At 45.3% G+C, this 143,571-nt stretch overlaps 5 protein-coding genes and 1 pseudogene across 7 annotated transcripts in view; 2 read left to right on the forward strand and 4 right to left on the reverse strand.

Moving 5' to 3' along the window:
- EPS8L3 (EPS8 like 3) overlaps positions 1–6,697 on the forward strand; it is a 10,614-nt gene extending 3,917 nt beyond the window's left edge. The window contains exons 9-18 of the mRNA XM_052638034.1: positions 1–12; positions 309–383; positions 733–881; positions 3,852–3,933; positions 4,167–4,201; positions 4,690–4,873; positions 5,072–5,200; positions 5,504–5,577; positions 5,865–5,997; positions 6,593–6,697. The exon at positions 1–12 is cut by the window's left edge and continues 50 nt beyond it. Coding sequence (XP_052493994.1) covers positions 1–12; positions 309–383; positions 733–881; positions 3,852–3,933; positions 4,167–4,201; positions 4,690–4,873; positions 5,072–5,200; positions 5,504–5,577; positions 5,865–5,997; positions 6,593–6,697 — 978 coding nt within the window. The remainder of the gene's footprint in view (positions 13–308; positions 384–732; positions 882–3,851; positions 3,934–4,166; positions 4,202–4,689; positions 4,874–5,071; positions 5,201–5,503; positions 5,578–5,864; positions 5,998–6,592) is intronic.
- Positions 6,698–11,064: 4,367 nt separating this feature from the next.
- Positions 11,065–15,235, forward strand: GSTM3 (glutathione S-transferase mu 3). Its single transcript, XM_052636497.1, has 8 exons — positions 11,065–11,191; positions 11,570–11,645; positions 12,209–12,273; positions 12,962–13,043; positions 13,130–13,230; positions 13,556–13,651; positions 13,740–13,850; positions 14,151–15,235. The coding sequence occupies exons 1-8, from the start codon at positions 11,144–11,146 to the stop codon at positions 14,247–14,249; spliced, it is 678 nt and encodes a 225-aa protein (XP_052492457.1). The 5' UTR covers positions 11,065–11,143; the 3' UTR covers positions 14,250–15,235.
- A 10,465-nt stretch (positions 15,236–25,700) lies between these two features.
- On the reverse strand, positions 25,701–50,140 carry LOC128044344 (glutathione S-transferase Mu 1-like). Its single transcript, XM_052636503.1, has 8 exons — positions 49,834–50,140; positions 49,459–49,534; positions 48,977–49,041; positions 48,574–48,655; positions 48,381–48,481; positions 47,513–47,608; positions 47,316–47,426; positions 25,701–26,669 (listed from the first exon to the last, which is right to left on the reverse strand). Exons 1-8 carry the CDS (start codon positions 49,867–49,869, stop codon positions 26,580–26,582), a joined length of 657 nt encoding a protein of 218 aa, XP_052492463.1. The 5' UTR covers positions 49,870–50,140; the 3' UTR covers positions 25,701–26,579.
- Positions 50,141–54,927: 4,787 nt separating this feature from the next.
- Positions 54,928–68,893, reverse strand: LOC128044342 (glutathione S-transferase Mu 1-like; annotated as a pseudogene).
- Positions 68,894–75,930: 7,037 nt separating this feature from the next.
- Positions 75,931–106,426, reverse strand: LOC128044341 (glutathione S-transferase Mu 1). Of its 3 annotated transcripts, XM_052636498.1 has the most exons (9): positions 87,804–87,910; positions 87,425–87,500; positions 86,944–87,008; positions 86,562–86,643; positions 86,363–86,463; positions 85,553–85,648; positions 85,355–85,465; positions 76,351–76,489; positions 75,931–76,189 (listed from the first exon to the last, which is right to left on the reverse strand). In XM_052636498.1, the coding sequence occupies exons 1-8, from the start codon at positions 87,837–87,839 to the stop codon at positions 76,400–76,402; spliced, it is 657 nt and encodes a 218-aa protein (XP_052492458.1). In that variant the 5' UTR covers positions 87,840–87,910; the 3' UTR covers positions 75,931–76,189; positions 76,351–76,399. The 3 variants fall into 3 exon arrangements, with proteins under 3 accessions (XP_052492458.1, XP_052492459.1, XP_052492460.1); XM_052636499.1 differs by lacking the exon at positions 87,804–87,910 and adding an exon at positions 106,360–106,426 and having other exon boundaries at positions 75,931–76,489; XM_052636500.1 differs by having other exon boundaries at positions 75,931–76,489; positions 87,804–87,934.
- Positions 106,427–108,877: 2,451 nt separating this feature from the next.
- On the reverse strand, positions 108,878–117,612 carry LOC128044345 (glutathione S-transferase Mu 1-like). Its single transcript, XM_052636504.1, has 8 exons — positions 117,562–117,612; positions 117,212–117,287; positions 116,703–116,767; positions 116,047–116,128; positions 115,847–115,947; positions 115,097–115,192; positions 114,898–115,008; positions 108,878–108,967 (listed from the first exon to the last, which is right to left on the reverse strand). The coding sequence occupies exons 1-8, from the start codon at positions 117,595–117,597 to the stop codon at positions 108,878–108,880; spliced, it is 657 nt and encodes a 218-aa protein (XP_052492464.1). The 5' UTR covers positions 117,598–117,612.
- Between the last annotated feature and the right edge of the window lie 25,959 nt (positions 117,613–143,571).

Raw genomic sequence — 143,571 nt, forward strand, 5'->3', positions numbered from 1 at the left:
TTCAACCTCCTAGTACGTGACTCCCCACAAGTTTCCCAGCTCTTTTCACCCCTCCCTCCCCTCCTCCACCGCAGCAATCCCCTCTACTCCCTCCCCTCTTCCCTGCAGCAATCCTGTTCTCCCTTCTCTCCAAGGACATCCCATGCTGCTCCAGCTTCTCCCCCTGGAATCGCCCCTCCCCACTCTTGGGTTACTTTGGGAGAATGCCAGGCTCCCCACCAAGACCCAGAACAGTTATGGTGCCCTGGGGTCCTGGTGAAGGTGGGGTGGGAGGAAGGCTGGTGACAGGCTTCACCCTGTGTCCTCAGGGAAGGCTGGCCACCAGGCTGCAGGATACAAGTGCCCCTGAGTTTGTACACATCATCTTCAAAATTCTGGACTCCGTGAGTCAGGGCAGGGTTGGTGCGGGTAGGGGGGAGCAAGGTGGTACAGAGGGACATGCTGAAGTTAAGAGGAGACAGGCTAGGGCGGGAGGGAGGGGGCAGAGGGAGGTACGGGTCTGCTCCTTGCTCACCCCCAGCACACCCTCTTCTGCCTCAAGACACTACCCCACTGTGCACAGCAAGCACCTCTCAGCAGACTAGGTGCGCTGGGGTTGGAGCCACGGACAGCAGTGAGGCAGGAAGGAGCAGGCCTGGGGCAAAGTAGGAAGCCAGGAACCCCGAGCCCTTTCCCACTGCTGCCTGGCCCTGAAGAAGCCCAGGCTTCCTGACGCTTTTCATCCTTCCCCAGATCCAGACCCAGTGCCCTGAGTCTGGCCTAGCAGCCCAAGTGATCTCACCCCTCCTCACCACCAAGGCCATCGAGCTGCTGCAGTCCTGTCTAAGCCCATCAGAGAATAACCTCTGGAAAGGGCTGGGCACAGCCTGGACCACCAGCCAGTAAGTGACAATAAGGCCTGAATGAATTGGAGGCAAGCAACGTGGGGGCGTAGGGCAGGGGGGGACAAGCTCTACGTTGTATTTTAAAACGAATTCTATACCCGTTAAAACTATACCCATTCCTCTACTCCCCAGCTCCTGGTAACCTCTACTCTATGAAATATCTAAAAACAAATCAGGGAAATCTACCTTGAGTTCCCAACATTTAATTAGGCTAAGCACAATAGAAAAAAAATAATAAAAACCAACACACTTACCATCGCCCACCATTGCAGGAAAGCATTATCTCGGAAAATAGAACAATTCTTCCCAAGAAAGGAGCACTGGCAACCTCCTACTAAAATTTTTCTCATTTTTGTCAAGGACGAAGTGAAAACTTTGTCTCAATGCAGCCCAGATTTTAACAATTACTGACATAAGAGATGCTGCAAATGTAACATCAATAAGATTTGCAACCAGCTGGTGGAGGAGCTAAGAGAAGATACATTTCATGAGGGTGGAACAGTGACACAGGCAGCTGGGCAGCAAGGCCAAGCTGAGGAGAGCAGGTGGGGTGGGGGTGGGATGTGAAATCAGTTTGGATACCCTGAGCTGAGGTGTCTGCAGCGACTGGGTGGCCTGGCCCTGTAAGGAGAGGTCTAACCTGGGTACGAGGGTTTGAGAACAGTCAGTACAGAAGTAATAGTTGGGACCCCCTGGAGGCAAGCATTGCAGTAAAGTAAGCAGAGCTCACTTTAATAAGCATGGCCTGTTCTCCCCACGAGAGACAGGCCTCGGAAAACTCTGAGGTGGCAAAAAGAAACAGGGATAAGGAGGCAAAGGAGGCAAAGAGAAATTCCAGAGAGTTAAAAAGGAGAAACAAAAAGCAGAAGCATGAAAACCAAGAGAGAAGAGGGTTTTAGAAAGAGAAATCAACTGGGGGAAAAGCCAGTGGTTCTGGGAGTCTTTTTGCCTAATGAGCGGCTGTGTTTTGTGTTTCAGTTCAGCCCCATTAAAGGATGTCTGTGTCCATTTCATCTAAAGACATAAAATATAACTTAACATAATCTATTTATTTTATTGTGGTAGAATATACATGGGGTAAATTTTATTTTAACTATTTTTAAGTGTATAAGTCAATGCCATTAAGTACATTAACAATATTGAGCAACCATCACTCCTATTCATTTCCAGAACTTTTTCAGCATCCCAAATGGGAACTCTATACCCATTAAACAACCAAACAAAACTCTTTACCCATTCCTTTCTTTCCCCAGCCCCTGGTAACCTCTATTCTATTTTCTGTTTCTGCTTATCATTTTAAGTATAAGATTGAAGCCAGGTGTGCCCTGAAATGTTTTCTCATTTCTTAAAACAACCAAAAATGAATGAATGAATGAATGAAATGAAAGACAGAAACACAGAGAACAGAATTAACTAAAAAGATGTAAAAACCTTCAAAAGAGCTAAATTTCAGGCAAATTTTATTCAAACTATTTGGCTTGAAGCAAACTGACCCCAAACTATAAATGACACTAAATTCTGTGGCGATAGAAGGATACAGATCATACAAGGCCATTTGGATTTGGCAATCAGAAATCATCAGGGCTTTAGAAGAACTAGTTTCAACAGAGTAAAAGTCATGTGGTAAGGAATAAAGAAAGATCCAGAGGTAAGAAAATGTAGGCAGGGCATATGGACACATCTTCAAAAAATTTGATAAAGATAAGGTAATAGGATGGCATCTTAAAAAGCATAGTAACAGAGTCAAGGGAAGACTTGAGCGTGTTTTTAAGGCAAAGAGAAGGAGCCAGTGGGGACTTCCCTTGCGGTCCAGTGGTTAAGACTTCACCTTCTGATGCACGGAGCAGAGGGCTCTATCCCTGGTCCAGAAGCTAAGATCCCACTTGCCTTCCAGTCAAAAAAATCAAAATATGAAACAGAAGCAATATTATAACAAATTTAATAAAGGTTTTTTAAAGGGTCCACATCAAACAAGGAAAGAAAGAAAAGGAGCCAATAAAAAAAGAGTCAGAAGAGGGAATAATTTGTCCCCATCGAATACATATTTACTAGGGGTTCCCTTCTGGCTCAGCTGGTAAAGAATCCACCTGCAATTTGGGAGACCTGGGTTCAATCCCTGGGTTGGGAAGATGCCCTGGAGAAGGGAAAGGCTACCTGCTCCAGTATTCTGGCCTGGAGAATTCCATGGACTGTATAGTCAGTCCATAGGGTCTCAAAGAGTCAGACACGACTGAGCGACTTTCACTTTCACTGCCTCCTCGGTCCCTTGTGCACTATGCTCTGGAGACAGCTATCAAGGAGATCAACATAAAAAGAAACACGGATAAGTGAGAATCATGCGCAATTCAGGATGTGTGTGCACAGTGCAAAGAAGCAGCATTCACGTCTGTCTCTGGGAGGCAGGGAGAGACTTCCTCCAGCAGGGGCCTCCGCGTCCCCCAGGCAGGCAAGTAGAGCCAGCCTGGGGCCACAGGCAGGGCTGCTCCTCTGGAGTCCTGGGCAATGGTGAGGGGGCAGGCTGAGAGGCAAGTACCAGCCCCCACCCTAGAGCCAGCCAGAGTGCTCTGTGGTGATCACAAGGGGGAGGTCCACACACGAACCAGCTAGAAAGAAAGATAAGGCTGCTGGGGAACCGAAACAGGTTAGACCCCAGGAGTGTCTTCCAGCCTTAACACTGCAGTTCTGCCACTTTCATTTAAACTCCCCATCAGTGAGTTAAAGTACTCATATCTTAGGGTGTTGATATGTCTGCACGTTCACGGGCAGAGGTGAGGCTGGCCCACAGATACCTGCACCGTGAGACCTGTACGTGCTTAGCTGTTCGCTATGTCCTGGCGCCTTTCATCTGTGCACATGGGCCACTTTCTCCATTACCTAGAAGATCCCCCAGGCCAGCTGCTGTCATCTCCGCCTTCTCCACATCCCACAGTCTGGCACAGAGTGGATTCAGGCCTGTTCTTTCCCTAGGGCCAACTGGACAGGAAGCGAGCCCCTGCCCTACCAACCCACATTCTATGATGGTTGGCAGCTTCCAGAAACTTCCTACCAGGTAAGGGGAGCTTAGCACAGAGCCCGAATCAAAGCCCTAGACTCTCGCTAGTTTCCATCGTCTCAGTCCAGCCATGGTCACGTGACACCTAAGTGGTAGGTGGGTTCTGTGTGGAAAGCAGGCAGGCAAGGGGATATGAGGCAGCTGTGCGCAGGCAGGCCTGTGGCCTCACACCCCTGCTCTCCACCACTATGCAGCTGATGTCCTGCTCTCACTTTGTTCTGCCCCCACAGGCGCTCTCAAGATACCATGACCCTGCTTCCATCCGGTATGGCCTAGGCTTTGTCAGGACCGTGTGGTTCTGGGGAGGGAAGGACCGGGCTGATCCTGCGGATCTGCAGATTTTACACCCCAGTGACCTCTAGGCTCTCTTTTAGTCAGACACGTACACATCTCTCCCCTACTTTGGGTGAAAAAGCAGTTTCTTACCTTCCTAGGATACAATCCCTCTTCTTTCAATATTCCCCACACATAGCTCTGATTTCTCAGAGACTGAGTATGAAGTGCTCAAAGGAGTGCTCAGATACAGAAGACTCCACTGCCAGAAGAGTCTTGAGAAATCACCAACATCTAGAGCCCTTCTGCCTGCAGAAACCCACACCCCAAGCCCCTCTAACAGTGACCTGCCTTCAAGCTCTGTAGAAACCCCAGAAGTCATTGCTAGACTCCAAGGGGGAGACATCTGGGGCTGAGACAGGGGCCGGATCTCTGAGGCCCCACTCTCAAGCCATCCTGACTCTGTCTCTGGGGGGTAAGGGGGGAAAGCCCTAGGTTAAGCAGCACCTCGCACTTTGCTCAAGAGGAGACACACAACCATGGCCCCAGCCCTGTGCCCTCCAGACCCGGACCTGTCAAGCCAGCCCTGAAAATGCAAGTCCTCTATGAGTTTGAAGCTAGGAACCCGCAGGAACTGACGGTGGTCCAGGGGGAGGCACTGGAGGTGAGGCATGGACTTGAGCTGAGAAAAGGAGGCGGTGGTTGGTGGCTGATGGGAGCTACTGAGAGCATGGGGGTGGAGGGATTGGCCTGGAGAAGGTGAAGGAAGGTTGGGAAGGGCCCAGAGAGAGAAAGTCCGGTGGGGGAGGGGAAGGCTGGCTGGAGAGAGGCTCGGGTCACTGACGCAGTGACTCCCTGGCAGGTTCTGGACCAGAGCAAGCGGTGGTGGCTGGTGAAGAATGCAACGGGACGGAGTGGCTACATCCCCAGCAACATCCTGGAGCCCCTAGAGTCAGGAGCCCCCAGGAGCCAGAGCGAGTCACCCACTCGGGTACTACCATGCCTAGACTTCAGAAGCTATAAAGCCTGAATCAGAGGTGGGGGCAGGGAGGATTCTTTGACAAGTGGAGGAGATGGCCCTGGTTCAACTGAACCAGTATTATCACATGCTTACTGTCTGCCAAGTTTATTGTGGGGCCAGAGCAGAGAACAAGCCTTGTGCTTGTTGGACAAGCAAACCATGGAGTGAGACATGTGGTTTGATGAAAGCCCAGAGAAGGGACACTGATGAGAGAGGGGCTGTGGGTGGCTCTGAGATGAGATGGCTTCTGACTCCCACTTCCCCTGGTTCTAGGCTCCGATGCTTCGACTTAGCTCAAGGCCTGAGGAGGTCACAGCCTGGCTACAGGCAGAGAACTTCTCCACTGTGTGAGTGCCAAGTCCCACAGCTTTAACTCTGTAAAGCACGCCGATAACCACTGCCCCCACCCCTCTACAAGTGTCTCTTCCAGGGCACTTGTCCCTTCAACCCCAGGAGTTTATGGAGTTGCTTTAAGCCAGTATGTTTATCTTACTCCCTGACCTCCAGACATTCTTTCTGTGAATTCTCCTGTCACCCCAGCCCTCCAAGCCCAAACAGCCCCTTCTCCACCCAGATATCCAGGGCTGGGTCCTTCCACCCCACCACTGACAGTTTCTGCTATTTTTGTTTCCAGGACCGTGAAGACCCTTGGGTCCATGACAGGGAGCCAGCTGCTTCACATGAGACCTGGAGAGCTACGGATGCTGTGTCCACAGGAGGCCCCCCGGGTCCTCTCACGGCTGGAGGCTGTCAGAAGGACGCTGGGGGTGAGGATATGCAGCGGCCCCAAGCCCTGCTGGAAATGTGGGGTGCTCCCTGAGTGAGCATGAGAGTGCCCGGTCGGCAGGCCAGCAGGCCCAACCCTGGGGCGGCGCTCACTGCGGCAGGTCTGGTACAGGACCGTCCCCCAGGGGCTTGACTTCATGTGCACAGGCATACCTTGAAGCTCCTAACTGCTGGCATGAGCTCTGGGGTCCCTCATCTGGCACTGGCCTCACTTCAACCTTTTCTTTCCTCAGATAAGCCCTTAGGCAGCAATTCAGACACCTCCAAGACCAAGACTTTCTCACAAGCAAGATGGCGGATCTGATACTCTTTAGAGCCCTGAGAATTCCGCTTCCAAGCCCCCAGGTTGCAGCAAACCCCACATCCCAGCTCACACAGCAAAGAGGATGAACAAGACCAGGTTGAGACAAACCATGCCCCTTCTCGCTGTGCGGAGAGGTCTCCCCAGTTGCCACCTATTTATTGCATCTCTCTCCTGAGCTTAGAGCATTTAGGCCTAGATTTGTCAAGACTCTGTTTAGACCCTCTCCTCCCCAATAAAGGTATCCTCAAGCTTGTCATGTGCCTCTCTTGCAGCTTCCTCTGGCCCTGGTGGAGGCCAAAGGCAGGGAATCAGGAAGAGCTGGGACACTGGGCATGAAACAGCAGCAGCCCTACATCCATCACTGGGCCAGACTATAAGTGGGAATTCACTGGAGCAGAGTCAGAATTCAATGATTATGGCCCAACTCTCCTTAAATTCTAAATAAACTTGAAAATAAGGCTATACTCTACATCTTTATCCTTCTGTGTACATTTCTCCTGATATTTTCCAAGACACCCAGTACAGGTGAGGGCAGAACATCAGAGCAAGGAGTACTGAGGCTGACAATTGCAGGTTTTGATCAGCCACACTGGCTGATGATGCAAAGACACACTAAAAGGCATGTTAGGTGCTCCAGGCTCTACTTGGCAACTTCCTCTTTTAGTACTTTTGTCACTTCTTGTTGCACTGAGCTAATTTTGAGCCCTCCTCCCCAGCTTGTCTCTTTAGTGGTGGAACATAGGGAACATTGGACTGGCTATGTGAATTCAGAGCAAGTCATTTCACTCTCTGGCTCTGTTTTTCCTCTCAAATGTTAAGTGAAAAGTCTGAACTATCTGTGGCTTCTAATATTTAGGATACATAGCCTTCTTTAATCTCAGAACAGTCACAAGACTCCCCTCCTTATATAACAGAGGTTCTACTTTCATTCAGTTAGTCTGCAGATAAGGTTTGATGTACATATGGATTAAGGGCCCTTTAAGAGTCCTCGGCATAAAAGCAATCTTGAGAAATAAGAATGCAACTGGAGGAATCAACTTGCCTGACTTCAGGCTCTACTACAAAGCCACAGTCATCAAGACAGTATGGTACTGGCACAAAGACAGACATATAGATCAATGGAACAAAATAGAAAGCCCAGAGATAAATCCACACACATATGGACACCTTATCTTTGACAAAGGAGGCAAGTATATACAATGGAGTAAAGACAATCTCTTTAACAAGTGGTGCTGGGAAAACTGGTTAACCACTTGTAAAAGAATTAAACTAGATCACTTTCTAACACCGCACACAAAAATAAACTCAAAATGGATTAAAGATCTAAATGTAAGACCAGAAACTATAAAACTCCTAGAGGAGAACATAGGCAAAACACTCTCCGACATAAATCACAGCAGGATCCTCTATGATCCACCTCCCAGAATTCTGGAAATAAAAGCAAAAATAAACAAATGGGATCTAATTAAAATTAAAAGCTTCTGCACAACAAAGGAAACTATAAGCAAGGTGAAAAGACAGCCTTCAGAATGGGAGAAAATAATAGCAAATGAAGCAACTGACAAACAACTAATCTCAAAAATATACAAGCAACTTATGCAGCTCAATTCCAGAAAAATAAACGACCCAATCAAAAAATGGGCCAAAGAACTAAATAGACATTTCTCCAAAGAAGACATACAGATGGCTAACAAACACATGAAAAGATGCTCAACATCACTCATTATTAGAGAAATGCAAATCAAAACCACAATGAGGTACCACTTCACACCAGTCAGAATGGCTGCGATCCAAAAATCTGCAAGCAATAAATGCTGGAGAGGGTGTGGAGAAAAGGGAACCGTCCTACACTGTTGGTGGGAATGCAAACTAGTACAGCCACTATGGAGAACAGTCTGGAGATTCCTTAAAAAATTGCAAATAGAACTACCTTATGACCCAGCAATCCCACTGCTGGGCATACACACCGAGGAAACCAGAATTGAAAGAGACACATCTACCCCAATGTTCATCGCAGCTCTGTTTATAATAGCCAGGACATGGAAACAAGCTAGATGTCCATCAGCAGATGAATGGATAACTAAGCTGTGGTACATATACACAATGGAGTATTACTCAGCCATTAAAAAGAATTCATTTGAATCAGTTCTGATGAGATGGATGAAACTGGAGCCGATTATACAGAGTGAAGTAAGCCGGAAAGAAAAACACCAATACAGTATACTAACACATATATATGGAATTTAGAAAGATGGCAATGACGACCCTGTATGCAAGACAGCAAAAAAGACACAGATGTGTATAACGGACTTTTGGACTCAGAGGGAGAGGGAGAGGGTGGGATGATTTGGGAGAATGGCATTCTAACATGTATACTATCATGTAAGAATCGAATCGCCAGTCTATGTCTGACGCAGGATACAGCATGCTTGGGGCTGGTGCATGGGGATGACCCAGAGAGATGTTATGGGGAGGGAGGTGGGAGGGGGGTTCATGTTTGGGAATGCATGTAAGAATTAAAGATTTTAAAATTAAAAAAAAACACACACACACAAAAATAAAATAAAGTGACTGTCACCAAAAAAAAAAAAAAAAGAGTCCTCGGCATAGAAGGCAGTGGCACCCCACTGCCATGGACGGAGCCTGGTGGGCTGCAGTCCATGGGGTCGCTGAGAGTCGGGCACGAATGAGCGACTTCACTTTCACTTTTCACTTTCATGCATTGGAGAAGGAAATGGTAACCCACTCCAGTACTCTTGCCTGGAGAATCCCAGGGACAGAGCAGCCTAGTGGGCTGCCATCTACGGGGTCACACAGAGTCGGACACAACTGAAGCGACTTAGCAGTAGCAGCAAGAGTCCTTAAGATGTTCCCTTAGTACAACAGCCAGAACATGGAAGCAACCTAGATGTCCATCAACAGGTGAATGGATAAAGAAGTTGCCGTATAGACAGAAAGGACTATAACTCAGTCATAAAAAGGAACAAAACTGAGTCAGTTGTAGTGAGGTGGATGAACCTAGAGTCTGTCATACAAAGGCAGAAAAACAAATATTAATGTATATATATGGAATCTAGAAAAATGGGACTGATGAACCTATTTACAGGGCACAGACAGAGACACAGATGTAGAGAACGGATTTGTGACACAGTGGGGAGCAGAGGGCAGGACGAACTGAGAGAGTAACTGACATATTTACACTATCATGTGTAAAACAGACAGCTAGTGGGAAGCTGCTGCACGACACAGGGAGCTCAGCCTGGTGCTCAGTGATGACCTAGGGGGTGAGGTGGGGGTGGGATGGGAGGGAGGCTCAAGACAGAGGGGATCTATACACATATAGTTGATTCACCCTGTTTTACAGCAGAAACTAACACAACATTGTAAAGCAATTTCGCTGCAATAAAAAGAAGAAGGAAAGATCTTCCCATAGTCACTCAGTTGAACCTGTCCAGGACCCTAATACTGCCAAAATATCCTATTTTTTGCCTGCCTATCTCATTCCCTCAAGTTCCTAGCTTCAGAAAATCATCTCTCCTAGCTGATAACACTGCATAAGACAGCAAATGCTCTCCGTCACAAAATAGAACAAAGGTGAGACCCTTAAGGTTTGACTGTCAAGAGCAAAAGCTAACTAGAAAAGTTGATTTGAGGGAATGCAGAGAGGCGATATTGACACATTGTCTTCTGGGCCTTCACGGAGCTGAAGGAGTCCTAGAAACAGGGAAAACTTCCAGAACCAGGTAAACATGTATTTTAGCCCAGGGCTCCCCAGATTTCCCAGCAAAGACTGAGATGAGGTGAGACTGTCTGGATATCCAAGTGCAGAGGACCTAGCACAAGTTGGGCTATTACACAGACCTAGTTGTGAATCCTAGGCCACCCATGGACACTTGAAATTAGAAAGGCAACTCACCCTACCTCTCCACACCTCACTAATCTTCTATAAAATTGGTGTAACAGCTACTTCACGAAGTTGTTGTGAAGCTTAAATTGGAATAAATTAGCTAGCATACATGAAATACCTAGACTATTGACTAGCATATCATAGGTTTTCAATAAGCATTAGTCTTATATCCCAAGTTAGTTTGTGACTGGCCTGTTATCTTAGGAGGAGAAATCCAAACATTATAAATTCATTGGTCCCCATGCATTTGTCCTTTTTTCCTTTCTTCTTTTAGTGAACTGTCCTTTTAAAAAGTTTCATCTTTGCTATACCCAAACTAGGGGGAAATGTGTTTTCCCACGCATGGCCTAAGGGGTTTAGGGGCTCTGTTCTAAGTGTCTGTGCTGCAGAGGCCAGGCCAGGCACCTACCCAGTAGCTCAGAACTCCTCGCCATCCACACTCTGTGCACACGCCAAAGAGAGCGATTCCTGATGGTCAGGCTCTGTCGACTCCTGGTGCTTGCCCACTTCCCCCAAACCTCCCATCCCCACTAGATAAATATTTATGGCAACTAGGGTAACGGTCCTCACGGCCTGGACTGCTAGGGCTCAGCCCCATCCCACTCTAACTGAACTATTAAACAGAGTGCGGCTTCACAGAAGTACAGAGACTCAATCACAGGGCCCGGCCGTTCTCCTCACGGGTCTAGCCTCGGGAGTATCCTCCCCCAGCCCCAGGAACTGCAGAAGTCGCGCGGGCACCGCCAAGCGGACATTCGGAGGGTGGGGAGGGGGTGGGGAGGGGGCGGGGCGGGGTGGGGACGACGGGGGGCGGAGTCAGGGCGCGCACGTTGGCACCTCCTACCTACGACGGGTATAAAGCCCCTCCCGGTGGCCGTCTACCACCAGTGCGCGAAGGCACACGGGCGATATCGAAATGGCTTCGTCCAAGTCTATGGTTCTAGGTTACTGGGATATTCGCGGGGTGAGTGCGGTCTCAGCGGCTAAGCCACTCGGTCTGGGAGACTGACGCGGAGGTAGCGGGGGTCCTCTTGGTTAGCGTTCTCCAAGGCCAAATCTCCAACGCCGCGCTGCGCAGCGGTGCGCGGCCTGGCCCCTGCGAGCTCCGGGGCCGCGGAGACGCTGGCCTTGGGGGAGAGGGGCTTAGGGCAGCAAGCCAGCCCGGGGTAGGTCTCGGGAGCTGCTTAACCACCCCATCCCGGCGGGATGCGGCGTCTCGGCAGCCTTAGCAGGGACGTTGGCGAGTGAGGGGTGGAGGATGTTGGGGGTGGGGTGGGGGAAAACTGCGCAGGTGCTGACCGAGAGCTTTCCCCACCCCCACCCCTCTTTCCCGACCCATCAGCTGGCGCACGCCATCCGCATGCTCCTGGAGTTCACGGATACATCCTATGAAGAGAAAAGATACACGTGCGGGGAAGGTAATGCCTCACTAGGTGCCGGTGCGACGCCGCGTTGAGCCGAGCACGTCTTCCTACTGTTGCTGTCTTCTTGTGCCTAGAGGGTGGCATCACGCCAAGGTCGGGTGGGACTTCTGCCACCAGTCACCTGGGAGCTCTCTGCTGTGTTTAGTGTGGGGAGAGAGCTGGGAATTTTCCTTCTGCCGTAGCTCAACTCTGCTTTAACACTGATGGGAATGGCTAAGCTTTTGGGGTCTGAGTATGTGAGGTATTGGGCTTCCCAAGTGGCGCTAGTGATAAAGAACCTGCCTGACAATGCAGGAGACATGAGATGTGGGTTTGATCCCTGGGTCAGGAGGATCCCCTGGAGGAGGGCATGGCAACCCACTCCAATTCTTGCCTGGAGAATCCCACGAACAGAGGAGCCTGGCAGGCTATAGTCCACAGGGTCGCAGAGTCATCCACACTGAGGCGACTTAGCACACTTGTGAGGAATTGGAACTAGAGTGTGTCTCTAAATCTTTCCACGCTCCTCAGGTGGGATATTAAGCTGGTTGGATCGCACTTCATTCTTTCTCTTACAGCTCCTGACTATGATAAGAGCCAGTGGCTGGATGTGAAATTCAAACTAGACCTGGACTTTCCTAACGTAGGTGGTTTTAGGAGAAGAGGGGGCAGAAGGGAAGGGCTTCAGCTATATCCTTACTCCTTTCCTCTCTCCGCTAGTGGTTTGTAGAATAAGGGCTCTTCATCTCGATAGAATAGATAGGATTCAGGGGGTCCTTAGACTTGGATGGAGAAAAAATTACATTTGCATTTCTACTAACCACTAGCTAAAAGTGAACAGTTCCTTCTGTTGTGAATGTAGGCAATGTGGCCTTGATTATTAGCCAAGCCTGTGACTGGGTATTTTTGTATTACATGTGCTGCAGATATTATAGATAAATATTATTTACACTTAGCATACTTTGAAAGTATGATAGCCATTACATCTTCTTGTTATTTAATGCGTTAATTGGCACATATTAATCTTAGAATTTTGTTCTTTTAATGTCATAAATTGTGTAACATGTGTAATTTGTTTTATGCATTTAAAAGCCTAATTCAGAGAAAAAGTGCGTAGCGTGCACATACCCGTACACAAACACACACGCAGTAAAGCACCCCTGTCTAGAATCAAGTGTAGACTCAGTTGCTACCTTTCACTTTCTTTCTTCTTTCTTCTAACACAGCATTTTCTCTCTACTGTTCTTTTCCCTGCAAGCCTTCTTTTCCAAGAGAGAGAGGCAGGGAGGCAAGAGAGAGGTGGTTCATTTGACCTGTCCTTTTCTTTCCAGCTGCCCTATCTCATGGATGGTAAGAACAGGCTCACCCAGAGCAATGCCATCTTGCGCTACATCGCCCGCAAGCACAATATGTGTGAGTGGGGTAGGGCTGGTGTTGTGAGGGGAGCTCACCTGGGAATGGATAAGGCCAAGGGTGATTTCCTGTCATTTGGTCTACAGGCGGTGACACTGAAGAGGAAAGGATTCGAGTGGACATCATGGAGAACCAAATAATGGATTTTCGCATGCAACTGGTACAACTCTGCTACAACCCTGACCACGTGAGTTTCCTGAACAGGAAGGCGTCAAGAAAAAGGAGCCTTTAGGAACTCAAGGGTTAAATCTGCCCCATTCTGCTGCTGCTACCTTCCCACCAAGTCTGTCAGAATAAGAAACAGAACTCTTATTTCTGGAGGATTTGTTTGTCATGTAACTCTGGTGTTGGCCCTTCTTCTTTCCACATCCCTCCTTTCCATCTGCCACCTCTTCCTGAAGGCTTGGAGAAAGGCACCTGGAGAAAGGGCTGCTGAGTCCATCATTGGCCCATGCCCTGATTCATGGAGATGATGGCAGCTGCTCTCACTTTCACTTTTACTTCTCCCCCAGGAAAAGCTGAAGCCTCGGTACTTGGAACAGCTACCCGGACAACTGAAACAGTTCTCCTTGTTCCTGGGGAAATACTCATGGTTTGCAGGGGAAAAGGTAGAAGAAAGGAAAGGGAGGGGATCCTTTTCTGTCTCTGCAGGTATTAATGAACTCCCCAGACCTGATGATCTTATTGTCTCTGTAGCTCACCTTTGTGGATTTCCTCACCTATGATGTCTTAGATCAGAACCGTATGTTTGAGCCCAAGTGCCTGGATGAATTTCCGAATCTGAAGGCTTTCATGTGCCGTTTTGAGGTAATGCCCCTTGCACCTTTCTCATAAAAAACACAGGCTGGCCTGGGCCCTCAAAGGACCCTATTGTTGTATAGTCTTGCCTAACACCAGCTTTTGCTTAAAGGGATCAGTGGTTGGACACCTCTAAACCTTAAAGTCTTGGGAAGGTCCTGGCTTCCTTCTATACCTTGAAGTCACTGCCTATAAGAAGTGGTGGGGATGAGGGACATGGGGCAGGCAGCATGCAAATGCTACTGTTTTGAAATGGGTCTTTTGGCCTGGGTTAGAGTCTTTATAAGATTTGGTGTGCTTTCCCTTCAGGCTTTGGAGAAAATAGCTACCTACATGCAGTCTGACCGCTTCCTTAAGATGCCTGTCAACAACAAGATGGCCCAGTGGGGCAACAAGAGAATCTGCTGAGCAGGAGGCAGGCTTGTACTGCTTGTTTTGTTCCATTCCATCCGTAGGATACTTGTACCCGCTCTTTCCTGCTCTTTTCAATAAATAGCATTCAGGCTACTGGTGTCCAGCTTGATTTCTGTTGGGAATAAAGGCCAAAGGGGAGTAAGGACATGTGAATTCAATCACTGCATGCCAGGAGCCAGTGTGAGGAATCCCGCCCGTGACAAGGTCATGAGGAAGGAAGCTGACATACGCAAGGCATGCTCAGACTTCAGGGGCCCCTCTGGAAATTCCTAAGCATTGTACCCCAACAAAAATCTGCCGGTTTTTGTGCTCTGCTTTTCCACTCTTCTGACATTCTCTGGAAAAGTCAATTCAGGGCTTTAGTCTTCTGCATTTCAAAGAGTGTTTCAATCCAAAATCCCCTCTGATGGCTTTCTAGCCTGCCTGCAGGACTCGTACAGCTGCGCGTGTGATTGTTTGAGGCCTCCTGACCGCAGGAGGCATGGGAAGCTTAAAACATCCTAGGAATGCAGGCGCTTCCAAAGAGTCAAAATCTTTAGAATAGGACTGATGAAAGGTTTCATTTGTTGAGCCAATGCTTGCTGCTAAATTTTCATATCCTTTATTTTTAGATATAGTTGGTATATAGAAAAACAAGTAGTAGACCTGGTATTAGCAACATTAGATGTTTGAGTTAAGTACCTTCTTTGTTATAACCCACTGCGCCTTTGTTCTATAGAGATGTAACTTTAGCGCTTTAAGGAGATATAGATTAAAGAAAAACACTTCAGGGGAAACAAAATTAACATTCATTAAGGAAGAGAGCCAAAAAGTGTTAACAAGCCTCTTGGCCAGAAGATAATGTAAATCACCTGAGACCTTTTGTATACAAAATGATGTATAGAAAGAGTCTAGGCTGCGAACGCTACATAATTTTGTGTTACCCATTGATCTCCATGTTTTATCAAAAATATAAAAGGCCTTCTGAACAATAAAGGATTGGACCAGTTTCTCGGACAAGTCTCTCGGCCTGGTTTCTTGGAAATCTGGCTCCCCCCCCCGTGTCTCTCTCTTTCTCTCTTCTCTTTCCCTCCCTCCGCTCTTTACTTTAATTTCAGGCTGAATCTCCACCTGGGATGCGGAGGCCCGCCAAGTCTACTTACTTGCCCTGGCTGTTAAGACCCGCGCGAAAGGGAGCCTAAGGTGAGGCACCCTTAGATATTCAAGCAAGCGCTGGTGGCCCAACGTAGATGGTGCAAATTCCTTGTCTGGAATTTTATTGGTCTTCCGGTAAACCAAGCTATTCAGCCCTCTTTCTCCACTTAATCTTCCTACTACGCTATAGTTTCTTAATCTAATCTTATATTAATAAATAAGTATTTCCACGCCAACGCCGTCCACCCTTCGAATTCCCTGGATCCACCGGGGCTGGACCCCGGCAACTGCAAATTGGCGTTCGCCTACCCTACACCTGAGTTCAAGGGCTAGAAGCTCTTGCCCAGACCTTGAGAGTAAGGTGAGATTTCACAGCCTAGATAACACGTTGTTAAATGAGACTGTACCCCCTGTGAAGACTTGGTGAAGTCTTCAAGTAAAGTTGTGTGGTAGATTTGGGAAGATTTCAAGTAAAATTGTGGGGGGTAGTTGTAGAAGATTTCAAGTAAAATTGTGTGGTACTATGGACTCAAACTGGAGATCAGAAACAGACCCTTGGACTGCAGGGAGATCCAACCAGTCCATCCTAAAGGAAATCAGTCCTAGGTGTTAACTGGAAGAACTGATGTTGAAGCTGAAACTCCAATATTTTGGCCACCTGATGCAAAGAGTTGACTCATTTGAAAAGACCCGGTGTTAGGAAAGATTGAAGGCAGGAGGAGAAGGGGACGACAGAGGATGAGATGGTTAGATGGCATCACCAACTCAATGGACATGAGTTTGGGTAAACTCTGGAAGTTGGTGTTGGACAGGGAGGCCTGGCATGCTGTGGTTCACGGGGTTGCCAAGAGTCAGACACGACTGAGTGACTGAACTGAACTGCAATCATCAAGGCCTTCCTTAAACGTAATTCCTTGTGCCATACAATAGGTCATTATTATTTATTTTATATATAGTAGTGTCTGTCAGTTAATCCCAAACTCCTAATCTATTCCCTCCCATTACCCCCACCTTTTCACTTTGGTAACCATAAATTTATTTTTTATGTTCATTTGTATCGATTTTTTAGATGCACACACAGCAGCAGCAGCAGCACATATAAGTGATATCATTTCTCTGACTTAGTAGGAAAATCTCTAGGTCCATCCATGTTGCTGCAAACAGTGTTGTTTCATTCTTTTGTTATGTCTGAGTAATACTCCACCATGTATGTGTATATATATATATATATATGTACTACATCTTTTTCATCCATTCATCTGTCAGCAGAATTGTTTGTGTCCATGTCTTGGCTGTTGTAAATAGTGCTGCTAAGAGCACTGAGGTGCATGTATCTTTTCAAAGTAGAAATTTCATCTTTTCTGGGTGTGTGCCCAGGAGTAATATTGTTGGATCATATTGCAGCTCTATTTTTAGTTTTTTAAGGAACTTCCATACTGTTCTCTGGGCTTCCCTGGTGGCTCAGACAGTAAAGAATCTGTGATGCAGGAGATGGGATTTGACCCCTGTGTTGGGAAGATCCCCTGGAGAAGGGAATGGCTACCCACTCCACTATTCTTGACTGGAGAATTGCTTGGACAGAGGAGCCTGGTGGGCTACAGTCCATGTGGTTACAGAGACTTGGAGACAACTGAACTACTAACACTTTCACTTTCATGCTGTTCTCCATATTGGCTGCACCAATTTATATTCCCACCAATAGTGCAGGATGGTTCCTGTTGCTCTACACCCACTTCAGCATTTATTATATGTAGACTTTTAATGATGACATTCTGACTGGTGTGAGGTGATGTCATTATGGAGGTAACTCAGTTTTATAAAAGTGAACAAAAGCTATGGACAGATGACTTATGGAAATAGAAATATTGATGGCCCCAAAGTTAAAAAGATGTTTATAATTCAAGAAATTGAAATTTATACCAGTAAGAGGACCATTTTTCAGATGAACAAATTTAAAGTTTATAAAGTATTGGAAAAGCTTGGGAAATTGACAAGGATTTCTTGCTGGTGGACACTTTTTCTAAGGATTCCTTTCTCCAGGGACTGAAGGGCCACTTTTTCATTTCTTTGCCTCTTTGGTGAACAGACTTTAAAATGGCCCTCATAATCCCACCTCCTGGTACTCAGGCTCTTGTGAAATCCTCTCCCTTTGAGTGTGGGCAGGACCTATGACTTCTAATAAACTACAGCAAAAGTCATACAATGGGGAGATGTGGCTCCCCCAGGTCCCAACTGCCCCTGACTCTAGTTCTAAGATGGGCAAGAAGAGAATGCTCTCACAGTGGCTGCCTTCAAGCAAAGAAGGAAAGTGGACACCCTGTCACCCCAGGGGCACAGAGATCGCACAAATGTGAAACTAGGCGACTAGTGATGGGTTTGTGCAAGTAGCATCAGTCAGAACTTTTTAAAACAAAAAACTTGTGGTAGCTGAATGTGGTGGAGAAGTTCCGCCAAAAGTAGAGAACTTCATTTGTATTCATTATTAAGCAGCTAGATAAAGACATTTCCAGTTCAGAAGGAAATAGCTTATGTGAGTCAAGAAAAATTTGTAGAGTTATTTCATGGATGGAATAGGTGATGTGTACAGAAATGGATCTGCCTTTAAAAGTAGTTTAACAGCTTATTAAAACACCTGGACTTGGTACAGAAATTGCATTTTCCTTATCCCTCAGCTGCAGGACTAGGTGGTACAGTAAGCCATGTGGATCAAAGGGATTTAAGGAGTCCAGGTGGATGGTAGAGGAGGGAAGGAAGTAACATTTAGCCAGTGATTTTCCTAATATGTAAGTTTGCTCACATCACTGCTGCTTGAATATGGCTAATGGCTTCTTAGGCCTTCAGAAAAAGACAGTCTCCTCCAGTTTGCAAAACCCTTCATAGCCTGACCTCTGCTTCCTCTCCAGCTACATCTCTTGGTAGCTGTCCATCCCTTTCCCTGGAGCATTGGGTTCTAGCTTTTCTGAATACCCTAGACTCCAGAGTCAGGCTGCCTGTGTTGAGATTCTGGCCTTGCTACAGTAAACTCTGGCCTCCTGTGCCTTCTCTGACAAACAAATCAGCGCCCCCCACCTCCACCCCCCGCCCACCACCACCTCCACCCCTGGCCACTGGACCTTGTCAGGAATAAGCCAGTATTTCCAAAGCATTTAGAATGGATGAATGTTACATAAACTTACAAATTATCTAAAAGCACCATGTTCTTTTATCTTCACGCTTTTGCACTTGCTGTTCTCTCTGCCTGGAATGCTTTTGTTCTGGCCAGCTAAGCCTGCCTAATGCCTATTCACCGTATAAGGTAAGCTGAGAAGCCCCTACCTGAGGGAGCCACAACTGATAATCCCTCTGGGAAGTATTAGTGATTGTCACCAATGATTTATGATTGTTTCCCTTTTAGAGAGGTGTTACTTCCCTCCTGAACTTACATGTAACATTCTGACTTGCTTTGGCCAATTAAACGCAGTGGAAATTACACATTTTCCAGGCAAAAAAAATTTAAAAGCCACTGTGCGAGTGAACATACCTACTTCAGACTGCTGTGGAAGCCTCTATCAGTCTGGGTCTCTGACAGACCAGGAAAACCAGGGGCTGTTGACCGCAGTGGACAGGAAGGGTGAGCAAGAAATAAACGTGCATTAAGCCACTGAGATGTGGTTTCTCCTGAGTGACGTTCCTCCACCTTCCACCCAGCTAATTTCAGTGCACTGACTTTAAATCCCTGTATATAGGATTCAACGTTTTCCTCTGTCAGCACTTACTGAACTCTAGTTGCTGGCTTAAATGTCTGTCTCTGCCACTGAACCATATGTTGCCTGAGAGCAGGGACAGTGACTTAAGCAAATTTTATTTGGAGCTTGTGTAGAGCCTGACTCAGAGTAGACACAACAACGCATTGATTCCCTTCTAATGAAAATGGAAAGAAGAGTTTGCTTCAGAAAAGTGCTTAATGGTCTCAAGGAACCTTAAGAATTTCACTCTGTTCTGGTTGGGAGATAAAACGCAACACAGAATGCCCTGTTCTTGAAGTAGATGGCAGAAGTGCTTGGAGGGAGCACAGAAGATCAGGTTCAGGGAGGTTCCAGAGATCAGCCAAGAACTCTGAGGCTGGAGAGTGGGTGATGAGAGTTCATGGCCTGGTCTGCTGCTTGCTTAGGCCAGATTGCAATGAAACATCACTGAGGACCAGCAGGTATGAGCTCTTTGTGTTTTGGGAGGATTTTCAATAACAATAATTATAGGTGTGTCACACGTGAGACTTAAATCCAGAAGGAAAGATTAAATAGACATATGTATGTTTGAATTTCAAACGAATAGGTGCTGCTGTGCAGAAGACATAGAGGCAGAGGGCCAACCTGAGGATTGTCACTAGAAGGAGTGTTTACAGTGGTGGGGAGAGGTGCGGCTAGAACCAACAGGCTAATTTGCATGCCGGGTGAGACGTTTGAGGGAAAATGAGGCTGGATCTATATTTTATCTTCTGTGGTGAAATGTTTCCAATAGTACTAACAGATTTTTGTAAACCATGACTGAAACCCTATCTGCTTCTTTCCAGAATTATGTTTAAAATGGGAAGAAAAGTAGAATGTAGGAAATGCAGAGTGGCTATTGGATCTTTTAGACAGCACTGTGCTTTGCTGGGGGATTGTGTTGGGAAGAGTTGGGAAAAGCCAGGTCTGATTAACAGGAATAGAATAATGGGCATATTCTGGAAGACTTGTTATGGAATCCACCAGGACTGGACCTTCTTCTTTGCTTCCAAGTCTTGAGTTGCTATATAGAGCAGGCTGGTCTCTGTGTGTCTGTCATCAGTCAGGTGGTAGACTAAGAAAGTGGGATAACAGCGAACCTGAAAGTGAGGTCACCAGAGGGATGGACACAAGAGCTGATCCAGGGAGTAACTTTAGTTTGCAGATATAGATGTTTAGTGTAAAAGCTTTATTATGCAGTATCTCTTTGGAATCTCTCGCCATAGAAGGGCATGTGGTGGTTTAGTCACTAAGTCGTGTCCGACTCTTGTGGCCCCATGGGCTGTAGCCCACCAGGCTCCTCTGTCCATGGGATTTTCCAGGCAAGAATACTGGAGTGGATTGCCATTTCCTTCTCCAGAGGATCTTCCCGACCCAGGGATCGAACCCAGGTCTCCTGCATTGCAGGCAGATTCTTTACCAACTGAGCTATGAGGGAAGCCCATAGAAGGGCATATGTGTGGTAAAAAAAAAAAAAAAAAAAAAAAACAAGTGCTCAATCATGTTCAACTCTTTGCAACCCTATGGACTGTGGCCTGCCAGTCTCCTCTGTGTATGAGATTTTTCCAGAGAAGAATACTGGAATGGGTTGCCATTTCCTCCTCCAGGGGATCTTCCTCACCCACAGACTGAACCCACATCTCCTGCATTGGCAGATGGGTTCTTTACCACTGAGCCGCCTGGGAAGCCCCTATATGTGTGGTAGATGAAGGCAAAACAGCTTATTTGCCAATGTGAGTGTAGGCTGTTTTCTATTAAATTACAGAGCTCATCTAATTTTGCCTTTTTTCTACCTCCCATTCCCTTAATATTTCGTATGGACTGAATTGGGAGTCATTGACCTTATGCTTTAGTCTGGCATTTTCGGAATATTAATATGAATGTTATCCCAAAATGCCAGACTTGGAGCTGGATACAGTAGTTGATGACACTGGGTTGTCCCTGTTTTGGTGAAAGAGGGTAGATGTATTTTTGTTTGTACAGGGATGGTTGTATTACAGTAGGCGTGAGTATCCTGTTGTGGTGATGGTAGTGATGATTGGAAACGCACATGTGCAAAAGGATGTTTCTGTTAGGTGTCTGTCCTCTGCATCTTTTAAACATCCTTCTCACAGGTGGGGAATTTCTCAGACTACAGGTCCCACCTCCCCCAGGTAGAAGACTGCTAGTTGGCTCTCGATATCCATGTCCCCATCTTCTGCTGTCACAGAATCTCCACTCCTGCTGGGCATGTTACTTTCCAGGCAGAAGATGTCATTTCCAAAATGATGAAGTTCTAGCTAATGAGATATAAATAGAAGTGTTATGTTACTTCCAGAAAGTTTTTCTGTGAGAGGGAAAGAGCAAGACCCACTCCTCTTTCTCCCTCCTGCTGTTTGCAAAGCAGATGTGACAGGGCTTTAGCAGCTGTTTTGTGTCTATGAGGCGACATAGAGAATGGAAAACACCCATTCAGGATGATTAAGCATAAAGTTAAAAAGCTGAGTCATTAAGACTACTATGAAGCCAGCATTCCTAGTGCTTAACTATTTACCTCCAGAGCTTTTTTCACATGAGAAATAAACTTCTGTCCTATTTAAGCCACTGTTTTTATCCATATGCATATAATCTTTGGCTGTGCAGAGTCTTTGTTGCTGTGCGTGGGCTTTCTCTCGTGGTGGTGAGCGGGGGCTACTCTATAGTTGCAGTGCTCAGGCTTCTCCTTGCGGTGGCTTTTCTTGTTGCAGCCTCTGGACCTGGGAGCGCAGGCTCAGTAATTGTGGTATATGGACTCAGTTGCCCTGCAGCAGGTGACATCTTCCCAGACCAGGGAACACACCCATGTCCCCTGTACTGGTAGGTGGACTCCTAATCACTGGACTGCCAGGGAAGTCTATAAGCCACTGTTATTATTTAGTTATACACAGCAGAACTTAATTCTAATGAATTCACCTGCTTTTGCAGCCTCCCTTGTGGCTGAGGTAAAGGCCTGTGACCCAGGTTCTGTTAACTGCACACAGTAGTACAGGACCTCAGTTCTAAAGAAGCAGACCCTGAGCATTTATCTGGCACAGGTAGTGGTGGAGGGATCAGGATGCTGGAGGCAGCAGTGATGAGACCTTCACATCCGGTACCGCATGACACAGGTAGGAGCTCCAGCATCTGTGCCCCGCAGTGGCTGTGGGGTCATCTCCAGGACAGCGCCCCATGTGGTAAGGCACACTTCCTAGTTACCCAGCTTCCAATGCCAACTCCCTGGCCTCCCCAGAGATTTAGTGAGCTACCAATACCTTTAAAAAATTATTTTCCTGTTTCAACAAGAAACACTAAAAAATACTCCACTCCCCTTTGGTCTATCTGAAGATAAAGATCTTATCTTTAATACTTTGCTTTCTATTCTCCCTGCTTGAAACCACTGCCTTAAAGGTTTCTCCTTGTCTTGGGTTTAACCTTTATCCTCTCTCTCCTGGGTGTGGGACAGACTGAAATTGGCCACCAAATTTATTTTTCTGCTGAAATATCTGTCTACCCGTGTGACTCTGATCACAAATGGAATGTGATCAGTTGTGATGTTTGCAACTTCTGCCTCACTTGTATACTGGGAAGTTGCCTCCTTAGGTTTGCTCTGTTTTCTTCCCCACACCCATGGTACATCTGCTATCAAGGAAATGAGGAAGCAACCTTGCTAATGGCAGAGCCACAGGATGAAATGAGCTTCAGTTCCCGAATAACTTCATGGAGCAGAGCCGCCTCAACAGCCTGGCCTATTCGTCATGGGACATGAAAGAATACACTTCCATTTTCTGTAGGCTGCTAGCTTGGGATCTCTATCAGCTTCATCTTTCTCTGCTGATACAACAATGATGGAGGAATACTAGGCATGGAACTTGTATTATTAGCAGGTAATTTCAGGTCAATGCAGGAGATACCAATGCACTTGATGGTCAGGATCCAGGGGTAAGCCAGGAGCTTCTTGTAGTGCAGCCCAGTCTCTTGACTTGACACAGACCACCTCCTAACTGTGCGCCTTGATTCTGCTTCAAGAGTCCTTGGGCATCTGTGATACTGCGTGTCCCGGCCTCTTAACTGGCTGAGGCCAGTGCTTCAGGGGTCCCTCTGGTTTGTGTAAACCCTTTCAGAGTGAAATCCCATTCCCTCTAGGCCTATGGGGCCCCTGCAGTTACTCTCCATTGGCCTTCAAAGCTAGACTCTCTAGGGGTCCATCTTCCCAGTGCTGGACTCCCAGGCTGGGAGCCTGTTGTGGGGCTCAACTCTTACTCATGCTTTACAAGCAGTCTCCTACCCCCAGCCACAGCATCATGCCACAGTTCTGGGGACCTCACAACTAGAGTGGAGCTCACTATGTCTACCCCATCACCCTTTAGAATCTTTATTAACTTTTTAATAATGTCATACATTTCTATAAGGTTAGATTGTTTTTTTTTTTAAATAAAACCTGTTTATATTCCATATTTCAATAAAATTATATTGCTAGTAAACAAATGGCAACCCACTCCAGTACTCTTGCCTGGAAAACCCCATGGGCAGAGGAGCCTGGTAGGCTGCAGTCCATGGGGTCACAAAGAGTCGGACATGACTGAGCAACTTCACTTTCACTTTTCACTTTCCTGCATTGGAGAAGGAAATGGCAACCCACTCCAGTGTTCTTGCCTGGAGAATCCCAGGGACGGAGGAGCCTGGTGGGCTGCCATCTATGGGGTCTCACAGAGTTGGACACGACTGAAGCAACTTAGCAGTAGCAGCAGCAGTGAACAAAAACAGTTCCCCTCTAGGAGAACTGGGCTTTCCAGGTGGTGCTAGTGGTAAAGAACCTGCCTGCCAATGCAGGAGATGCAGGTTTGATCCCTGGGTTGGGAAGATCACTTGGAGGAGGAAATGGCAACCCACCCCAGTATTCTTGCCTAGAGAATCCCATGGACAGAGGAGCCTGGTGGGCTACAGTTCAGTTCAGTTCAGTCACGTCCAACTCTGCGACCCCATGAATCGCAGCACGCCAGGCCTCCCTGTCCATCACCATCTCCCGGAGCTCACTCAGACTCATGTCCATTGAGTCCATGATGCCATCCAGCCATCTCATCCTCTGTCGTCCCCTTCTCCTCCTGCCCCCAATCCCTCCCAGCATCAGAGTCTTTTCCAATGAGTCAACTCTTTGCATGAGGTGGCCAAAGTACTGGAGCTTCAGCTCCAGCATCATTCCTTCCAAAGAAATCCCAGGGCTCATCTCCTTCAGAATGGACTGGTCGGATCTCCTTGCAGTCCAAGGGACTCTCAAGAGTTTTCTCCAACACCACAGTTCAAAAGCATCAGTTCTTCGGCGCTCAGCCTTCTTCACAGTCCAACTCTCACATCCATACATGACCACAGGAAAAACCATAGCCTTGACTAGACGGACCTTAGTCGGCAAAGTAATGTCTCTGCTTTTGAATATGCTATCTAGGTTGGTCATAACTTTTCTTCCAAGGAGTAAGCATCTTTTAATTTCATGGCTGCAGTCACCATCTGCAGTGATTTTGGAGCCCTCAAAAATAAAGTCTGACACTGTTTCCACTGTTTCCCCATCTATTTCCCATGAAGTGATGGGACTGGATGCCATGATCTTCATGGGGTCACAAAGAATCAGACACGACTAAAGTTACTTAGCCCACGCATGGAAGAACCTATGCAATATAATGATTCTCAGGTTAGTGGGTCACCCCTATGGGAGGTATGGGATTTCATGATAGCAGAAGTCCTCCCTGCCTACCTGTCTTTTTATGGTTCCTTCTTTATGTCTTTTAGTTATAGAAGATCTTTTCTGGTAGGTCCCAGTCTTTTTTGATTGATGCATCTTCTGCAGATAGTTGTGACTTTTGGTGTGCTCATGAGAGAAGGTGAGCTCAGAGTCTTAATACTACACCATCTTGGCTGCTCTCTTTTACTGGGCTTTTTTTTTTTCTGTCATACCAGTTTTCTCTTTAATCATATAATTCTCAAAGACTTTACAATTATTCTTACTGTTCTCTGTTTATTTAAACTGCAATAAGTGACCAACTGGAGAACTGCTCAACAGGAAACTTCTCTAAAGTTACTCCTTGTTTTGAGCTAAGACTTGAGGTTGTGCCCCCGGTATTGAGGCAGTACTTCTGCAGTTTGCAGGTGCAGGCATCCTGATATAAAATGGCACTCCACCTTTTGACCACACAGAGTGGCTATACTAGACCTGCCCATTTCAGGTCAAGTTATACAAGGGCCAGTTACAGCCTACTAAATGCTTAAGTTAATGAGACCTAATGGCTTTCCCCCAGACCTGTAGATTTTAAATCTTCTGCAATTTATTCTTTACCTCAAGTGGCTGAGATAACTATATCCAGACCTCTAAATCCATATAATGCCTGTATACTTTGCAGGGCTTAAACTAGAGATAATTCTTTCAAATTTCCAACTTTCATTAAATATTTAATGTGCCAGGCAGCAAAATGGATATAAGAGACATAAAGTCAAATAAGACATGGATTCTTTCCTCAGTGACTTTATGGTCAAGCTGGAGAGGAAAACAAGTAAAACATGACTGTAATACAGTAGGGGCAGACTTTACTGAGATATGTTTTAAGAATGCACATGAAGGGTATCTAGAGCAGGGTAAGCTTTCAGGAAAGGGTGACAGAAGCGAATCCACCAGGATCCTGCACCATCAGCAGACTACTCAGACCCCTTCCCCAGCACCTGAGAGTCCCCTGAACCATGACACAGAGTACTGCAAGCTGACAGGAGGCAGCCCATGAATGCTGAATTAAAGAGGAAACCAGGCACAGAAGGGCCCTCCTTCTGTTAGAGACTTGATGCTAAGGAACGGAGGTGCATGAAGTGGAGATAGAAATGAACAAGCAAGCCCCACCCCCTCTGCACACACATGCATGCCCATCCATGTGGCCCTGCAGTAGACAGCAGAAGAGAAAATGGACACCCCTGTACACCCAACACAGTCATTCATGACTCCAGGAAGCCAGGAGGGAATAAGACAAGACACAGCAGCTGTGAATAAGGCTTTCCTGGGGATCAGACAGGCGGGGCAGGAACCACACTGGGAAGCATGGTCTGCGCACCAGGCCAGGTCTGGTCTTCAGGGCAGTGCTGGGAGCTCAGAGCAGAGCGCTATGGGCCAGGGGTCTGGATGGGTTCCTCCAGCAGAAGCAACCATGGAAGGGAAGGACAGCCTGGGTGGCTTCAGTGCAGGAGGGATAATGTGGGGTGGGCGGGGTGGGGGGGGGGGGGAAATTTGCTCAAAAATTATGGGAAACTGAATCTTTAAAGTAGGGATGGAAAAGGGTGTGGGAGAGAGATAAGGGGGCCAAGAGAGCATCTAGAGTGAGCAGAAAGAGAAAGAAAAAGACAGAAGTTTCTGTGTGCGGGAAGGTGCATCTGGTCTCCAGGGCACTGGCTCCTCACGTCCATCTCCTAGTTGGAGGCACTACTTGTTGCCCCACACGGCAAGCTTTAGAAACATAGGGTTTGGGTGGAAGCGGCTAGACTTCATGTAGGCAGAGATCCTCTTCAGGCCCTGAGGGTGGGAAAAAGAAGGTCAGGCCTCAGGTCTGCTGCCCCAGTAGTGTTCATGGAGTTCTCCCTAGGTTTGGAACCTAGATATAGCCCTTCCATGTGGGGTCAAATATTGGGGGAAAATAAAGTCCTCCTGGTGTCCCCAGCTCTGCAAAGTTAAGTTTTCCAATTTCCTGTAATTCAAGTGGTATCTTGATAAGACATCACAAATGGAGACTCCACCCACTGCTGGGTGTTAGAGATGATGATACAGGTTTAGAATCGCTATGCCACTATCCTGCAAGATGAGATCTACTGTCACCATTTATCAGAAGGGAAACTAGCCACACAGAAGTTAAGGACCTCTGTCATGATCACACAATTCATAAATAATATGGCTAGAATGCAGCCTGCTCCCTCTTGCCCCCTTTCTCTCCCCCTATTCTGCTGCACCCCCTTCCTCACAGTTGAAAACAAAAAGAACCAGGAGGCTCACTCATCATCCAGTTAAACAAAGAGTTAAGTCACTACTCAAGGAAGTCGCCCACCAACAGTGTGCCAGGAAGGCAATTCAGGATGGGGAGAAAAAAAAAAGATGAAATATTCTGTGTTTTGGACACATGGTTCCTAGACTGTTAAGATGCATCTAAGGAAGAACTCTAATCACCCAAGATTTGTACATACATACACACCCAAGATCTTTTCATATATAGAAAAGCACTAAAATCACTAACTAGAGATCCCTGGTTTTTGGTGATTAGCAGTAATCTTTTACCAAGATATATAGTTGATTACTCCTATTTCCCAGACCTCCTCCCCTGCCTCTTGAAAGCGGTTCCCCCAGAGCTATCTGAGAGGCTTTGTTCTAGGATATAGTCCTCAGTAAGGTCCCCAAATAAAAGGAAAACTCACTGCTTTGCATTATGTGGGTTTTACTTTCCAGTGGACAGTTTTGCTGACTGCCGGGATCCAGCCCCCACAGGATCCAGGGGAATCCGAAGGAGAAACAGTGTTGGCAAAGTGATTTAGAGAGAGATAAGGAAAGAATGTTGCAGATAAGAAAATAGAGGAGAGAAAGAAAGAAAGAAAAACACGGGGGAACCAGGCTTTTGTGGAACTGATCCTGGTCCGTCATTTTATTTTTCAGGGAAGCTTTTATAGCTTGACTTGTACATAGAGGGAAATGAAAGATGCAAAGTCATACAGAGTCAGCCCAAACATTACATCTGTTTTGTCTTTATCAAAACCAGGATTTTTTCTGCATACCTTTCCCATAAACAATGTTGTATACATTATCTTCTGGCCTTGGAGGCCTGTGAACATTTTATGACCCTCTTTTGATAAAGGCTGCTCAACCAGATAACTTATTTTCCCTTGAAGTGTTTTTTCTTTATATTTCTAATCTATGTCTGCCTCAGAAAATGCTAAACAGAGTTACATTTCTCATGGAGCAAAGGTGCAGTGAGTTACAAGAAAGAACCAATTAGCTCAAAGGTCTAATGTGGTTAATTTCAAGGCTACACTGGTTTTTCTTACATTCCAACTATATTAACTAATGCACTCCCAGGTGCACAGTGGATAAGAGATATGAGAACTTAGCAACAAGCATTGGCCTAATAATGAAATCCTACACCAGTACTACTCTAATAACTTTTAACTCTTTGAAAGGCTCTATGTTTTAGGCTTCCTGTGCCTCTCACAGTTGAGAGGCTGTGAACAATCATATGCGTAGCTGCAAGAGTCTGGATAAACCTGCCAAGCAAGTTAGAATGCTAACACAGGGGGTTTGATTTGAAATTTTCCTCCCATGTCCAGGAGACTTACTAGTTAGAGCCCTAAGTTGATTTTCTGCAGAGAAAGGTGGTCGGGGATAGCCCCCTGTTAATGTCAGAAGAGTTGGTGAAAGTTATGAAATAGTAAAACAGACAGATTCTGGTTTTGGGGTAGATGCTCAAGAAGGAGGGCCCCTCGAGGCCTGATCTTGCCTTTGGCACATCAGGCCTCTTCCTCATGACCTTTGCCATGGGCAGGATCTCCCGTGCTGGCTCCGAGCAGCTGACCACAGAGGGGCCCAGAGGAGACTCCATCCCCTCAACAAAACTTTACAAGGATCTGGAGCCTTGCTAGCTACCAGCAGGGCCCCTTGTGCGGGTCCACGTCTCTACATGTGCGTACAAATTTGGGTGAATCTCTCATGATCTGATTTATCATCTTGGTTGATGATCCTGAATTTTATTCAGTGGTAGATGAAAAGGTACCTCACTTTTCAGTTCGGGGATACTGAGAAAGTACCCAGTGGAGAGACCCTGGGAAGTTTCAGGCTGGGTGAACAGGTCAGGGTCTGATTGGTGTCTTTCCTTGAACTGACAGCTTTAACAACATTGTCTGGAATATAGTGTACTGTCCCCCGTAAATTATGATAGATTCTCCCACCTCCGAGAAGGTGACTGAGTGCCAAGCTTTCTTCCTGGCCTTGGAAGTGGTCAAACAAGAGATGGCAAGAGTGAACGTCGACATTCTAGGAATCAGCGAACTAAAATGGACTGGAATGGGTGAATTTAACTCAGATGACCATTATATCTATTACTGCAGGCAGGAATCCCTCAGAAGAAATGGAGTAGCCATCATGCTCAACAATGAGTCGAAATGCAGTACTTGGATGCAGTCTCAAAAACGACAGAATGATCTCTGTTCGTTTCCAAGGCAAACCATTCAATATCACCGTAATCCAAGTCTATGCCCCAACCAGTAACGCTGAAGAAGCTGAAGTTGAACAGTTCTATGAAGACCTACAAGACCTTTTAGAACTAACACCCCAAAAAGATGTCCTTCTCACTATAAGGGACTGGAATGCAAAAGTAGGAAGTCAAGAAACACCTGGAGTAACAGGCAAATTTGGCCTTGGAATGAGGAATGAAGCAGGGCAAAGATAATAGAGTTTTGCCAGGAAAATGCACTGGTCATAGCAAACACCCTCTTCCAACAACACAAGAGAAGACTCTACACATGGACATCACCAGATGGTCAACACCGAAATCAGATTGATTATATTCTTTGCAGCCAAAGATGGAGAAGCTCTATACAGTCAGCAAAAACAAGACCAGGAGCTGACTGTGGCTCAGATCATGAACTCCTTATTACCAAATTCAGACTCAAATTGAAAAAAGTAGGGAAAACCGCTAGACCATTCAGGTATGACTTAAATCAAATCACTTAGGATTATACAGTGGAAATAGATTTAAGGGCCTAGATCTGATAGATAGAGTGCCTGATGAACTATGGAATGAGGTTCGTGACATTGTACAGGAGACAGGGATCAAGACCATTCCCATGGAAAAGAAATGCAAAAAAGCAAAATGGCTGTCTGGGGAGGCCTTACAAATAGCTGTGAAAAGAAGAGAGGCGAAAAGCAAAGGAGAAAAGGAAAGACATAAGCATCTGAATGCAGAGTTCCAAAGAATAGCAGGGGGAGATAAGAAAGCCTTCTTGAGTGATCAATGCAAAGAAATAGAGGAAAAGAACAGAATGGGAAAGACTAGAGATCTCTTCAAGAAAATTAGAGATACCAAGGGAACATTTCATGCAAAGATGGGCTCAGTAAAGGACACAAATGGTAGAGACCTAACAGAAGCAGAAGATATTAGGAAGAGGTGGCAAGAATACAGAAGAACTGTAGAAAAAAAGATCTTCACGACCCAGATAATCACGATGGTGTGATCACTAATCTAGAGCCAGACATCCTGGAATGTGAAGTCAAGTGGGCCTTAGAAAGCATCACTATGAACAAAGCTAGTGAAGGTGATGGAATTCCAGTTGAGCTCTTTCAAATCCTGAAAGATGATGCTGTGAAAGTGCTGCACTCAATATGCCAGCAAGTTTGGAAAACTCAGCAGTGGCCACAAGACTGGAAAAGGTCAGTTTTCATTCCAATCGCAAAGAAAGGCAATGCCAAAGAATGATCAAACTACCCCACTATTGCACTCATCTCACATACTAGTAAAGTAATGCTCAAAATTCTCCAAGCCAGGCTTCAGCAATACGTGAACCGTGAACTTCCTGATGTTCAAGCTGGTTCTAGAAAAGGCAGAGGAACCAGAGATCAAATTGCCAACATCCACTGGATCATGGAAAAAGCAAGAGAGTTCCAGAAAAACATCTATTTCTGCTTTATTGACTATGCCAAAGCCTTTGACTGTGTGGATCACTATAAACTGTGGAAAATTCTGAGAGAGATGGGAATACCAGACCACCTGACCTGCCTCTTGAGAAATCTGTATGCAGGTCAGGAAGCAACAGTTAGAACTGGACCTGGAACAACAGACTGGTTCCAAATAGGAAAAGGAGTGCATCAAGGCTATATATTGTCACCCTGGTTATTTAACTTCTATGCCGAGTACATCATGAGAAACGCTGGACTGGAAGAAACACAAGCTGGAATCAAGATTGCCGGGAGAAATATCAATCACCTCAGATATGCAGATGACACCACCCTTATGGCAGAAAGTGAAGAGGAACTAAAAAGCTTCTTGATGAAAGTGAAAGAGGAGAGTGAAAAAGTTGGCTTAAAGCTCAACATTCAGAAAACGGAGATCATGGCACCTGGTCCCATCACTTCATGGGAAATTGATGGGAAAACAGTGGAAACAGTGTCAGACTTCATTTTTTTGGGCTCCAAAATCACTGAAGATGGTGGTTGCAGCCATGAAATTAAAAGACGCTTATTTCTTGGAAGAAAAGTTATGACCAATCTAGATAGTATATTCAAAAGCAGAGACATTACTTTGCCGACTAAGGTCCGTCTAGTCAAGGCTATGGTTTTTCCTGTGGTCATGTATGGATGTGAGAGTTGGACTGTGAAGAAGGCTGAGTGCCGAAGAATTGATGCTTTTGAACTGTGGTGTTGGAGAAGACTCTTGAGAGTCCCTTGGACTGCAAGGAGATCCAACCAGTCCATTCTGAAGGAGATCAACCCTGGGATTTCTTTGGAAGGAATGATGCTAAAGCTGAAACTCCAGTACTTTGGCCACCTCATGCGAAGAGTTGACTCATTGGAAAAGACTCTGATGCTGGGAGGGATTGGGGGCAGGAGGAGAAGGGGACGACAGAGGATGAGATGGCTGGATGGCATCACTGACTCGATGGACGTGAATCTGAGTGAACTCCGGGAGTTGGTGATAGACAGGGAGGCCTGGTGTGCTGCGATTCATGGGGTCGCAAAGAGTCGGACACGACTGAGCGACTGAACTGAACTGAACTGAACCATATGAGAGCTGTTAGCTCCATAGATAAGGAACAGAGCTTCTCCTGGCCAGGTATGGCTTTCTCAGGCAATTGAGAAGCTTGCAGCAGAGGTGCAGACCAGTTCTCATACCACACAGCAGTCTTGTAGGGAAACCCACTCTAAAGAAACTTACCTGACTAGGGAACACACACAAAAAGTTTGGCGATCCTGGGTTCCCACTGCTCACCATGGTTTTAGACTGTCAAAGAGAAAACCTGAGACACGTAAAAAATCTGAAATGACTACAGGGTAACAACCAGGAGAGTTTAGCTCATAAACAGCAGAAGGGCCCCCCACATACCGTTACCAATAGCAATTTATCCTAACAGACTCTGAAATGGAAAAGATTTCTAGACAAAAGAAAGAGGATTGGTTAGCAATGACAGATTGCTAACCAATGACTAATATCACAGTCAGTTTTAGGTACATTACATATTGAGCTTATACTTGCAAATACTTAATTGGGATAAAGGGCTTCCCTGGTAGCTGAGACAGTAAAGAGTCTGCCTGCAATGCAGGAGACCTGGGTTCAATATCTGGTTTGGAAAGATCCCCTGGAGAAGGACATGGCAACCCACTCCAGTATTCTTGCCTGGAGAATTCCATGGACAGAGCAGCCTGGTGGGCTACAGTCCATGGGGTCACAAAGAGTCAGACATGACTGAGCTATTGACACTTTCACTTTACTTAATTTGGGACATTATACCAAAGGAAATCTCAACCTAAAAATCACCAAAATAGGGTTCTTTTGCCCTTTCAAGATTGAGGGTTTTTTGTTTTTTCCATGAACACCAGCTAGAGAAAGCAGACTATAAGATCTGCTGAATGGAAGACCTCTTTCGATTGGTATTTAGAAGCTTTTAAGAGAGGAAATGAGAAAGTAACTTCTTACGGAAAACTGACAAAAGAGTGCTTGAAATTATATCAGAATTTTTAAAAGGCTCCTGAATTTGCTTGGCCCTGCTCTTCACTGCTCCTCCCTGCTCCTCTAAGCATCTCCTTCAATGCTCTCCTACATGGTGTTCAACTCTCTCTGAACTTCCTTTTTGTAACACCAAAACTGATTCCCGTGAAAGCAACAATAATTCAGAAGGCTTGGTAAAGTTGTAATTATTTTGGCCAAAAAAGTTTTAAACACCCTTCCCCGCCCTCCTTTTTTTTTTTTTTTTTCAAAATTCTGACAATAAGAAAACCAAAGCCCTTCTAGGAGGAACTTGAATCATTTCCCTGTGCCTTTGAGATACAAATGTTCTACAATAATCTTAGGCACCTTCTACTTTGTTTCCAGAGCTTGGTCAACCATCAGATAAGTACACATATAACGCATATTTGGCAACCAGTCAAGTAGAATGGGATTCTGAGCAGTCTCTTTGTCCAGCTAGGCCCGGTTTAGGGAAATGTGTTGTATGGAGTTCCAGTCTGTAAAGGGCCTTTACTGTCTCAACCTACTTTGTAACTGCCTATACAACAAGACCTTTATTTTCTTAGCTTATATTAGGGAGTAAACTTTCTGGGTCTTGTGAAGGCTGCATAATTGCTCCCTCTTGTGAGAATGCCTCTTGCATCTTAGTGGCATAAGTTACTATTGGGATATCCTAAAGACGCTTATACCTTGGAAGAAAAGTTATGACCAACCTAGACAGCATATTAAAAAGCAGAGACATTACTTTGCCAACAAAGGTCCATCTAGTGAAGGCTATGGTTTTCCCAATAGTCATGTATGGATGTGAGAGTTGGACTATAAAGAAAGCTGAGTGCCAAAGAATTGATGCTTTTGAACTATGGTGTTCAAAAGGAGGAGAGAACTCTTGAGAGTCCCTTGGAATGCAAGGAGATCCAACCAGTCCATCTGAGAGGAAATCAGTTCTGAATATTCATTGGAAGGACTGATATTGAAGCTGAAAGTCCAATACTTTGGTCACCTGATGCGAAGAACTGACTCATTTGAAAAGACCCTGATGCTGGGAAAGATTGAAGGTGGGAGAAGAAGGGGACGACAGAGGATGAGATGGTTGGATGGTATCACCAACTCAATGACATGAGTTTGAGTAAACTCTGGGAGTTGGTGATGGAAAGGGAGGCCTGGCGTGCTGCAGTTCATGGGGTCAAAAAGAGTCAGACAAGACTGAGCAACTGAACTGAACTGATCCTAAAAATTGAGACTTTAAATTGAAAAAAATTCTAAGTCATTAAACTTTTAGAGAGCTTATATTGTAAACAGCTGTTTTACTGGTAATACCTATGGAAGTGAGTGGAAGTCGCTCAGTCGTAGCCAATTCTTTGTGACCCCATAGACTATACAGTCCATGGAATTCTCCAGAATACAGAGTGGGTAGCCTCTCCATTCTCCAGGGGATCTTCCCAACCCAGGGATCGAACCCAGGTCTCCCACATCACAGGTGGATTCTTTACCAGCTGAGCTATAAGGGAAGTCTAATATCTATGGACAGACCAAGTTAAAAGGTGGATACAAAGAAATGTAACAGCTAACCTTAAGGACTCCCTTAGTTTAAAATAAACAAACAGGGTTGGTGGTCTCAGTGTCCTCCCAATGGGTCTTACAGATGCTAATAAAAACAATATGATAACTAATGGTAATTAGATTAATTAACAAGAAAATAAATAAAAGCTGAGGGTAATTCATTTCTTCCTAACAATATGGAAATTTTAAAGGGACTGGTCTCAGCAGCATGAAAATCTTTAGATGATCATTGAGAAGTGGGATAAATAAAACAGACTTTGATGGGATTTAAACCAAGGTTTTGATACAACACTACCTAATGTTCTATGGGCCAAAGGAACCCTGTATTGGTCACCTCAACATTAAAGGACCTCAGACAAGGCCACTCTATTTATCCCAGTTAAGAAAAATTTTTGTCTGTAAGAGAAAAAAATTACACTGACCAAATTACCAGACAAACAATTGCTTGGGCAAGAGGCCAATTAAAGTCCCTTGGTTCAACACTTCACTGGGTATCCCAAAGCCTTTTATACAGAAATGAGTAAAATGGCTGGGGGATAAAAAGGAAAGTTTCTGGGACTCCTTGTAAGACCAAGACTTGTTAATAGGGTCCTAAGGAGGTCTATGGTTAAGAGTCTAAGTAAGAGTTGAAAGGACTGGGATGAAAATTTATAAAAACTTAATGTGGTTGAATGGCTTCCCTGGTGGCTCAGAGGTTAAAGTGTCTGCCTGCAACGCGGGAGACCTGGGTTCAGTCCCTGGGTCGGGAAGATCTCCCGGAGAAGGGAATGGCAACCCACTCCAGTATTCTTGCCTGGAGAATCCCATGGACGGAGGAGCCTGGTGGGCTACAGTCCATGGGGTTGCAAAGAGTCGGACACGACTGAGCGACTTCACTTTCACTTTCAATGTGTTTGAATGGACTTTATATAAGATGGTTATATCTATTTCATCCAATTATATTGTAGGAATGTACAATATATTTCACTGAGGAATGCTTCCCATGCTTGGAAAGGGCATATAAATCTACCCCTCAGACAATGTTAGTTAAACATCATAAGGAAACCTACAGGATTACATGAACCCACAGAGTATGAGGGCTTCACTGCCAGCTCAGATGCTAAAGAATCCACCTGTAATGTAGGAGACTTGGATTTGATCCCTGGATTGGGAAAATCCCCTGGAGAAGGGAGAAGGGAATGGCTACTCATTCCAGTATTCTTGGACCTCTCTCATGGCTCAGACAGTAAAGAATCCGCCTGCAATGCAGGAGATCCATGTTCAATCCTTGGGCCAGGAAGATCCCCAGAGAAGGGTATGGCAACCTACTGCAGTATTCTTGCCTAGAGAATTCCATGGAAAGAGGAGCCTGGCGAGCTATAGTCCATGGGGTCGAAAAGAGTTGAACACGACCGAGCAACTAACATTTCACTTCACTTTCACTTCACTTCTTCACAGAGTATGCGGTAAAAACGGAGGGCTAATATTTAATTAAATGATAGAGTGGGGTTTGTGCTTGTTTATTTTTCCTCCAGGGCTACAGCGTGTCTTGACATGTTTCTCCTTTAGGTTCATCCTGCCTGAGACGCTCTACATTTTCTGGACTTGTAAGACTGTTTTCTTCCCCATGTTGGGGAATTTTCAGCTATTATCTCATCAGATATTTTCCCCAGTCCTTTCTCTCTCTTCTCCTCTGGGAAGCATATAATGCAAACGTTGGTATGTTTGATATTGTCTCAGAGATCACATAGACTGTCCTCAACATCTTTTCTCTCTGTTTTCTTTATTATGTTCCACAAACTCACTTATCCATTCTTTCTGCCTCATTTATTCTACTATTGATTCCTTCTAGTGTATTTTTTCATTTCAGTTATCATATTGTTCATCTTTGTCTGTTCTTTAGATCGTCTACTCTTTAGCAAACATTTCTTTTATAATACCTTCTTGGTTTGTGTCGCTGTTCTTTTCCAAGCTCTTGGATCATATTTGCTGTCATTACTCTGAATTCTTTTCTGAGTAGACTGCCTACCTCCACTTCACTTAGTTGTTCTTCTGGGGTTTTATCTTGTTCCTTTGTCTGGGGCATACTCCCCTGCCATCTTATTTTGTCTAACTTTCTGTGACTGCAATTTCCATTCCACGAGCTGCAGGCCTGTAGTTATTCCTGTTTCTGCTTTCTGCTCCCTGGTGGATGAGGCCTGTCAAAGAGGCTTGTGTAAGCTTTCTGGTGGGGGGGACTGGTTCCTGCCCAGTGGTGGGTGGAGCTGGGTCTTATCCCTCCGGTGGGCAGGGCCTTGTCAAGGGGTGTTTGTTGCTTTAATTAATACAGACATGTCAACTTTACTGCACCTAGGTTTGGTGGTGGTGATTTAGTCACTAAGTCATGTCTGACTCTTGCAACCCCATGGACTGTAGCCCACCAGGCTCCTCTGTCCATGGGATTTTCCAGGCAAGAATACTGGAGTGGATTGCCATTTCCCTCTCCAGGAGATCTTCCCAACCCAGGAATCAAATCCAGGTCTCCTGCATTGCAGGCAGATTCTTTACCAACTGAGCTATGAGGGAAGCCTGCACCTAGATTTACTAAAAGCCAAATAAGGTCATATAATCTCTTTTAAAATTTTCATCAGCAAGAAAAATAGCTTGTGAGGATGGCTGACTTGGTCTGATTTCTCATGAAACTTTCATGGGTAATCTAAATAACAAGTGAAGCAAAAAGATGATAAGTGGGGTAAGACCTTTAAAGTGAACTCTTAAAGAATACTTATGATTTATGTTTCTCCAGATCTTTGATAACTTGAAACTTTGAAGCTTTACCACATTAAGTTAAATGATGGAAATTTATTAAATAGCTAGGTCATTCTCATGCAAAATAAAATACTGAAACATTACAGAGGCTTCCTCGTGGAGGGCACAAACAAAACCTTGTGCACACCAGGAGTCAGGAGAAAGGAGCAGCGTCCCCACAAGAGACTGAGTCAGACTTGCCTGTGAGGGTCCAGGAGTCCAGTGGAGGCCTGGGTGGACAGTTTGGCCTCAGGCCAAACACCAGGGAGGGAACACAGCCCCGCCCATCAACAGAAAATGGGATTAAAGATTTACTGAGCATGGCCCCGCCCACCAGAACAAGGCCCAGTTTGCCCAACAGTCAGTCTCTCCCATCAGGAAGACTTCCTAAGCCTCTTATCCCTGTTCATCAGAGGGTGGACAGAATGAAAACCACAATCACAGAAAAATAACCAAATGGATCACACTGACCACAGCCTTGTCTAATTCTGAGATAACAGAATTCAAGGACTCTGGATAGAAGCCCTGACTTTGTCTTGTGGCTTCAGGGCCTGAAGGTTTAAGCCCAAGGGCATCCCACACTGTGCAGTGGAGCAGAGACCTACCCATACTCTCTGAGCTGGTATGAAAAGGCAAAACAGTATGACACTGAAAGATGAACTCCCCGGGTCGGTAGGTGCCCTATATGCTCCTGGAGAAGAGTGGAGAAATAACTCCAGAAAGAATGAAGAGATGGAGCTAAAACGAAAACAACACCCTGTTGTGCGTGTGACTGGTAATGGAAGTAAAGGCTGATGCTATAAAGAACAATATTGCATACAAACCTAGGATGTTAGGTCCATGAATCAAGGTAAATTGGAAGTGGTTAAACAGGAGATGGCAAAAGTGAACATCAACATTTTAGGAATCAATGAACTAAAATGGACTGGAATGGGTGAATTTAATTCAGATGACCATTATATCTACTACCATGAGCAAGAATCCCTTAGAAGAAATGGAGTAGCCCTCATAGTCAACAAAAAAGTCTGAAATGCAGTACTTGGGTACAGTCTAAAAAATGACAGAATGATCTCTGTTCATTTCCAAGGCAAAGATTTCAGTAACACAGTAATCCAAGTCTATGCCCCAACTGCTAATGCCAAAGAAGCTGAATGGTTCTATGATGACCTACAAGACCTTCTAGAACTAATACCAAAAAAAGATGTCCTTTTAATCATAGGGGACAGAACGCAAAAGTAGGAAGTCAAGAGATACCTGGAGTAACAAGCAAGTTTGGTTTTGGAGAACAAAATGAAGCAGGGCAAATGCTAACAGTGTTTTGCCAAGAGACCACACTGGTCATAGCAAACACCCTCTTTCAACAACACAAGAGACAACTCTACACATGGACATCACCACGTGGTCTATACCGAAATCAGATTGATTTTATCCTTTGCAGCCAAAGATGAAGAAGCTCTATACAGTCAGCAAAAACAAGACTGGAAGCTGACTGTGGCTCAGATCATGAACTCGTTATTGCAAAATTAAGACTTAAATTGAAGAAAGCAGAGGAACCACTAGACCATTCAGGTATCCACACAAAGGCTTTGGTGTAGTCAATAAAGCAGAAGTAGATGTTTTTCTGGAACTCTCTTGCTTTTTCTATGATCCAGTGGATGTTGGCAATTTGATCTCTGGTTCCTCTGCCTTTTCTAAATCTAGCTTCAACATCTGGAAGTTCTCAGTTCATGTACTGATGAAGCCTCGTTTGGAGAATTTTGAGCATTACTTTGCTAGCATGTGTGTGTGTGTGTGTGTTAGTTGCTCAGTCATGTCTGACTCTTTGCAATCCCATGGACTGTGGCCCATGAGGGTCCTCTGTCCATGGAATCTTCCAGGCAAGAATACTGGAGTGGGTTGCCATTCCTTTCTCCAAGGGTGAGATGAGTGAAATTGTGTGGTAGTTTGAACATTCTTTGGCATTGCCTTTCTCTGGAATTAGAATGAAAACTGACCTTTCCCAGTCCTGTGGCCACTGCTGAGTTCCAAATTTGCTGGCATACTGAGTGCAAGACTTTTACAGCATCATCTTTTAGGACTTGAAATAGCTCAGCTGGAATTCCATCACCTTCACTAGCTTTGTTTGTAGTGATGCTTCCTAGAGCACACTTGACTTCGGACTCCAGGATGTCTGGCTCTAGGTGAGTGATCTTCATGCTCTCTAACATCAGGAACAAGACAAGGATGCCCACTCTCCCTACTTTTATTCAATATAGTTTTGAAAGTACTAGCCACAAGCAATCAGACAAGAAATAAAAGGAATCCAAATTGGAAAGGAAGAAGTAAAACTGTCACTGTTACTATACATAGAAAATCCTACAGATGCTATCAGAAAACTGGTAGAGCTCATCAATGAAGTCAATGAAGTTGCAGGATACAAAATGAATAAACAGAAATTTCTTGCATTCCTATACACTAACAAGAAACTATCAGAAAGAGAATAAGGAAACAACCCTTTTTGCCATCACATCGAAAAGAATATAAAAAATATCTAGGATAAACCTATCTAAAGAGGCAAAACACGTGGACTCGGAAAGCTATCAGATACTGATGAAAGAAATCAAAGATGATACAAACAGATGGAAAAATATACCATGTTCTTGGATTGAAAAAATCAATATTGTCAAAATGACCATATTACTCAAGGCAATCTACAGATTCAATGCAACCTCTATCAAATTACCAATGGCATTTTTCATAGAACTAGAGCAAAAAAAACTTTAAATTTGTATGGAAACACAAAAGACCCCAAATAGCCAAAAGAATCTTGAGAAAGAAAAATGGAGCTAGAGAAATCAGGTTCCCTGACTTCAGACCACACTACAAAGCTATAGTCATCAAAACAGTATGGTACTGACACAAAAGTAGAACTATAGATCACTAGAACAGGATAGAAAACCCAGAAATAAACAGGATAGAAAACCCAGAAATAAACCCACACACTTACGATCAATTAACATATCAATTAACGATCAATTAACAAAGGAAACAAGACTGCATGATGTTGGAAAGACAGTCTCTTCAACAAATGGTGCTGGAAAAACTGGACAGCTACATGTAAAAAAATGAAATTAGATCATTCTTTAATACCATACACAAAAATACTCAAAATAGAACCAAAGACCTAAATGTGAGACTGGACACTATAAAACTCCTAGAGGAAAACATAGGCAGAACACTCTGACATAAATTGCAGCAACATTTTTTTTTATCTGACTCTCAGAATAATGGAAATTAAAAACAAAAAATAAACAAATGAGACCATTGCAAACTTGCACAGCAAAGGAAACAATAAACAAAATGAAAAGACAACCCACAGATTGGGAGAAAAATTTGTGAATGATGTGACCTAACAAAGGATTAGTCTCCAAATTTTATAAACAGTGCATGATGCTTAACAGCATCAAAACAAACAACTCAGTCAACAAATGGGCAGAGGACCTAAATAGACATTTCTCCAAAGAAGATGCACAGATGGCCAAGAGGCATGTGAAAAACTATTAAAGAAATGAAAATGAAAACTACAATGAGATATCACCTCATGCCAGTCAGAATGGCTATCATTAAAAAATCTAAACAATAAATGCTAGAGAGGGTGTGGAGAAAAGAGACTCCTCCTATACTATTGGTGGGAATGTAAACTGGTACAGCTATTCTGGAGAACAGTATGCAAGTAACTTAAAAAGTAAAAATAGAGCTACTATATGACCCTGCAATCCCATTCCTGGGCATATATCCAGAAATAAACTTGATCTGTAGGGATTCGTGCACACCAATATTCATTGCAGCACTGTCTACAATAGCCAAGATGTGGAAGCAACCTAAATGTCCATTGACAAATGAATAAGAAGACGAGGTACATACATACAGTGGAATACTCAGCCACTAAAAAGAATGAAATAATGCCATTTGCAACAACATGGATGGACCTAGAGAGTGTCATACTGAGTGAAGTAAGTCAGACAGAGGAGGAGAAATAGCGTATGACATCTGTTATATGTGGAATCTGAAAAGAAATGATATGAATAAAATTACTTATGAAACAGAAAGAGACTCAGAGACTTAGAGAATGAACTTAGGTTGCCAAGGAGAAGGATAGGGGGATGGGATAGTTAGGGAATTTGGGGTGGACATGTACACACTGCTATATTTAAAATGCATAACCAATAAGGATCTACTGTATAGCACATGGAACTCTACTCAACGTTATATGGCAGCGTAGATGAGAGGGGAGTTTGGGGGAGAATGGGTACATATATATGTATGGCTGAGTCCCTTTGCTATTCACTTGAAACAATCATGACACTGTTAATCAGCTATACCCCAATATAAAATAAAAGGTTTTTAAAAAATGGGCAGAAGACTTAGACATTTCCAAAGAATACATACAGATGACCAACAGGAACATGAAAATATGTTCAACATTGCTAATTAATTATTAGAGAAATGCAAATCTAAACTGTAATGATACATCACCTCACACAAGTCAGAATGCCCATCATCAAAAGGTCTATAAATTGTAAATAATAATAGAGGATGGAGAAAAGAGAACCCTCCTACAGTGGGGTGGGAATATGAAATGGTGCCGATGCTATGGAGAACAACATTGAAGTTCCTTAAAAAACAAAAAATAGAGTTACCATATGATCCAGCAATCCCACTCCTGGCATGGATCCAAAGAAAATTCTAATTCAAAAAGATACATGCACCCCTATGTTCACAGCAGCATGATTTACAATACCCAAGACGTGGAACCAACCTAAGTATTCATCACCATATAAATGGATAAAGAAGATGTGGGGGGGTGTGTGTGTATATGTATACATACACACAATGGAATACTACTCAGGGATAGAAAAAAATGAAATAATGCCATTTGCAGCAACATGGATGGACCTAGAGATAATAATACTAAGTGAAATAAGTCAGATAGAGAAAGACAAATGTCATATGTATCACTTATATATGGAATCTAAAATTATGATGACAATGAACTTATTCACATAATGGAAACAGACTCACAGACATAGAAAATAAATTTATGGTTACCAAAGGGGAAAGAGGGGGAATAAATTAGGAGCGTGCCACTAACAGATACACACTACCACATATAAAGCAAGCAACAGGGAACTACTGAATATCACCAGGGACTAGATTTAATATCTTGCCACAAACTATGATGGAAAAGAATATGAAAAAGTGTATATATATACATTCTGAATTATATATAACTGAAACACTTTGCAGTACACTTGAAACAGTACAAAACTTGAATCAAACATACTTCAATTTAAAAATAAAATAGAAATGTACTTTGTTAAGGGAAAATAAAGTGATTTTGTGCTAAAGCTGATTATTTCTCTTTTTTTCCTTTTTTTTAAAAAAAGGTTAGTTATTTCTAAATGGGAAAGAAAATGAGGAACAAACTAATATGGATATAGAAAGTTGTAAAAGGCTTGTGAGAAAGAAAGGATAACTTTAGAAAGGAATTCTATGTGTGGTCCAGTCTGGCCAAGATTAGAATGAGTTTAACTAAGTAAATAAAGTTCAGTATTAAATGTCCGGTGGTGCAAAACTGGAATCTGATTTTTCTTTCCATTGAGAGGACAAAGTTTTCTTGAAATATTGATCTTTTGTAAAATGTTTCTTTACCTCTTAAGTGATCTATTATAATTTCACATATTTAGACTTTAAAATCTTTTACTGTCTCTTTGGTTAAGTGGATAAGTATTTACTGGGACCTGTGATCCTACTTCATCAAGTGCTATAAAAACTTGATATCTTTGACAAACCTTCCCCAAGTCAAATTCTAAATGAAGTTCTTTTGACATCTAACTCACTTTGGAATGCTTCAGCTGCTGCTGCTAAGTCGCTTCAGTTTTGTCCGACTTAGTGCGACCCCATAGACGGCAGCCCACCAGGCTCCCCCGTCCCTGGGATTCTCCAGGCAAGAACACTAGAGTGGGTTGCCATTTCCTTCTCCAATGCATGAAAGTGAAAAGTGAAAGTGAAGTCACTTAGTTGTGTCCAGCTCAGCGACCCCACAGACTGCAGCCTGCCAGGCTCCTCCATCCATGGGATTTTCCAGGCAAGAGTACTGGAGTGGGGTGCCATTGCCTTCTCAGAGGGCCCTAAAATAACTCAAAGAGAGATACTAATTAAACTTTGAGGTATGCTAAGTAACATGGGAAATGTTGTCAAATGAGTTATAATGAACACTTTTAGATTATACTCTATAGGTAATTATTATTGTATAAAATTACTAAAAGTATTCTGGCATCTTATGTGTCATAATTCTAGTTATTGTATTAAAATTTTGTATGCCACAGAAATAACCAAATTTCACTGACAGTTATATTGTAATCAGATCATTTGTCTTTCGGCACTTATTGTTTTACTCTGATTCTTTTTAAAAGAATGTAGATCTTGAAGATTCATAAAGAGGACCTTTTTACAAATACACATTTCTGGTAACTTTTATTTATTTATTTATTTTTCTGGTAACTTTTAAATGATCCCACTGAACTGAGTGAAAATTTTACAAAACTGTAAATGGAAAACCTGATGGCTTCATAAAACTACTAACAAAAAAAAGTCAAGGTCAACAAGATTTAATTCCATGGCACTGAATGAAGTGAATTTATAATTTTATGGCTGTTTGAAATATTGCTGGCTTTTAATCTTTGTTCTCCAGATATGAGGAAACATTTCCTCCTATGCCTACTAACTTGAAGCAAGTTGATAAAGTATACCTTTGCAAACAAAGATGGAGCATTTATCTTTTTCTTTCTATCTAATCCCTCCATCATTTGGCCTCTCCCACTGGCCCCTCTCTGGACTTGACGGCTTCTTGTGATCTAGATTGCAACAGGTTATATTAATCATTGTTTTAATTTATTCTCTCTTTGTTGTTTTCAAACTATTCATGCTTTGTTTCCTTCATTGTACTGTGACCTTAAAAATGGTACTAGCTATGTTACTTATACCTTAATTATTTTATAAGATTATTGTTTCTTGCATTACCTTCTGTGCAGCCAGGTCTCTGATAAAATTAATGATGGTAAACCTCTATGTATCACATATATACCTCCATATTGGTTTTTCAGGTGGCCCTAGTGGTAAAGAACTGGCCTGCCAGTGCAGGAGACATAAGAGATGTAGGTTCGATCCCTCAGCTGGGAAGATCTCCTGGAGGAGGGCTTCACAGCCCACTCCAGTATTCTTGCCTGTATAATCCCCATGGACAGAGGAGCCTCGCAGACTACTGTCCATGGGCTTACAAACAGACACGACTGAAGCGACTTAGCACACACACAGCTCTATATAAAATTAATTGTAATGGTGCAACTCTAGATATGGGAAGAAATGACAAAGGGAAACATATTCTGGGTCATAGTAGACTAGTTAGTAAGACAGATGATCCAGAGAAGCTTTAGTATATTAACAGTGGCCAGATATAGCATAGAAATGACCTATCAATGAAGTCCTTGTCTGACCTAGAAATGAGCCTTCCTAGCACCATGGGACAAACTGGTGATGAAATTTGCCTCCCAAACCTTGGTCAAATGTATGGCCTAGAGAAGCTGTAAACAAAAAGAACAGAGTCTCACTCACTACCTGGTTAAGGAAAGGACTAAGCTGCAACCCAATGCCATCACTCACAGACTGTGTGCCTTAAGGGGAATTCAAGATGGAGAAAACCAGGATGAAACATTCTTTGTTTTGGACACAGGGTCCCCTAGAGAGTTGGGTTGCATCTTGAATGAAGAATTACACAGACCCAAGATTCACCCATCTTCCTACACATAGAAAAGCATTAAGATCATTAACGTGAGATGTTGGTTTTTTGATGATTAGCAGCAATCTTTTACCAACATGAATATTGGACGATGTCATGAAAAAAATGCACAACCTAAAAGTTGAGAATTATATTGTAATTCTCTGAGGACTTCAGAGCAGTCCCTTCGAGCTATTTGAGAGGCTGCTTCCTGGGCTTGAAGAGGTAAGGAAGGAGCCAGGATATATAGCAGTTTTGTAACAAAACCAAGTAGTTGGAATATCAAAAGATTACTGTTAATTAAAGAAAATCAGACATCTCAAGTTAATGAATTTAGCACTGTTCTGTGTATAGGAAGCTACAAAAGTCTGGGCTCACTGAAGTCGTTACTTTGATACGTACCTCCGCTATCTGAGGCCAGTATCCTGTGTTTTCCCATCCTGAGTCTCTGCTGGGTACACTGCTGGGTGCGGCTGCAGTGGCTGATGGCTAGGTGGTGGGTATTGGGTTTCCATCCTGAATTCCCTCAGGGCCCACCACAGGGGACAACTATAATGCAATAGCTTGATGGCTGCAACAACCTTTGTTTACTGCCTTTGGCAGGCAAACTTTTCATTCTCAACTATATGTATTTTCAAGGTGAAAATTTATATATCTGCTGTCTTCTACCTTACCTCTTCATAGCAGTTACTCAGAGCTCTCTGAGAGGCTGTCACATAGGATACAAGTCCTCAGTAAGACCCCCAAATAAGACTGAAACTCACTGCATTTGCATTGTAGTTTTTTATTGTCTCCTCCCCCCACTTCCCAGGGGACATCTCCCTACAGAACAACTTCTTCTCATTCTGCAGAACAATTCTCTTTGTCAGAAGGAAGCTCTTGGCTTCCCAGGGCTTGACCACAGGTGGACCCCAAGCACAACAAAGGGGCTTAGAGAGTAGATAAACAGATTGAAAGAGACACCAGATCGCACCTTTCAACATGGACGAAAGGTGATAGGAGGTGTGGAGCAGCAAGACTAGGCCAGACCACACTCTATTCCACTTAAAGGACACAGACCAACTGCCTGGCCTAGGCCCTGAGCCCATTCTCACTGAGCCCCAGCCTCCCTCATCCTGCTGCAGCCAACCAGGCAGTGAGGCGCTCAGGCGCACCTGTGCACCATCTCCCCAAACAAACAGTGCCCGAGAGTTCCCAGGACTCCAAAGACCATGCCTGTACCACACAGTGCAGGCCCCAACAGGCCGCATACTGGAGCCCACATCTGTCCCACATCCTCCCTGCTGGGCAGTCATCCCGGTTCTTGCAAAAATCTCAGGCCATAAAGCCTTGGACCAAAACCAGAGCTGAAGAGAACTGGCTGAGGAAGCAGATTTCATGATGGGAGTGGGAATACAAAACAAGATTGTAGGCTGAAAAACATACTGGACTAGAGCTTCAAATTCCCAAATCCATCATAAAGAGATTTCTTACTCTCCAGTTGGTAGATTGAGGGTGAATGATGAGCTGGGTGACAGGACCATGTGACGTCTGCATTTCCCTATGCCTGACATAGTGCCTCATAGAGGGAAGAGGATCAGATCAGTGAATGTAACTTAAAATGATGTACTACCCCATCTCTGAGATGGAATCTTGGGTAAGCGGAAGGAAGAAAGAAGGAAGACATGGAGGGAAGGAAGGTGCCCATCATAAGAGGCATCCTTATAAAATCTTCCGAAGAAGTCACCTACATATGGAAGAAAATCCCAGCACCAATTACATTCCTGGAAATCTCAGTACAACCCCAGAGAGGGAGCCAATAGCCAGAGAGCCTTCTGGAGAGCAGGAGAAAATGTTGTTTGTGTTTTTATTACTTCATATCAACCCTATTGTGTCTCAACTCTACACATGCCAGCTGCATGCAAACTCCTGAAGATTCTGCTTCATCCACGCTTTCCAGAGCTGTGAACCCAGTCAACAAAAGAACCTGAGCTTTTTTTCATTTTCATACAAGAAACAGAGAGCCCCTGACTGCTGCCCGTAGAAGCCAGACACTCTGACTGGGAGCCCAGCACAGTCTGTACTGGTTGTGTGACCATCAGAAATTACTTATCCTTTCAGCTTAATTCCTTATTGGTAAAATGGAGAGGATAATTATTCTACCATGTAGGAATGTTATAAAGGTTAAATCTGACACAATGTATGTCAGCTGCTGAGCAGAGATCCTGGAATAAACCAAGTTCTCAATAAATTCTATTTCTCATTGTAGTTCCAACTAGGAAAGCATCAGAAAGTAGAGGGAAGAGAAGAGAGATATAAATAGTAGGAGGACCAGGGGAATCACCTCAAAACGGGTAATGAAGTCTTTCAAGTTTGGAAATTCATCCAGACATGCGGGTTCAAATATGCGGTGCCGGTCAAGGACATCATAAGCCAGGAAATCCACATAGGTGAGCTGCAGAAAGACAAAGCATGAATGTGCAACAAACTCTGAGTAAGAAAAAATACCAGTTCTCCCTCCTCTGAAGCCATCCCACTGACCTTGTCCCCTGCGAACCAAGGCCTCTTTGCCAGAAAATCTGAGAAGAGCTTCATCTTTTCAGGGATCTCCTTCAAGAAACCAGGCTTCAGTTTCTCCTAGACAAAAACCAGCTGTCACCACCCTCAGACACAGACTCCCTGGCAGAGAGCAGACCTCCCAGGGCTGTGTCTGATCCCAGCTGCGGGTGAGCAGCAACGTCCCCTGACTGCACCTGGGTTTGTGCCCACACTGCAATTCAACCCACGTGTGTTCACTAAACTCCTATGAGTACCGCCTCCCATCTGTGTGAGGCGATGGGAAGGCAAAGGGCAAAACCACGCTCTCCCTGAACGTGTCACCACTCAGCTCCAGACACTTCCCCGGGTCAGACCAGCCGTGCTCTGAGACCTGGTGGAGCTCGGTCCTCAGTCCTCAGGCTGATCAACACTAAAATGACTAGGAAAGAAGTCCTGCATTCCAGTGTGGGTGACAAGAATGGTATGGACGCCTGAGCAGTTTCTGGACAGTTGGGGACAATTTGACAGCCTGAAAGAAGGAAGGCAGAGGAACAAAGTCTGGCCCTGGGCTGCCTACAAGACACACATCCTGAGCAGAGATGCCAGGAAGGAGGACCTGGTATAATGAGGTAAATACCATCGAGGAACTGAATTTCCACCCAGGGGAGGCTGGACTGTTCCTAAGATTGGTGGGAATTAGAGTTTGCATTTTATATTCTAGGGGTTCTGAGAGTCACTCTGGAGACTCTGTAGGGACAAGCTTGGTGGATCAGTAGCACCAAATGGTTCAAATGGCAAAAGGACCAGTGTACCTGGGACCCTGTCTTGCATTTAAACTCTGTGCAACCCAGCCCAGTGGGAGGGGACTCACAAAGTCAGGGCTATAACAGATCCTGGCCATGTGCAAGCGGACGTCCAACGTCTGGTTCTCCAAAATGTCCACACGGATCTTCTCCTCCTCTGTCTCCCCACCTGTGGCCGCACAACAGAGACTCACCCTCAGTGTCCCACTCCAGCCCAGCCCAGCCCAGGGGAGTAGGCATGTATTCTCCAGCCCCACTTACACATGTTGTGCTTGCGAGCTATGTAGCGAAGGATGGCGTTGCTCTGGGTGAGCTTGTGAGCTCCATCAATTAAGTAGGGCAACTGGAAGAACAACATGGCCTTTGTTGTGCAACAGACAGGAGTCTGTGTTTGGAACACCAGACTCCCCTGTACCCCCTCCTTTGACCATGTGTAGAGATGAAACCTGGCACTCGCAAGCCTGGCTCATGGTAGACACTAAATAATATGCTGTAAAATGGAGGGATGAGCTAGGACACAGAGCATCATAAAAGGGCAGGGGAGAGAACCAGAAAGCTGAGGGACAGCGCAGAAGGCACCAGATTCTGAAACCTCTAAGCCGGGAAAGGAGATGGATGGAGACACTGTCCACTTCTTCCCACAGACCCCAGCCCCTGCACCTACACTGGGGAAGTCCAGGCCCAGCTTGAATTTTTCACTCAGCCACTGGCTTCTGTCATAGTCAGGGGCTGTGAAAAAGAACATACAGTGAAACAAATTTCCCGAGTCCAGCCCTCCTTCCCAGGGGACCCACCGAGGAGTCAGAGGCAAAACTCCCTGAACTGGCAGATGTGGATTCAGAATCACCAATCTCACATGGAGCTTTGGGGGAAAGCACACTTCTAAGGATTTGGAGCCCACCTGAGTGAGGCTTACAGAAAGTGTGTGCAGTACTAACAGGAGCCCATGACTGATACAGAGCCTAGCTATGGGCTCTCATGTCCTTCCCTGGAGGCCAGCTGCACCCTCAAAGAGTCTGCGAAGGGGCAGGCCTCTGCTCCAGCTGGTGGAGGGCAACAGAGGCAACAGGGACAAGGATATGAGTGGCTTGGCACCAAATCAACGTGACTTGGCCAGAAGTCAGGACATGAAAAGGATGCTATTACTGTCCCCCATCGTGTACTTCTTCTCCTCATAGTTTGAGTCTGTATACTCCAAGAGCAGGCGGATGGCATGGGCCAGCTGGGAGAGATGCCAGGACAGAGGGCAGTTGTCAGGTCTTGACTGCCAAACTCTCACTGCTCCAGGTCGCTTCCACACTCCCAACACTCTCCCTTCACCACCACCCCCAACCCTGCACGGGCGCCCCCCACCCACCCACCCACGCAGACACATGCCAACACCCAGGTAAGATGGTGGGGCTAAGGAAAGGGGCTCTGCTACATAGCAAGCCCTGTGGAAGCTTCTGGTTGAACCAGTCCCACTGCCCAGGATTTCCCCACCCGCCTCCGTCTTCCCAGCCCTTGTGGATCCCTGCTCACCCCACGGATGTCCCAGTAACCCAGGATCATGGGCATGGTGCAGGTTATGACGCTCAGAGTGCAGAAGCTCCAGGACAGCTGGACTTGAAACTTATCCTGTGACCCGGGGGTCAAGGCGGGCCTGGCAGCACCAGCCCCTCTTTTCGGTCCCACCCCCAGCACAGACCTTGACTCAGCCCCGGACAGGCAGAGCAAGGACTATTCCTGTCTCTTAGCGGAAGGAATTGGAAGCCAAGCTCTGGGCCCCAGACTACTAGGGCCGCCTGGGTCGAGCTCACCAGGTTCCTGCCTCCAGCCAGCCCTTGACTATTCAGGGGAGCCGGCAGTGCCCTCGGGGAAACAAGCCTGAATCATAATGAGAGCGAGACTCCTCCCTCTCCACTCCCCTCTCTGGTTCAGCTCAGCCTTGACTCTGGGCTGCAGAGTTCCTGCGGGCTCTGGGCAGCTGACTGCCAGGAGACTAGGAGTCACGCGCCTGAAATGGAGACATTAAATCGGTCCCTGGGGACATTCCTGGTCATCCAGTGGCTAGGATTTCCCACTGCAAGTGCAGGGGAATGAGGTTGGACCCCTGGTCAGGGAACTAGATCACACAAGCCACAACTGAGAGTTTCTGCGTGGCTGTCCAACAGCCTGCATGTCTCAACAAAGATCTGAGATCACCAGTGCCTCAACTAAGAACTGGCAAGCCCAAATTAATAAATATTTTAAAAACTGGCTCCTATTAGGGGAAGATCAAGACTCCAGGCCATCCTAACACTCCCCCATGATTTACTAATATAACCCGTGATAGCTGCAGTCTTCCAGAACAGAATATCACTGTAATAGGAAGAGGTGAAAGTGAAAGCTGCTCAGTCATGTCTGACTCTTTGCGACTCCATGGACTACAGTCCATGGAATTCTCCAGGCCAGAATACTGGAGTGGGTAGCCTCTCCCTTCTCCAGGGGATCTTCCCAACCCAGGGATTGAACCCAGGTTTCCTGCATTGTAGGTGGATTCTTTACCAACTGAGCCACAAGGGAAACCCAAGAATATTGGAGTGGGTAGCCTATCCCTTCTCCAGGGGATCTTCCTGCCCCAGGAATCAAGCCAGGGTCTCCTGCATTGCAGGCAGATTCTTTACCAAGTGAGCTATCAGGGAAGCCCAAGGTATCTCAGGGAACCCCAAGATAGGAAGAGGTGAAGAGGCAGAAGGAAATTGTGGTCTCTGTGTCTTCCTTTCAGGGACTACGGATGTCCCTGCCCTTCTAATGTGCCTAAAAGTAATGACAACATAAATTAATCAAGTAGTTTATAGCCTCACTTGTGAATCTAAATCCAGATTCACTCAGAGCAGAGAGGGTACCCAGGTGCAGCTTCAGAGATGTCCTGACAAACAGCCCCATGTCCCTCACATTGATTGGACTGTTATGGGGAGTGTGGTGGGAATGTGACCCAGGGGAGAAGACCTGTCCTCTGTGTAGATGGTTAGAGAGGGTGGCCAGAGGCGGGTGGCAGGCTGGACGACTCCACACAGGACGAGTCAGAGTGGCCCAGACACCCTTGGCTGCCTAGATCCACAGATTCCAGCCCCCATCCCACCTCCTGACCCACTGGGATTTTAGGAGAGTGATCTGTGCCTTAAAAAAAATTATATTGAAGTATAGTTGATTTACAATCTTGTGTTAGTTTCAGGTGTACAACAAAGTGACTCAGTGACATATATATATATATATATATTCACTCTTTTTCAGATTCTCTTCTCATATAGGTTATCACAGAATATTGAGTAGAGTTCCCTGTGCTATACCCTAGGTCCCTTCTGGTTACCTGTCTTATTTATTGTAGCGTGTGGGCTCAGTGTTCCGTGAAGTCACTCTGTGATCCGTGACCTGTGGTACAACATGCACAAGAATAATGTCCTACCTGCCAACTTTCCTTTTTGCAGGCAGAAGTTTATTTCAAAATTAGGAGAATAGGACATAGGGTGGAAACAGCTGTAGGAAACAGATGAGAGCAACATTAAAAAAAATGAATTTTATAAGTTGAAATACAAAGTTGGTACACGATTTAAAAAAATATGTTTAAAAATAGGTAACACTTTGTTAGGATAGAAAGGTCTGGACCAGTGTTCAATAAAGATTCAAATAACTAAGATACGGTGTGGAGTGGGGTTTCAATCCCTGTTAAATCACAGACTCAGAGTCTGCTCATCTCTGCTTAGCTGGGGAGCAGGGAGAGTGTGTCAGCAGAAACCAGAAGAGCTGTCCCTCTACGGATACTCCCAGCCATTCCCACCCTGCCAGTCCTCAGGGCTCAGCTCTGGGTCCAGGCTCAGGAAGCAGCTCAGGCTCAGGTAGATTACTGTTTTTGTTTGCCCACAGGGAGGTGATGGTATCTGTGTCACACAAAAGCGCTGGCTCATACTATAGTTACACATCTCACAATACATTAAGGAGCTGCCATCTTGAGTTTCATACATCTTGAGCTTAGAACAGAAACACAACTAGATTTCACTGAGAAAATGATTTTAAAAGCTACATTAAATAGAATAATAATATTTTAAACAGGTAAAGCGATATTGTAATATAATGTAATTCATTCATCCATCCCTCATTCCTTTTTTGAAAAAACAATCACTATGATCCTGACATATAGCAGCATCATAAGTAAGACCATCCTGGGTAATAAAGGCTGGAAGTCTTCTGGGAAATACAGGGAGGAATTTTTAAGTATGGGAGAGATTTTCAGTGTTCAAACCCCAAGGGGCACTGAGAGGGAGGGAGGTTGAAGGCAGGAGAAAGAGGCCGTGCCTGCTGGGACAAGGAACTGGGGACACAGGGATGGGCCCCAAGCACAGGCAGCCCCGTCAGGAGGAAGACGTCAGTCCTGCAGGAGGAGGAGGGGGCTGGCAGAGGTGGCTCTCAGACTCGGCCTCCAGGCCCAGGGGTCCCACCAGTGGGGGCAGTGGGTGTGTGGAAGGCAGTAGGGGGCAGGGGGACCCGGGAAACTGGAGAGGGGGCTGAAGGGCCTGATGCAGCCGGTGGTTGCCTCGCTGATATTCAGCGTCAGTGTGGTCACGCCTTCTGGATTTACAAGTGCTCACTTGACTGTACATATTAACAAGTATTTTAGAGAATACTGCGCAGGATATCAGAGCATATAGTGTCCAGTATCCAGTTGAGAGTCCTGCCTCTGATCTGACTCTACACTGCATTCCATCCTTCCAGCTCTACTGCTGATATTCTCAACTCTCAAATAAATTAACAGAAGTTCTATATGAAATAGCCTCAGAATACAAAATTATATAGTGTAAATAAATACAGTAGAATTTAAATGTGTCCTTCATCTTGTTAATTTTTTAAGGTTTTAAATATTGTCTGTGTAAGCACAGAATATTCAGGCTATAGAGAATATTTTTTAACCTGAAAATAATAGAAGTAACTGCTCACAAGATACTACAAAATTATATATAAGACAAAATTTTTCCACTGACATAGTATTTTGAATAAGAAGAGGTAAACTAGGGTTTCCAAGAATTTAGAAAAGGAATCAAGTTCAAGATGAAACATATGAAAAATAAGGAATACTAAGAAAAACAATTTCACGATTAAAGAAATGTGTTTACACTTCACCTGTCTTCATTATCACATATTGCCTTGTTTTGAGTGTCACCTGTTACATCTGGATCTAACATTTAAGTTTTAATATAGCTATGCCCTTTTAATTCGAGCATCTAAACCTGGAGTCAGGGAAATAAGTCCATCTGTTTTTGAAGTCCTGTTGTCATGCAGCCCTATCCATTCATTTATGTATGGCCTGTGGCTGCTCTCACACTACAGAGATAAATGTGAGCAACTGAGACCATATGGCCTACACAGACAAAAATATTTACTGACTTATCAGTTTCATTAGCTTTTAGTTTACTGGACTTTTTTGTTAGCAGTTTCACTTTTTAAAATAATCATTTATTTCTTATGTCTTAAAATAATCATGTATTTCACATTATTCCTTTGCTACCTTTTTATTCAGTGACTGCAAGAAATGACCATCTAGACAAACACCCAACAGGACTCTTCTCGAATGCTCAGGGCCTGTCAGACTTCAGGCCAAGTCAAGACTTAAGGCCACGCCATAACAAGGTCCAGCTCTACCAACCAGCCGCTCTTCGAGCCCGCTAATCGTATTGTTATCTAATGAGTGCTACACTTTGCAGGTATCCTAACATAAAATGGCACACCACCTCCTGATCGCACAGATAGGCTACACTCTGCCCCAGCACACTAGACCTGCCCGTTTCAGGTCAACTTATCCAAGGCCCAGCTACAACCTAATAAATGCTTAAGTTAGTGAGACCTAATGTCTTTCTGCCAGACCTACAGATTTTTAATCTTCTGAAATGTATTCTTTATCTCATATGGCTATAACCATATTCAGACCAGTAAATCCATATAATGACTGTAGAGTTTGCCAGGGTTTTACCTAGAGATAACTCTTTTATATTTCCAATTTTAATGAATATTTACTGTTTTCCAGGCAGTGTAATGGATATGAGATTTAAAGTCAAATAAGATATTGATCATCTCCTTAGTGTCTTTATGCTCAAGTTACAGAGGAAACCAGGTAAAACAACAATTATAACACAGTCGGGGTGGGTTTTATTGAGATATGTTATAAGAACGCAGGGAAAGCTTCTAGGAAAGGGTGACAGAAATGAGTCCACCAGGATCCCACACCATCAGTAGACTACTCAGACCTCCCCAGCACCCCAGAGCCCTGAACCATGACACAGAGTACTACAAGCTGAAAGGAGGCAGCCCATGAATGCTGAATTAAAGAGGGAACCAGGCACAGAAGGGCTCCCCTCTGTAGAGACCCCATGCTAGGGAACAGAGGTGCATGAAGTGGAGATAGAAATGAACAAACAATGGTATAATCCCACCTTTGCCCAACCTCCCACCACATACACACACACACATGCATGCCCATCCATACAGCCTTGCAGTGGGCAACACTAGGAAAAACAGACACCCACACACACCCAACACAGTCAGTCATGACTCCAGGAAGCCCTGAGAGAATAAGACAAGACACAGCAGGTGTGATAAAGCTTTACTGGGCATCAGACAGGCTGGGCAGGAACCACACTGGGAAGCAGGGCCTGCACACCAGGCCAGGTCTGGTCTTCAGGGCAGCACTGGGAGCTCAGAGCAGAGCCCCGTGGGCCAGGGGTCTGGCTGGGCTGCTCACAGCAACAGTAATCATGGAAGGGAAGGAGAGTCTGGGTGGCTTTAGTGCAGGAGGGATAATGTGTGGTGGGGGAGGAACTTTGCTCAAAAATAGTGGGAAACTGGATCTTTAAAGTAGGGATGGAAAGGGGTGTGGGAGGGGGATAAGGGGGCCAAGAAGCCATCTAGAGTGAACAGAAGGAAAAAGAAAAAGACAGATGGTTCCGCGGGCAGGAGGTCCACCTGGTCTCCAAGGCACTGGCTCCTCACACCTGTCTCCCGGTTGCAGGCACTACTTGTTGCCCCACACCGCAAGCTTCAGGAACAGAGGGCTTGGGAGGAAGCGGCTGGACTTCATGTAGGCAGAGATCTTCAGGCCCTGAGGGTGGGAGAAAGAACACCAGGCCTCCTGCTGCCCCAGTGGAACCCAGGCAGCTCTCCCCAAGTTTGGGACCCGGGGTACAGCGCTTCCATGTGGGAGTCAAATGTTGGGGCAAAAGATAAGTCTTCTGGGGTCCCCAGCTCTGGGAAGTTGTCTCTTCCAATTTCCTGTAATTCATCTGACATCCAGACTCACCACATACAGAGACTCTATACTGTATTAGGGGCTACATATCCACTAGACATGATGACATAGGTTCAGAATCTCTACATGACTCCCCTGTAAGATGGGTTCTACTGAGACTATTTATCAGAAGGGAAACTGAGGCACACAGAAGATAAGCACCTCCCTCATGATCACACCGCACATAAGTAATACGGCCAGAATGCAGCCTGCTGGCTCTCCCTCTCCATTCTGAGTCTCTCTGCTGCACCCCCTTCCCCACAGCTGAAAACAAGAAGATTCACTCATCAGCCACTTACAGTTAAGTGACCCGCAGGGCAGTTGCCCCCCATGCTGTTACATTGTGTGGGCTTTCCTTTCCAGTAGACAGGTTTGGTGACTCCAACAGAGCCCAGAGAAGACTTCTTCCCTCATCGGAACATTACAAAGAGGTGGAGCATTGGTACCAGCAAGCCCCCTTGCGCTGGTCTACTTCTCTACATATGAATACGAATTTGGCTGAGTTCTCTAGTGATCTCAGATTTACCATCTTGGTTGACAATCTTGAGTTTTCTTCAGTGGTAGGTGAAAATGTACCTAACTTCTCAGTTCAGAAATACTGAGAAAGTACCCAGTGGAGAGAACGGGTCAGGATGAATAGATCAGGGGTTGGCTGGTGTCTTTCCTTGAATTGACCGCTTTACTAGAGCTGGTAGGAATATAGTGTAAATACTAACAGGCGAGTGCTTAGCTCTTTAGATAAGAAACAGAGCTCCTTCTGGCGAAGCAAGGCTTTCCCAGGCAATTGAGAAACTTGTAGCAGAGGTGGAGGCCAGTGCTCATACCGTGCAGCAGTCCTGAAGGGAAACCCACTCTTTAAAGAAACTCACCCATCTGGGAGACACACACAAAAGGTTTGGCGATCCTGGGTTCTCAGTGCCCATGATGGTTTTAGACTGTCAGAAGGAAAAACTGAGACATGCATAAAACCTGAAATGACTATAGGGTGACAACTAGGAGAGTTAAGCTCACAAACAGCAGAAGGGCCCATTACAACCAGTTATCAATAGCAAATTGTCCAGACAGACTCTGAAATGGGAAATCAAACTTTCTAGGCAAAAGAAAGAGGGGTGACCAGTTGCTAACCAGTGACTTAACACCACAGGTTTGGATATGTTACATATAAAGCTCAAACTATACCAAAGGAGATCTTGTCCTAAAAATCACCAGAATGGGGTTCTTTGACATCACAAAATTGGGGGTTTTTTCGTGTACACAGCTAAAGAAATGGACTACAAGATCCAACAGACTGAACAGGTCTGTTTCAATTTGTATTTAGAAGTTTCTAAAAGAGGAAATGAGAAAGTAACTTTTGCAGAAAACCAACAAAAAATTGCTTGAAATTTTATCAGAATTTTTAAAAGGCCCCTGAAGCTGGCCCTGCTCTCTACTGCTCCTCTAAGTATATTCTGCAATGCTCTCCTTCATGCTATTCAACTCTCCCTGAACTTCCTTTTTATAACACCAAAATTGATTCCCCCAGAAGCAACAATAATTCAGAAGACTTGGTAAAATTGTGAATATTTTGGCAAAAATAGTTTTTAAAACTTTGTGTTTTTTTGCTTTAAGGAAACAAAAGGCCTTATAGAAGGAACTTGCTTCATCTCCCTGTGCCTTTGAGACATCAGTGTTCTACCTCATCTTCTTGGGGCATCTTCTAGTGCATTTGGAGAGATTAGGCTCTGCAACTGCAAAGGAACACATATGGTGAACACTCAGCACCAAGCTGCATAGATTGCGATTCCAAGTCTTTTTGTCCAGCTATGGAAATGGCACCCCACTCCAGTACTCTTGCCTGGAGAATCCCATGGACAGAGGAGCTTGGTGGGCTACAGTCCACCGGGTCGCAAAGAGTCGGACACGACTGAGCAACTTCACTATGCTAGCATTAGGTAAATGTGTCATTAGGGGGCCCAGTTCATAAAGGGTCTTTGTTGTTTCAATCCTCCTTGTGTCTCCCTGCACAACAAAGGCCTTTACTTTCTTAGACTGTATTTGTGAGTAAACTTCCTGGTTCTTGAGAAGGCTGTATCCTTTGCACTCTCTTGCAGGGATTCCTCTTGCCTCTTACTGGTTTGAATCACAACTAAGAATCCTAACGATGGATCTTTTAAACTGGAAAAACTTCTAAATCGGGAAAATTTTTAGAGACCTCTCATTGTAAACAGCTGTTTTATTGGTACCCACAGAAAGATAAAATTAAAAGGTGGATATTCACAATATTGATAATCAGCTATATCCCAATAGAAAATTAAAAGTTTAAATTAAAAAAAAATTTTTTTTAAATTAAAGATGGACACAAAGAAATATAATCGTTGCTAACCTTAAGAACTTCCTTAGTTTCAAATCAATCAACCAATAAACAAAAGTTTTTCATAGAGCCTTATTTGTGGTCTCACACTTTCCCCTCAATTGATCTTATGGGTGCTAATAAAAACAACAGAATAACTAAAGTTAATTAGGTTAATAAACAAGTGAATAGATAAAAGCTGAGGGGAAAATCAAGCGATTTCTTCCTAAAAGTAGGAAATTTTAAAGGGAGTGGTCCCAATAAGACAAAAATCTTGATATGGTTATTAAGAGATGAGATAAATGAAACAGACTTTGATGGCATGAAAACAAAAGTTTTGATACAACACTACCAAAAAGGATGTTTCTGATGGGCCAGAAAGACCCTTTTATCAGTCCCCCAAATATTAAAGTGACCCAAACAAGTCCACTCTACTTACCCCAGTTTAGAAAAACTTTAAAGGTAAGAGGGTAAAAAAAAAAATTACACGGAGATACTTGATCAGCAATTGCATGGGGCAATAAACCAAACAATCCAGTTAAAGACTGACAAAAAGGCCTGGATCCCTTGGCTCAACCCCTCACTGGAGCCCAAAACCTTTTATACAGGACTGGGTTTAAATGGCCTGGGAAATAAAAAGGGAAGTTTCTGTTAGGTAGGTAGAACAGGGAAGAGGAGTCCAAAATGGCGGTGGCTACAGAAAAGGAAGGGAAAAGCCCACGAAAATGAAACAAAAGAAGGTCTGAGGACCGGAGTGAGGACCTCAGGTAAAACAAGCACCACTCCTGGCTGGCCCGGTTTACCTAGGACAGGCCCAGGGAGAGATAAGCATATAAAGAGAGAAGCCAGAGCCAGCTCTCTCTCTCCCCGCGCGCTAGGGCGCTCTTCTCCTTGCGTCTTTAGGTCGACGTGCCCTCACGCCTCAAAGATGGATTTTCCTGCTATCCTCTAAATAAAATAGAGCTGTAACACTGATTTGTGTAAGAGCTGTAACACGGTCCATTTGAGACCTGAGAGCTATAACACGGTCCATCCAAGACCCAAGACCTGTGACTCGCCGAGGGGGCTTTAATGTCCGTCACTCCAAATCTTTGTTGTGACGAGACAAAGAACCGAGGAACATACACTCGCGGGACATTTCTAGGACTCCTTATAAGACCAAGAGTTGCTAACAGAGTCCTGACAAGGGCTACAATTAAAGGTATAACAGTTGATAGAGCTGAGATTTGTTACAGATAAAAACAAGATCTGATGCAATGTTGGATCTGTTTCTTTTAAGCATTGCTTCCCATTGCTTTTGTTCACTAAAAGGACACTGTCTATACATAATAGCCTACACAGGGGAACCCTGCCCCTCTGCCTTAATGTTAAACCAAAGTACCTTTGTTCAAGACCCTGGCTACCTATGGATGGCTACAGGAAAGAAGAAATTAACACATCCCCTCCATGAGGCTGGCCATTCCAGAAGACATTTGCAAGATTAATGGCTTTTTTACTTCACGTTCTCACCTACCCAATCTCAGTTCTATAAAACTGAGGCATATGGGCATCCAGACCCTGATAAGTTGGTTACTTTGGGACATCTGTCTGCCATCTTCTCAGTCCGCCAGCTTTCTGAATAAAGTCACATTCCCTCCCTCAACACCTTGTCTCTCAGATTATTGGACTGTTGGGCAGCTAGCAGACCAAGCTTGGACTTGGTAACATATTTAAAAGTGGTATATTTGAACAGGCTTTATGTAAGATGGTTACATGTAAGATGAGTATACTGTGGGAATATACAAACATGTCTCACTAGGGAATGCTCCCCTGCCTGGCTTAAGAAAGAGCATACAAACAATTTTAATTAAACATAACAAAGGAAACTAATAAGGTTACGTAAGCCGACAAAGTATGAGATAAAAATTGCAGTCTAATATTCAGGGCCTAATGGAAGCAATAATGGAGTTTGGTCTGGGAGGTTTGTTTGTTTGGTTGGTTTTATCTTTGTTCCTACAATAAATTGGCCTGAGTTTGACTTGTGCACTCAGAAAGATGGCCTTCTACAAACATTTGAAGACATGATACATTGATCCCTATAGTTCTAGAATACATCACTCTTTTGATTTCCAGTTTAGTTGGAAATTTTCCTACTGATATAAAAAAGCAAATGAAAGAAAATATAGTTGGGAAATCTTTTGACATCAATTGGGTGGCAGGCCAGTTCTTCAGAGAATTAAAAGCAACTGTGTTTGTCTTGCAAATTTCCACATATCAAGGGACTTCCCTGGTGGTTTAGTGGTTAGGAATCTGCCTTCCAAAGCAGACTCAGGTGCAATTGCTGGTCCAGAAACTAAGATCCCACATGCCCTGGGACAATGAAGCTCTCACATCACAACCACTAAGCCGGTGAGCTCTAGAGCCTGCACACCACACCTGGAAAAAGCCCAAGTACCACAATGAAAGATCCTGCATGACGCAACTAACACACTATGCAGTCAAGCAAATAGATGTTTTCTAAAAATTTCCACATACCAGAAACGTAAATACAGCTCACAATGACCTGAGACTAAGCAGGATTAACTTAATAAGGTAGAACCTGACACCAAAGGGAAGAAATAACAAAGAGGCCTCTTTAAACTCAAATGGTTGGAAAGGCTTCTTCACTCACAATATACTTGCTGCTGCTGCTGCTGCTGCTGCTAAGTCACTTCAGTCGTGTCCGACTTTGTGCGACCCCATAGACGGCAGCCCACCAGCCTCCCCCGTCCCTGGGATTCTCTAGGCAAGAACACTGGAGTGGGTTGCCATTTCCTTCTCCAATGCATGAAAGTGAAAAGTGAAAGTGAAGTCGCTCAGTCGTGTCCGACTCTTCACCACCCCACAAACTGCAGCCCACCCGGCTCCTCCGTCCATGGGATTTCCCAGGCAAGAGTACTGGAGTGGGGTGCCATTGCCTTCTCCCACAATATACTTAACAGCCTCTTTAAGGGTTTGTCAAAAATGAATGCAAGGACTTACTTAGTGGTCCAGTGGTTGAAAATCTTCCTGCCAATGCAGGGGACGTGGGTTTGACCCTGGACTGGGAAGTTTCAACATGCCCCAGTGCAACTGGGCCCATGAACCACAACTGCTGAGCCTGGGCGCTAGCCAGAGCAGCAACTACTTAAGTCCGCACGCCTAGAGCCCATGCTCCATGACAAGAGAAGCCAGATGACCACACTAGAGATTAGCCCCAGCTAGCTGTAACTAGAGAAACCTGTGCCCGGGAACGAAGACCCCAGCTGAGACAAAAATAAATACATATTTTTAAAAACCTATGAAAAAAAAGAATGAATACAAATCTTGTTCTTTTCCATGAGGAGTAAAAAGCCTGAAGATTTTCCTTCATTATTGGTTATAGAAAGGGGTGAGCTGCCACCAACTGCAGTCACTCACAGTGTACCCTGAGAGAGCTCAGGATGGAGAAAACCAGGATTAAACATTCTGTGATTTGGACTTGGGTCCTATAGAGAGTTAGGATGCATCCCAAGCTAAGAATTACAGTGACCTAAGATTCATGCATCTTCCTACACATAGAAAAGCACTAAGATCATTAACTTGAGATGTTGGTGTTTCGATGATTAGCACTAATCTTTTATCAAGATGCATGCTTGGCTACATGTATTTCCCAGTCAAAAGTTTATATACCTACTGTCTCCTACCCTACATCTTTAGAGCTCTCGGAGAGGCTGTCTCTTGGGCTACAGTCCTCAGTAAGGTCTCCAAATAAAACTTTAACTTGCTGCTCTTCAGTTCAGTTCAGTCGCTCAGTCGTGTCCGACTCTTTGCAACCCCATGAATCACAGCACACCAGGCCTCCCTGTCCATCACCAACTCCCGGAGTTCACTCAGACTCACGTCCATCGAGTCAGTGATGCCATCCAGCCATCTCATCCTCTGTCGTCCCCTTCTCCTCCTGCCCCCAATCCCTCCCAGCATCAGAGTCTTTTCCAATGAGTCAACTTCCATAGGGGGCCAAAGTACTGGAGTTTCAGCTTTAGCATCATTCCTTCCAAAGAAATCCCAGGGCTGATCTCCTTCAGAATGGACTGGTAGGATCTCCTTGCAGTCCAAGGGACTCTCAAGAGTCTTCTCCACCACCACAGTTCAAAGGCATCAATTCTTCGGCGCTCAGCATTCTTCACAGTCCAACTCTCACATCCATACATGACTACAGGAAAAACCATAGCCTTGACTAGATGGACCTTAGTCGGCAAGTAATGTCTCTGCTTTTGAATACGCTATCTAGGTTGATCATAGCTTTCCTTCCAAGGAGTAAGCGTCTTTTAATTTCATGGCTGCAGTCACCATCTGCAGTGATTTTGGAGCCCAAAAAAGTAAAGACTGACACTGTTTCCACTGTTTCCCCATCTATTTCCCATGAAGTGATGGGACCAGATTCCATGATCTTAGTTTTCTGTATGTTGAGCTTTAAGCCAACTGTTTCACTCTCCTCTTTCACTTTCATCAAGAGGCTCTTTATTTCCTCCTCACTATCTGCCATAATGGTGGTGTTATCTGCATATCTGAGGTTATTGATATTTCTCCTGGCAATCTTGATTCCAGCTTGTGCTTCTTCCAGTCCAGCGTTTCTCATGATGTACTCTGCATAGAAGTTAAATAACCAGGGTGACAATATACAAGCCTTGACGTACTCCTTTTCCTATTTGGAACCAGTCTGTTGTTTCATGTCCAGTTCTAACTGTTGCTTCCTGACCTGCATACAGATTTCTCAAGAGGCAGGTCAGGTGGTCTGGTATTCCCATCTCTCTCAGAATTTTCCACAGTTTATTGTGATCCACACAGTCAAAGGCTTTGGCATGGTCAATAAAGCAGAAATAGATGTTTTTCTGGAACTCTCTTGCTTTTTCCATGATCCAGTGGATGTTGGCAATTTGATCTCTGGTTCCTCTGCCTTTTCTAAAACCAGCTTGAACATCAGGAAGTTCACAGTTCACATATTGCTGAAGCCTGGCTTGGAGAATTTTGAGCATTACTTTACTAGCATGTGAGATGAGTGCAACTGTGCGGTAGTTTGAAAATTCTTTGGCATTGCCTTTTTTGGGATTGGAATGAAAACTAACCTTTTCCAGTCCTGTGGCCACTGCTGAGTTTTCTAAATTTGCTGGCATATTGAGTTCAGCCCTTTCACAGCATCATCTTTCAGGATTTGAAATAGCTCAACTGGAATGCCATCACCTCCACTAGCTTTGTTCATAGTGATGCTTTCTAAGGCCCACTTGACTTCACATTCCAGGATGTCTGGCTCTAGATTAGTGATCACACCATCGTGATTATCTGGGTCGTGAAGATCTTTTTTGTACAGTTCTTCCGTATATTCTTGCCATCTCTTCTTAATATCTTCTGCTTCTGTTAGTCCAGACCATTTCTGTCCTTTATCGAGCCCATCTTTGCATGAAATGTTCCCTTGGTATCTCTAATTTTCTTGAAGAGATCTCTAGTCTTTCCCATTCTGTTCTTTTCCTCTATTTCTTTGCACTGATCGCTGAAGAAGGCTTTCTTATCTCTTCTTGCTATTCTTTGGAATTCTGCATTCAGGTGCTTATATCTTTCCTTTTCTCCCTTGCTTTTCGCCTCTCTTCTTTTCACAGCTATTTGTAAGGCCTCCCCAGACAGCCATTTTGCTTTTTTGCATTTCTTTTCCATGGGGATGGTCTTGATCCCTGTCTCCTGTACAATGTCATGAACCTCATTCCATAGTTCATCAGGCACTCTATCTATCAGATCTAGGCCCTTAAATCTATTTCTCACTTCCACTGTATAATCATAAGGGATTTGATTTAGGTCATACCTGAATGGTTGAGCGGTTTTCCCTCTTTTCTTCAATTTGAGTCTGAATTTGGTAATAAGGAGTTCATGATCTGAGCCACAGTCAGCTCCTGGTCTTGTTTTTGCTGACTGTATAGAGCTTCCCCATCTTTGGCTGCAAAGAATATAATCAATCTGATTTCAGTGTTGAACATCTGGTGATGTCCATGTGTAGTCTTCTCTTGTGTTGTTGGAAGAGGGTGTTTGCTATGACCAGTGCATTTTCCTGGCAAAACTCTATTATCTTTGCCCTGCTTCATTCCTCATTCCAAGGCCAAATTTGCCTGTTACTCCAGGTGTTTCTTGACTTCCTACTTTTGCATTCCAGTCCCCTATAATGAAAAGGACATTTTTGGGGGGTGTTAGTTCTAAAAGGTCTTGTAGGTCTTCATAGAACCATTCAACTTCAGCTTCTTCAGCATTACTGGTTGGGGCATAGACTTGGATTACGGTGATATTGAATGGTTTGCCTTAGAAATGAACAGAGATCATTCTGTCATTTTTGAGATTGCATCCAAGTACTGCATTTCAGACTCTTTTGTTGACCATGATGGCTACTCCATTTCTTCTGAGGGATTCCTGCCTGCAGTAGTAGATATAATGGTCATCTGAGTTAAATTCACCCATTCCAGTCTGTTTTAGTTCGCTGATTCCTAGAATGTCGACGTTCACTCTTGCCATCTCTTGTTTGATCACTTCCAATTTGCCTTGATTCATGGACCTGACATTCCAGGTTCCTATGCAATATTGCTCTTTACAGCATCGGACCTTGCTTCTATCACCAGTCACATCCACAGCTGGATATTGGTTTTGATTTGGCTCCATCCCTTCATTCTTTCTAGAGTTATTTCTGCACTAATCTCCAGTAGCATATTGGGTACCTACTGACCTAGGGAGTTCCTCTTCCAGTATCCTATCATTTTGCCTTTTTATACTGTTCATGGGTTCTCAAGGTAGAATACTGAAGTGGCCCCTAGCAAATAGACAGAAGGGCCCCTAGCAAAACAAAGGCCCTCAGAAAGTGCCCAAGCAACTTGCAGAACCACATCTCACCCAATGACTCAGCAAAATATGGATGAAACATGATAGTAGGGTGTGGAGCACCAAGACTAGCCCAGGCCACACTCTTAATTATTCCACTGAAAGGACACAGACCAATTGCACGGCATGGAACCTCAGCCCACTCTCACTGGGCCCCAACCTACCTCATCCCCAGTCCCGCTGCAGCCAATCAGGCAGCAGCACTCAGGTGTACCTGCACCACCTTCCCAAGACAGACAATGCCCAAGAGTTCCGAGGACTCCAAGATCTAGGGCTGCCTGTTCCCAACAGCCCAGGGTCCAACAGGCCACACACTACAGCCCACATCTGTCCTCATCCTCTCTGCTGGGCAGTAATCCCAGCTCTTGCAAAATTCTCAAGGCAACATGTCTTGGACCAAAACCAGAGTTGGGACCAAAACCAGAGTGGATGAGAACTAGCTGAGAAAGCAGATTTCATGATGAGGGGTGAGAATACTAAACAGATTGAAGGCTGAAAGCCTTTACGGCTAAAGCGTCAAATTCCCAAATCCATCACAAAGCAGACTTCTTTGCTCTCATATTAGTTGACTGAGGGTGACAACGATGAGCTGAGAGGTGAGGTCAGGCTGTGCTCCTCCAGAATCAAGGTGGCTCCACCCATACCACACAGCTTGGGGTCCCTGTAGTTCTCCAGCTGCACTGAGCCCAAGAGGCTGGGCACCAGGACTGCATGACTTCTGTATCTCACTTGCGCCTGACACAGTGTCTCATACAGGGGAGAGGATCAGATCAGTGAATGTGACTTAAAATGAATGCACTATCGTATCTCTGAGATGGAATCTGGAGTTAACATGAAGGAAGAACGGACAGGAGATGAGGAGTGAAGGAACTGCCCACTGTAAGATGTGTCAAGATGAAATCCTTGCACAGGACACCTCTGTATGCACCCAAATCCCAACACCAACTACAGCCCTGAGAATCTCAGAAAATCAGGTGGGGGCTCAATTGCTGCAGAGCCCTTTAGAGATCAGGAGAAAATATTGTCTGTGTTTTTGCTACTTGATATCAATCCTACTGTGTCTCACTCTACTAATGCCAGCTTCATACCATCTCCTGAAGGTTCTGCTACCTCCACACTTTCCAGAGCTGTCAACACAGTCATGAAAGGGACCTGAGGTTTCTTTTTCCTACAGGAAATGAGGAGCCACTGATGCTGCCCATGGAAGTCAGACACTCTTCCTGGGAGCCCAGCACAGCCTGTTCTGGTTCTGTGACCTGCAGAAACTACTTGTTCTTTCAGGTTGACTCCTTTCCTGTAAAATGCAGAGGATAATTCTTCTACCATATAGCAATGTTATATAAACATTAAATTTGACACAACATATATGAGCCGCTGAGCAGAGATTCTGGCATAAACCAAGTTCTCCATAAATGCTATTCTTCATTGTAGTTCCAACTACAAAATCAGGGAAAATAAGAAAGAGAAGAAAGATGTAAATACAAGGGGTTCAAGGGAATCACCTCAAAACGAGAGATGAAGTCTTTCAAGTTTGGGAACATGTCCAGGCACTTGGGCTCAAATATGCAGTATATGTCAAGGACGTCGTAAACCAGGAAATCCACATAGGTCAGCTGCAGGAAGACAAAGCATGAATGTGCACCGAACTCTGAACCTGGGAAAAATGACAGCTATCCCGCCCCCAAAGCCGGCCAACTTACCTTGTCCCCTGCAAACCAAGGCCTCTGCCCCAGAAACTCTGAGAACAGCTTGATCTTTTCAGGGATCTCCTTCAAGAAACCAGGCTTCAGTTTCTCCTGAGACACAAAACAGCTGTCACCACCCTCACACACTGACCCCCCCGGCAAAGAGCAGTCCTCCCAGGGCTGTGTCTGATCCCAGCTGTCAGGGGAGCACTCATGTCCCTTGACTGTACATGAGTCAGGGCCCAGGGGCAATTCAACCCACCTGTGTTCACTAGACTCCTATGGGAACCAGCTCCCATCTGTGAGAAGCAATGGGAAGGCAAAGGGCAAAACACACTGTTCCTGGATCTGTCACCACTCAGCTCCAGACACTTGCGCTGGGTCAGACCAGCAGTGCTGTGAGACCTGGAGGAGCCTGGGCCTCAGACCTCAGGCTGATCAACACTACAATGACTAGGAAAGAAGTCCTATGTTCCAGTGTAGGAGACTAGAATGGTGTGGACGCCTGAGCAGTTTCTGGACAGCTGGAGAGAACTGGAAGCCGAAAGCAAGGAGGGAGAGGAATAAAGTCTAAGCCTGAGCTGCCCACTAGACACATGTCCTGATCCCTGAGATGCCAAGAAGGAGGCTATGTAGTAAGGAGGAAAACATTCTGTTTACAAATTGAATTTCTATTCAAGGGAAGCTGGACTCCTCTTAAGATTAGAAGGAACTGAGTAAGAGTTTCCAAGGATATGTCTTGGTGGATCACTATTCCCAAGAAGATCAAAATCTAAACGACCACTAGATGAGACCCTGACAGGCACCCTCTCCACCTCAGTGGGAAGGACTCACAAAGTCGGGGCTGTAGCAGATCCTGGCCATGGCCAAGTGGACATCCATAACCTGGTTCTCCAAAATGCCACACGAATCATCTCCTCCTCTGTCTCCCCACCTGTGGCCACACAACAGAGACTCACCCTCAACATCCCATTCCAGCCCAACCCAGGGCATGGCCACCGGTGTCCCTAACCCCAACTCCAGCCCTACTCACACATGTTGTGCTTGCGAGCGATGTACCGAAGAATGGCATTGCTCTGGGTGGGCTTGTGAGTCCCATCGATTAAGTAGGGCAGCTGGAAGAACAACAGGGTCTGGTTATTTGCGCCACCAGACTCCCCTGTACCCCTTCCATTGACCAAGGGCAGAAATGAAACCTGGCTTTCACAGAGCCTGTCCCATGGTGGGCACTAAATAACATGCTATAAAATGGAGGGATGAGCTGGGACAGAGTATCACTAAAGGGCAGAGGAGAGAACCAGGAAGCTGAGAGACAAGAGCAGAAGGCACCTCTTCCTGAAACCTCTAAGCCAGGAAAGGAGATGGATGGAGACACTGTCCACTCCCCCTCCCACCACCTCAGCCCCTGCACCTACATTGGGGAAGTCCAGGCCCAGCTTGAATTTTTCATTCAGCCACTGGCTTCTGTCATAGTCAGGAGCTGAGAAAAAGAAGATGCAGTGAAACAATCTCCCACAAATCCAACCCTCCTTCCCGGAGGACCTACCAATGAGTCAGAGGCAAGACCCCCTGAACTGGTGGATATGGATTCTGAACTGGATTCTAATCTCACATGGAGCTTTGGGGGAAAGCACACGTAGAAGGATTTGGAACCTCCCTGAGTTGAGGCTTACAGAGAGCTAATGCAAGCACTAAATGGAGCCCAAGGCTGCCACAGGGGCTCTCATGGCCTGCTTTGGAGGACAGCTGCACCCCCAAAGGGTTTGACAAGGGGCAGGTCCCTTTTCCAGCTGGTGCAGTTTAAGGGATGGGAGCAACAAAGGCAGAACAGGGCTTGCTTGGCAACAAATCAGCATGAGTTGAGCAGAAGTTACAACAGAAAAAGGATTTCATTACCATCTCCCATCGAGTACTGTCTCTCCTCATAGTTTGTGTCTGTGTACTCCAGGAGAAGGCGGATGGCATGGGCCAGCTGCCAGAGATGGTGGGACAGAGGGCAGACGTCAGTCTTGACTGCAAAACTCTCACTCTTCCAGGTCACTTCCACACCTCCCACTCCCTCAGCACCGTCACCTGCACCAGCCCACCCATGCCAGACACACACATGCCAACACCCAGAGAAGATGATCGGGCTGAGGGGACAGGGGCTCCGCTGCAGCAAGTCCTGTGCAAGTTTCTGGTTTGAACCGGCCTCAGCTTTGCAGCATTTTCCCAGGAGGGCGCTGCACTTCCCCACCCGCCTCCACCTTCCCCGCCCTGGGGGACCCCCGCTCACCCCGCGGATGTCCCAGTAACCCAGAATCATGGGCATGGTGCAGGTTATGACGCTCAAAGTGCAGAAGCTCCAGCGCAGCTGGGCCTGAAACTTCTGAATCCGCGAGAAAGGGGGACCCGGAAGCACCCGCCCCTCTTCTCGGCCCCGCCCCCAGCCCAGCCCCTGACTCAGCCCCTGGCCGGCGGAGCAGGGTCTACTCTTGTCTCTCAGCAGATTCCCATGGAAGCCAATCTCTGGGCGCCTGGAGATCAAAGGCCGCCGAGGTCGGGCTCCCCTGGTTCCCGACCCCAGAGAGTCGTTAGCTAACCGGGGGAGTTGCCAGTGCCCTTGGGAAACAAGCCTGAATCATAACGTTAAATCGGCCCGGGTTACAGGAAGATGAGAACCCCAGGCAATCCTAACGCTCCCCCATGATTTACAATCCATGATGGATACAGTCTTCCAGAAACGAGTATCAGTGCAACAGGAAGAGTAGATAGGAGGCAGAGAAAGGAAATGTGCCCTCCACGTCTTCCTCTCAGGGACTGTGGAGGGCCCTGCCCTCCTCATGTGCCTGAAAATAAAGATATAACATAAATTAATCAAGTAGTTTATGCCCTCACTTGTGAATCTAAATCCAGATTCCTGCACAGCAGAGAGAGTACCCAGGTGCAGCTCCAGAGATGTCCTGCCAGACAGCTCCATGTCTCTCACATTGATGGGACAGTGAGGGGTAGTGTGGTGGGAATGTGACCCAGGGGAGAAGACCTGTCCTCTGAGTGGGTGGCTCCAGAGGGTGTCCAGAGAAGGGTGACAGCCTGGATGACTCCACACAGGACCAGAGTCAGAGTGACCCAGACACCCTTGGCTGCCTAGATCCCCAGTCCCAGCCCTCACCCTGGGATATATTATATGTTAGCATATAACACATATGACCCAATGTGATTTCAAGAGAGTGATCTGTGCTTGCTTTAAAAAAAATTTTATTGAAGTATATTTAATTTATAATCCTGCTTTATTTTAGGTGTACAACTAAGTGATTCAATTATACATAAACATATATTCATCCTTTTTCAGATTCTCTTCTCCTCTAGGCTATCACAGACCACTGAGTGGGGTTCCCTGTGCTGTGCTCAGTCGCTCAGTTGTGTCTGACTCTTTGTGACCCCATGGACTGTATGCAGCCCACCAGGCTCCTTTGTCCATGGGGATTCTCCAGGCAAGAATGTTAAAGTGGGTTGCCATGCCCTCCTCCAGGGGATCTTCCCAACCCAGGGATCAAACCCAGGTCTCCTGCATTGCAGGCAGATTCTCTACCATCTGAGCCATAGGGACGCCCAGAGCTCCTGTACTGTATGCTATGTCCTTGTTGATTATCTGTCTTATATATAGCAGTGTGTGGGCTCGGTGTCCTTTGAAGTTACTCTGTGATCTGTGACTTGCAGTACAAACTGCACAAGGACAATGTCCTACCTGCCAACTTTCCTCTTTGAGGAAGAAGGTTATTTCAAAATTAGGAGAATAGGACATTGGGTAGGCTATGGTTTCGTTTGTTGAAAGCATATTACAAAGTAGTGGATGTAGGAAACAAATGAGAGGAACTTTGAAAAACAAACAAATTTTATAAGTTAAAACACAAAGTTGTGCTATGTGTTATGTGCTAAGTTGCTTCGTCATGTATGGCTCTTTGCAACCCCGTGGTCTATAAGCCTGTAGGGGATGCACACTGATTGAAAACACCCACCCTGGCCAGGCACCACAAAACGATTTGCATGATTTATGACAGGAGATCCTGATAAGGAATACGGAACTAATAAGCCACCACCAACTGGAAGAGTTCAGGAAAGGTCGAAAGGAGACACTGCGTGTCTGTCCAGTTCCCAGAATCCCTCTCGCTCACATCCATCTTGGCTAAGCAATGGGTGCACCACAGGAAACACTGAATTAGAGTGATTGGCCAAAGACCACCCGGAAACTAATCCTATCACCATAAAACCCAAAACTGCGAGCCACGCAACAGAGCTGTTCTCCTGGGTTCCCTTACTACTGCTCTCCACCCGGGTGCCCTTTCCCAATCAAATCTCTTGCTTTGTCAGCACATGTCTCCTCGGACAATTCTTTTCCGAGTGTTAGACAAGAGCCCATTTACAGGCCCTGGAAGGGGTCCCCTTTCCTGCAACAAGCCCATCAGGCTCTCTTTCCATGGGATACTCCAGGCAAGAATAGTGCAGTGGATTGCCATGTCTTTCTCCAAAAACACAAAGTTGGTATACTACAAAAACAGATGTTTAAAAACAGAGCTTCCCAAGTGGCTCAGTGGTAAAGAATATGCCTGCCAGTGAAGGAGACTCAGGAGCCATGGTTTCGATCCCTGGGTTTGGAAGATCCCCTAGAGGAGGAAATGGCAACCCACTCTAGTATTCTTGCTGGGAAATCTCAAGGACAGAGAAGCCTGGCGGACTACGGTCCACGGGGTCTCACCGAGTCGAATGTGAGTAAGCACAGCACAGCACAACACTTTGTAGGATAGAAAGGCATGAACCATTGTTCCAGGAAGATTCAGATCACCATGGGATGGGATGGAGTGGGGCTTGGAAGACAGACTTTTTCTGCTGCTGCTGCTGCTAAGTGGCTTCAGTCGTGTCCGACTCTGTGTGATCCGATGGACGGCAGCCCACCAGGCTCCTCCGTCCCTGGGATTCTCCACGCAACAATATTGGAGTGGGTTGCCATTTCCTTCTCAAATCCCTGTTAAGTCACAGACTTAGAGTTTGCACATCTCTGCTAACTTTGGAAGCAGAGAGAGTGTGTCAGCAGAGACCAGCAGAGCTCAGTCCCTCTATGGATGGTCCCAGCCATTCCCTCCTTGCCTGTCCTCATGGATGAGTTCTGGCTCCTGACTCAGGATGTGGCTCAGGGTCAAGTGGATTCTCTTGTCCTTTTGCCCACAGGGAAGCGATGGTGACTATGGTCACCAAAAGTGGTGACCTTCACAATAGTTACACATTTCATAACATAATGAGGAATTACAATTCTGACCTTTCTACATCTTGAACTGACAGAAACACCACTAGATTTCACTGAGAAAATGGTTTTCCAAAGCTACATGAAGCACAATAGGAATGTTTAAAATAGGTAAAACGTAATGCAATCTAATTCATCCAGTTATTGTTTTCCTTTATGAAAAAACAATCACTATGATCCTGACATATAGCAGCACCATAAGTAAGACCATCCTGGGTAATGAAGGCTGGAAGTCATCTGGGAAATACAGGGAGGAATTTTTAAGTATGGAAGAGATTTTCAGTGTTCAAACCCGAAGGGGCACTGAGAGGGAGGGAGGTTGAAGGCAGGAGAAAGAGGTCGTGCCTGCTGGGACAAGGAACTGGGGACACAGTGATGGGCCCCGAGCACAGGCAGCCCATCAGGAGGATGGGGTCAGGAGGAAGAGGTCAATTCTGCAAGAGGAGGAGGAGGGCTGGCTGAGCAGGCTCTCAGACTCGGCCTCCAGATTCAGGGGTCCCACCGGTGGGGGCAGTGGGTGTGTGGAAGGCAGTAGGGGGCAGGGGGACTCGGGAAACTGGAGAGGAGGCTGAAGGGCCTGATGCAGCCGGTGGTTGCCTCGCTGATATTCAGTGTCAGTGTGGTCACGTCTTCTGGATTTACATGTGCTCTCTCTTTTGACTGTAAATGTTGACAGGTTCTAATATTTTAGAGGACACTGTGCAAGACATCGAAACTTACATTGTCCAGTATCCAGTTGAGAGGTCTAGCCTGTGGTCTTTCTTCTGTGCGGTCTTCCATAATTCCCTCCAGCTCTACTTCTGACCTTCTGAATTCTCAGTGAATTAACAGTGTTTCTGTATGAAATAGCCTCAGAACACAAGCTTAATAGTATCATAAATACACACAGTAGAATCTAAATGTGTCTTCATCTTGCTCAAGTTTTTTTTTTTTGAGTTTGTAAGTGTTGTCTGTGTAACTTTAGGTTATAGAGAACATTTTTTAATCTTAAAAGAAGACAGTAGAAATAACCACTGACAAATGTTGAGGTCCTTTAATGGACCGGAATGTGGTGGTCCAGAGTCGACCGATAAGAAAGTAAAGGAGAGAGAAAGAGGCTGATATTCCTTGGTTTATGCAGAAAGCCAATAAAACCGTTCCACAGAGCTTGCTCTGTTCATGAAGGCCTCAGGCACCCTCTCGAGGGTGGGGGGGGGGGGGCGGGGGGGGAAGCCCATGCAGGAAAGTGAACCCAGAGGGCCTCTGCACTCCAGGGTATCAGCCTGAAAAAGACAGAGAGAGAGGGAGAGAGAGAGGGAGAGAGAGAGGGGTGGGCAGAGAAAGCAAGACACAGGGACCAAAGCTCTGATGGAGCAGAGGTGTTTTACTCAACATTGTGTGAATATTTATACTGTGTTACAAGGCAGCTATTTTCAGCAGAGATAAAATCAAAACTTACAAGTTATCAAGGAAACATGAGGTCATCCATATGAAAGAGAGAAGGTTGTAAATAATCACTTTTACCCTATGGTTCATAAAAAGGAAGAAGGTCATAAATAGTTGCTTATCACTGTATGGAAATGCATGCATACTTCAGCCCCCAGGAGTAGATTCCTGCTCCACTTAATTCCTGAATATTCAAGAATTAATAAGGGACAGAGGATTCATGACAGACCCAAAACAGCACACAGGAAGCCTCCTGTTAAATGCTTCCTGACAGACAAGATACTTACCAATTATATATGAGACAGAAATTTTCCACTTGCTTATAACATTTTGAATAACAAAATGCAAACTAGGATTGCAAGAATTTACAAAAGGAGCCAAGTTTAAGAAGAAAAGTATGGAAAACAAGAAATGCTATTAAGAAGAAATGTTTCACATTTAAACAAATGTGTTCAAACTTTATTTGCAACTGTCTTCATTATCACTGCTAAGTCACTTCAGTCTTGTCCAACTCTGTGCGACTCCAGAGACGGCAGCCCACCAGGCTCCCCCAACCCTGGGACTCTCCAGGCAAGAACACTGGAGGGGGTTGCCATTTCCTTCTCCAATGCATGAGAGTGAAAGTGAAAGTGAAGTCGCTCAGTCGTGTCCAACTATTTGAGACCCCATGGACTGCAGCGCACCAGGCTCCTCTGTCCGTGGGATTTTCCAGGCAAGAGTACTGGAGTGGGGTGCCATTGCCTTCTCCACTTCATTATCACATATTGCCTCATTTTTTAAAAAGGATTGAGTTATTTTGTTCTTTAGGGTTTTTTTCATGGTCACCTCTTACGTCTGAATCTAAGATTTAAGTTTTTAGATAGTTATTTATTATTTGCAGGATAATTGCTTTATAATATTGTGTTGATTTCTGTCATATAATCAACATGAATCAGCCATAGGTATACATATGTCCCCTCTGTCTTAACCCTCCCTCCCACAATAGCTATGCCCTTTCAATTTGAGCATATAAATCTGGAGTCAGAGAAATAAGTTCACCTGTTTTTGAAGTTCTGTTGAAATACAGCCCCATCCATTCATTTATGTATGTCCCATGGCTGCTTTCACACTATATTTATAAAGGTGAACAATTGTGATGACGGAGACCACATGGTTTGCAAAACCAAAAATATTTACTGACTTATAAGTTTCATTAACTATTAGTTTACTGGACTTTTTTATGTTAGCAGTTTTACTTTTTGAAATAATCATTTATTTATCTAAAAATCATTTACTTCACATTATTCCTACATTTGCTTAATATTTTTTGCTTAATAACTGCAAGAAATGACCACCGAGACAAATATCCAACAAGACTCTTCTCCAAAGCACCTGAGGGCGATGACTTGAGGCCAAGTCAAGACTTGAGGCTGTGCTATAACAAGCCCAACTCCACCAGCCATCCACTCTTTGAAGGACCTGCCAATCATCTTGTTATCTGGTGAGGCCTACACTTTACCTCATATGGCATTCTCCCTCCTGACTGCACAGAGCGGCTACACTTTGGTCCACACACTAGCCCTGCTCATTTCAGGTCAAGTTATCCAAGGGCCAGCTACAGCCACTACATGCTTCAGTTAGGGAGACCGAATGGCTTGCCCCTAGACCTATAGATTTCAAATCTTCTGATGTTCATTCTTTATCTTAAGTGGCTCAAGAAACTATATACTGCGGAGTCGCTTCAGTTGAGTCTGACTCTCTGCGACCCCATGGACTGTAGCCTGCTAGGCTCCTCTGTTCATGGGATTCTCCAGGCAAAGACACTGAAATGGGCTGCCATGCCCTGCTCCAGCGGATCTTCCCCACCCAAGGGCCACACCTGCATCTCTGACATCTCCGGCACTGGCAGGCGGGCTCTTTACCACTCGCACCACCGGGAAGCTAGGCACCTATATGCAGAGCTCTAAGTCCATGAAATGCCTCTAGAGTTGCCCAGGGGTTAACTAGAGATACTTCTTTCATGTTTCCAACTGTTATTGAACGTTTACTGTTGCAAGGCAGTATAACAGATGTGAGATATAAAGTCAAATAAGAAATGGATTCTCTCCTCAATGTCTTTATGACCAAGTTAGAGAAAAAACGAGCAAAACAATGATTATAATACACTGGAAGCAAGTGTTATTGATGTATGTTGTAAGAATACAGATGAAGAGTATCTAAAGCAGAGAAAACTTCCAGGAGAAGGTGACAGAAGTGAATCCACCAGGATCCCACTCCATCAGTAGACTACTCAGACCTCCCCAGCACCCCAGAGCCCCCTGAACCATGACACAGAGTACTACAAGCTGAAAGGAGGCAGCCCATGAATGCTGAATTAAAGAGGGAACCAGGCACAGAAGGGCCCCCCTTCTGTAGACACCTCATGCCAAGAAACAGAGGTGCATGAAGTGGAGATAGAAATGAACAAGCAACAGTATAATCCCACCTGTGCCCAACCTCCCACCACACACACACACACACACACACACACACACACAGACACAGACACACACACACATACACACACACACAGACAGACACACACACACACATACACACACACATACACATACACACACACACACACATACACACACACACACACACAAGCCCATCCATGCAGCCCTGCAGAGCACAACAGAAGGGAAAATGGACACCACCACGCACCCAACTTAGTTGGTCATGACTCCAGGAAGCCAGGAGGGAATAAGACAGGACACAGCAGGTGTGATAAGGCTTTACTGGGATCAGACAGGCTGGGCAGGAACCACACTGGGAAGCACGGACTTCCCACCAGGCCAGTGCTGGTCTTCAGGGCAATGCTGGGAGCTCAGAACACAGCTCCATGGGCCAGGGACCCGACTGGGCTCCTCAATGCAGAAGCAACCATGGAAGGGAAGGATAGTCTACATGGCTTTAGTGCAGGAGGGATAATGTGGGGTGGAGGAGGACCTTTGCTAAAAAAAAAAAAGAAAGAAAAGAAAAAAACAGTGGGAAACTGAATTAAAGGATGGATGGAAAGGGGGGGTGGGAGGGAGATAAGGGGGTCAAGAAGCCATCTAGAGTGAACAGAAGGAGAAAGAAAAAGACAGATGGTTCCGTGGGCAGGAAGGTCCACCTGGTCTCCAAGGCACTGGCTCCTCACGCCCATCTCCTGGTTGCGGGCACTACTTGTTGCCCCACACGGCAAGCTTCAGGAACAGAGGGCCTGGGAGGAAGCGGCTGGACTTCATGTAGGCAGAGATCTTCTTCAGGCCCTGAGGGTGGGAAAAAGGTCAGGCTTCAGGTCTGCTGCCCGACTACGGTTCAGGGAGGTCTCCCTAAGTTTGCAGCCTAGTTATAGCCCTTCCACGTGGAGTCAAATATTGGGACAAAATACCATCCTCCTGGTGTCCCCAACTCTGGAATGTTAGCTCTTCTAACTATCTGTAATTCAAGTGCTATCTTGGTAAAATAGGACATCTGGAGATTCCACCCATGCTTGTTGCTGGAGATGATGACATAGGTTCAGAATCCCTAAATGACTCCCCTGCAAGATGGGTTCTACTGAGACCATTTATCAGATGGGAAACTGAGGCATTTCTGTGCATGCTCACACTGCACAGAAGTAATATGGCTAGAATGCAGCCTGCTTGCTCTCCCTCTCAATTCTGAGGTCTCTCTGCTGCATCCCCTTCCTCATAGCTGGAAAAAAACAAGGAGACTCACTCATCATCCACTTATACAAACAGTTAAGTGACCAGTCCTAGCAGTTGCCCACCAACAGTGTGCCCGTAGGGAAAGTCAGGATGGGAAAACAACAGATGAAACATTCTCTGGTTTGGATACACAGTCCTTAGACAGTTAAGATGCATCTAAAGAAGCACTCTATAATCAACCTAGGTCTGTATAGTTTTCTATGCAGAGTAAAGCACTAAAATCAGTAACTTGAGATCCCTAGCTTTTGGTGATTAGCAGTACTCTTTACCAAGATGTATTATTGATTACTCCAATTTTCCAGACCTCCTCCTCCACCTCCTGAAAGCAGTTTCCCAGAGATATCTGAGGGTTCTGAGAGGGTGTCTCCTAGCATACAGGTCTCCAAATGAAAGGGAAACTCACCGCTCTTACACTGTGTGGGCTTTGTTTCCAGTGGACAGTTATAGTGACCACAAAGGAGTTCAAATGAGACTTCTTACTGGGATTGGAACCTTACAAGGAGCTGGAGCCTTGGTACCAGCAAGGCCCGTTGTGCCAGTCCACCTCTGTACGTGATCATATGAATTTAGGTGAATCTCTCATGATCTCCCATTTACTATCTTGGTTGACAGTCCTGAGTTTTCTTTAATGGTACATGAAAAAACTTCCTGTCATCTCATTTTAGAGATACTGAGAAAGTACCCAGCTGAGACACTGGGCAGGTTCAGGTTGGGTGCGTAGATCAGGGACTGGTTGGTGTCCTTCCTTGGACTGACTAATTTACCAGAGTTGGCTGGAATATAGTGTAGATACCACACGAGATCTCTTAGCTCCATAGATAAGGGACAGGGCTCCTCCTGGCCAAGCAAGGCTTTTTCAGGCAATTGAGAAACTTGCAGGAGTGGTGGAGGCAAGTCCTCATTCCACACAGCAATCCCATAGGGAATCCCACTTTCTAAAGAAACTTGCTCATTCAGGGACACACACAAAAGGTTTGGCCAATCTATGTTCCCAATGCCCACAATGTTTTCAGACTGTCTGAGACATATTAAAGACCTGAAATGACTACAGGGTGACAACGAGGAGAGTTAAGCTCACAAATAGCAGAAGGGCCCACCACACACACTTATCCATAAAACTTATCGTGACAAACATACTGTGAAATGGGAAACAAAGCTTTATAAACAAAAGAAAGAGGGGTGACAGGTTGCCAACCTAAGACTGCCACTACAGGCAGGTTCAGGGACACTACATATGGAGTTTATACCTGCAGATACTACTTAATTGGGGAAACTATCCCAAGGAGATCTCATCCTAAAAATGGTCAAAAAGGGTTCTTCAACACTCAAAATTAGGGGATTTTTTGTGTACACAGCTAGAGGAATGGGTTTTAAGATCAAAAAGACTGAATGATTTAGAAGGCCTGGTAAAATTGTGATTACTTTGGCCAAAAAACGTTTTGTTTTCAAATGCTGACCTTAAGGAAACAAAAGTCCTTCTAGGAAGAACTTGCATCATCTCCCTGTAGCCTTGAGACGTAAAAGTTCTACCTCATCTTCTTAGGCATCTTCCAGTGCACTTTGTAAGCTTAGTCCCTCTAATCGTGAAGGTTACACATACGGTGTATGGTTGGCAGCAAGTTGCATAGACTGTGATTCCAAGAGTCTTTTTGTCCAGCTATGCTAGCATTAGGTAAATGTGTCATTAGGGGGCCCAGTTCATAAAGGGTCTTTGTTGTTTCAACGCTCCTTGTGTCTCCCTGTACAACAAAGCCTTTACTCTTTTATACGATATTTGTGAGTAAGCTTCCTGGCTCCTGAGAAGGCTGCATCCTTCACACTCTTTTGTGGGGATTCCTCTTGCCTCTTATTGGTTTGAATCATAACTAAGAATTCTAACAATGGATCCTTTAAACTGGGAAACCTGCTAAATTGGTAAATGTTTAGAGATCTCTCATTGAAAACAGTTGTTTAGCTGGTCCCTATGGAAAAATCAAACTAAAGGGTGGATACACAGATATATAATGGTGGCTAACCTTAAGAACTTCCTTAGTTTCAACTCAATCAACCAACCAACAAAATTGTTCCTGGAGTTATATTTATGGTCTCAGCTTCCCCTCAATGGATCTTCAGTTCAGTTCAGTCGCTCAGCCGTGTCCAACTCTTTGCGACCCCATGAATCGCAGCACGCCAGGCCTCCCTGTCCATCACCAACACCTGGAGTTCACTCAAACTCACGTCCATCAAGTCCGTGATGCCATCCAGCCATCTCACCCTCAGTCGTCCCCTTCTCCTCCTGCCCCCAGTCCCTCCCAGCATCAGAGTCTTTTCCAATGAGTCAACTCTTCACATGAGGTGACCAACATACTGGAGCTTCAGCTTTAGCATCATTCCTTCCAAAGAAATCCCAGGGCTGATCTCCTTCAGAATGGACTGGTAGGATCTCCTTGCAATCCAAGGGAGTCTCAAGAGTCTTCTCCAACACCACAGTTCGAAAGCATCAATTCTTCAGCACTCAGCCTTCTTAACAGTCCAACTCTCACATCCATACATGACCACTGAGAAAACCATAGCCTTGACTAGACGGACCTTAGTCGGCAAAATAATGTCTCTGCTTTTGAATATGCTATCTAGGTTGGTCATAGCTTTCCTTCCAAGGAGTAAGTGTCTTTTAATTTCATGGCTACAATCACCATCTGCAGTGATTTTGGAGCCCAAAAAAATAAAGTCAGCCAATGTTTCCACTGTTTCCCCATCTATTTCCCATGAAGTGATGGGACCAGATGCCATGATCTTCGTTTTCTGAATGTTGAGCTTTAAGCCAACTTTTTCATTCTCCTCTTTCACTTTCACCAAGAGGCTTTTTAGTTCCTCGTCACTTTCTGCCATAATGGTGGTGTCATCTGCATATCTGAGGTTACTGATATTTCTCCCGGCCATCTTGATTCCAGCTTGTGTTTCTTCCAGTCCAGCGTTTCTCATGATGTACTCTGCATAGAAGTTAAATAACCAGGGTAACAATATACAGCCTTGACGGACTCCTTTTCCTATTTGGAACCAGTCTGTTGTTCCATGTCCAGTTCTAACTGTTGCTTCCTGACCTGCATACAGATTTCTCAAGAGGCAGGTCAGGTGGTCTGGTATTCCCATCTCTCAGAATTTTCCACAGTTTATTGTGATCCACACAGTCAAAGGCTTTGGCATAGTCAATAAAGCAGAAATAGATGTTTTTCTGGAACTCTCTTGCTTTTTCCATGATCCAGTGGATGTTGGCAATTTGATCTCTGGTTCCTCTGCCTTTTCTAAAACCAGCTTGAACATCAAGAAGTTCACAGTTCACGTATTGCTGAAGCCAGGCTTGGAGAATTTCGAGCATTACTTTACTAGCATGAGAGATGAGTGCAATTGTGCGGTAGTTTGAGCATTCTTTGGCATTGCCTTTCTTAGGGATTGGAATGAAAACTGACCTTTTCCAGTCCTGTGGCCACTGCTGAGTTTTCCAAATTTGCTGGCATATTGAGTGCAGCACTTTCACAGCATCATCTTTCAGGATTTGAAACAGCTCAACTGGAATTCCATCACCTTCACTAGCTTTGTTCATAGTGATGCTTTCTAAGGCCCACTTGATTTCACATTCCAGGATGTCTGGCTCTAGATGAGTGATCACACCATCGTGATTATCCAGGTTGTAAAGATCTTTTTTTGTACAGTTCTTCTCTGTTTCTTGCCACCTCTTCTTAATATCTTCTGCTTCTGTTAGGTCCATACCATTTCTGTCCTTTATCGAGCCCATCTTTGCATGAAATGTTCCCTTGGTATCTCTAATTTTCTTGAAGAGATCTCTAGTCTTTCCCATTCTGTTATTTTCCTCTATTACTTTGACCCAAACAAATCCACTCTATTTACCCTAGCGTAGGAAAAATTTAAAGGCAAGAAAGTAGAAAAATTCACCAGCAATTTCTCAGGGCAATATGCCAAACAATCCAATAAAGATTGACAAAAAAAGCCTGGGTCCCTTGGCTCAACCCCTCACTGGGGACAGAACTGGGTAAAATGGCCAGGGAATAAAAAGGAAGGTTTCTGGGACTCCTTGTAAGACCAAGACTTGTTAACAGGATCCTTACAAGGGCTATGGTTAAAGGTAAAATATTGATAGTTGATAGAATTGAGATGAAAGTTTATTTGTTAAGGGGAAGAACAAAATCTGCCTCCATGTTGGATCTGTTTCTTTTTATTATTTTTTTTAAGATCTGTATCCTTTTTCTTTTTTTTTGGCTGCACTGGGTCTTCACTATGAGCTGGGCTTTCTCTAGTTCCAGCCAGTGAGGGCTACTCTTCATTATGACGCACAGGCTTCTCATTGCCGTAGCTCTCCCTGTGGTGGTGCACAGACGCTAGGTGCGGGGCTTCAGGAGGCAGCTGCAGCACGTAGACTAGTAGCTGCGGCTCTCAGGCCCGAGAGCCAGGCGCATGAGTTGTGGTGCAGGCTTAGTTGCTCTGCATCATGTGGAATCTTCCCAGAACAAGGAGTGAACCCATGTCCCCTGCACTGGCAGGCAGATTCTTACCCACTCTACCCACAGAGAAAGCCAGATCTGTTTCTTTTACTTTAAACTTTGCTTCCCATTGCTTTTGTTCACTACGAGGATACCCTCCATACATAACAGCCTGCCTTGGGGAACCCTGCCCCTATGCCTGAATGTTAAGCCAGAGTGCCCTTGTTCAGGACCCTGTGCACCTGTGGATGGCTACAGGAAGGAAAAAATTAACATAGCCCCTACCCGAGGCTGGCAATTCCAGGAGATGTTTGCAAGATTAATGACCTTTTTACTTTACTTCCTCACCCCCCACTTCTCTGCTCTATAAAAGAGCCTGGCATCAGACCCTGATCAGATGGTTATTTTGAGACATTAGTCTGCCAGCTTCTCAGTCTGCACATCATCTCTCAGACGATCGGCCCGTTGTGCAGCAAGCAGACTAAACGTGGACTCAGTAACACGCTAAAAAGTGGTATATTTGAACAGGCTTTATGTAAGATGGTTATATCTCTTTTACCTGATTATACTGTGGGGATATACAAACATGTCTCACTGGGGAATGCGCCCCTGCCTGGCATAAGACAGGGCATATCATCTGCCTGTCAGGCAATGTTGATTAAAGATAACAGAGGAAACCAAAAGGCTTACCTGAGCCCACACACCATAAGATTAAAATTGCAATCTAATAAACAGGGCCTAATAAAAGCAATACTGGAGTTTGGTTTGAGGGTTTTGTTTGGTTGGTTGGTTGGTTTTGATTTTGACCTAGGGTAAATTGGTCTGAGTCTGACTTGTACACTCAGAAAGAGGGCCTTCTGCAAACATTTGAAGACATGATACACTGATCCCTAAAGTTCTAGAATTTAGAAATCTTTTGATTTCCAGTTTAGTTGGAAATTTTCCTACTGATATAAAAAACACAATTAAAAAAAAATGTAGTTGGCCAAATCCATCTTTTGATATCATTTAGGTAGCAGCCCAGTTCTTCAGGGAACTGAAAGCAACTGTGTTTGTCTTGCAAATCTCCACGTATCAGGGTACTTTCCTGGCGGTCCTGTTGTTAGGAATCTGCCTTCCAGTGCAGTGAAGGCAGTTCAATCCCTGGTCAAGGAACTAACATCCCATATACCCTGGGGCAACTAGCCCGCACACCACACCTACTGAGCCCATGTGCTCCGGGGCCCAAGCACCACAAGCAGAAGAAGATTGATGCCACAACGGAAGATCCCACATGACACAACCTACACCCAATGTAGCCAAAAACATTATATATTTTTAAAAACCTCTTCATGTCAGATATGTAAATATAGCACCAATGACCTGAGACTAAGCCTGATTAACTTAACAAGATAGACTCTAACACCAAAGGGAAAAAATAACAGAAAAGAGGTGTTTTTAAATTCAAATAATTGGAAAGGCTCCTTCACCCAAAATCTAATTTACAGCCTTTAAAGGATTTGTCAAGAATGAAGGACTTCCCTGGTGGCCCAGTGGTTGAGAATCTGCTGCCAAAACAGGGGACATGGGTACAGTCCCTGGTCTGGGAAGATTTCACATGCCCCGGGGCAACTGAGCCTGTGCTCCAGAGCCTGCGAGTGACAGCTACTGCACCTCAAGGGCCTAGAGTCCGCTGCTCTGCAACAAGAAAGGCCACTGCGTTAGAAGCCGGAGCACCTCAGCCAGAAAGTAGACCAAGCTCCCTGCAACCAGAGAAAGTCCAGGCCCAGCAACGCAGACCCAGCTCAGCCAAAACTAAATAAACAACTGTAAAAAATTTATGAAAATAAAAGAATGAATGCAAATCTTACATCGTTTCCATGACCAGTAAAAGCCTGAAGATAGTCCCTCCTAACTGGTTACAGAAAGGGGTAAGCTTCAATCTACCACATCAACCACACACAGTCCACCCTGAGGAGATTTCAGGATGAAGAAAACCAGGATGAAACATTCTGTGTTTCAGACATGGGGCCCCCAGAGAGTTAGGATGCATCTCAAAAAAAGAATTTTCATGACTCCAAATTTACCCATCTTCCTACACAGAGAAAAGCACTGAGATCGTTAACTAGAGATGTTTGTTTTTCAATAATTAGCATTAATCTTTTACCAAGATGCATGCTTGACTATATGTATATCCCAGCCAAAAATTCATATACCTACTGTCTCCTACCCTACATCTTCAGAGCTCTATGAGAAGCGGTCTCCTGGGTGCCAAACAAAATTGAAGGTTTCCAAATAAAGTCAAAACTCATTCCCCTTAAGTGGTGTCAAATGTTTCTTCACTGACTTCTCATCATAGGAGTATTTGTTCCTCTCAACAAGCAAAAAATAATCTCTGCCTCACAAAAGGCTCCTACTTCACACGGTTTGCCCACAGAGGGATGAACACCTAGCAAAACTAAAGGGCTCAGAAAGCGGCCAGGCAACATAAAGAAGAGACCACATTTTACCCAATTACTCAGCAAAACATGGATGAAACCTGATAGGAGGGTGTGGAGCAGCAAGACTGGCTCAGGCCAGACTCTAATTATTCCACTTAAAAGACACAGACCAACTGCCTGGCATGGGACCCGAGTCCACTCTCACTTGGCCTCAGCCTACATCATCCTCAGTCCTGCGACAGCCAACCAGACAGTGAGACACTCAGGTGTACCTGTGCACCAGTTTCCCAAGACAGACAGTGCCCAAGAGTGCCCAGGACTCCAAGATCTAGGACTGCCTGTGCCCCACCGCCCAGGGCCCAACAGGCCACACTGCAGGCCACATCTGTCCCCATCCTCCCTGCTGGGCAGTCACCCCAGCTCTTGCAAAATTCTCAAGGCAACAAGCCTTGGACCAAAACCAGAGCTGATGAGAACTAGCTGAGAAAGCAAATTTCATTATGGGAAGGAGGAATACAAAACAGATTGTAGGCCAAAAAACCTATTGGACGAGAGCTCCAAATTCCCACATCTGTCACAAAGCAGACTCTGCTGCTGTCCAGCTGGGTCAATGATGAGCTGGGAGGTGAGGTCAGGCTGTGCTCCTCTAGAACCAAGGTGGCTCCACCCACACCACACTGCTCAGGTTCCTATAGTTCCCCAGCTGCACTGAGCCCAAGAGGCTGGGCACCAGGACTGCATGACTTCTGTATCCCACTTGTGCCTGACACAGTGTCTCCTACAGGGGAGAGGATCAGATCAGTGAGTCTGACTTAAAGTGATGTACTACTGCATCTCTGGGATGGAAACTGGGATAACAGGAAAGAAAAAGGGACTGGAGATGAGGAGTAAATGAACTGCCCACCATAAGAGGTGTCAAGATGAAATCCTTGCACAGGACTCCTCTGTATGTACCCAAATCCCAGCACCAACTACAGATCTGACTATCTCAGAACAACAGGTGGAGGCTCAATTGCTGCAGAGCCCTTTGGAGATCAGGAGAATATATCGTCTCTGTTTTTAGTACTTGATATCAATCCTACTGTGTCCCATTCTACTAATGCCAGCTGCATACCATCTCCTGAATATTCTGCTTCCTACACACTTTCCAGAACTGTGAACCCAGACAGACAATAAAAGGACCTGAGCTTTTCATTTCAACACAGGAAACGGAGAGGCACCGACTGCTGCCCGTAGAAGCCAGACGGTCTGACGGGGAGCCCAGCACAGCCTGGACTGGTTGTGTGACCTTCAGAAATTACTTATCCTTTCAGCTTAATTCCTTATCTGTAAAATGGAGAGGATAATTCTTCCACATGTAGGAATGTTATAAAGATTAAATGTGACACAATACACATCAGTAACTGAGGAGAGATTCTGGTAAACAAGATTCTCCATAAATGCTATTCTTCACTGTAGTTCCAACTACAAAATCAGGGAAAATAAGAAAGAGAAGAAAGATGTAAATACAAGGGGTTCAAGGGAATCACCTCAAAACGAGAAATGAAGTCTTTCAAGTTTGGGAACGCATCCAGGCACTTGGGCTCAAATATGCGGTGCATGTCAAGGACGTCGTAAACCAGGAAATCCACATAGGTCAGCTGCAGGAAGACAAAGCATGAATGCGCACCGAACTCTGAACCTGGGAAAAATGACAGCTATCCCGCCCCCAAAGCCGGCCAACTTACCTTGTCCCCTGCAAACCAAGGCCTCTGCCCCAGAAACTCTGAGAACAGCTTGATCTTTTCAGGGATCTCCTTCAAGAAACCGGGCTTCAGTTTCTCCTGAGACACAAAACAGCTGTCACCACCCTCACACACAGACTCCCCGGCAGAGAGCAGTCCTCCCAGGGCTGTGTCTGATCCCAGCTGTCAGGGGAGCACTCATGTCCCTTGACTGTACATGAGTCAGGGCCCAGGGGCACTTCAACCCACTTGTGTTCACTAGACTCCTATGGGAACCAGCTCCCATCTGTGAGCAGCAATGTGAAGGCAAAGGGCAAAACACACTGTTCCTGGACCTGTCACCACTCAGCTCCAGACACTTGCGCTGGGTCAGACCAGCAGTGCTGTGAGACCTGGTGGAGCTTGGGCCTCAGACCTCAGGCTGATCAACACTAAAATGACTAGGAAAGAAGTCCTAAGTTCCAGTGTAGGAGACTAGAATGGTGTGGACACCTGGGCAGTTTCTGGACAGTTGGAGAGAACTAGAAGCTGAAAGGAAGGAGGGAGAGGAATAAAGTCTAACCCTGGGCTGCCCACTGGACACGTGTTTCGGCCTTAGATGTGGAGAGGAGGTATTGGGGTAAGGAGGAAAATATCCTGTCTAGGAAGTGAATTTCCATCCAGGAGAAGCTGGACTCTTTTAAGATTGGTGGGAACTGAATCAGAGTTTCCAAGAAAATGTCTTGGTTACTAAGGAAGTAAAAATCTAAAAGACCAGTCGATGAGATTGTGACAAGCATCTCACACGCTGTCCCCCCAAGTGAGAGGACTCACAAAGTCAGGGCTATAGCAGATCCTGGCCATAGCAAAGCGGACATCCATAACCTGGTTCTCCAAAATGTCCACACGAATCATCTCCTCCTCTGTCTCCCCACCTGTGGCCACACAACAGAGACTCAACCTCAGTATCTCCTCCAGCCCAGCCCAGGGCATGACGACCTGCGCCCCTGCCCCCAACCCCAGACCCACTCACACATGTTGTGCTTGCGAGCAATGTACCGAAGGATGGCGTTGCTCTGGGTGAGCTTGTGAGTCCCATCGATTAAGTAGGGCAGCTGGAAGAACAACAGGGTCTGGTTATTTGGGCCACCAGACTCCCCTGTACCCCTTCCATTGACCAAGGGCAGAGATGAAACCTGGCTTTCACAGAGCCTGTCCCATGGTGGGCACTAAATAACATGCTATAAAATGGAGGGATGAGCTGGGACAGAGTATCACTAAAGGGCAGAGGAGAGAACCAGGAAGCTGAGACACAAGAGCAGAAGGCACCTCTTCCTGAAGCCTCTAAGCCAGGAAAGGAGATGGATGGAGACACTGTCCACTACCCCTCCCACCACCTCAGCCCCTGCACCTACATTGGGGAAGTCCAGGCCCAGCTTGAATTTGTCATTCAGCCACTGGCTTCTGTCATAGTCAGGAGCTGAGAAAAAGAAGATGCAGTGAAACAATCTCCCATAAATCCAACCCTCCTTCCTGGAGGACCTACCAATGAGTCAGAGGCAAGACCCCCTGAACTGTTGGATATGGATTCTGAACTGGATTCTAATCTCACATGGAGCTTTGGGAGAAAGCACACGTAGAAGGATTTGGAACCTCCCTGAGTTAAGGCTTACGGAGAGCTAATGCAAGCACTAAATGGAGCCCAAGGCTGCCACAGGGGCTCTCATGGCCTGCTTTGGAGGACAGCTGCACCCCCAAAGGGTTTGACAAGGGGCAGGTCCCTTTTCCAGCTGGTGCAGTTTAAGGGATGGGAGCAACAAAGGCAGAACAGGGCTTGCTTGGCAACAAATCAGCATGAGTTGAGCAGAAGTTACAACAGAAAAAGGATTTCATTACCATCTCCCATCGAGTACTGTCTCTCCTCATAGTTTGTGTCTGTGTACTCCAGGAGAAGGCGGATGGCATGGGCCAGCTGCCAGAGATGGTGGGACAGAGGGCAGACGTCAGTCTTGACTGCAAAACTCTCACTCTTCCAGGTCACTTCCACACCTCCCACTCCCTCAGCACCGTCACCTGCACCAGCCCACCCACGCCAGACACACACATGCCAACACCCAGAGAAGATGATCGGGCTGACGGAACAGGGGCTCCGCTGCAGCAAGTCCTGTGCAAGTTTCTGGTTTGAACCGGCCTCAGCTTTGCAGCATTTTCCCAGGGGGGCGCAGCATTTCCCCACCCGCCTCCACCTTCCCAGCCCTGGGGGACCCCCGCTCACCCCGCGGATGTCCCAGTAACCCAGAATCATGGGCATGGTGCAGGTTATGACGCTCAAAGTGCAGAAGCTCCAGCGCAGCTGGGCCTGAAACTTCTGAATCCGCGAGAAAGGGGGACCCGGAAGCACCCGCCCCTCTTCTCGGCCCCGCCCCCAGCCCAGCCCCTGACTCAGCCCCTGGCCGGCGGAGCAGGGTCTACTCTTGTCTCTCAGCAGATTCCCATGGAAGCCAATCTCTGGGCGCCTGGAGATCAAAGGCCGCCGAGGTCGGGCTCCCCTGGTTCCCGACCCCAGAGAGTCGTTAGCTAACCGGGGGAGTTGCCAGTGCCCTTGGGAAACAAGCCTGAATCATAACGTTAAATCGGCCCGGGTTACAGGAAGATGAGAACCCCAGGCAATCCTAACGCTCCCCCATGATTTACAATCCATGATGGATACAGTCTTCCAGAAACGAGTATCAGTGCAACAGGAAGAGTAGATAGGAGGCAGAGAAAGGAAATGTGCCCTCCATGTCTTTCTCTCAGGGACTGTGGAGGGCCCTGCCCTCCTCATGTGCCTGAAAATAAAGATATAACATAAATTAATCAAGTAGTTTATGGCCTCACTTGTGAATCTAAATCCAGATTCATGCACAGCAGAGAGAATACCCAGGTGCAGCTCCAGAGATGTCCTGCCAGACAGCTCCATGTCTCTCACATTGATGGGACAGTGAGGGGTAGTGTGGTGGGAATGTGACCCAGGGGAGAAGACCTGTCCTCTGAGTGGGTGGCTCCAGAGGGTGTCCAGAGAAGGGTGACAGCCTGGATGACTCCACACAGGACCAGAGTCAGAGTGACCCAGACACCCTTGGCTGCCTAGATCCCCAGTCCCAGCCCTCACCCTGGGATATATTATATGTTAGCATATAACACATATGACCCAATGTGATTTCAAGAGAGTGATCTGTGCTTGCTTTAAAAAAAATTTTATTGAAGTATATTTAATTTATAATCCTGCTTTATTTTAGGTGTACAACTAAGTGATTCAATTATACATAAACATATATTCATCCTTTTTCAGATTCTCTTCTCCTCTAGGCTATCACAGACCACTGAGTGGGGTTCCCTGTGCTGTGCTCAGTCGCTCAGTTGTGTCTGACTCTTTGTGACCCCATGGACTGTATGCAGCCCACCAGGCTCCTTTATCCATGGGGATTCTCCAGGCAAGAATGTTAGAGTGGGTTGCCATGCCCTCCTCCAGGGGATCTTCCCAACCCAGGGATCAAACCCAGGTCTCCTGCATTGCAGGCAGATTCTTTACCATCTGAGCCATAGGGACACCCAGAGCTCCTGTACTGTATGCTATGTCCTTGTTGATTATCTGTCTTATATATAGCAGTGTGTGGGCTCGGTGTCCTTTGAAGTTACTCTGTGATCTGTGACTTGCAGTACAAACTGCACAAGGACAATGTCCTACCTGCCAACTTTCCTCTTTGAGGAAGAAGGTTATTTCAAAATTAGGAGAATAGGACATTGGGTAGGCTATGGTTTCTTTTGTTTGTTGAAAGCATATTACAAAGTAGTGGATGTAGGAAACAAATGAGAGGAACTTTGAAAAACAAACAAATTTTATAAGTTAAAACACAAAGTTGTGCTATGTGTTATGTGCTAAGTTGCTTCGTCATGTATGGCTCTTTGCAACCCCATGGACTATAAGCCTGTTAGGGGAAGCACACTGATTGAAACCGCCCAACCTGGCCAGGCACCATAGTAACCAGCTGCATGAGGTGTTTTATGACAGGAGATCCTGATAAGGAATACGGAACTAATAAGCCACCACCAACTGGAAGAGTTCAGGAAAGGTCGAAAGGAGACACTGCGTGTCTGTCCAGTTCCCAGAATCCCTCTCGCTCACATCCATCTTGGCTAAGCAATGGGTGCACCACAGGAAACACTGAATTAGAGTGATTGGCCAAAGACCACCCGGAAACTAATCCTATCACCATAAAACCCAAAACTGCGAGCCACGCAGCAGAGCTGTTCTCCTGGGTTCCCTTACTACTGCTCTCCACCCGGGTGCCCTTTCCCAATCAAATCTCTTGCTTTGTCAGCACGTGTCTCCTCGGACAATTCTTTTCCGAGTGTTAGACAAGAGCCCATTTACAGGCCCTGGAAGGGGTCCCCTTTCCTGCAACAAGCCCATCAGGCTCTCTTTCCATGGGATACTCCAGGCAAGAATAGTGCAATGGATTGCCATGCCTTTCTCCAAAAACACAAAGTTGGTATACTGCAAAAATAGATGTTTAAAAACAGAGCTTCCCAAGTGGCTCAGTGGTAAAGAATATGCCTGCCAGTGAAGGAGACTCAGGAGCCATGGTTTCGATCCCTGGGTTTGGAAGATCCCCTAGAGGAGGAAATGGTAACCCACTCTAGTATTCTTGCTGGGAAATCTCAAGGACAGAGAAGCCTGGCGGACTACGGTCCACGGGGTCCCACAGAGTCGAATGTGAGTAAGCACAGCGCAGCACAACACTTTGTAGGATAGAAAGGCATGAACCATTGTTCCAGGAAGATTCAGATCACCATGGGATGGGATGGAGTGGGGCTTGGAAGACAGATAGGCTTTTTCTGCTGCTGCTGCTGCTGCTAAGTGGCTTCAGTCGTGTCCGACTCTGTGTGACCCGATGGACGGCAGCCCACCAGGCTCCTCCGTCCCTGGGATTCTCCACGCAACAATATTGGAGTGGGTTGCCATTTCCTTCTCAAATCCCTGTTAAGTCACAGACTTAGAGCTTGCACATCTCTGCTAACTTTGGAAGCAGAGAGAGTGTGTCAGCAGAGACCAGCAGAGCTCAGTCCCTCTATGGATGGTCCCAGCCATTCCCTCCTTGCCTGTCCTCATGGATGAGTTCTGGCTCCTGACTCAGGATGTGGCTCAGGGTCAAGTGGATTCTCTTGTCCTTTTGCCCACAGGGAAGCGATGGTGACTATGGTCACCAAAAGTGGTGACCTTCACAACAGTTACACATTTCATAACATAATGAGGAATTACAATTCTGACCTTTCTACATCTTGAACTGACAGAAACACCACTAGATTTCACTGAGAAAATGGTTTTCCAAAGCTACATGAAGCACAATAGGAATGTTTAAAATAGGTAAAACATGATGCAATCTAATTCATCCAGTTATCGTTTTCCTTTATGAAAAAACAATCACTATGATCCTGACATATAGCAGCACCATAAGTAAGACCATCCTGGGTAATGAAGGCTGGAAGTCATCTGGGAAATACAGGGAGGAATTTTTAAGTATGGAAGAGATTTTCAGTGTTCAAACCCCAAGGGGCACTGAGAGGGAGGGAGGTTGAAGGCAGGAGAAAGAGGCCGTGCCTGCTGGGACAAGGAACTGGGGACACAGAGATAGGCCCTGAGCACAGGCAGCCCATCAGGAGGATGGGGTCGGGAGGAAGAGGTCAATTCTGCAAGAGGAGGAGGAGGGCTTGCTGAGCAGGCTCTCAGACTCGGCCTCCAGATTCAGGGGTCCCACCGGTGGGGGCAGTGGGTGTGTGGAAGGCAGTAGGGGGCAGGGGGACTCGGGAAACTGGAGAGGAGGCTGAAGGGCCTGATGCAGCCGGTGGTTGCCTCGCTGATATTCAGTGTCAGTGTGGTCACGTCTTCTGGATTTACATGTGCTCTCTCTTTTGACTGTAAATGTTGACAGGTTCTAATATTTTAGAGGACACTGTGCAAGACATCGAAACTTACAGTGTCCAGTATCCAGTTGAGAGGTCTAGCCTGTGGTCTTTCTTCTGTGCGGTCTTCCATAATTCCCTCCAGCTCTACTTCTGACCTTCTGAATTCTCAGTGAATTAACAGTGTTTCTGTATGAAATAGCCTCAGAACACAAGCTTAATAGTATCATAAATACACACAGTAGAATCTAAATGTGTCTTCATCTTGCTCAAGTTTTTTTTTTTTTTGAGTTTGTAAGTGTTGTCTGTGTAACTTTAGGTTATAGAGAACATTTTTTAATCTTAAAAGAAGACTGTAGAAATAACCATTGACAAACGTTGAGGTCCTTTAATGGACCGGAACCTGGTGGTCCAGAGTCGACTGATAAGAAAGTAAAGGAGAGAGAAAGAGGCTGATATTCCTTGGTTTATGCAGAAAGCCAATAAAACCGTTCCACAGAGCTTGCTCTGTTCATGAAGGCCTCAGGCGCCCTCTAGAGGGGGGGAAGGAAGCCAGGGCAGGAAAGTGAACCCAGAGGGCCTCTGCACTCCAGGGTATCAGCCTGAAAGAGAGAGAGAGAGAGAGACAGAGAAGGAGAGAGGGGTGGGGAGAGAAAGCAAGACACAGGGACCAAAGCTCTGATGGAGCAGAGGTGTTTTATTCAACACTGTGTATTTGTATTGTCTTACAAGGCAGCTATTTTCAGCAAAGATAAAATCAAAACTTACAAGCCTCCTGTTAAATGCTTCCTGACAGACAAGATACCAATTATACGTGAGACAAAAATTTTCCACTTGCTTATAACATTTTGAATAACAAAATGCAAACTAGGATTGCAAGAATTTACAAAAGGAACCAAGTTTAAGATGAAAAGTATGGAAAACAAGAAATGCTATTAAGAAGAAATATTTCACTCTTAAACAAATGTGTTCAACCTTTATTTGCAACTGTCTTCATTATCACTGCTAAGTCACTTCAGTCGTGTCCGACTCTGTGCAACTTCAGAGACGGCAGCCTTCCAGGCTCCCCCAACCCTGGGACTCTCCAGGCAAGAACACTGCAGTGGGTTGCCATTTCCTTCTCCAATGCATAAGAGTGAAAGTGAAAGTGAAGTCGCTCAGTCGTGTCCAACTATTTGAGACCCCATGGACTGCAGCGCACCAGGCTCCTCTGTCCGTGGGATTTTCCAGGCAAGAGTACTGGAGTGGGGTGCCATTGCCTTCTCCACTTCATTATCACATGTTGCCTCATTTTCTAAAAAGGATTGAGTTATTTTGTTCTTTAGGGTTTTTTTCATGGTCACCCCTTACGTCTAAGATTTAAGTTTTTAGATAGTTATTTACTATTTATTTGCAAGATAATTGCTTTATAATATTGTGTTGATTTCTGTCATATAATCAACATGAATCAGCCATAGGTATACATATGTCCCCTCTGTCTTAACCCTCCCTCCCACAATAGCTATGCCCTTTCAATTTGAGCATATAAATCTGGAGTCAGAGAAATAAGTTCACCTGTTTTTGAAGTTCTGTTGAAATACAGCCCCATCCATTCATTTATGTATGTCCCATGGCTGCTTTCACACTATATTTATAAAGGTGAACAATTGTGATGACGGAGACCACATGGTTTGCAAAACCAAAAATATTTACTGACTTATAAGTTTCATTAACTATTAGTTTACTGGACTTTTTTATGTTAGCAGTTTTACTTTTTGAAATAAACATTTATTTAAAAAATCATTTATTTCACATTATTCCTACATTTGCTTAATATTTTTTGCTTAATAACTGCAAGAAATGACCACCGAGACAAATACCCAACAAGACTCTTCTCCAAAGCACCTGAGGGCGATGACTTGAGGCCAAGTCAAGACTTGAGGCTGTGCTATAACAAGCCCAATTTCACCATCCAGCCACTCTTTGAAGGACCTGCCAATCATATTGTTATCTGATGAGGCCTACACTTTACCTCAAATGGCATTCTCCCTCCTGACTGCACAGAGCGGCTACACTTTAGTCCACACACTAGCCCTGCTCATTTCAGGTCAAGTTATCCAAGGGCCAGCTACAGCCACTACATGCTTCAGTTAGGGAGACCGAATGGCTTGCCCCTAGACCTATAGATTTCAAATCTTCTGATGTTCATTCTTTATCTTAAGTGGCTCAAGAAACTATATACTGCGGAGTCGCTTCAGTTGAGTCTGACTCTCTGCAACCCCATGGACTGTAGCCTGCTAGGCTCCTCTGTTCATGGGATTCTCCAGGCAAAGACACTGAAATGGGCTGCCATGCCCTGCTCCAGCGGATCTTCCCCACCCAAGGGCCACACCTGCATCTCTGACATCTCCGGCACTGGCAGGAGGGCTTTTTACCACTCGCACCACCGGGAAGCTAGGCACCTATATGCAGAGCTCTAAGTCCATGAAATGCCTCTAGGATGCCCAGGGTTTTAACTAGAGATACTTCTTTCATGTTTCCAACTGTTATTGAACGTTTACTGTTGCAAGGCAGTATAACAGATGTGAGATATAAAGTCAAATAAGAAATGGATTCTCTCCTCAATGTCTTTATGACCAAGTTAGAGAAAAAACGAGCAAAACAATGATTATAATACACTGGAAGCAAGTGTTATTGATGTATGTTGTAAGAATACAGATGAAGAGTATCTAAAGCAGAGAAAACTTCCAGGAGAAGGTGACAGAAGTGAATCCACCAGGATCCCACTCCATCAGTAGACTACTCAGACCTCCCCAGCACCCCAGAGCCCCCTGAACCATGACACAGAGTACTACAAGCTGAAAGGAGGCAGCCCATGAATGCTGAATTAAAGAGGGAACCAGGCACAGAAGGGCCCCCCTTCTGTAGACACCTCATGCCAAGAAACAGAGGTGCATGAAGTGGAGATAGAAATGAACAAGCAATAGTATAATCCCACCTGTGCCCAACCTCCCACCACACACACACACACACACACACACACACACACACAGACACAGACACACACACACATACATACACACACACACAGACAGACACACACACACACATACACACACACATACACATACACACACACACACATACACACACACACACACACACAAGCCCATCCATGCAGCCCTGCAGAGCACAACAGAAGGGAAAATGGACACCACCACGCACCCAACTTAGTTGGTCATGACTCCAGGAAGCCAGGAGGGAATAAGACAGGACACAGCAGGTGTGATAAGGCTTTACTGGGATTAGACAGGCTGGGCAGGAACCACACTGGGAAGTACGGACTTCCCACCAGGCCAGTGCTGGTCTTCAGGGCAATGCTGGGAGCTCAGAACACAGCTCCATGGGCCAGGGACCCGACTGGGCTCCTCAATGCAGAAGCAACCATGGAAGGGAAGGATAGTCTACATGGCTTTAGTGCAGGAGGGATAATGTGGGGTGGAGGAGGACCTTTGCTAAAAAAAAAAAAATGGAAAAAAAAAGTGGGAAACTGAATTAAAGGATGGATGGAAAGCAGGGTGGGAGGGAGATAAGGGGGTTAAGGAACCATTTAGAGTGAACAGAAGGAGAAAGGAAAAGACAGATGGTTCCGCGGGCAGGAAGGTCCACCTGGTCTCCAAGGCACTGGCTCCTCACGCCCATCTCCTGGTTGCGGGCACTACTTGTTGCCCCACACGGCAAGCTTCAGGAACAGAGGGCCTGGGAGGAAGCGGCTGGACTTCATGTAGGCAGAGATCTTCTTCAGGCCCTGAGGGTGGGAAAAAGGTCAGGCTTCAGGTTTACTACCCCACTATGGTTCATGCAGGTCTCCCTAAGTTTGCAACCTAGATATAGCCCTTCCACGTGGAGTCAAATATTGGGACAAAATACCATCCTCCTGGTGTCCCCAGCTCTGGAATGTTAGCTCTTCCAATTATCTGTAATTCAAGTGATATCTTGATAAAACAGGACATTTGGAGACTCCACCCAGTGCTTGTTGCTGGAGATGATGACATAGGTTCAAAATCCCTAAATGACTCCCCTGCAAGATGGGTTCTACTGAGACCATTTATCAGATGGGAAACTGAGGCATTTCTGTGCATGCTCACACTGCACAGAAGTAATATGGCTAGAATGCAGCCTGCTTGCTCTCCCTCTCAATTCTGAGGTCTCTCTGCTGCATCCCCTTCCTCATAGCTGGAAAAAAACAAGGAGACTCACTCATCATCCACTTATACAAACAGTTAAGTGACCAGTCCTAGCAGTTGCCCACCAACAGTGTGCCCGTAGGGAAAGTCAGGATGGGAAAACAACAGATGAAACATTCTCTGGTTTGGATACACAGTCCTTTGACAGTTAAGATGCATCTAAAGAAGCACTCTATAATCAACCTAGGTCTGTATAGTTTTCTATGCAGAGTAAAGCACTAAAATCAGTAACTTGAGATCCCTAGCTTTTGGTGATTAGCAGTACTCTTTACCAAGATGTATTATTGATTACTCCAATTTTCCAGACCTCCTCCTCCACCTCCTGAAAGCAGTTTCCCAGAGATATCTGAGGGTTCTGAGAGGGTGTCTCCTAGCATACAGGTCTCCAAATGAAAGGGAAACTCACCGCTCTTACACTGTGTGGGCTTTGTTTCCAGTGGACAGTTATAGTGACCACAAAGGAGTTCAAATGAGACTTCTTACTGGGATTGGAACCTTACAAGGAGCTGGAGCCTTGGTACCAGCAAGGCCCGTTGTGCCAGTCCACCTCTGTACGTGATCATATGAATTTAGGTGAATCTCTCATGATCTCCCATTTACTATCTTGGTTGACAGTCCTGAGTTTTCTTTAATGGTACATGAAAAAACTTCCTGTCATCTCATTTTAGAGATACTGAGAAAGTACCCAGCTGAGACACTGGGCAGGTTCAGGTTGGGTGCGTAGATCAGGGACTGGTTGGTGTCCTTCCTTGGACTGACTAATTTACCAGAGTTGGCTGGAATATAGTGTAGATACCACACGAGATCTCTTAGCTCCATAGATAAGGGACAGGGCTCTTCCTGGCTAAGCAAGGCTTTTTCAGGCAATTGAGAAACTTGCAGGAGTGGTGGAGGCAAGTCCTCATTCCACACAGCAATCCCATAGGGAATCCCACTTTCTAAAGAAACTTGCTCATTCAGGGACACACACAAAAGGTTTGGCCAATCTATGTTCCCAATGCCCACAATGTTTTCAGACTGTCTGAGACATATTAAAGACCTGAAATGACTACAGGGTAACAACGAGGAGAGTTAAGCTCACAAATAGCCGAACGGCCCACCACACACACTTATCCAAAGAAATTTATCGTGACAAACATACTGTGAAATGGGAAACAAAGCTTTATAAACAAAAGAAAGAGGGGTGACAGATTGCCAACCTAAGACTGCCACTACAGGCAGGTTCAGGGACACTACATATGGAGTTTATACCTGCAGATACTTACTTAATTGGGGAAACTATCCCAAGGAGATCTCATCCTAAAAATGGTCAAAAAGGGTTCTTCAACACTCAAAATTAGGGGATTTTTTGTGTACACAGCTAGAGGAATGGGTTTTAAGATCAAAAAGACTGAATGATTTAGAAGGCCTGGTAAAATTGTGATTACTTTGGCCAAAAAACGTTTTGTTTTCAAATGCTGACCTTAAGGAAACAAAAGTCCTTCTAGGAAGAACTTGCATCATCTCCCTGTAGCCTTGAGACGTAAAAGTTCTACCTCATCTTCTTAGGCATCTTCCAGTGCACTTTGAAAGCTTAGTCCCTCTAATCGTGAAGGTACACATACGGTGTATGGTTGGCAGCAAGTTGCATAGACTGTGATTCCAAGAGTCTTTTTGTCCAGCTATGCTAGCATTAGGTAAATGTGTCATTAGGGGGCCCAGTTCATAAAGGGTCTTTGTTGTTTCAATGCTCCTTGTGTCTCCCTGTACAACAAAGGCCTTTACTTTCCTAGACGATATTTGTGAGTAAGCTTCCTGGCTCCTGAGAAGGCTGCATCCTTCACACTCTTTTGTGGGGATTCCTCTTGCCTCTTATTGGTTTGAATCATGACTAAGAATTCTAACAATGGATCCTTTAAACTGGGAAACCTGCTAAATTGGTAAATGTTTAGAGATCTCTCATTGAAAACAGTTGTTTAGCTGGTCCCTATGGAAAAATCAAACTAAAGGGTGGATACACAGATATATAATGGTGGCAAACCTTAAGAACTTCCTTAGTTTCAAACCGATCAACCAACCAACAAACATTGTTCCTAGAGTTTTATTTATGGTCTAAGCTTCCCCTCAATGGATCTTACAGATGCTAATAAAACCAAAAGAATAACTAAAGTTAATTAGGTTAATTAACAAGGGAATAGTTAAAAGCTGAGGGGAAAGTCAAGTGAGTTCTTCCTACAAACTAAAAATTTTAAAGGGACTGATCCCAATAGGATGAAAATATTTAGATGCCTATTAAGAGGTATGATAAATGAAACAGACTTTGATGGCATGAAATTAAAGATTTTGATACAGCACTACCAAAAAAGATGTTTTGGACGAGCCAAAAAGACCCCTTATCAGTCCCCGTAAATGTTAAAGAGACCCAAACAAATCAACTCTATTACCACAGTGTAGGAAAAATTTAAAGGCAAGAAAGTAGAAAAATTCACCAGCAATTGCTCAGGGCAATATGCCAAACAATCCAATAAAGATTGACAAAAAAAGCCTGGGTCCCTTGGCTCAACCCCTCACTGGGGACAGAACTGGGTAAAATGGCCAGGGAAGGAAGGTTTCTGGGACTCCTTGTAAGACCAAGACTTGTTAACAGGATCCTTACAAGGGCTATGGTTAAAGGTAAAATATTGATAGTTGATAGAATTGAGATGAAAGTTTATTTGTTAAGGGGAAGAACAAAATCTGCCTCCATGTTGGATGTTTCTTTTTTTTTTAAGATTTGTATCCTTTTCTTTTTTTTTGGCTGCACTGGGTCTTCACTATGAGCTGGGCTTTCTCTAGTTCCAGCCAGTGAGGGCTACTCTTCATTATGACGCACAGGCTTCTCATTGCCGTAGCTCTCCCTGTGGTGGTGCACAGACGCTAGGTGCGGGGCTTCAGGAGGCAGCTGCAGCACGTAGACTAGTAGCTGCGGCTCTCAGGCCCGAGAGCCAGGCGCATGAGTTGTGGTGCAGGCTTAGTTGCTCTGCATCATGTGGAATCTTCCCAGAACAAGGAGTGAACCCATGTCCCCTGCACTGGCAGGCAGATTCTTACCCACTCTACCCACAGAGAAGGCCAGATCTGTTTCTTTTACTTTAAACTTTGCTTCCCATTGCTTTTGTTCACTACGAGGATACCCTCCATACATAACGGCCTGCCTTGGGGAACCCTGCCCCTATGCCTGAATGTTAAGCCAGAGTGCCCTTGTTCAGGACCCTGTGCACCTGTGGATGGCTACAGGAAGGAAAAAATTAACATAGCCCCTACCCGAGGCTGGCAATTCCAGGAGATGTTTGCAAGATTAATGACCTTTTTACTTTACTTCCTCACCCCCCACTTCTCTGCTCTATAAAAGAGCCTGGCATCAGACCCTGATCAGATGGTTATTTTGAGACATTAGTCTGCCAGCTTCTCAGTCTGCACATCATCTCTCAGACGATCGGCCCGTTGTGCAGCAAGCAGACTAAACGTGGACTCAGTAACACGCTAAAAAGTGGTATATTTGAACAGGCTTTATGTAAGATGGTTATATCTCTTTTACCTGATTATACTGTGGGGATATACAAACATGTCTCACTGGGGAATGCGCCCCTGCCTGGCATAAGACAGGGCATATCATCTGCCTCTCAGGCAATGTTAATTAAAGATAACAGAGGAAACCAAAAGGCTTACCTGAGCCCACACACCATAAGCTTAAAGTTGCAATCTAAGATTCAGGGCCTAATTGCTGGGACTCAGCACGGGAGATCCCACCCATGTCAAGGTTATGCGGAGAGACCTGACGGGCAAGGCGGATCAGGACTCGAGGGATCCCCTGGAACTGCTCGAGCATCTACCCCCAAAACCAGAGTCTGTCTGTCTACTACTTAATGACTTTCACCAACTCCTCTGACATTAACAGGGAGCTATCCCTGACCACGTTTCTCTGAGAAAATAAACTTAGAGCTTTGGTTAATAAGTCTCCTGGGCATAATAAGAGTGTTTCAATCCAAAAACCCCTCTGATGGCTTTCTAGCCTGCCTGACAAGTTTATCCAGACTTCTACAACTACGCATGTGATTGTTTACAGCCTCCCAACCGCAAGAGGCACAGAAAGCTTAAAACACTCTAGGAATGTAGAGCCTTTCAAGAAGTTACAAATCATTAGAATAGAACTGGTTAACAGTTTCATTGTTGAGCCAGTACTTGCTGCCAAGTTTTCATATCTTTTATTTGTTGATATAGTTGGTATATAGAAAAAACAGGTAGTAGCCCTGGCATTAGCAACATCAGATCTGTGAGTTAAGTACTTTCTTTGAGGTAACCCACTGCACCTTTGTTCTTTAGGAATGTAACTTTATTTAGTACTTTGAGGGTGATGCAGATTAAAGAAAAAACACTTTAAGGGAAAATGAGGTTTTTGGTTGATTAACATTTATCAAGGAAAAGAGCCATAAAATATTAACAGGCCTCCTGGCCAGAAGATAATGTAAATCACCGGAGACCTTTTGTATACAGAAAGGTATGCAGAAAGAAAGCCTGGTATCGATAAGGGTCAGGACTGCTGCCCCTGCATGACTCTGCATCTTCCATTATGTAAAACTTAGGGTATAAAAGCTCCTTTTGAAAATAAAGTTATGGGTCTTACACAAGCTTGGCCTCCCCATGTCACACTTTCTTTCTCTCTTTCTCTCTTTTTCAGGCTATTCCCCTGGAGTGCAGGGGCCCTCTGAGTTCATTTTCCTGCCTGGGCTTCTAAGACCCAGTCGAGAAGGTGCCCAAGGTGGGGCACCTTCCGCTATTCGAGAGGGCGCCTGCCGCCTAAGTGAACAGAGCAAGTCTCTCGTCTGAGGCTTTATTGGCTTTCTGCATAAACCAAGGAATATCAGCCTCTTTTCTCTCCTCTATTCTCTTAACTGCAAATTCTTTCCTTATCTCTCTCTATATCTATATATCTCTCTTGCCTTGCCGTCCATGCTTCCAATACCCTAGATCCAACTGAGGCTGGTCCCTGGTACTTAATAAAAGCAATATTGGAGTTTGGTTTGGGAGTTTTGTTTGGTTGGTTGCTTTTGTTTTTGACCTAGGGTAAACAGGACTGAGTTTGACTTGTGAACTCAGAAAGAGGGCCTTCTGCAAACATTTGAAGACATGATACACTGATCCCTAAAGTTCTAGATTTAGAAATCTTTTGATTTCCAGTTTAGTTGGAAATTTACCTACTGATATAAAAAAGCAAAAATTTTAAAAAATGTAGTTGGTCAAATCCATCTTTTGATATCATTTAGGTAGCAGCCCAGTTCTTCAGGGAATTGAAAGCAACTGTGTTTGTCTTGCAAATCTCCACGTATCAGGGGACTTTCCTGGCAGTCCTGTTGTTAGGAATCTGCCTTCCAGTGCAGTGAAGGCAGTTCAATCCCTGGTCAAGGAATTAAGATCCCATATGTCCTGGGGCAACAAAGCCCGCACACCACAACTACTGAGACCATGTGCTCTGGAGCCCACACACCACAAGCAGAAGAAGGCTGATGCCACAATGGAAGATCCTACATGACACAACCTACACCCAATGTAGCCAAAAAAATTATATATTTTAAAAAACCTCTTCATGTCAGATATGTAAATATAGCACAAATGACCTGAGACTAAGCCTGATTAACTTAACAAGATAGACTCTAACACCAAAGGGAAAAAATAACAGAAAAGAGGTGTTTTTAAATTCAAACAGTTGGAAAGGCTCCTTCACCCAAAATCTAATTTACAGCCTTTAAAGGATTTGTCAAGAATGAAGGACTTCCCTGGTGGCCCAGTGGTTGAGAATCTGCCTGCCAAAACAGGGGACATGGGTACAGTCCCTGGTCTGGGAAGATTTCACATGCCCCGGGGCAACTGAGCCTGTGCACCAGAGCCTGAGAGCGACAGCTACTGCACCTCAAGGGCCTAGAGTCCGCTGCTCTGCAACAAGAAAGGCCACTGCGTTAGAAGCCGGAGCACCGCAGCTAGAGAGCAGACCGAGCTCCCTACAACCAGAGAAAGTCCAGGCCCAGCAACGCAGACCCAGCTCAGCCAAAACTAAATAAACAACTGTAAAAAATTTATGAAAAGAAAAGAATGAATGCAAATCTTACATCGTTTCCATGACCAGTAAAAGCCTGAAGATAGTCCCTCCTAACTGGTTACAGAAAGGGGTAAGCTTCAATCTACCGCAGTCAACCACAGACAGTCCACTCTGAGGAGATTTCAGGATGAAGAAAACCAGGATGAAACATTCTGTGTTTCAGACATGGGGCCCCCAGAGAGTTAGGATGCATCTCAAAAAAAGAATTTTCATGACTCCAAATTTACCCATCTTCCTACACAGAGAAAAGCACTGAGATCATTAACTAGAGATGTTTGTTTTTCAATAATTAGCATTAATCTTTTACCAAGATGCATGCTTGACTATATGTATATCCCAGCCAAAAATTCATATACCTACTGTCTCCTACCCTACATCTTCAGAGCTCTATGAGAAGCGGTCTCCTGGGTGCCAAACAAAATTGAAGGTCTCCAAATAAAGTCAAAACTCACTCCTCTTAAGTGGTGTCAAATGTTTCTCCACTGACTTCTCATCATAGGAGTATTTGTTCCTCTCAACAAGCAAAAAATAATCTCTGCCTCACAAAAGGCTCCTACTTCACACGGTTTGCCCACAGAGGGATGAACACCTAGCAAAACTAAAGGGCTCAGAAAACGGCCAGGCAACATAAAGAAGAGACCACATTTCACCCAATTACTCAGCAAAACATGGATGAAACCTGATAGGAGGGTGTGGAGCAGCAAGACTGGCTCAGGCCAGACTCTAATTATTCCACTTAAAAGACACAGACCAACTGCCTGGCATGGGACCCGAGTCCACTCTCACTTGGCCTCAGCCTACATCATCCTCAGTCCTGCGACAGCCAACCAGACAGTGAGACACTCAGGTGTACCTGTGCACCAGTTTCCCAAGACAGACAGTGCCCAAGAGTGCCCAGGACTCCAAGATCTAGGACTGCCTGTGCCCCACCGCCCAGGGCCCAACAGGCCACACTGCAGGCCACATCTGTCCCCATCCTCCCTGCTGGGCAGTCACCCCAGCTCTTGCAAAATTCTCAAGGCAACAAGCCTTGGACCAAAACCAGAGCTGATGAGAACTAGCTGAGAAAGCAAATTTCATTATGGGAAGGAGGAATACAAAACAGATTGTAGGCCAAAAAACCTATTGGACGAGAGCTCCAAATTCCCACATCTGTCACAAAGCAGACTCTGCTGCTGTCCAGCTGGGTCAATGATGAGCTGGGAGGTGAGGTCAGGCTGTGCTCCTCTAGAACCAAGGTGGCTCCACCCACACCACACTGCTCAGGTTCCTATAGTTCCCCAGCTGCACTGAGCCCAAGAGGCTGGGCACCAGGACTGCATGACTTCTGTATCCCACTTGTGCCTGACACAGTGTCTCCTACAGGGGAGAGGATCAGATCAGTGAGTCTGACTTAAAGTGATGTACTACTGCATCTCTGGGATGGAAACTGGGATAACAGGAAAGAAAAAGGGACTGGAGATGAGGAGTAAATGAACTGCCCACCATAAGAGGTGTCAAGATGAAATCCTTGCACAGGACTCCTCTGTATGTACCCAAATCCCAGCACCAACTACAGATCTGACTATCTCAGAACAGGTGGAGGCTCAATTGCTGCAGAGCCCTTTGGAGATCAGGAGAATATATCGTCTCTGTTTTTAGTACTTGATATCAATCCTACTGTGTCCCATTCTACTAATGCCAGCTGCATACCATCTCCTGAATATTCTGCTTCCTACACACTTTCCAGAACTGTGAACCCAGACAATAAAAGGACCTGAGCTTTTCATTTCAACACAGGAAACGGAGAGGCACCGACTGCTGCCCGTAGAAGCCAGACGGTCTGATGGGGAGCCCAGCACAGCCTGGACTGGTTGTGTGACCTTCAGAAATTACTTATCCTTTCAGTTTAACTCCTCATCTGTAAAATGGAGAGGATAATTCTTCCACATGTAGGAATGTTATAAAGATTAAATGTGACACAATACACATCAGTAACTGAGGAGAGATTCTGGTAAACAAGATTCTCCATAAATGCTATTCTTCATTGTAGTTCCAACTACAAAATCAGGGAAAATAAGAAAGAGAAGAAAAATGTAAATACAAGGGGTTCAAGGGAATCACCTCAAAATGAGAAATGAAGTCTCTCAGGTTTGGGAATGCATCCAGGCACTTGGGCTCAAATATGCGGTGCATGTCAAGGACGTCGTAAACCAGGAAATCCACATAGGTCAGCTGCAGGAAGACAAAGCATGAATGTGCACCGAACTCTGAACCTGGGAAAAATGACAGCTATCCCGCCCCCAAAGCCGGCCAACTTACCTTGTCCCCTGCAAACCAAGGCCTCTGCCCCAGAAACTCTGAGAACAGCTTGATCTTTTCAGGGATCTCCTTCAAGAAACCGGGCTTCAGTTTCTCCTGAGACACAAAACAGCTGTCACCACCCTCACACACAGACTCCCCGGCAGAGAGCAGTCCTCCCAGGGCTGTGTCTGATCCCAGCTGTCAGGGATCAGACAGCTGTACATGAGTCAGGGCCCAGGGGCACTTCAACCCACCTGTGTTCACTAGACTCCTATGGGAACCAGCTCCCATCTGTGAGAAGCAATGGGAAGGCAAAGGGCAAAACACACTGTTCCTGGACCTGTCACCACTCAGCTCCAGACACTTGCGCTGGGTCAGACCAGCAGTGCTGTGAGACCTGGTGGAGCTTGGGCCTCAGACCTCAGGCTGATCAACACTAAAATGACTAGGAAAGAAGTCCTAAGTTCCAGTGTAGGAGACTAGAATGGTGTGGACACCTGGGCAGTTTCTGGACAGTTGGAGAGAACTAGAAGCTGAAAGGAAGGAGGGAGAGGAATAAAGTCTAACCCTGGGCTGCCCACTGGACACATGTGTTTCGGCCTTAGATGCGGAGAGGAGGTATTGGGGTAAGGAGGAAAATATCCTGTCTAGGAAGTGAATTTCCATCCAGGAGAAGCTGGACTTTAAGATTGGTGGGAACTGAATCAGAGTTTCCAAGAAAATGTCTTGGTGGATAAGTAGCTCTAAGGAAGGAAAAATCTAAAAGACCAGTTGATGAGATTGTGACAAGCATCTCACACGCTGTCCCCCCAAGTGAAAGGACTCACAAAGTCAGGGCTGTAGCAGATCCTGACCATGGCCAAGCGGACATCCATAACCTGGTTCTCCAAAATGTCCACACGAATCATCTCCTCCTCTGTCTCCCCACCTGTGGCCACAAAACAGAGACTCAACCTCAGTATCCCCTCCAGCCCAGCCCAGGGCATGATGACCTGCGCCCCTGCCCCCAACCCCAGACCCACTCACACATGTTGTGCTTGCGTGCAATGTACCGAAGAATGGCATTGCTCTGGGTGAGCTTGTGAGTCCCATCGATTAAGTAGGGCAGCTGGAAGAATAACAGAGTCTGGTTATTTGCACCACCAGACTCCCCTGTACCCTCCTCCATTGACCAAGGGATGAAACCTGGCACTCACAGAGCCTAAATACTATGGTGGGCACTAAATAATATGCTGCAAAATGGAGGGATGAGCTGGGACACAGAGCATCATGGAAAGGCAGAAAACAGAACCAGGAAGCTGAGAGACAAGAGCAGAAGGCACCTCTTCCTGAAACCTCTAAGCCAGGAAAGGAGATGGATGGAGACACTGTCCACTCCCCCTCCCAGCACCCCAACCCCTGCACCTACATTGGGGAATTCCAGGCCCAGCTTGAATTTTTCATTCAGCCACTGGCTTCTGTCATAGTCAGGAGCTGAGAAAAAGAAGATGCAGTGAAACAATCTCCCACAAATCCAACCCTCCTTCCCAGGGGACCTACCAATGAGTCAGAGGCAAGACCCCCTGAACTGATGGATACGGTTCTGAAGTGCATTCTAATCTCACATGGAGCTTTGGGGGGCAGCACACGTAGAAGGATTTGGAACCTCCCTGAGTTGAGGCTTACAGAGAGCTAATGCAAGCACTAAATGGAGCCCAAGGCTGCCACAGGGGCTCTCATGGCCTGCTTTGGAGGACAGCTGCACCCCCAAAGGGTTTGACAAGGGGCAGGTCCCTTTTCCAGCTGGTGCAGTTTAAGGGATGGGAGCAACAAGGCCAGAACATAGGTTGCTTGGCAACAAATCAGCATGAGTTGAGCAGAAGTTACAACAGAAAAAGGATTTCATTACCATCTCCCATCGAGTACTGTCTCTCCTCATAGTTTGTGTCTGTGTACTCCAGGAGAAGGCGGATGGCATGGGCCAGCTGCCAGAGATGGTGGGACAGAGGGCAGACGTCAGTCTTGACTGCAAAACTCTCACTCTTCCAGGTCACTTCCACACCTCCCACTCCCTCAGCACCGTCACCTGCACCAGCCCACCCATGCCAGACACACACATGCCAACACCCAGAGAAGATGATCGGGCTGAGGGGACAGGGGCTCCGCTGCAGCAAGTCCTGTGCAAGTTTCTGGTTTGAACCGGCCTCAGCTTTGCAGCATTTTCCCAGGGGGGCGCAGCATTTCCCCACCCGCCTCCACCTTCCCAGCCCTGGGGGACCCCCGCTCACCCCGCGGATGTCCCAGTAACCCAGAATCATGGGCATGGTGCAGGTTATGACGCTCAAAGTGCAGAAGCTCCAGTGCAGTTGGGCTTGAAACTGGTCTTCTGAATCCGGGAGAAAACGGGCGGAAGCAGGGGCCCCTCTTCTCGGCCCTGCCCCCAGCCCAGCCCCTGACTCAGCTCCCAGCCGGCAGAGCAGGGTCTACTCTTGTCTCTCTCTCAGCAGATTTCTGTGGAAGCCAATCTCTGGGCGCCGAGAGAGCAAAGGCCGCCGAGGTTCGCCTGGCCTGGTTCCCGACCCCAGGGACACTTCAGCTAACCGGGGGTTAGTTTCCAGTGCCCTTGGGAAACAAGCCTGAATCATAACATTAAATTGGCCCGTGTTACAGGAAGATGAGAACCTCAGGCAATCCTAACGCTCCCCCATGATTTGTTAATATAACCCATGATAGCTGCGGTCTTCCAAAACAGACCATCGGTGCGATAAAAAGATGTGAGGAGGCAGCAAAAGGAAATGTGGTCTCTCTGTGCTCCTTTCAGGGACTGTGGAGGACCCTTCCCTCATCATGTGCCTAAAAATAAAGGTACAACATAAATTAATCAAGTAGCTTATGGCCTCACTTTTGAATCGAAATCCAGATTCCTGCACAGCAGAGAGGGTACCCAGGTGCAGCTCTAGAGATGTTCTGACAGACAGCTCCATGTCTGTCACATTGCTGAGACAGTGACGGGGAGTGTGGTGGGAAAGTGACCCAGGGGCGATCAGTCCTCAGAGTGCATGGCTCCGGAGGGGGTCCATAGAGGGGTGACAGCCTATACTTCACACAGGACCAGAGTCAGAGTGGCCCCACACACCCTCAGCTGCCTAGATCCACAGGTTACAGCCCTCATCCTGCCTCCTGACCCAATGTGATTTTAAGAGAGTGATCTGTTTCTTAAAAAAAATTATATTGAAGTATAGTTGATTTACAATGGTGTGTGTTTCAGGTGTACCACAAAGTGATTCAGTTATACATATACAGGTTGTTCACCCTTTTTCAGATCCTCTTCTCATAGATTATCACAGAATATTGAGTAGAGTTCCCTGCACTGTACAGTACATCCTTACTGGTAATGCATCTTATATATAGTAGTGTGAGGGCTCAGTGTCTTTTGATGTCACTCTGTAATCTGTGATCTGAGGTACAATCTGCACAAGAATAATGTCCTACCTGCCAACTGTCCTCTTTGCAGGCAGAAGTTTATTTCAAAATTTGGAGAATAGAACATAGGTTGGACTGTGGTTTCTTTTCCTTGTTGAAAGGCTACTACAAAGTAGTGGATATAGGTAATTAATGAGAGGAACTTTAAAAAACAAATAAATTTTGTAAGTTAATACACAAAGTTTGTATACTACAAAAAACGTATTTAAAAATAGAGCTTCCCAGGTGGCTCAGTGGTAACAAATCCGCCTGTCAATGCAGGGGGCACAGGAGACTGAGGTTTGATCCCAGGGTCAGGAAGATCCCCTGGAGAAGGGAATAGCAGCCCACTCCAGAATTCTTGCCTGGAGAATCCCATGGACAGAGAATCCTGGCAGGCTAGATCCATAAGGTTGCAAACAGTTGGACACAACTGAAGCAACTTAGCATGCATGCACACACACATGCATGTTGTAAGAACACAGATGAAGGGTATCTAAAGCAGGGTAAGCTTCCATCAAAGGGTGACAAGCAAATCCACCAGGATCCCACACCATCAGTAGACTACTCAGACCCCTTCCCCAGCACCCGAGAGCCCCCTGAACCATGACACAGAATACTGCAAGCTGACAGGAGGCAGCCCATGAATGATGAATTAAAGAGGGAACCAGACATAGAAGGGCTCCCCTTCTGCAGAGATCTGATGCTAAGAAACAGAGGTACATGAAGTGGAGATAGAAGTGAACAAGCAATCATATAACCTACTCATCCCCAACAGTCTACCCCACTCCATCCCCCCACACACCCATACCTATCCATGGAGCCCCGCAGTGGACAAGAGGGGAAAACAGACACCCACACACACCCAACACACTCAGTCATGACTCCAGGAAACCCTGAGAGAATAAGACAAGACACAGCAGGTGTGATAAAGCTTTACTGGGCATCAGACAGGCTGGGCAGGAACCACACTGGGAAGCAGGGCCTGCACATCAGGTCAGGTCTGGTCTTCAGGGCAGCACTGGGAGCTCAGAGCAGAGCCCCGTGGGCCAGGGGTCTGGCTGGGCTGCTCACAGCAGAAGTAATCATGGAAGGGAAGGACAGTCTGGGTGGCTTTAGTGCAGGAGGGATAATGTGCGGTGGGGGAGGAACTTTGCTCAAAAATAGTGGGAAACTGGATCTTTAAAGTAGGGATGGAAAGGGGTGTGGGAGGGGGATAAGGGGGCCAAGAAGCCATCTAGAGTGAACAGAAGGAAAAAGAAAAAGACAGATGGTTCCGCGGGCAGGAGGTCCACCTGGTCTCCAAGGCACTGGCTCCTCATACCCATCTCCTGGTTGCAGGCACTACTTGTTGCCCCACACGGCAAGCTTCAGGAACAGAGGGCTTGGGAGGAAGCAGCTGGACTTCATGTAGGCAGAGATCTTCTTCAGGCCCTGAGGGTGGGAGAAAGAACACCAGGCCTCCTGCTGCCCCAGTGGAACCCAGGCAGCTCTCCCCAAGTTTGGGACCCGGGGTACAGCCCTTCCATGTGGGAGTCAAATGTTGGGGCAAAAGATAAGTCTTCTGGGGTCCCCAGCTCTGGGAAGTTGTCTCTTCCAATTTTCTGTAATTCATCTGACATCCAGACTCACCACATACAGAGACTCTATACTGTATTAAATGGTGCTGTATATCCATTAGACATTATAACATAGGTTCAGAATCTCTTCACGACTCCCCTGCAAGATGGGTTCTACTGAGATCATTTATCAGAATGGAAACTGAGGCACTCAGAAGATAAGCACCTCCCTCATGATCACACCGCACGTAAGCAATATGGCTAGAATGCAGCCTGCTTGCTCTCCCTCTCCATTCTGAGTCTCTCTGCTGCACCCCCTTTCCCACAGCTGAAAACAAGGAGGCTCACTCATCAGCCACTTACACAAACAGTTAAGTGACCCACAGGGCAGCTGCCCACCAATAGTGCCTGCAAGGGAATTCAGGATGGGAAAAAACAAGATGAAACTTTCTGTGTTTTGGATACATGGTCCCTAGATGGTTAAGATGCATAAGCTCCAGAAAGAATGCAGTGGCTGGGCCAAAGCAGAAACAATGCTCAGTTTTGGATGTATCTGGTAGTAAAAGCAAAGTCTGATGCTTTTAGGAATAATACTGCATAGGAACCAGGAACGATAGGTCCATGAATCAAGGTAAATTGGTTGTGGTCAAGCAGGAGATGGCAAGATTAAACATCATCTTAGGAATCAGTGAAATAAAATGGATGGAAAAGGGAGAATTTAGTTCAGAGGACCATTATATCTACTACTGTGGCGAAGAATCCCTTAGAAGAAATGGAATAGCCCTTATAGTCAACAAGATTCCAAAATGCAGTACTTGGGTACGATCTCAAAAACAACAGAATGATTTTGGTTCATTTCAAGACAGACCATTCAACATCACAGTAATCCAAATCTATGCCCCCACCACTGACGCCAAAGAAGCTGAAGTTGATTAGTTCTATGAAGACCTACAACACCTTCTAGAACTAACATCAAAACAAAACGGTCTTTTTTCATCATCAGGAATGGGAATGGAAAACTATGAAGTCAAGAGATACCTGAATAACAGGCAAGTTAGACCTTGAAGTACATAAATGAAGCAGGGCAAAGGCTAACAGTGTTTTCTCAAGAGAAGAAGCTGATCATAGTAAACACCCTTTTCTAACAAACCAAGAGACAACTCTACACAAGGACACCACCAGATGGCCAATACCAAAATCCAATTGATTATGTTCTTTGCAGTCAAAGATGGAGAAGCTCTACACAGTCAGTAAAAACAAAACTTGGAACTTAGTGTGGCTCAGACCATCAGCTCCTTATTGCAAAATTTAGGCTTAAATTGAAGAATGTAGGGGAAACCACTAGGCCATTCAGGTAGCACCTAAATCCATTCCCTGATAATTATACAGTGGAGGTGATTAATAGATTCAAAAGATTAGGTCTGGTAGACAGAGCGCCTGAAGAACATGGATGGCAGTTCATAACATTGGACAAGAGGCAGTGACCAAAATCATCTGAAAGAAAAAGAAATGCAAGGAGGCAAAGCAGTTGTCTGAGAAGGTTTTACAAATAGCTGAGGAAAAAGGAGAAGTGAAAGGCAAAGGAGAAAGGGACAGATAAACTCAACTGATATTGGAGAAGGAAATGGCAATACACTCCAGTATTCTTGCCTGAAGAATCCCAAGGACGGGGGAGCCTGGTGGGCTGCCATCTCTGGGGTCGCACAGAGTTGGACACGACTGAAGCGACTTAGCAGCAGCAGCAGAGAATAGCAAGATCTATTAAATGAGATAAGGCCTTCTTAAATGAACAATGCAAAGTAGAGGAAAACAACAGAATGGGAAAGACTATAGATCTCTTCAAGAAAATTGGAGAGATCAAGGGACCATTTCATGCAAGGAAGGGCACAATAAAAGACAGAAACAGTAAGGACATAACAGAAGCAGAAGAGATTAAGAAGAGATGGCAAGAATACACTGAAGAACTACACAAAAAAGGTTTTAATGACCCAGATAACCACAATGGTGTGGCCACTCACCTAGAGCCAGACATCCTGGAGTGTGAAGTCAAGTGGGCCTTAGGAAACTTTACACGAACAAAGCTAGCGGAGGTGACAGACTTCCACCTGAGCTATTGAAAACCCTTAAAGATGATGCTCTTAAAGTGCTGCACTCAATATGTCAATAAATTTGGGAAACTGATCAGTGGCCACAAGACTGGAGGAGGTCAATTTTCATTCCAATCCCAAAATAGGGCAATGCCAAAGAATGTTCAAACTACTGTACAATTGCACTTATTTCACATACTAGCAAGGTTATGCTCAAAACCCTTCATGCTAGACTTCAATAGTATGTGAACCAAGAACTTCCAGATGTAAAAGCTGTCTAGAAAAGGCAGAGATCAAATTGCCAACATTTGTTGGACCATGGAAAAAGCAAGGGGGTTCCAGACAGACATCCACTTCTGCTTCATTGATTGTGCGGATCACAACAAACTGTGGAAAATTCTTAAAAGAAATGGAAATACTAGACCACTTATCTATCACCCGAGAAACCTGTATGTAGGAGTTAGAACCTTAGATGGAACAACAGACTGGTTCAAAACTGGGAGAGGAGTAAAACAAAACTACATACTGTCAGCCTGCTTATTTAACTTACATGCAGAGTATATCATGCGAAATGCTGGCCTGGATGAATGACAAGATGGAATCAAGATTGCCGGGAGAAACATCAGCAACCTCAGATAAGGAGATGATACCACTCTAATGGCAGAAAGTGAAGAGGAACTAAAGAGCCTCTTGATGAGGGTGAAAGAGAGAGTGAAAAAGCTGGCTTGAAACTCAACATTCAAAAAAATAAGACTATGGCATCCAGTTCCATTGTTTCATGGCAAACAGAAGGGGAAAAAGTGGAAGTGGTGACAGATTTTACTTTCCTGGGCTCCAAAATCACGGTGTACGGTGACTGAAGCCATGAAATTAGAAGATGTTTGCTTCTTGAAGGGCTTCCATGGTGGGTTAGACGGTAAAGAATTCGCCTAATGTGGGAGACCTGGGTTCAATTCCTGGGTTGGGAAGATTCCCTGGAGAAGGGAAAGGCTACCCACTCCAGTATTCTTGCCTGGATAATTTTATGGACAAAGGAGGCTGGCAGGCTACAGTCCATGGGGTCACAAAGAGTCAGACACAACTGAGTGACTTTCACTTTCAGTTGCTCCTTGGAAAGAAAGCTATGACAAACCTAGACAGCATATTAAAAAACAAAGACATCGCTTTGCCAACAAAGGTCTGTTTGGTCAAAGCTATGGTTTTTCCAGTAGTCATATATGGATGTGAGAGTTGGACCATAAAGAAGGCTCATCGCCAAAGAATTGATATTTTTGAATTGTGGTGCTGGAGAAGACTCTTGAGAGTCCCTTGACCTGCAAGGAGATCAAAGCAGTCAATCCTAAAGGAAATCAACCTTGAGTATTCATTGGAAGGACTGATGCTTAAGCTGAAGATCCAATACTTTGGCTACCTGATAGGAAGAACTGACTCATTGGAAAAGACCTTGATGCTGGGAAAGATGGAGGGCAACATAACAGGGCAACAGAGGATAAGAAGGTTGGACGGCATCATCAACTCAACGGACATGAGTTCAAGCAAACTCCGGGAGATGGTGAAGGACAGGGAGGCCTGGTGTGTAGCAGTTCATGGGATTGCAAAGAGTCAGACACAACTGAGCAACTGAACAACACTGTTCTTAAATTGTGAGGGTGTTTTTTTCCAACTGACATCTGGTCTAAGAGTATTTGTTCTTCTCACTCTCCAAAATTATTCTCGTTCTCAGAAAAGGTACTAGTTTCAAGGGTTTCCACAAAGAGATAGGCCCTAGAAAAACAAAAGTGCTCATAAAGTGCCCAAGCAACTTGCAGAAGAGACCACATTTCACCCAATTATTCAGGAAAACATGGATGAAACATGATATAAGGGTTGAAGCAACAAGACTAGGCTAGGCCAGACTCTAATTTTTCCACTTAAAAGATATAGACCAATTGCCTGGACTGGGACCTGAGCCCACTCTCACTGGCCCTCAACCTACCTCATCCTCAGTCCTGCTAAAGCCAGCCCAGCAACACTCAAGTGTACCTGTGCACCATCTTCCCAAGACAGACAGTGCCCAAGAGTGCCCAGGACTCTAAGATCTAGGGCTGCCTGTGCCCCACAGCCCAGGGCCCAACAGGCCACATACTGCAGGCCACATCTGTCCCCATCCTCCCTGCTGGGCAGTCACCCCAGCTCTTGCAAAATTCTCAAAGCACTAAGGCTTGGACCAGAACTAGAGCTGATGAGAACTAGCTGAGAAAGCAGATTTCTTGATAGACATGGGCATACAAAACAGACTGTAGACTGAAAAACCTCTTGGATAAGAGCTTCAAATTCCCATATCTGTCACAAAGCAGACTCTGTTGCTTTCCAGTTGGGTGAAGGATGAGCTGGGAGGTAAGGTCAGGCTGTGCTCCTCCAGCCCTAAGGTGGCTCCATCCACACCACACAGCTCAGGATTCCTATAGTTCTCCAGCTACACTGAGCCCCAGACAAAGGGCGCCAGGGTTGTGTGACTTCTGTATCCCACTGTGCCTGACACAGTGTCTCATACAGGGGAGAGGATCAGATCAGTGAATGTGACTTAAAATGAAAATACTAACCCATCTTTCAGACAGAATCTGGAGTAACAGGAAGGAAGACAGGATAGGAGATGAGGAGGAAAGGAAAGCACCCACCAAATGAGGAGTCAAGATAAAATCCCTGCACAGGACATCTATATTACGTTAGCAGAAATGTTACGTTAGTCACTCAGTCACATCCGACTCTTTGGGACCCCACAGACTGTAGCCCATGCAGGCTCCTCTGTCCATGGAATTCTCCAGGCAATACTGGAGTGGGTAGCCATTCCCTTCTCCAGGGTATCTTCCCAACTAAGGGATCAAACCAGAGTCTCCCACAGTGCAGGCAGATTTTTTACCATCTGAGTCACCAGGGAAGCCACCAACTACAGCTCTGAGAATCTCAGAACAACAGGCAGAGACTCAATTGCTGCAAAGCCCTTTGGAGACGAGGAGAAAATATTGTCTGTGTTTTTAGTCCTTGATATCAATCCTACTGTGTCTCACTCTACTAATGCCAGCTTCATACCATCTCCTCAAGGTTCTGCTTCCCCCACACTTTCCAGAGCTGTCAACACAGTCATGAAAGGGACCTGAGGGTTTTACTCCTCCAGGAAATGAGAAGCCACTGATGCTGCCCATGGAAGTCAGACACTCTGCCTGGGAGCCCAGCACAGCCTGTTCTGGTTCTGTGACCTGCAGAAACTACTTGTCCTTTCAGGTTGATTCCTTATCTGTAAAATGCAGAGCATAATTTTTCTACTGTGTAGTAATGTTATAAAGATTAAATCTGACACAATATATGTCATTGCTGAGCAGAGATTCTGGCATAAACCAAGTTCTCCATAAATGCTATTCTTCATTGTAGTTCCAACTAGGAAATCATCCAGGCTTCCCAGGTGGCACTAGTGATAAAGAACTCATCTACCAATGAAGGAGATAAAAGAGATGCAGGTTCAATCTTTGGATTGGGAAGATCCCCTGGAGAAGGGCATAGCAACCCACTCCAGTATTCTTGCCTGGATAATCCCATGGACAGAGGAGCCTGGCAGGCTACAGTTTGTAGGGTCATAAAGAGTTGGACATGACTGAAGCAACTTAGCATGCATACACCCAGGAAAGCATCAGGGAAAGGCAGGAGAAGAGACATAAATACTAGGGGGGATCATGGGAATGACCTCAAAACGGGTGAGGAAATCTTTCAGGTTTGGGAATTCATCCAGGCACCGGGGCTCAAATATGCGTTGCAAATCAAGGATGTCATAAGCCAGGAAATCCACATAGGTGAGCTGCAGGAAGACAAAGCATGAATGTGCACCAAACTCTGAACCTGGGGAAAAATGACAGCTCTCCCTCCCCCAAAGCCATCCCCCTTACCTTGTTCCCTGCAAACCAACACCTCTTCCCCAGAAAAACTGAGAAGAGCTTCATCCTTCCAGGAATTTCCTTCAAGTAACCAGGTTTCAGTTTCTCCTGAGACATAAAACAGCTGTCACTGCCTTCAGACAGACTCCCTGGCAGACAGCAGGCCTCCCAGGGCTGTGTCTGATTCCAGCTGTCAGGTGAGCAGCCATGTCCACTGACTGCACCTGGGTCAGTGCCCAGGCTGCAATTCAACCACCTGTCTTCATCAGACTCCTCTGGGTACCACCTCCCATCTGCGAGAGGCGATGGGAAGACAAAGGGTGAAACCACACTGTTCATGAACCTGTCACCACTCAGCTCCAGACACCTGCCCTGGGTCAGACCAGCAGTGCTGTGAGACCTGGCAAAGCTCGGTCCTCAGACCTCAGGCCAATAAACACTAGAACGACTAGGAAAAAGTCCTACGTTCCAGTTTGGGAGTCAGAAATGGTGTAGACGCTTGAGCAGTTTCTGGACAGTTGGAGAATCTGATAGGCTGAAAGACAAGAGGGAGAGGAATAAAGTCTGACCCCGGGCTGCCTACTAGGCACCTGTGTTTATGCCAGAGATGTTGAGGAAGAGACACTGGGTTAACAATGTAAACACTTGTCGAGGAACTGAATTTCCACCCAGAGGAAGCTGGAGTCTTTCCTAAGATTCTCCAGCGTAGAGGACTGTGTCCAGTGTTTCAAACCCTGTCCAGTCCAATGTGAAACGACTCACAAAGTCAGGGCTGTAGCAGATCCTGGCCATGTGCAAGCGGACATCCATAACCTGGTTCTCCAATAAGTCCACTCGAATCTTCTCCTCCTCTGTCTCCCCACCTGTGGCCACACAACAGAGACTCACCCTCAGCGTCGCACCCCAGTCCAGCCCAGGGCATGGCCACCTGTGCCCCTGCCCCCAACCCCATGCCCACTCACACATGTTGTACTTGCGAGCAATGTGGCGAAGGATGGCATTGCTCTGGGTTAGCTTGTGAGTCCCATCAATTAGGTAGGGCAGCTGGAAGAACAGGGCCTGGTCACTTGGGCCACCTGCATCTCCTCCCTTGAGTAAGAGCAGAGATGAAATCTGGCACTCACAGAGCCTGGCCCACTGCAGACACTAAATGCTGTTGCTGCTAAGTCGATTCAGTCATGTCCGATGCTGTGCAACCCCATAGACGGCAGCCCACCAGGCTCCCCCGTCCCTGGGATTCTCCAGACAAGAACACTGGAGTGGGTTGCCATTTCCTTCTCCAATGCATGAAAATGAAAAGTGAAAGTGAAGTTGCTCAGTTGTGTCCAACTCTTAGCGACCCCATGGACTGCAGCCTACCAGGCTCCTCCATCCATGGGATTTTCCAGGCAAGAGTACTGGAGTGGGGGCCATTTCCTTCTCCAGCAGACACTAAATGATATGTTGTAAAATGAAGGGATGAGCTGGGACACAGAGCATCATGGAAAGGCAGAAAACAGAACCAGGAAGCTGAGAGACAGAGCTGAAAGCACCTGTTCCTGAAAACTCTAAACCAGGAAAGGAGATGGATGGAGACACTGTCCACTCCCCCTCCCAGCACCCCAGCCCCTGCACCTACATTGGGAAAGTCCAGACCCAGCTTGGATTTTTCATTTAGCCACTGGCTTCTGTCATAGTCAGGAGCTGAGAAAAAGAAGATGCAGTGAAACAACCTCCCAGGAATCCAACCCTCCTTTCCAGGGGGACCCAGCAAGGAGTGGAGGCAAGACCCCCCCCTGAACTGGTGGATCTGGAATCTGAACCACTAATCTCACATGGAGCTTTGAGGGGAAAAACCAGCTTAGAAACTTCTTGAAACTAGGTGAGTAATCCTTACAAAGGGTTTAGGTAAGCACTAAGGGGAGCCTATGTCAATGGCTGATACAGGACCCAGCTGTGGGCTCTCATATCCTTCCTTGGAGGCCAGTTGCACCCTAAAGGGTTCGGGAAGGGGCAGGTCCCTGCTCCAGCTGGGCGGGCTGGAGGGGAGGGCGACAGACGTGAACAACAGGGGTCAGAACATGGGATGCTTGGCACCAAATCAGCATGAGTTTGGCAGAAGTCAGGCCATGACAAGGATGCCATTACCGTCCCCCATCGTGTACTTCTTTTCCTCATAGTTTGAGTCTGTGTACTCCAGGAGCAGGCGGATGGCGTGGGCCAACTGAGAGAGACGGCCAGAGGGAGAGCAGATGTCAGGTCCTAATTGCCTGACTTTCTGTGATCCCACAACCTCAACACCAAGCCCCACCCACACTCCCGCGCACAAGCCCCGCTTGAGAAAAAAGGGCAGAGGGATAGGACTTTGGGCTTGGCTCCACCAAGCTCTGAAGAGGAATATTCTAGTGAAATCAATCCCCATTGCACAGCATTTCCCACCCCCAACCCGCCCTACCCTGCCGGCCTCCATCCTTCCCGCCTTTGTGACCCCAGCTCACTCCGCGGATGTCCCAGTAACCCAGGATAATGGTCATGGGGCTGGTTTCCGTGCTGAGTGGAAACACTCCACACCGGCTGGTCTGGAAATTTATCCTCTGACCCGGCGGTGAAGGCGCGGCCGGAAGCACCCGCCCCTCTTCTAGGCCCCACCCCCAGCGCGGCCCCCAGCTCGGCGAGGCCTTTCCCAGATGCAGCCCTAGGCAAGCGAAAATGAGGCCTGTTTCCGCCTCAGAGCCAAGGGGTCTCCAGAGACATGGTGTGGGTTCTGAGATGCCAAGAATCCCCGGGTCGGGCTCACCTGGTTCCTGATCCCAGTCAGATCTCTGCTAAGTCGGTGGAGTTGGTGGCACGCTCAGGAAAACAAACCGGAATCAACAGCAGCAAGGCGCTTCTGCCTTCCCTTCCCTCTCAGGAACCGCTTAGTTTTGCCCTTGGGCTTCAGATATCCCGCGAGCTCTGGGGAGCTCTGACCACTAAGTTTAGGCCAAGAGCAGGTGCCCCTCAAATTGAGTTTAATTGGCACCTGTCACATGAAGAACAGGACTCCAGGCAGTCCTAAAGCTCTTCAGTCAGTTAACGATCCCTAACAGCCTCAAGTCTTGGAAGAAAATCCTATCACAGGGATAAGGAAGAACCACCCAGGTCAAGAAAACTGTCCCAGTGCCTTTCTTCCTATGGAGGACCCAGCCCTTCCCTGCTGTTCTAAGAGTGAAACTGATCAAATGTAAATTAATCAACTAGTTTATGGTTTGGATTGTGAATCTAAATCCAGAACCAGGCCCAGCAAAGAAGATATCAAAGTGCAGTCCAGAAATATCCTAACAGCCAGCTAGATGTCCCTCACATGATACAGTGATGGGGAGAATGGTGGTCACAGAAGGAATGTGACTGAAAGGGGAAGAGCTGTCCTCAGAGTAGTCAGTCTCCTCTCTTGTAGCAGAGAGTTGCCAGAAGGGATGGCAGTCAGGAACCCAAAGGATGGTGTACAGGACCGCAGTCAGAGTGGGCCCAGCACACCCTCAGCTGCCCAGGTCCACAGATTCCAGCCCTCATCCTGCCTCCTGACCCCTGTGTGGTTCTGTGTGTGAGAGGATGGTTCAAGTGTCCTTTGAATTCTCTCTGTGATATAACCTCCAGAAAACCAGCTTCTACTTGTCAGTGTTCTTCTTGGAAGTTTGAAGACTATTTCAAATTTAGGAGAATAGGACATAAGTTGGCCTATGTTTCTTATTCTTTGTTTAAAGATTATTACAAATTAGTGGATATATGAAAACAGATGAGAAGAACATTTAAAAACAAATGGGTCTACAAGTTAAAACACAAGGTTGAGGGACTTTCTGGGTGATCCAGTGGCTAAGACTGCATGCTCCCAATGCAAGGGGCCAAGGTTCGATCCCTGGTTGGGGAGCTAGATCCCACATGCCAAAACTAAGAGTTTTACATGCCACAACTTAAAAAAAAAAGGATCCCACATGCCACAAGGAAGATCAAAGATCCCCTATGCCACAACTAAGACCCAGTGCAGACGAATAAATGAATAAATATTTTTAAAAATAATTCAAGGTTGATGTACTAGAAAAATAAGTTAAACTAGGTAACACTTTGTTCAGATTGAACTAATGTGAACCAGGTATTCATAAAAGTTTCAAACCACCAAGGGGTTGAGGATACAGATAGACTTTATCTAATTTGCATTAAATCACAGAGTGTGCACATCTCTGCTAAGTTAGGGAGAAGGGAGAGTGTATCAGCAGAGACCAGCAGAGCTCAGTCCCTCTAGGTCCCTCTAGTCCCTACCCTGCAAGTCTTCAGGGCTCAGCTCTGGGTACAGACTCAGGATGTGGCTCAAGTCAGGTAGATACCCTGGTAGGTTTGTCCACAGGGAGATGGTGGTGGCCATGCAAACACAAAAGTGCTGGCCCTCTTGAAAATTATATGTTTCATAGCACATTAAGGAGTTGCCATTCTCGGTTTTACACATCTTGAGCTTAGAATAGAAACATGACTAGATTCCATGAAGAAAATGGCTGTTTCAAATGAACAAAGAGAATAATAACTTTTAAAGTAGGTAAAGCTGATACTGTAATATAATGTAATTTATTCATCTGTCCTTCATTCCTTTTATGCAAAAAACAATCATTGTGATCCTGTCGTATAGTAGCCACGAGAGTAAGACCATCCTGGGTAATAAAGGCTGGAAGTCTTCTGGGAAATACAGGGAGGAATTTTTAAGCATGCGAGAGATTTTCAGTGTTCAAACCCCGAGGGGCACTGAGAGGGAGGGAGGTTGAAGGCAGGAGAAAGAGGCTGTGCCTGCTGGGACAAGGAACTGGGGACACAGGGATGGGCCCCCGAGCACAGGCAGCCCCATCAGGAGGAAGACGTCAGTCCTGCAGGAGGAGGAGGGGGCTGGCAGAGATGGCTCTCAGACTCGGCCTCCGGGCCCAGGGGTCCCACCAGTGGGGGCAGTGGGTGTGTGGAAGGCAGTAGAGGGCAGGGGGACCCGGGAAACTGGAGAGGGGACTGAAGGGCCTGATGCAGCCAGTGGTTGCCTCGCTGATATTCAGCGTCAGTGTGGCTAGTCTTCTGGATTTACAAATGCTCTTGTTTGACTGTAACATGTTGACAAGTTCTAATATTTTAGAGAACACTGTTCAGGACATCAAAACATATAGTGTCCAGTATCCAGCCAAGAAGTCCAGCCTCTGGTCTCCTGCATGGCCTTCCATATTCCCTCCAGCTCTACTATTGACCTTTTGAATTCTCTAGTGAATTAACAGAAACTGTATGTGAAATAGCCTCAGAATACTAAATTATACAGTATAAGTGAGTACAAACAATAGAATTAAAACGTGCCCTACTTATTAATTTTTTTAAGACTTGGAAATAGTCTGTGTAAGCTTAGGATATCCAAGATATAAAGAACAATTTTTAACATGAAAATAACAAAATAAAAGACCCAGTGACAATTTACTGCCAAATTGTGTGTTTGACAAATTTTTACTACTTGCTCATATTATTTTCAATAAGGAAAGACAGATGAACTTGGGTTTCAGGAATTTAGAAAAGGAACCAAGTTCAAGGTGAAAATTATGGAAAATAAACAATGCTAAGAACAAAAAATTCCACATTTAAACAAATGTTTATAAAACCCTTAGTTAATTGTCTGAAAACATTAGTAAATCAATATAACAGTAGTCTAACAACAAAAACAAAATTTTACATGATAGTAAAAATCAGGACTGAGGAAGATACCTAAAAATTTGTCAAACAATTTCTAAAGGTTGGGAAATCTCTCTCAGGTAATGGCTAATTAATGTTACAAACAAATGGAACAAACATACACACATCAAAACATGTGCTAAAGAAACAAAGATTCTGGATGAATAATAGCATTATAAAGAAAAATAATAACCCAAAAGGACACTTGGTCCTTGGGAATTTTTTTGGTAATTTTTCAAAACTTTCTAAACAGAAATGCAATACAGAAATTGTCACAAACTGTAGACAAGTGTGGCCTGAATACCCTAAAATGACAACACAAGTGAGAACAATTATAAATCACTGTCACTTATGAATCTAAACCCAAACATTAGCAATGACAGCTTAGAGCACAGAGGGTGGTATTTTGGTACAAAAGGCCCCCGTCCTCATAGGGAGCATTTGAGAAACAGAGAGAAGACGGAAGGAGAGGGAGGGGAGAAAGCGGAGAAATCAAGTGTGGAAAGTTAGTATCGGGGTCTACACAGGTTCTTTGTACTTTTAAAAATTTTCTGAAAGTCTGAAATGTCAAAGCGTAAAGAAATTTACCAGATGATCTAGGACATACATGGATATATTATTAATCAAAATAGAAGTTTCGTCAAGGAAGACTGACCTTATCAACATGTGGTGCATTCTGATTTTCCTTTCTTCTTTTTTTAAATTTATTTTTATTATTTGTGGACATGTATACACTTCTATATTTATTTACTTATTATTTTATTTACCTCTGGCTGCACTGGGTCTTCGTTGCTGCTAAGGGCTTTCTCTCGTTGCAGAGTTTCTCATTCTGGTGAGCTTCTCCTCGTGGTGGCTTCTCTTGTTGCAGAGTACAGGCTCTAGGAGCACAGGCTTCAGTAGTTGCAGCATCAGGCTTGTAGTTGTGGCTCGCAGACCCTAGAGTGTGTACGCTTTAGTAGTTGTGGCACACGGGCTTAGTTGCTTCTCAGCATGTAGAATCTTCCCTGACCAGGGATTGAACTCATGTCCCTGAATAGGCAGATGGATTCTTATTCACTGCACCTTCAAGGAAGTCTGATTTTCCTTTCTTTTTAAATGCTAGCCTCCATTCACTACACCATTTGTCTTCCTTTGGGGCAGGGAGTGATTCTTTCCCTCAGGGGACATTTTCAGTGTCTATGGACCCTTGTGATTGTCACGACTGGGAGGTACTATTGGCATCTAATGGGTGAGGTGTTGGGATGGTGCAAAAAACCTCAATATGCATAGGACAGCCCCCCACAATCTAGAATTACGCCATCTAAACTGTCCGAGGTGCTGAGGTTAAGATATTCTAGTCTACGGCCATAGGTCAAAACCTGCAGCTGGTTTTCCTCCTACTGCCCTGGCAGGAGGAGCCAGAGCACCCTCGAGCCTGGTCACAGACTGACAGCAGGAAGGGCTGTCTGCAGGGACGACCTGAAACAGTCTTGCTCTAGGGGCTGTCTCCGCGGGCACCAGACAGCAGATCAGGACAAGAGCAGGAGAGCGGGGCAGAGAATGTGGTGCTGGGCTGGCAGCTTGGGCCTCCCAGGTGCAGACTGTAGTGTGGGGTTGCTCTGGTTGTTAGACAGTGGGCTCATGCGGAGCTCCCCAAGGTTCATTCCAGGGCCGCAGCGCTGACCTCCGCCAGGACAGTTAATTCTCCAGGAGCTGCTGACATGACTACATGGGAAGAACTGAATGGATTGTTAAACCGTGTCCACCAAGGGGCTGCGCTGGAAGAAGCACAAGCTGGAATCAAGATTACTGGGAGAAATACAAATAACCTCAGATATGCAGATGACACCACCCTTATGGCAGAAAGTGAAGAGGAATAAAAAGCCTCTTGATGAAAGTGAAAGAGGAGAGTGAAACAGCTGGCTTAAAGCTCAACATTCAGAAAACGAAGAGCATGGCATCTGGTCCCATCACTTCATGGCAAATAGATGGGGAACCAGTGGGAACAGTGTCAGACTTTATTTTGGGGGGCTCCAAAATCACTGCAAATGGTGACTGCAGCCATGAAATTAAAAGACACTTATTCCTTGGAAGGAGAGTTATGACCAGCCTAGGTAGCATATTCAAAAGCAGAGATATTACTTTGCCAACAAAGGTCCATCTAGTCAAGGCTATGGTTTTTCCAGTGGTCATGTATGGATGTGAGAGTTGGACTGTGAAGAAAGCTGAGCGCTGAAGAATTGATGCTTTTGATCTGTGGTGTTGGAGAAGACTCTTGAGAATCCCTTGGACTGCAAGGAGATCCAACCAGTCCATCCTAAAGGAGATCAGTCCTGGGTGTTCTTTGGAAGGACTAATGCTAAAGATGAAATGCCAATAACTTTGGCCACCTCATGCAAAGAGTTGACTCATTGGAAAAGACTCTGATGCTGGGAGGAGTTAGGGGCAGGAGGAGAAGGGGACGACAGAGGATGAGATGGCTGGATGGCATCACCGACTCGATGGACATGAGTTTGAGTGAACTCCTGGAGATGGTGATGGACAGGGAGGCCTGGCGTGCTGCAATTCATGGGGTCACAAAGAGTCGGACATGACTGAGCGACTGAACTGAACTGAACCAAGGGGCAAGTTTGGGGGAGGTCTTTGATGTGGCTCTCACAGCACAGCCCTGCTTAGGTGCCCACTTAGACTGGGGGAGCTGGGTCAGGTGGTCACCAGGACACCCCTGTCTGAAAAGCAGTGGCATGCTCAGGAGAAGCCTGAACAGCCATGCTCCCCACAGCCAGGTGCTGGGGTCCACAGCTCCTGTGACAGTCTAAAGGCCAGCTTCCAGCCTGGGCCAATGGGGTGGCCCTGCAGCAGAGGTGGAGCAACCCCATTACACCACAGGTGAAGGGCTGGGATTGACCAGCCAAGTTTCTGGGGGCCCTGCTGGGAACTGACCTGGCCCCAAGGAAAAAGGGAAAAAGTTAAAAGAAAAAAAACTGTCCACATGACTGAGAAGGACATACAGAAAATTCTTACATCCCCTAAGGAAAGGAAAATGAAGAAAAATCCACAAAGGAAAACATAGAAAATGGACCCTTGTGGCTAATGAGGACCCAAAATAAAATGAAGCTAGGCAGTTATGATGGACCTGGATTTCAGTCATGTGCTCTGTTTTCTTAGAAAACCACAAGCAAAATCTACAAGCGTGCCTGTTTCTGCGAAGGGTCCTAACTTAAAAAAAAACAAAAAACAAACAAACAAAAACACCCTAACAGGAAGCTCTGATGACAGCCAGTCATGGAAAACAATCTTGCCATCACTCAGCCAAGATTTGTGGCTGCAAGGACCATCCAGTCCCATTACAAGTCTCTCAAACTATGGTTTCTGTGTTTTTTGTTTTTGTTTACAAAAATTACTCACTCCCTCTCCCTGTGCCCCGCCTCCCAACATATTTTCCATTCCAGCCGAAGACTGAATATCCTCAGTTTGCAAACCTTGAGAATAAAGCTGTCCTTTTGCTTCAAGATATCCCTGATTTTTCTCTGGGGGCTATTTCTATTAAGGATGACACTGGCAACTCACGATGTCTAGACCAGGATCCTCTCTGTTTTTAACACCCTCATAGGGTGAATATGTTGAATATGTCAGCACCTAATGACTGCCACACACATGGATATCAGCAATGGAAGTAACATAGAAACAGCTCCTTCTCCATATTTTACGTACCACTCAAGGCCTCCTAGAGGCACTGATGACACACATCAGGTGGGCAAAACGTGCAGGCAGACATGTTTGTGACTTGCTCTTTAAAGGCTTCGAAACAGTCCCTATGATCGAGGAGACTGACCAGTAGGAAAAAGGACCTCTTCTCTCCAAGCCTCCTTAGAGTTCCATTATAAGACATCTCAGCCAGTCCAGTTTGATAGAGGAGGCTTCAAAAAAATGGGGTGCTTTAGCTTTTTATATTATGATTAGTTCTATAAACATATTCATTGCTTATTATAATTAGTTTATATATTTATTTGCTACGTGGTAAAAAGTGCAAAATAAAACCACAATTAGTTCCACTTTGCCTATGAAAAAAGGTTGTGACTGCTGCCACCTCATCTTTTAACTATGATCCAGAATTAAATAAGCCATGGACGAACAAAGGCAAACAGCGCTCGACACAGGGAGGTTCATAGACAGGGATTCATTCATTAGCTGTAAACAAGTACAGTCAATAAACACCAAAAGTGGCAACACCTTATGTTGGAAAACCATAAGGTATGATTATGAGCCCATAAAACTAGCATAAGATGAAATTGTGACACCCCAGCTGCCTAAGATACTGTAGAAAGAGGTTCACATGCCTTGCTGGGGGCACCATCATGTAAATTACTCTCTCTGCAGAGCAATAAAGTAATCTACTATCAAAGCTTAAAACCATTCTCACCCTTTGCCTTCTAGTATCTGCTTGGGGATCTACCAAATAAAGGAAATAAGACAAAGGAAAACATTAGTTTAAGATAATCCTATAGTGTGGTATAAAAAGGTAAAAAATTAGAAAACCCCACACGTCCAATAGTGTGCGACTGACAAGGCAAATTGCACTTTATCTGTTGGAAAGAATGAAACATATCCAGTAAATACTTAGTAGTATGTGGACAAGCGTATGACCAATAGGTATAGGTTTAAAGGGAAATGTTAAAGGAAAAGAAGAAGAACCTAAGGATATATGTACACAGGTAGAAGTGAACATAGACAAAACATCCTCTGACATAAATCATACCAACGTTTTCTTAGGTCAATCTCCCAAGGCAATAGAAACAAAAACCAAAAATAAACAAATGGGACCTAATCAACCTACAAGCTTTTGCACAGCAAAGGAAACCATTAAAAAATGAAAAGACAGTCTACAGAATGGGAGAAAATATTTGCAAATGGTGCAACAGACAAGGGCTTAATCTCCAAAACATACAAATAGCTCGTACAACTCAGCAACAACAACAACAAAAAACAACCCGAGCAAAAAGTGGGCAGAATACTTTAAAAGACATTTCTCCAAATAAGACATACAAATGGCCAGTAGGTACATGAAAAGATGCTCAACATGACAAATTATTAGAAAATTGCAAATCCGAGCTACAATGAGGTACCATCTCACACCAGTGAGAATCACCACCAAAAGTCTACAAAAAACAAATTTAAAAAAAGGAGAAAAAAAATAATACATGGTGGAAAAGGTGTGGAGAAAAGGGAACCTCCTACACTGTTGCTAGGAATGTAAGCTGGTGCAGCCACTATGGAGAACAGTGTGGAGATTCCTCAGAAAACTAAATATAGAGCTACCCTATGATACAACACCATTCCTGGGCATGCACCTGGATAAAACTGTAATTTAAAAGGATACCTTCACTCCATGTTCATAGCAGCACTGTTCACATAACTAAAGTATGGAAATAACCCAAGTGTCCATCAGCAGAAAAATGAATAGACAAGATGTGGTATATATACGTATTCCACATACATATGTACCTCAGTTCAGTTCAGCTCAGTCGCTCAGTCGTGTCCGACTCTTTGCGACCCCATGAATCGCAGCACACCAGGCCTCCCTGTCCATCACCAACTCCTGGAGTTCACTCAGACTCACGTCCATCGAGTCAGTGATGCCATCCAGCCATCTCATCCTCTGTCGTCCCCTTCTCCTCCTGCCCCCAATCCCTCCCAGCATCAGAGTCTTTTCCAATGAGTCAACTCTTTGCAAGAGGTGGCCAAAGTACTGGAGTTTCAGCTTCAGTATCATTTCCTCCAAAGAAATCCCAGGGCTGATCTCCTTCAGAATGGACTGGTTGGATCTCCTTGCAGTCCAAGGGACTCTCAAGAGTCCTCCACCACCACAGTTTAGAAGCATCAATTCTTTGGTGCTCAGCTTTCTTCACAGTCCAACTCTCACATCCATACCTGAGCACAGGAAAAACCATAGCCTTGACTAGACAGACCTTTGTTGGCAAAGTAATGTCTCTGGTTTTCAATATGCTATCTAGGTTGGTCATAACTTTCCTTCCAAGGAGTAAGCGCCTTTTAATTTCATGGCTGCAGTCACCGTCTGCAGTGATTTTGGAGCCCCCCAAAATAAAGTCTGACACTGTTTCCACTGTTTCCGCACCTATTTGCCATGAAGTGATGGGACCGGATGCCATGATCTTCGTTTTCTGAATGTTGAGCTTTAAGCCAACTGTTTAACTCTCCTCTTTCACTTTCATCAAGAGGCTTTTTAGTTCCTCTTCACTTTCTGCCTAGGGTTATATAAACCTAGTCCTATGGGTCTCTGCCTAGGGCTAGGAGGAAGAGAAAATCCACTCTGAGGTCCATGCTCTGGCTGAGGCCTTATGGAACCTATATTTTGAAAAGAGTTGTGGCTGTCTGCCCCTCCAGTGTGCCTAGCAACTCCCCCCAGCCCCAACCCAACCTGGGGTCTCATGCCTCACACTGCCTTCCATCAATATCTTAAAGTAACAGCTGTGCTGAGCTTGTAAACAACATAGCTTTTCTGGGCCACCTCAACAGGGTCTTGGCATATCCCTGGAGAGGCGTGGGTCCTCTGCTTCCTGTAGACAGGGCTCAGAACCCCTGCAGGCTGTTTCAGACACCTGGAGAGCTGGCCTCACTGCCCAGCCCAGCCCAGGAAACAAGCCCCAGTCAGGCAGGAGGCCAGGGGCCCCAAGGTAACTCTGAATTTCCCCTTTCAAGCAATGATAGGGAGCTGTCAAAGTGGGCCACAATAGTTTCCAAATCCCAAGTAAAAACTAATAGCATTTGGGAATCTTACCGTGGTAGTGCACCTCTGTAACCTGGGACCAGCCACAAGCAAATGGGAGGAAGAAGCTGGGATGAGGATGGGGAAAATGAAATAATGCCATTTGCAGCAACATGGATGAACCTAGAGATTAGCATGCTAAGTGAAATAAGTCAGACAGAGCAAGACTAATACCATATGCGGTATATAAAATATGGCACAAGTGAATCGATCTACAAAACAGAAACGCTCATAGACAGACAGAACAGACTTGTGGTTGTGCCATCGGGGTGAGATGGGGAGGGAAGGACCGGGAGCGTGGGACTGGCAGATGCGAACTGCTATATATGCAATAGGTAAAAAAACAAATCCAATAGAACAGGCAATCATACTTGATTCCCTTGTGAGAAAGCATAATGGAAAAGAATCTTTCCAAAAAAGACTGTTTTTTACACAACTAGGTTGTGTATTATTGAGTCACAATGCTAGACAGTAGAGACTGGAACAACTTTGTAAATCAGCTATTGTCGTTGTTGTTCAGTAGCTCAGCCACGTCCGACTCCTTGTGACTCCATGGACTACAGCACACCAGGCTTCCCTGTCCTGCACTATCTCCTGGAGTTGGCTCAGATTCCTGTCCATTGAGTCATGATGCTATCTAACCACCTCGTCCTCTGCTGCCCTCTTCTCCTTTGCCTTCAATCTTTTCCAAAATCAAGGTCTTTTCCAATGATTGGCTCTTCACATCAGGTGGTCATAGTATTGGAGCTTCAGCTTCAGCACCAGTCCTTCCAATGAATATGTAGGGTTGATTTCCTTTAGGATTGGCTGGTTTGGTTTCCTTAAAGTCCAAGGGACTCTCAAGAGTCTTCTCCGGCACCACAATTCAAAAGCATCACTTCTTCAGTGTTCTGACTTCTTTATGGTCCAACTCTACATCCATATATGACTACTAAAAAAAACCCATAGCTTTGACTATAGGCAGCTTTGTTGGCAAAGTGATGTCTCTGCTTTTGAATACACTGCCTAGTCTTGCCATAGCTTTCTTTCCAAAGAGCAAGTGTCTTTTAATTTCATGGCTGCAGTCACTATCCACAGTGATTTTGGAGCCCAAGAAAATAAAATCTGCCACTGCTTCCACTTTTTCTTCTCCTATTTGCCATGAAGTGATGGGACTGGATGCCACAATCTTAGTGTTTTGATGGTGAGTTTTAAGCCAGCTTTTTCACCTACCTCTTTCACATTTTCCAGAGGCTCTTTAGTTCCTCCTTACTTTCTGCCATTAGAGTGGTAACATCTGCATATCTGAGGTTGCTGATATTTCTCCTGGCAATCTTGACATCCAGCCCAGCATTTCTCATGATATACTCTGCATATAAGTTAAATAAACAAGGTGACAATATACAGCCTTGTGTTACTCCTTTCCCAATTTTGAACCAGTCAGTTGTCCCATCTAAGGTTCTGTTTCTTCTTGACCCAAATACAGGTTTCTCAGGAGACAGATAAGATGGTCTGGTATTCCCATCTCTTTAGGAATTTTCCACAGTTTGTTGTGATCCAGACAGTCAAAGGCTTTCAAGTAATCAATGAAGCAAAAGTAGATGTTTTTCTGGAATCGCCTTGCCATCCTTATGATCCAACAAATGTTGGCAATTTGATCCCTGCTTCCTCTGCCTTTTCTAAAACCATATTGTACATCTGGAAGTTCTCAATTCACGTACTCCTGAAGCCTAGCTTGAAGGATTTTGAGCATAACCTTACTAGCATGTGAAATGAAGGCAACAGCACAGTAGCTGGAACATTCTTTGGCATTTCTCTTCTTTGGGATTGGAATGAAAACTTATCTTTTCCACTCCTGTAGCCACTGCTGAGCTTTCCAAATTTGCTGACATATCGAGTGCAGCACTTTTGCAGCATCATCTTTTAGGATTTTAAATTACTCAACTGGAATTCCATCACCTCCACTAGCTTTGTTCTCAGTAATGCTTCCTAAGGCCCGCTTGACTTCACACTCTAGGATGTCTGATTCTAGGTGAATGACCACACCATCGTGGTTATCCTGGTCATTAAAACTTTGTTCATATAGTTTTGTGTATTCTTGCCACCTCTTCTTTATCTCTTCCGCTTCTGTTAGGTCCTTAGCATCCCTGTCCTCTATCATGCCCATCCTTGCATGAAATGTTCCTTTTATCTCTCCAATTTTCTTGAATAGATCTCTAGTCTTTCCCATTCTCTTGCTTTCCTCTACTTCTTTGGATTGTTTGTTTAAGGCCTTATCTCTCCTTGCTATACTCTGGAAGTTTGTATTCAGTTGGGTATATCTTTCCCTTTCTCCCTTGCTTTTCACTTCTCTTCTTTCCTCAGCTATTTATAAAGCCTTCTCAGACAACCACTTTGCCCTCTTGCATTTCTTTTTCTTTGGAATAGTTTTGGTCACTGCCTCCTGTACAATGTTACAAACCTCTGTCCATAAGGTCTTCAGGCACTGAATCTGCTTTTCGCCTCCACTGTTAATCATAAGGAATTTGATTTAGGTTATATCTGAATGGTCTAGTGGTTTTCCCTACTTCAATTTAAGTCTGAATTTTGCACAGGAGTTCATGGTCTGAGCCATAGTCAGCTCTCGATCTTGTTTTTGCTGATTGTATAGAGCTTCTCCATCTTCAGCTGCTAAGAATATAATCTATCTGATTTCAGTTTTGACCATTTGGTGATGTCCTTGTGTAAAGTTGTCTCTTATGTCGTTGGAATAGTTGTTATGACCAGCACGTTCTCTTGACAAAACTCTGTTAGCCTTGGCCCTGCTTCATTTTGTACTCCAAGGTCAAACTTGCCTGTTACTCCAAGTATCTCTTGAATTCCTACTTTTGCATTCCAGTCCCTATGATGAAAAGGACTTTTTTTTTTTTTTTTCGTGTTAGGTCTAGAAAGTGTTGTAGGTCTTCATAGAACCAGTCAGCTTCAACTTCTTTGGCATCAGTGGTTGGGGCATAGACTTAGATTACTGTGATGTTGAATGGTTTGCTTTGGAAACGAGCCAAGATCATTCAGTCATTTTTGAGATTGCACTCAAGTGCTGCATTTTGAAGGCTACTCTATTTCTTCTAAGGGATTATTCCCCACAGTAGATATAATGGTCATCTGAATTAAATTCTCCCATTCCCATCCATTTTACTTTACCGATACCTAAGATGTCAATGTTCAATCTTGCCATCTCCTGCTTGAGCAGGTCCAATTTACCTTGATTTATGGGAGAAATATCAATAACCTCAGATATGCAGATAACACCACACTTATGGCAGAAAGTGAAGAGGAACTAAAAAGCCTCTTGATGAAAGTGAAAGAGGAGAGTTAAACAGTTGGCTTAAAGCTCAACATTCAGAAAACGAAGATCATGGCATCCGGTCCCATCACTTCATGGAAAATAGATGGGGAAACAATGGAAACAGTATCAGACTTTATTTTTTTGGGCTCCAAAATCACTGCAGGTGGTGACTGGAGCCACGAAATTAAAAGATGCACCTTGAAATTAGAAGAGTACCTTGGAAGAAAAGTATGACCAACCTACATAGCATATTCAAAAGCAGAGACATTACTTTGCCAACAAAGGTCCGACTAGTCAAGGCTATGGTTTTTCCTGTGGTCATGTATGGATGTGAGAGTTGGACTGTGAAGAAGGCTGAGCACCGAAGAATTGATGCTTTTGAACTGTGGTGGTGGAGAAGACTCTTGAGAGTCCCTTGGACTGCAAGGAGATCCAACCAGTCCATTCTGAAGGAGATCAGCCCTGGGATTTCTTTGGAAGGAATGATGCTAAAGCTGAAACTCCAGTACTTTGGCCACCTCATGCGGAGAGTTGACTCATTGGAAAAGACCCTGATGCTGGGAGGGATTGGGGGCAGGAGGAGAAGGGGACGACAGAGGATGAGATGGCTGGATGGCATCACAGACTTGATGGATGTGAGTCTGAGTGAACTCCGGGAGTTGGTGATGGACAGGGAGGCCTGGTGTGCTGCGATTCATGGGGTTGCAGGGAGTCGGACACGACTGAGCGACTGAGCTGAACTGATGGACCTAACATTCCAGGTTCCTATGTAACATTGCTCTCTACATCATCGGACTTTACTTTCACCACCAGACACAGCCACACCTGAGCATCCTTTCCACTTTAGTGCAGCTGCTTCATTCTTTCTGGAGCTATTAGTAGTCACCCTCTGCTCTTCCCCGGTGGCATATTGGACACCTTCTGAACTGGGAGGCTCATCTTCCAGTATCATATCTTTTTGCCTTTTCATACTGTTTATGGGGTTCTCACAGCAAGAATACTGTAGTGGTCAGCCATTCCCTCTTCCAGTGGACCATGCTTTTTGTCAGAACTCTCCACTATGACCTGTCAGACTTGGGTGGCCCTGCACAGCATGGCTGATTGCTTCATTAAGCTACACAAGCCTCTTTGCCATGATAAGGCTGTGATCCATGAAGGGGAAAATCAACTATACTTCAACCTAAAAAATTAAATTTAAAAAAAGCACTCTCTTCTGTTCTTCTAATTTTTGTCTATGTTGGTATGTAATACGATCTGAGTTCTTAACTTCTCTGGTATCTAATGATGCTAAGCACCATTTCATATGCTTATTGGCCTTCTGGATATTCTCTTTTAGGAAACGCCCATTCAAGACTTGGGCTTTTTTTCACTGGATTACATTTTTAGATAAATGTCCTTTGTCGACTTACAATGTTTTCTCCCAACAGAGTGTTGCCTGAATACCATACCCACAAAATCAGCAGCTACGTATGTATGGTAGGACAGTTTGGGAACTCCTGAGATACTAGAAACTTCCTCTTAAGCAGACCACTGGGCAGTGTGATTTGAAATTCCTTCCAGTGGATGCAATGCAGAGAGAGGAGCGGTGACTGGTAAATCATGGTGGAGAAAACTTGTGCTTAAAACATTCATGGAAGGGTGTAACGGAAAAAATTTTCACCTATGGAGGTTAGAGAAAGTCATTGGCTTTTATGACTTAAACATTATGCCAACAGAACAGCCTATTTTGTGATCTGTCAAACATGGATTATATATCTGCTTTAATCTTTAAAGAAAAGAGTGCCTCTACAGATCAAAATGCAGTGACTGTGGTTCAGGCATCCAAAACGGAGCCCTATGGCCATCGTCAATATAATTTCAGATATGTTCCTGTGCTGCTGCGAACTTTTTTTCTGAGCAAGATCAGACTCTAGGACACTAGCCCTCCCAGCTGCAACCTCATGTTCTCAGGGTCTCCCCTGACAACTATGCAACCATTCTGGAACCCAATCAAGCCTTGCTTAACAAGCACCCTTACTTCCTGCCAACTTCAATTATAATTCTTCACAAACAACTTACATAATTTTGTGGGTGTTTTTTTTGCCTTTATAAGCCTCCTCTGTTTTGCAGTTTGGAGGAACACAATTCAAGTGCTTCTTGAATCTGTGTTTCCTGGGCTAAATTTCTCAGTTTGCCTCAGAGAAAACTCTTTTCTGTTATAGACTGGATTGTTGATTATTTCCGCAGACATTGCTTGGCATAGTGGACAAGATATCTGAAAATCTACCCGAGGGCACTTGGAGTCCACGTGGTCGACTTAGCACAGCACTTGGCACAGTGCTCAGTACTGAGCTTGCGCCTTCTGTGTCCCCCTTCCCTTAGCCGTACAGAGCACTTCAGGCGCTTCTGGGAGCTCTTTCTGATATCTGGACCTCCGTATGGTAACTTTATTTGAAATCTTAGGATAATTTCACTTAATAAGGATTATTATTTGAAATCTTAGGATATTAAGACTTGAAGTCTTTAAGTTCTGCTTTGTTTTGTCTGAGCTTCATGGCTTGCAGGATCTTAGTTCCCTGACCAGGGATCAAACTTGGGCCATAGCAGTGAAAACGCCAAGTCCTAACCACTGGACTGCCAGGGAATTCCCAAGACCTGAAGTCTTAATAGGGTACTAGTACATTTCCTAGATCAAAGGAACCTATGAGGAATCTATAGGCATGAAAGGTCTGAAGAAATTTGCACATTTCCTCAGTGAAATAAGCCTAGGAATCCCTAGGCAGAAAAGCCTTGAAAAAAAAAATATGGAGTGATTTACTAGGCAAGGACCTAGAAGTGACTTCTTAGCAGGAACCTTGAAGAAATCCAGAGATAGGAAAAATCTAGAATGAGCCTTGGAATGAATTGATCTGACTGACTTTTTTTTTTTAATATGGCTTAAAATTGGAAAGATTTGTACTTTATACGAAAGTGAGAAATGTATTTCTAAAGTCTGTCAAAATTGTGTTTCTGAAAGCCTTCCTAAGTGATCAATGCAAAGAAATAGAGGAAAACAATAAATAGGGAAGACTAGAGATCTCTTCAAGAAAATTAGAGATACCAAGGGAACATTTCATGCAAAGATGGGCTCGATAAAGGACAGAAATGGTATGGACCTAACAGAACCAGAAGATATTAAAAAGAGGTGGCAAGATGTAGGGAACAAGGTATAAAGAAGGTTGAGAAGTGCTTGCAAACGAGACTCTCAACCAGGGCTGAACATTCTTGCAAACGAGATGTTCTGCCCAGTGTAGGGAACTAGGTTTAAGGAAGGTTGAGAAGTGCTTGCAAACGAGACTCTCAACCAGGGCTGAACATTCTTGCAAACGAGATGTTCAGCTAAGAATCCTGTTTGTTCCCGTGGGAAAAGAACATTTCTTGCACACAAGGATGTTTCTCTGATTCCTCAAAAGGAACAGACCCTGGGACAAAATGGATTCTAAGTTGATAAGGAAGTTCCCCAAAACACAGTCTTAGCTGCAGTAAATAAGTCAAGGTAAAGGTTATCTCGCCCTGTGCCTGCGCACTGTATAGTCTCTAAATCATAGTGCTTGGCAGCTTGCCCTGTAGGTTGTTGTGCAAGGGATATAAAATAAAGTAGCTGTAAGAAGCAAGGGTTAAAATATAAAGATTTAAACCACTCTGCAGTGTTGGTGTTTCATTCCGTCGCCAGCAGCAAGAATACACAAAACAACTATACAAAAAACATCTTCATGACCCAGATATTCACAATAGTATGACCACTCACTTAGAGCCAGACATCCTGGAATACAAAGTCAAGTGGGCCTTAGGAAGCATCACTACAAACAAAGCTAGTGGAGGTGATGGAATTCCAGTTGAGCTGTTTCAAATCCTAAAAGATGATGCTGTGAAAGTGCCACACTCAATATGCCAACAAATTTGGAAAACAGCAGTGGCCACAGGACTGGAAAAGGTCAGTTTTCATTCCAATCCCAAAGAAAGGCAATGCCAAAGAATGCTCAAACTACTGCACAATTGTACTCATCTCACATGCTAGCAAAGTAATACTCAAAATTCTCCAAGCCAGGCTTTAACAGTATGTGAACTGTGAACTTCCAGATGTTCAAGCTGGATTTAGAAAAGGCAGAGGAACCAGAGATTAAATGGCCAACATCTGCTGGATCATGGAAAAAGCAAGAGAGTTCCAGAAAAACATCTATTTCTGCTTTATGGACCATGCCAAAGCCTTTGACTGTGTGGATCACAACAAACAGTGGAAAATTCTTTAAGAGTTGGGAATACCAGACCATCTTACCTGCCTGCTGAGAAATCTGTATGCAGGTCAGAAAGCAACAGTTAGAAGTGGGCATGGAACAACAGACTGGTTTCAAATAGGAAAAGGAGTACATCAAGGCTGTATATTGTCACCCTGCTTATTTAAATTACATGCAGAATACATCATGAGAAATGCTGGGCTGGATGAAGCACAAGCTGGAATCAAGATTGCCAGGAGAAATATCAATAACCTCAGATATGCAGATGACACCATCCTTATGGCTGAAACCGAACTAAAATGCCTTAACCAAAGTGAAAGTGGAGAGTGAAACAGTTGGCTTAAAGCTCAACATTCAGAAAACAAAGATCATGGCATCTGGTCCCATCACTTCATGGGAAATAGATGGGGAAACAGCGGAAACGGTGAGAGATTTTATTTTTATGGGCTCCAAAATCACTGCAGATGGTGATTGCAGCCATGAAATTAAAAGGTGCTTTCTTCTTGGAAGAAAAGCTATGACTAACCTAGACAGAATCAGAGATATTACTTTGCCAACAAAGGTCCATCTAGTCAAATCTATGGTTTTTCCAGTAGTCGTGTATGGATGTGAGAGTTGGACTGTGAAGAAAGCTGAGTACCAAAGAATTGATGCTTTTGAACTGTGGTGTTGGAGAAGACTGTTGAGAGTCCCTTGGACTGCAAGGAGATCCAGCCAGTCCATCCTAAAGGAGATCAGTCCTGAAGATTCATTGGAAGGACTGATGCTGAAGCTGACACTCCAATACTTTGGCCACCTGATGGGAAGAACTGACTCATTTCAAAAGACCCTGATGTTGGGAAAGATTGAAGACGGGAGGAGAAGGGGACAACAGAGGATGAAGTGGTTGGAGATGGCATCACCGACTCGATGGACCTGAGTCTGAGTAAGCTCCAGGAGTTGGTGATGGACAGGGAGGCCTGGCGTGCTACAGTCCATGGGGTCGCAAAGAGTCGGACATGACTGAGTGACTGAACTGAACTGAAAGTCTATCAACTCTGGGGCTGGCAGCCACCCACTAGAACTCCAGCTGGCTTTGTGTACAATTGGTACACAGCCAATACCCAAAAGTCCCTATCTTGCCCCAAATTGGCCAGGATAGGGCTCTTTCATCATTCCCAAACTGTTTTTTTGTTTCTGAAATTAGAGAAAAACATCTTTTACAGATTCAGAACTTGAGGGAACAAAAGTGTTCCCAGAAGAAAGCTTGTGGTTATAATTCTTATCATGTCCTGAGACTTGTAAACACAGACCATATTGCTTGAAACAACAGCCTTGAGTCCATCAGTTGAACCTAAAAAGGAAGAAAAAAAGGGGAAAGGGTTATAGGTCTTTCTTTAAATTCAAGGTGTAAACGAATTATTCCAACTTATAAATTAGTGAGTTTAAAGTACAATACTTGATTCCTGACTAAGTATTTTTTTTACTTTTAAAAAATATTTCATTTATTTATTTGGCTGTGTGAGGGCTTAATTGTAGCACATGAACTCTTAGTTGTGGCATGTGGGATCTAGTTCCCTGACCAGGGATCAAAACCTGGGCTCCCTGTATTGGGAGCATGCAGTCACCGGACCACCAGGATTTCCCCCTAACTAAGTTTTAAAATAAAACTGTGAGATCTCTGTGTCTATCTAGATGTATGCTTATCTGTGCACATTATAAATACGATATGCTTTTCCCTCAGCATAGCATTATTAAAATTAATTAATAAAAGGATTCTATTTAATTGACTTTAAAATGTTTACAAATTAAATATTTCTAAATGTAACAGAAACTTGTCCCCAATTTAAAAACTATATTTAATATTTAATGAAAACCAGTTTAAGTTGTTGGTTTAATTAATACAGCCATGTCTTTAGGGTTATGGATATTGTGGTTGCTTTGGAAGAACATATACTATCAGTAGAGTCATCAACATTAAGAGCCATCTACCAGAGATTCAGGGAAGAATGTCATCACCTTCTTATGAACAATGCTGAATTCTAGAGGCTATGACTAATTTCGTCAGAGGCTTGAAAATCTTCATCTTAGAATTCTATACCCAACCAAAATGTTAGTTCAGTGTACACTAGCAATACATCCAGAGAAGGCAATGGCACCCCACTCCAGTGCTCTTGCCTGGAAAATCCCAGGGGTGGAGGAGCCTGGAAGGCTGCAGTCCATGGGGTCGCTAAGAGTCAGGCACGACTGAGCGACTTCACTTTCACTTTTCACTTTCATGCGTTGAAGGAAATGGCAACCCACTCCAGTGTTCTTGCCTGGAGAAACCAGGGACAGGGGAGCCTGGTGGGCTGCCATCTATGGGGCCGCACAGAGTCGGACACAACTGAAGTGACTTAGCAGCAGCAGCAGCAATACATCTGCAGATATGCAAGGACTAAAGAAATTTATCTCCTAGGTAGCCAAGAAAATGAGGAAGCAAACCAAGAAAGAAGGTCCTCAATAATAGCTGTGTAGCAGCCAACAGAAGGCGCCTTGAAGGCATCCGAGAAAAGAGTGGAGATGGGGCCCTAGATACATTCCAGATGTGATCACATTCCAGAGGTGATAAAGACAGGCACTATAAGGGGAAACAAATCCTGTTCTCTCCACTAGGCATTCCCACCACTCTGAGCCCTACTAAGACATACAGCTCTACAAAGCCATGAGCTCTTAATAAGGAGGAGGAATGGATGAGAGATGGAGGTTCAGGAAGAGGCCTTTCTTCTATTAACAGAAGGGAGCCCTCTGAGGACTCCTGCTCTGAGGGCCTCAGAAATGGGAACAAGAAGTCTCAGAACATCTTACTACCAGACAGGATCCCCATGCACCCAGATACTGCCAGCATCACCACTCCATCCCTAGGAAGCAGCAGGGCCAGTTGGACAGTTCAGATGGTCAGGAGGAAAAAAGATAAGACATAGCAGGTATGGTTAAAGCTTTATTGGCGATCGGCAGGGCTGGGCAGGGCCCATGCTGGGAGAGCAAGGCCTGTACACTAGGCCAGTTCTGGTCTTCAGGGCAGTGCTGGGGGCTCAGGCCTGAGCTCTCCAAGCCAGGGATCTGGTCAGGCTACTCACAGCAGAAAAACAAAACCAGCAACATGGAAAGGAAGGATGATCTGGTTGGCTTTAGAGCAGAAATGGTAACATCAGGGGATGATTTCACTGAAGAATGGGGTACTGTAGAGCTTAGAGATCCTAGATGAATGGTACTGGGAAAGAGTTGGGGCAAAATAGGGCCTGAGTGGGGACAAACAGAAAGAAAGACGGAGAAAACAAGACATCTGGTCCTGGGGTGCAGGAAGCGCCAGCTGTTCTCCAGGGCCCTGGGGCAACAAGCATGGCACTGGCTCCTTCATGTAGGCAGAAATCCTCTTGAGGCCGTGAGGATAAGAAAAAAGAAGTTGGATCATGATCAGCTGCCCCACTGGGGCTTCAGCAGCTCCATTTCAGACACCCAAGTTGGGAAGCCCAGTACAGCCCCTCCTTGTGGGGGCAAGTGTTACAGAAGGCACAGTCTTCCTGCAGTCCCTAGTGGTCAGAACTCAACCCCTTCAGTTTCCTCTAACCAATGTGCTATCTTACTAAGACCTACCACACATGGGGACTCCACTCTGAGGGTATCCACGAGAGGGTGATGTATAGGCATCTCTGGTTCTATCATACTTCACTTAATTGCGCATCCCATGTATTGTGTATTTTACAAACTAAGGTTGGTGTTAACCTTGCATCAAGTAAGTATATTGCCACTATTTATTCCAAGAGCATTTATTTGCTCACTAAATGTCACTAAATGTCTCTGTCACGTTTTGGTAATTATAGCACCATTTTCAAATTTTTCATAATCATTACATTTGTTAAGGTGGTCTGTGATCATTTGATCTTACTATTGCAAAACTCAACATTCAAAAAACTAAGATCATGGCATCTGGTCCCATCACTTCATGGCAAATAGGAGGAAAAAAAGTGGAAGCAGTGACAGATTTTCTTTTCTTTGGCTCCAAAATTACTGCAGATGGTGACTGCAGCCATGAAATTAAAAGATGCTTGCTCCTTGGAAGGAAAGTTATGACAAACCTAGACAGCATATTAAAAAGCAGAGACATCATTTTGCTGACAAAGGTCGCTATAGTCAAAGCCATGGTTTTCCCTGTAGGCATGTATGGATGTGAGAGTTGGACCCTAAAGAAGGCTGAGCACCGAAGAATGGATGCTTTCAAATTGTGGCGCTGGAGAAGACTCTTGAGAGTCCCTTGGACAGCAAAGAAATCAAACCAGTCAATCCTTAAGGAAATTAACCCTGAATATTCATTGGAAGGACTGATGCTGAAGGTACAATACTTTAGCCACCTGATGTGAAGAGGTGACTCACTGAAAAAGACTGATGCTGGGAAAGATTGAGGGCAACAGAGGCAACAAAGGATGAGTTGGTTGGATGGCATCATTGACTCAATGGACACAAGATTGAGCAAACTTCAGGAGATAGTAAAGGACAGAGAAGACTGGTATGCTGCAGCCAATGGGGTTACAAAGAGTCGTACTTGAATTAGTGACCAAGCAACAACAACTGCAAAAACACTACAATTCCCTGAATGCTCAGATGATGGTTAGCATTTCTTAGCAATAAACTATTTTAAATTAAGGTAAAATACATTCTTTTTGTAGACATAATGCTATTGCACACTTTGTAGATTACAGTAGGGTCTTTCCTGGTGGTTCAGTGATAAAGAATCTGCCTGCCAATGCAAAAAAAACACAAGTTCCATCTCTGATCCAGGAAGATCCCACATGCCATGCAGCAACCAAGCCCAGGCGCCACAACTATTGAGCCTGTGCTCTAAAGCCCGGGCGCCACAGCTACTGAGCCCACATGCTAAACTACTGAAGCCCACGTTCCTAGAGCCCGTGCTCAGCAACAAGAGAAGCCACTGCAGTGAGAAGTCTGCCCACTGCAACTAGAGAGTAGCCCCTGCTTGCCACAACTAGAGAAAAGCCAGCCCGGTCGTGAAGACCAAGCACAGCCAAAAATAAACAAATTAGAAAAATTATTTTTTTAAAAAAAGATTACAGTATACTATAAACATAACTTTTATCAGAGACAGGCTCCAGGCTTTGCCCACAGGGGGCCCCCTAGCACCACAAAGAGGCTCAGAAATACATAAACAACTTGCAGAAGAGACCATTGTACCCAACGACTCAGCAAACCTGGAAGAAAGCTGATAGGAAAGTATAAAGCTCAGTACCAGATTCTAATTATTTCTCCTAAAGGACAAAATCCAATTGCCTGGCCTGAGACTTGAGCTTAGTCTCACTGGGCCCCTAGAGTTTCAAGGATTCAAAGATCCTGAGGCTGCATGTATCCAACAGTCCAGGCCCCAAGAGGCCACACACGTGCAGCCCACGTCTGTCTCCAACTCACTTCCAGGCAGTCATCTGGATGATGAGCCAGATGACTCTTGAATGATCCCCAAGGCGGATCAGCTTGGACCAGAACCAGAACTGATGAGAACTAGCTGAGAAAAGAGATTCCATGATGGAGAGAGGGAATAGAAAGCAGAGCGTAGGCAGAAAATCTACTGGACTAGAGCTTCAAATTCCCGAACCTGACCTAAAGCAGACTTTGTCGCTCTCTAGTTGGTTGACTGAGGGCACCAGTGGTGAGTTGGGAAATGAGGTCAGGCTGTGCTCTTCCAGAACCAAGGTGGCTCCACCCACACCACACAGCTTGGGGTTCCTATAGTTCTCCAGATACACTGAGCCCCAGAGATTGGGCACCAGGACTATGTGACTTCTGCATCTCCCTTGTGCCTGATTCAGTGCCTCATACACAGGAGAGGGTCAGATCAGTGAATGTGACTTAAAATGATGTACTATCACACCCTGAGACAGAATCTGGGATAACTGGAAGGAAGAAGGAAAGGAAGACAGAAAGGGAAAAGTAGTGGTCACAAGAGGTGTCAAGAAAAGTACTTCCATATGGGTATCTACCTATGTTTTCAAATGTCAGCGTCAATTAGTCCTGGGGCAGCTGCTTAGACGTTTCTGTCACGTCTGACTCTGTACGACCCCATGGGCTGCAGCCACCAGTCTCCTCTGTCCATGGGATTCTCTAGGTAAGAATACTGGAGTGGGTTGTCATGCCCGCCTCCAGGGGATCCCCTCAACCCAGGGATTGAATCTGGGTCTGCATTGCAGGCAGATTCTTTACCACTGAGCCCCCAGAGAAGCCCCCAGTTAGTCTTAGGAATCATAATACAATCCCAGGGGAGGATATGATTGCTGCTAAGCTCCCCAGGAAACAGGAGAAAAAACTGTGTCTGTCTTTGGTACTTGATATCAATTCTTCTGTGTCTCATTCTACTAATCACACTGCATACTGTCCAGGGCTGTGAACTCAGACAAGAAAAGGACCTGAGCTTTTCTTTTCAGTACAAGAAACAGAGAACCACTGACTGTTGCACATAGAAGCCAGATGCTCTCACTGGGAGCCCAGCACAGGCTGTCTGTGATCTTCAGCAATTACTTGTCCTTTCAACTTAATTCCTTACTACTTAAGACAGAGGTGATAATGTGCACCCATGGGTGATTCATGTCAATGTATGGCAACAACCACCACAATATTGTAAAGAAATTATCCTCCAGTTAAAATAATTAATTTAAAAAGATGGAGGTGATAATTCTTCTACCATGTAGAAATGTTGCAAAGATGAAACACAATATATGTAAGATGCTCAGCAGATATCCTGGTATAAATCAATCATTGATAAATGGTAGATATTCTTAATTTTTAGCCCCAAGACTAAGAAAGTATCCTGGAGAAGACAGAAGAGATATAAATAGTGAGAAGGTCAGGAGAATTACTTCAAAGCGGTCGAGGAAGTGTTTAAGGTTTGTGAACTCATCCAGGCACTTGGGTTCCAGTGTGTGGTGCAAGTCAATGATGTCATAAGTAGATAAATCCACATAGGTGAGCTGCAGAAAGGCAAAGCAAGAATGGGCTTTTAACTCTGAACCTGGGCAAAATGAACTTCTGGCTCTCAAATCTGCCCCCCTCCCCACTTCCCTTGTCCCCTGAAAACCAATGCCTTTCCCCAGAAATTGGGATAAAAGCTTCATCTTTAGAGGGATTCCCTCCAATTATGCAGGTTTCATTTTCTCCTGAAGGAAAGAACAGTTGTCACTGCCCTCAGACACTGACTCCCTGGCAGAGAGCAGGCCTCCCGGGGCTGTGTCTGATCCCAGCTGCCAGGTGAGCAGCCACGTTTTCCGACTGAACCTGGGTCGGTGCCCGGGCTGCAATTCAACCCACCTGTGTTCACTAGACTCCTATGGGTACCACCTCCCATGTGTGAGAGGCAATGGGAAGGCAAAGGGCAAAAACCACACTGTTCCTGACCCTGTCACCGCTCAGCTCCAGACACCTGCGCTGGGTGTCTGAAACAAGAGTGATGCAGGGTGTGATGCAGCCAGTGGTTGCCTCGCTGATATTCAGAGTCAATGTGGCCACATCTTCTGGATTTACATGTGCTCTCTCTTGACTATAAAATGTTGACAGGTTTAATATTTTAGAGAACACGGTGCAGGACACCAGAACATATAGTGTCCACTATCCAGTCAAGAAGTCCAGCCTCTGGTCTCCTGCATGGCCTTCCATAATTCCCTCCAACTCTAGTGCTGACATTCTGAACTCTCTAGTGAATTAACAGAAATTCTATGTGAAATAACCTCAGAATACTAAATTATGTCATATAAATAAATACAAACATTAAGATTTAAATGTGTCCTAATTGAATTTTTTAAAGATTGTTAAATGTTGTCTGTGTAAGCTTAGAATATGCCAAACAAAGGAATATATTTTTCACTTGAAAATAAGAAAATGAAAATAAACATTGACAAGAATCTGCCAAGTGGGATATCAGAAAAGAAAATTGCCTACTTATATTACTTTGAATAAAGAAATGCAGACAAACTAGGGCTGCAGGATTTTAGAAAAGAAACTAAGTTCAAGGTGAAAAATATGGAAAATAAGAAACAATGCTAAGAAGAAAAACTTCAAACCTACACTGGGAAGAACTGAATGGATTGTTAAATCATGTCCCCCAAGGGGCAAGTTTGGGGGAGGTCTTTGGTGCGGCTCTCACAGCACAACCCTGCTTAGGTGCCCACTTAGACTGGGGGAGCTGGGTCAGGCGGTCACCAGGACACCTGTGTCTGAAAAGCAGTGGCGTGCTCAGGAGAAGCCTGGACAGCCATGCTCCCCACAGCCAGGCGCTGGGGTCCACAGCTCCTGCGACAGTCTAAAGGCCAGCTTCCAGCCCCTGGGCCAGTGGGGTGGCCCTGCAACAGAGGTGGAGCAACCCCATTACACCACAGGTGAAGGGCTGGGTTGGCTGGCCCTGCCTCTCGGATCACAGCTGGAAACCTCCCTGGCACTGAGAAACAGG

The sequence above is a fragment of the Budorcas taxicolor genome, chromosome 3 (genome assembly GCF_023091745.1).
Source record: "Budorcas taxicolor isolate Tak-1 chromosome 3, Takin1.1, whole genome shotgun sequence".
In the NCBI taxonomy this organism is placed as follows: domain Eukaryota; kingdom Metazoa; phylum Chordata; class Mammalia; order Artiodactyla; family Bovidae; genus Budorcas; species Budorcas taxicolor.

Bases quoted from the DNA above. Each gene is read 5' to 3' on its own strand.
- GSTM3 (XM_052636497.1), top strand. From the start codon at position 11,144: ATGGCTTCGTCCAAGTCTATGGTTCTAGGTTACTGGGATATTCGCGGG. The intron at 12,274-12,961 runs GTAGGTGGTTTT...TTTTCTTTCCAG, and splicing joins TAGACCTGGACTTTCCTAAC to CTGCCCTATCTCATGGATGG. The intron at 13,231-13,555 runs GTGAGTTTCCTG...CTTCTCCCCCAG, and splicing joins TCTGCTACAACCCTGACCAC to GAAAAGCTGAAGCCTCGGTA.
- LOC128044344 (XM_052636503.1), bottom strand. From the start codon at position 49,869: ATGCCCATGATCCTGGGTTACTGGGACATCCGTGGG. The intron at 49,042-49,458 runs GTAATAGCATCC...TCTTTTTCACAG, and splicing joins GAAGTACACGATGGGGGACA to CCCCTGACTATGACAGAAGC. The intron at 48,482-48,573 runs GTAAGTGGGGCT...GTGCGGCCACAG, and splicing joins AGCTCGCAAGCACAACATGT to GTGGGGAGACAGAGGAGGAG.
- LOC128044341 (XM_052636499.1), bottom strand. From the start codon at position 106,395: ATGCCCATGATTCTGGGTTACTGGGACATCCGCGGG. The intron at 87,009-87,424 runs GTAATGAAATCC...TCTTTTTCTCAG, and splicing joins ACAGTACTCGATGGGAGATG to CTCCTGACTATGACAGAAGC. The intron at 76,490-85,354 runs GTGATTCCCTTG...TCCCACCCTCAG, and splicing joins ACTTCATTTCTCGTTTTGAG to GGCCTGAAGAAGATCTCTGC.
- LOC128044345 (XM_052636504.1), bottom strand. From the start codon at position 117,597: ATGACCATTATCCTGGGTTACTGGGACATCCGCGGA. The intron at 116,129-116,702 runs GTAGGTGCAGGG...CTGTTCTTCCAG, and splicing joins TGGGTCTGGACTTTCCCAAT to CTGCCCTACCTAATTGATGG. The intron at 108,968-114,897 runs GTCATTCCCATG...TCCCACCCTCAG, and splicing joins ATTTCCTCACCCGTTTTGAG to GGCCTGAAGAAGATCTCTGC.